This window comes from Anabrus simplex, chromosome 10 (genome assembly GCF_040414725.1).
Source record: "Anabrus simplex isolate iqAnaSimp1 chromosome 10, ASM4041472v1, whole genome shotgun sequence".
NCBI lineage: Eukaryota > Metazoa > Arthropoda > Insecta > Orthoptera > Tettigoniidae > Anabrus > Anabrus simplex.
The window spans coordinates 18604523-18748701 of record NC_090274.1 but is presented as its reverse complement, the minus strand read 5'-3'; the positions used below and the strand labels follow the sequence as shown (position 1 = coordinate 18748701).

Below are 144179 nucleotides of genomic sequence, written 5' to 3'. Positions count from 1 at the left end.
TTTTTTTTTTTTTTTTTTTTTTGCTAGTTGCTTTACGTCGCACCGACACAGATAGGTCTTATAGCGACTATGGGACAGGAAAGGGCTAGGAGTGGGAAGGAAGCGGCCGTGGCGTAAATTAAGGTACAGCCTGGTGTGAAAATGGGAAACCACGGAAAACCATTTTCAGGGCTGCCGACAGTGGGGTTCGAACCTACTATCTCCCGAATACTGGATACTGACCGCACTTAAGCGACTGCAGCTATCGAGCTCGGTGGTGTCAGTTTTTAATGCAAGCCTCAGTCCTCTGTAAGTTGTAGTATGAAGGCATCTGAATTATTGTGAATTTGTATATGACGGTGTAGTAGTAATGTTAAGCTAGTAGAAAGCTCAACCTTTAGTACTGTAAGACGTAGTGTTAAGCCCTGAAAATACTTAAGTTGTGTGTATATTTGTATAAGATGATGCTGGATTTAGAATGTTAAACCAGTAATATTTTCTTTCCATGGAATTCGTTGTTGTTGGGTGATTATCTTTTAACTTTACTTTATTATCACACTACTGTAAGTGACCGTTGCCACCGGGATACTTCCCAATTTTCCTCTGATTATTATTCATTGGGAATGGTTGTACTTCTTATTAAAACAATAATCACCACCACCATTAGTGTTAATAAATACATACATACATGCATACATGCATACATACATACATATCTTTATTACCCATCCTAGTATACACCATCGGCTTACAGGTAATAAAGACAGAGCGAAAAAAAATAGTCACTACATCTCTCCTAAAACTACTTAGCTAAATTATTTACCTCTACATCTACTCAGTGTCCTCCCGTACGTACGCGCATAGTCAGCCTACGTGCAGGAAGCACCGCAGTACAAACTACCCTATTCCCCTACTCCTACGTACCACCTAAAAAAAATTAGTAGACTGGTCGCTGCGTCAGCCCTGGTATGGAATACATGCCCACCAACCAGCCTCGCCACGTGATCTCATATCTCACCTACTGTTGCAGACACTGTATTCCTACCCTACCATTTGTGACAAGCCAGCTTGGCGGAAACCAGACCCAACACATGGCCTGCCACACACTTCCGCTATGTACGTTACACCTTCTCTATTCATTGTCAGCTCACTACCTTCCCTCTTCTTCTTCTTTCCGTGCAGACATTCTCAAGCCTAACTTCTTTGGGGTGGGTCAAGTCCCAACCGCTCCCACTTCCCTTGATACGTCACCTTCTCCTCTCCCGCACTATTCCCGCCCACTACATCTCACCTTCTTAAACTTAAGACTTAAACATCAACTAACAACCATTTAACATCCCTCATCAACGCACCTAAAACAATTTAACTTTTTTTTCACTCCTCACTTACACACAAACAAACAGTTTCCATTCCAGATCCATTAGTTCACTCAGTCTTCTCAATCTACAGCACCACACTTACATCGAACTGTCAGACTTATCCCAGTTCTTCCATCCTATTACACATAGTACATAAACATCAAGAATCCATCATTTCACAACCCTCATCAAGGCATCTACAACCATTTAACTTTTTTTATGTGACCTACTTTCATAATTTTCATACTTACAACATTTTCTCCTTAACCACAGTCCCACTTAATCTATCTAAATTACTATTACACACACCTTCTTTATCCTCCCTCCAATACTTCCCAATTGCATTGTATTTGTTCATAATAATAATAATAAGAAGAAGAAGAAGAAGAAGAAGACATTATTTGAAAGTTGCATCCGATAGGGACATTTTAAGCCTAAGGACATTCCAAGCGGTTGACACAATTTTACATTGTTTTTGACGTGCCCTAAAAAAATTATCAAAATATCTTAGATATCCTGAACTTTTTTTTGCTAGGGGCTTTACGTCACGCCGACACAGATGGGTCTTATGGCGACGATGGGATAGGAAAGGCCTAGGAGTTGGAAGGAAGCGGCCGTGGCCGTAGTTAAGGTACAGCCCCAGCATTTGTCTGGTGTGAAAATGGGAAACCACGGAAAACCATTTTCAGGGCTGCCGATAGTGGAATTCGAACCTACTATCTCCCGGATGCAAGCTCTACGCGCACGGCCAACTCGCCCGGTAGATATCCTGAACTACTACAGTACATGTGGATACTGGTAGAAAGTTGTAGGAGGTAAAGTCCTTACGGTTTAATAAACATAACGAATTTTCTAACCCAAGAAGTTACTCTGCTAAGATTTGTCCTTATTTTAATGTAAAATAGGGTGTGAAACCGTGAAAAATATTAAATACGGCTTCAATGTATTTTTAGAAGACACCCCAGCAAAATGGATTTAGAAGTATCTTGTATAACTCATCATCACCATCACCACTACCCTACATACGCATAGTCCAAGTGAGGATCTCGCCTCTAACGGGTTAGGGACCACCGGTGGATTGTATAGTCCTAAGCACAAGGAAGGAGGGGATAACTCAGAATATGTCCCAGATGTCCACTCTTATTCCATAGCAACCGGGATCCCGACTCTCAGAACCACTTACCAGGCCACTCAGCCATAGCGTATAGTTCGCGAAACAGGACGTAACCTCAGTAAAGCACACCGCGTACCACTTAATATAGCTCACCTTCCGTGCATATAAAATGTTAACTGTTTTTTTATGCGTTACAAATTTAATTACGTGCTATTCGCTGTGATTATAACTCATTCAACCGAATTAAAACTCACATTTACATTCCATTACATGGAACCACGCACGTAACAGTCTCGTTGCCAGAGTTTACTCTGCAAGAGCGATGTGTGTGCCTTCCCCTGCAATCCTTCTCGCAGATGTTATAGAAACAAGAAATGCTCTGGTATTCAAGTCGGGATGTGGGGAGGGTGATTTGTATGCACACCTCAACTTTATGTGTTTCCGATATTATGAGGACAACTGAACATATGTAAGACACCGCTAAGCCAGCACACAAAGCTGATTTACGTTAACGTGAGGTGTATAAAGCACAATTCATTAAACTTTGATACATGCATTACATTTTCCTCTACTGTATATTTATTTAACTAATACTACACTAAATATCATTTATTTTGTCCTGAACGTTAACAATGCTATATTGTCTAGGACAACATGTATCTTATCTTTCCTTAGCTTATTTAATGCTTACACAAGTTTTTGGTGTATCCCACCGTTAACAACATGCCTTACTTAACGGGATAATTATGAATAGAAGACCATGACACGACAATACAACAATTTCTATATTGCTACATTTCATGGCTCCATGGCTAAATGGTTAGCGTGCTGGCCTTTGGTCGTAAGGTGCCCGGGTTCGACTCCCCGCAGGGTCGGGAATTTTAAACATCATTGGTTAATTTCTCTGGCACGGGGGTTGTGTCGTCTTCATCGTCATTTCATCCTCATCATGACGGGCGTCAAATAAAAAGACCTGCACCTGGCGAACCAAACATGTCCTCGGACACTCCCGGCATCAAAATCCATACGCCATTTCCAATTTACCAACTAGAGGAAATCGACATAGTAGGTCTGATGATTGGAGCTAGGGGAACAATTCCCGTTTTTTACCGCCAATTTTTGGAAGCAGATGTTTCTGCCAGTTACAACGTTAGTGGAGATTGCCTTTATAGCCTTAAGGGGTTCATTGATAATTCTAAGAAAATATTGTTACCATTAAGTTACCATCAAAATTTTTCAATAATACTTATTTAGCTTCAAAAAATGATTATAAAAGTATAATTTGTCGCAGCCTCTGCACGAGAGGAAGTATTTCATTAAATAAAAAATAAAAATTCATTATTCTACTGTAGGACCTGCAGGCATCTTATCCTTATCCTTCATCATTCTAGTCGGTAAATGTTTTGATTTTTTTAATTTCCTTTCTCCACGTACGTTTTAAAATATTATGTTCTTCCCAGTTATCAATTCTATAGAATTCTCTCTCTCTGTTTCTATTTTTAATTTATATTCACTTCCCATATATTTTACTGTCATTGCTTCGATTGCCTTACAGAACTCTTAATAGGTGCGCTTCTTCGATTTCTTCTCCACAGAGTAGACACTGATATTTGTTATTTCTCTCTCTCTCTCTCTCTCTCTCTCTCTCTCTCTCTCTCTCTCTCTCTCTCTCTCTCTCTCTCTCCCTCCCTCCCTCCCTCCCTCTCCATCTCCCTCTCTCTATCACCCAGTTCTTTCATAAATTCTCATTAACCACCACACCTTTCCTTACACTTCTCTGTTAGGAAGCCTTTGTCTCCTTATTGTCATATTGTGCATAATTTTGAAAAATTCCAGCAGTGTCCTTTTAGTTCCACATTCTGCTGTCTGCTTCTCAATATCCTTCACTCTGACCATTACTTTCTTACTGAATTCCTTATCTTTATACTCAATGTCTTTGCCCCAGTAACCTACCATTCCTATTCTTTCGAGCATCCTTTTCACTTTATTTAGCCAGTAAAATCCTTTAAGTGTTCCATCTGTTGTTTGTATGCTAAATTCAGTATTTTCCTTCCTTCTCCCCCTTCTTAATCTTAACCAATATTTTATTACTTTCTTGGCAATATGTGCTTGAATGATAAAACACAATTCCCTAGTAATTGTGCATTCATGTTCATAAAAAACAGAACACCTTGAAAGACTACAGATATTAAGTTCATATTCACAGGACATGTTCATTAGTATGTTCATTAGTATTCCAGTCAGCTAGGTTCAGCATGTTTCCTGTTGCCTAGTAGGCACTGGGTCCTCCATGGGCATTGATAACTTGTTCCATGTACCATGGCATGACGCATATAAGGCGCGAATGGTGTCCTGGGATATAGCCATCTATGCTGCATTCACCTGGTTCCACAGTTCATCTTAGGTGGTTGGCATTAGGTCACAGCGCCGCACCCGTCGTTTCACCATATCCCACATATTTTCGATTGGCGACAAGTCCGGTGATCGGGTGGGCCAAGGCAACAGTCTGACATCCTGTGACAACACAAAAGCACGTGTTCGTGCAGCAATATGTGGTCGCGCATTGTCCTGCTGAAATATGGCGTCGGGGGTGTCGTTCAGAAGGAGTATGGCTACGAGTCGCAGGGTGTCATTCACGGAGGTCGAACTGGCCACAGTGCCCTGGACATGCACTAACTGTGATTTGTGATTGTACCCAATAGCACCCCACACCAAAAGGCCTTGAGTTGGCGGTGTATGTTTTGTGCGAATGCAGTTATTGTGAAACATCTCCCCCTCTCTGCGGTGAACCAAAATGCGGTCGGCATTTTCAAACAAACAGAACCTGGATTCGTCCGAAAACACTATCTGCTGCCATTCCTGTCCCCACTGACGTCGTTCCATATACCATTGCAGTCTAGCATGTTTATGCACATTAGTCGAAGGTAGGCGGAGAATTGGACGACGCGCCGGTGACCCACACCGTAATAAACGGCGACAGACTGTCACTCCTGATAGTGTACGATGTGTTACACTCTTCCACTGTTGCGCCAGAGCCGAGGAGGATGCAGATCTGTCCTGCAATGCCATTCGAATGAGGTGTCGATCTTCTCGCGAGGGGTGGTCTGGGTGGTGTGACCAGACCCACCTCGTCGTGCTCTACGGCTTTCTGTGAACCATTCTGTACACACCCGTTGCACTGCCGATAAACTTCGCCCCACACACGGACAGCAATTTCCCGAATGGATGCAGCACGTTCTCTTCAAGCCAATAATGCACTCTCTTTCAAACTCACTCATATGACGGCACGGTTCTCGCATGCATCTGCGAGGCATCCTGCACGTCTGCTCAAGTCACACTGATCCATTACCTTCGGTTTGTAGCGACAACGACAGCCGCAGGCACATTTTATCAGTCGGTGGTGGTGCGTCGAGATATTGATGTGTACCTTGAACTTGAGGGCCAACATGGTTCAGATGGTAATCATTTCTTCAGAACATACTAATGCACATGTCCTACGGATATGAACATCCTATCTCTAGCATTTCGAGGTGTTCTGTTTTTTTGGAACATGAGTGTAGTATCGTTAAAACATCAGAAGATCAAGGGTAGTCTCGTTGAAAAGATGACACAATAAAGTGATAGCTGAAAATTGCTCCCAGTCTGATTACCAGTCACCCCACTGAGAGCAGTTGCTCAGCTCGTCCAGTCGTACCAAGTAGGTCCCCCATTGAACCAAGGAGTCGGCAGCTTTCTATAGTTCGCTTGTTGAGATGTCCTCCAACTATCTTTCTAGGATCACGTTTCAGATTATCATCACTTTGCTATCATCAATCATTCACTACTGACCTGCATTTAGGGCAGTCGCCCAGGTGGCAGTTTCCCTATCTGTTGTTTTCGTAGCCTTTCCTTAAATGATTCCAAAGAAATTGGAAATTTATTGAACATCTCCCTTGGTAAGTTATTTCAATTCCTAACTCCCCTTGCCCCAACTTGTCCTCTTGAATTCGAACTTTGTCTTCATATTGTGATCTTTCCTACTTGTAAAGACACCGCTCAAACTTATTTGTCTACTGATGTCATTAGACGCCATCTCTCCACTGACAGTTTGGAACATACCACTTAGTTGAGCAGCTCGTCTCCTTTCTCCCAAGTCTTCCCAGCCCAAACTTTGCAACATTTTCGTAACGCTACTCTTTGGTCGGAAATCACCCAGAACAAATCGAGCTGCTTTTCTTTGGATTTTTTGTTCAGTTCTCGAATCAGGTAATCCTTTTGAGGGTCCCATACACTGGAACCATATACTCTATTTGGGGTCTTACCAGAGACTTACACGTCCTCTCCTTTAGATCCTTACTCCAACTCCTAAATACCCTCATAACCATGTGCAGAGATCTGTACCCTTTATTTACAATCCCATTTATGTGATTACCCCAATGATCTTTCCCACCTTGGCACTTACAATGATCCCTGAAAGGAACATTCACCCCATCAACGCAGTAATTAAAACTCGGAGGACTTTTCCTATTTGTGAAACTCACAATCTGACTTTAGGCCGTTTATCATCATACCATTGCCTGCTGTCCATCTTACAATATTATCGAGGTCACGTTGCAGTTGCTCATAATCTTGTAACTTACTTATTACTCTGTACAGAATAACATCATCCGCCAAAAGCCTTACCTCTGATTCCAGTTCCTTACTCGTATGTAAACATAAGAAAGTCTGCCTCGTGTCACTTGACCATAGAATGGTGAATATAGCTTGTGGCTTTTAGTCTAAACTTGTTTATTGTAGACCAGTTAAAACGCGACAGGACATGACGGTCCATGTGGTTAATATTTATTGAAGGATTTCCTTATATACGATATTCTTTGTACTTTCTTTTAAGTTTTATTTATGTCGCATCGACACAGGTAGGTCTTACGGCGACAATGGGATAGGAAAGGGCTAAAAGTGGGAAGGAAGCGAACGTGACCTTAATTAATGTACAGCCCCAGCATTTGCCTGGTGCGTAAATGGGAAACCACAGAAAACCATCTTCAGGGCTGCCGACAGTGAGGTTCGAACCCAGTATCTCTGTAATGCAAGCTGATAGCTACGTGAGCCATTTACTCGGGGGATACAACTGGGGAAAATGACCAGTACCTCGCCCAGGTGGCCTCACCTGCTATGCTGAACAGGGACCTCGTGGAAGGATGGGAATATTGGAAGGAATAGACAATGCAAGGTTATAAATTTAATTATTGGTTCTGTATTGAATTAAGATACACTTATGGATTTGCCGAAATCTTAAGACAAAATGACATTGTGGAAATTAGGCTGATGATGACCCGCATAGGGTCGAAACTAGTCCCTTGATAACATACTGTAATGTATTTATAGACATTGCAATTATTGTACAGTATTGAGTATGTGGAATAAACTTTGTAAATTATAAGGAATAGACAAGGAAGAGGGAAAGAAGCGGCCGTGGCCTTAAGTTACGTACCATCCCGGCATTTTCCTGGCGGAGAAGTGGGAAACCACGGAAAACCACTTCCAGGATGGCTGAGGTGGGAATCTAACCCACCTCTACTCAGTTGACCTCCCGAGGCTGAGCGGACCCCGTTCCAGCCCTCGTACCACTTTTCAAATTTCGTGACGGAGCCGGAATTGAACCCGAGCCTCCGGGGGTGGCAGCTAATCACGTAAACCACTACACCACAGAGGCGAACGTTTAGTATTAATGCAAGATTAAAATATAGCTCTCTTGACATTGCGACATTCAACTGCCCATGGCGGATAACTGAGTGAGGCTAATAGAGACCTTCACGTCCCTTGAGGTTTATTGATCATGGTACTAAACGCCAAGCGAATTGGAAATCGATGCTTCTTGAAAGAAAATGGAAGTGTTTTATCGGATATTGTAAACTCAATTGGAGGGATTAGAGCTCTCTGTCCAGCTTTATCTCCACTTAGTAATTCCAAATCGCCCGGCTCCATGGCTAAATGGTTAGCGTGCTGGCGTTTGGTCACAGGGGTCTCAGGTTGATTCCTGGCAGGATCGAGAATTTTAACCATCATTGGTTAATTTCTCTGGCACGGAGGCTGGGTGTATGTATTGAATTCTTCATCATTTCTTCCTATTCACGACGCGCAGGTCGCTAATGGGCGTTAAATCAAAAGACCTGCACCTGGCGAGCCGAACTTATCCTTGAACACTCCCAGCACTAAAAGCCGTACGCCATTTCATTTTTTATTTCCAAATCTAAATAATTTTCGTACCTACTTCTTACAATTAGGCCCTAATCTGGTTTCGTTTAGGAGCCATTGGGAAACGTGCAGATTTCTAAGGATATTGCAGGCAAACCGTTCATTCCAAGAAATTAAAGAATTATGTAGGAAATTATAGTACGGTAGATAGCTGTCAGTTTTAGTATAAGCGTATGGTTTTGAACTACTGGCTATAAGCACAATTACTTTCAAATTAATTAAGAGTAATAACTTTCGAGAAAATGATGACATATTTCGTAGAAGTGAATTAACGTTTAGCTGTACATTTCAATCACTGTGTCATCATGTGCTAAAATAGTGGCTGGTAGTTCAATAACATTTGATCCGTCACCAACTGCAGTAACCCTCCGATTTCTTGCAAAAAATCAGTGAATTCCTTTTTTTTCTTTTTTGTCCGCATATTTTTATGTAAGCGACGTATTTTGAAGAAGGGTCAAAGAGGAGAATATTTAATATAATTATAAATAAATAAATGATTGCTTGCCGATAAGCATGTGGCAAAACCTTTACGAAATCTCCCCCAAGAACAATAATTTTCCCACCAGAAGGAATAGGATGTCGTTACCTATGCTATATCTCAATATAAGATTAATCCCTGTTAATCAAATATCGCCAGCTACTCTGGAATTGAATTTTAATCCAAACACCGAACTCTCATTTAAATTGAGAGGAATTTTGAACGCAATGTGCACCATTCAACCGCTGGGCAGCAAAAGAGTGGCTATTCCTGTCCACGAAGTACAGATGACCCGAAAGACGTCTGACTGCGCATGCGTGCCTGTCCCCTTCTCCCTCTTTGTGCCTCCTGCTCAGCGCTCTTACGGTTCAGGTGGCACTGAAGTGCTAGCAATCGGTTTGGGTAGTCAGAAAGTTACATTTTTCTGTAATAATTTAAAAATACACGGCAAGAAATTTTTGTCAGAATACTTTACGATGTCAGTCGGTTCAGCCATTCTGTCAAACTCGCGGTTCCAAAAATCAGCCTCGGTTTTTTAAATATATAGAAGACAGATGATGTCTTTGGCCTGTGAATTGTAGAGAAGAATGTTAGGTTCTATTTACTCGCCTACGTATTTCAGCTTCTGTGCCTCCTTTATTCTCCCGTGTTCTCTGGGGGCCAGCTTCCATTCTCTCTAAGGAGGTGTGGAGACCAGCCTTCGTCGCACCTGTGGCAGTAGAATAGAAATAAACTGCAAGATCATGTGCAAATGCTAGACAGCAGATTGTCACACTGTCACTCGCCCAGACCAACCACGTTTTCAACAGCTTCATTTACTCAGTTCTTTACGCCACTCGTGGGTAAGTTCATGAAGCACACAGTTGAAGAGATTATTACTCTTTCTTTCTTTCTTTCCTTCTTTCTTTCTTAATCCATTTACACTCCAGGGTAGGTTTTTCCCTCGGACTCAGCGAGGGATGCCACCTCTACCGCCTCAAGGGCAGTGGCCTGGAGCGTGAGACTTTGGGTCGTGGGGGATACAACTTGGAGGAAGACCACTACCTCGCCCAGGTTTTGCTGAACAGGCGAGAGATGGGAAGACTGGAAGGGGTAGACAAGGAAGAGGGAACGAAGCGGCCGTGGCCTTAAGTTAGATACCATCCCGGCATGTGACTGGAAGAGAAGTGGGGAAACCATGGAAAACCACTTCTAGGAATCTACTCAGTTGACCTCCCGAGGCTGAATGTACCCCGTTCCAGCCCTCGTACCACTTTTCGAATTTCGTTGCAGAGCCGGGAATGGAACCCTGTCCTCCGGAGGTGACAGCTAATCCCACTAACCACTACACCACAGAAGCGGACTATGATTATTATTAAATATTCTTGTTTATCATTCCAGGATTAAAATATCAAGCTCCTTCAACATTTACGCCTTCAGTTCGGAGGGTTGCGGATTCTGTTCTCGGCCGGATCAGGTATTTTACCCGGGACTGTCTCCTAGCAAGCGACCGCTGCTCAGCACCAAGACCTGCAGATTACGAGGTGTCGTATGTTCAGAACGACGGATCCTCTCCTCTATACTTAGATTTCTAGACCGGGGCTGCTATTTCACCGTCAGAGAGCTCCTTAATAAATGAAATTATGTACGCTGAGTGGACATCGCACCAGCCCACAGATTTGGTTACAAGAAATCTCTGACCTGGACGGCAATGGAAGCCGTGGCCTCCGCTTAAGAAGCAGGCACGCTACCCAATCCACTTGACAACAGTTGTATAGCTCGTAACGTTGGCCCCACTGACTGGTGGTTAAGAAGGAAGGGGGATATTATCTGAGCACTCTGGTGACGCCAGCAGGAAATGAGCTCCCAGGTAATTTCCGCCGGGACTGTCAAATGACCAAGGAGAGGCTTCTTCTGCGTGTTATCGCGCACTTTTCTATTTCCATGGCACGGGTCTGTGCTGGGGTTTTTAACTCCCGGCCACCTTGACTTCGAGATCTTTGACTCAACTCCCTCTTATCACGTAAAGTGCACGTTTCATCATTATGGAGTCATTTAATGTCAATCAAATTTCACTCTAGTTAATGATGATGATGATGATGTTTAAAGGAGCCTAACATCTAGGTCATCCGTCCCTAATTGTATGAGGTGCAACGAAATGATACGATAATTAAAACTTCAAAACGAATCCACTCACAAAAACATAAAACGAATGATAGTGAAAAATGACCATGAACCCAAAACAATCAGTGGATCCAATTCACAATGCCTTCATTTCTGAGATGATGCTTGTTATACAAAGAAGTCCAAAATCCTGGTCACCGGCCCCTTATAGACTAGTAAAGCAGAACAATGGTGTTCTTTATATAGTAGTACTAACCATAGGCAACGCAAACCCATGGTGTTCTTCATATAGTGGTACTACCCACAGGCAACGCAAACCCATGGTGTTCTTCATATAGTGGTACTACCCATAGGCAACGCAAACCCATGGTGTTCTTCATATAATGGTACTACCCATAGGCAACGCAAACCCATGGTGTTCTTCATATAGTGGTACTACCCATAGGCAACGCAAACCCATGGTGTTCTTCATATAATGGTACTACCCATAGGCAACTCAAACCCGTGGTGTTCTTCATATAGTGGCACTACCCATAGGCAACTCAAACCCGTGGTGTTCTTCATATAGTGGCACTACCCATAGGCAACTCAAACCCGTGGTGTTCTTCATATAGTGGCACTACCCATAGGCAACTCAAACCCGTGGTGTTCTTCATATAGTGGCACTACCCATAGGCAACTCAAACCCGTGGTGTTCTTCATATAGTGGCACTACCCATAGGCAACTCAAACCCGTGGTGTTCTTCATATAGTGGCACTACCCATAGGCAACTCAAACCCATGGTGTTCTTCATAGAGTGGTACTACCCATAGGCAACTCAAACCCATGGTGTTCTTCATAGAGTGGTACTACCCATAGGCAACTCAAACCCATGGTGTTCTTCATAGAGTGGTACTAATCACAATCAGAGGCAACGCAGACCCGTGGTGTTCCTCACATAGTGGGACTAATCACAATCAGAGGCAACACACACCCGTGGTGTTCCTCACATAGTGGGACTAATCACAATCAGAGGCAACACACACCCGTGGTGTTCCTCACATAGTGGGACTAATCACAATCAGAGGCAACGTAGACCCCTGGTGAACTTCATATAGTGGTACTACTCATAGGCAACACAGACCCATTCTGAACCCAGGAGAACCGACACATTCCAACGCAGTAACGGCACGTTTTCTCTCGCATGGAAATTAGTCCGCGCAGGCGAGTGCCCCCTCCCCACGCCCCGCGTCGGAGGGATACACACCATTTCACTAACCACAGGCAACACCCAGATCCGTGGTGTTCCTCATGTAATGGTACTAATCACAAGTAGTCTCATGGTTCTAATTTCGTCATCACTTGGTCGCCCCTTTTATTCCCCTGTTACGACAAGCAGGGGATACTTTTGTGTGTTCTTCGTCTGCACCCTCCACCCTCAGGGGTTACATTAGTTACTTGGCGACGCTAACGTCATATCAACTCTTGTCCTTCACAATGAGATATCTCCACATGCGTTGTTAGTACAGACGTAGTAACAGCTCCACTGTCATCATTTCTCGTGTATTTTCCAACACTGCGTTAAACTTAAATAGCGCACAGAACAGCTCAACATTGCGTCGTTAATCGACAGAAAGTTCCAAACTTCTAATGAAAGTTGGATGTGTTTGAGAGTGGATGTGCCTGATCAGCGTGACCAAGGCCACTATCTCACAGTCCTCAAATGCAGGTCAAAATCATTAATACAGCCGGGATTCGAAACCGGGGCCAATAGGTAAGAGGGAAAGTGATATCGAGCAGAATTTTCAACAGAAGAGAAATAAGGCCTATGTTTATCTCTCAAAATGAATTACAAATTAAATTAAAATATTAGGTCTTACACGTGGGAAGATGCATGAAATAAGAATTCTATTGAATTTCATAAGATCAGCGTTAAAAGTTGTAAATTCAGTTATTCTTGTAATGAAAATCCACAGCCTGTTTCCAGTCATTCGACCGTGTCAGGAATGGAATTAATGAAGCCCCATCCAGCGGCGATGATAGGAATTGTGCCGGCTGCCGAAGCCTGTCGCACTCCTCTGAGGTAATGATTAATGACTGACAGATGAAATGAAATGATAGTGGAGAGTGTTGCTGGAATGAAAAATGACAGAGAAAACCGGAGTACCCGGAGAAAAACCTGTCCCGCCTCCGCTTTGTCCAGCACAAATCTCACATGGAGTGACCGGGATTTGAACCACGGAACCCAGCGGTGTGAGGCAGGCGCGCTGCCGCCTGAGCCACGGAGGCTCACGACAATTTCGAAAATACAACATAGATTTTGTTATTCCAGCCAATTTTGTTATGTACCTCTCTAGCTGGAGTGTGTATCTAGATCCTTCATATGTCCCTTATTTTCAGGTTTAAAACCTAGCAGCCCTCCCCAACAATACAATCTTTACAGTAGAGTCGTTACAACAACAACGTAACAAAGTTTTACAGTCAGTACGGCTGGAGCATTTCACGAAAGTTCTGGCAGCAACATTTTACAGGAGTATCGTCAACAACACAACCTCATTATTACGGTCTGTTGCGTTGTCATAGCTGCGTATTAATAATAATAATAATAATAATAATAATAATAATAATAATAATAATAATAATAATAATAATAATAATAATAATAATAATAAATACGAAGTGTTTATTGCTTTATAGGGTTTTCGTACCAGCAAGAGCCACGAGGTACACTAGCCAACAGCAACTTGAGGACATATTTTCTGAAAATCTAATTTGTCTCACTCCTATTTCTGATAAACCGCGTCTCCTGTGAAGCAGCTAAGTTCTGGAAGGCTCACGAGCTACTTATACACAGACACGGAAGTAACGTTAGGGTCTACAGGATCTGCACTGCAGATGGGCGCAAAGTGTCCTCGCCTTGACACAGATAGGTCTTATGGCGACGATGGGACAGGAAAGGCCTAGGAGTGTGAAGGAAACAATAGTGGCCTTAATTAAGTACAGCCTCGTGTTAAAATGGGAAACCACGGAATGTCTTGAACTGTGACACCCTTTCCGTCCAGCGCTGGAGATTTTTTGCTCGGTGATTACCATGAATTTCCTTTTCTGGAAAGACCAGAATCGTTGCTTACTTAGTTGATGCCCCTCAGCAGAAACTGCATATCTTGTGGATATCACCTTCCCATTGATCTCGCTTGCTTTATCAGCTTGTCTCACACCTTTGTGTGTTGTGGTCTCTTCAGAAGAAATAGAACTTGCTTCTTGCTTAGATCATCTGGGCAGAGGTAATTCCTGTCACTCAGGAAGGGTCTCCACCCGTAAAACAGATCCTTGTTCACCACAGTTTGTACCACTGAGAAGTAGCGGAACAAGAAGCTCCCGAACATTAGACTGGAGGGTCCATTTCCACCACTTGGACAGTTAATAACGAAGAGAATATTGGCTTCGTCAAGGGGGACATTTGTCAGCGAGTGCTCCTGGGAGAACGAAACGGGAGAACCACTCATTTGGTCGACAGAACCAGATTAAGTCCCGGAGGGCCCCCTTTTCAAACCCAAGTGAACTTCTGACTTAGTTTTATGCTTATGGTGTCGAACAACTTCTTTCAATTAGCATCGTATTTGAATACAGTCTCCATATCACTTGTCGCATTGACGAAGTGAGGGAATTTCTTTTGGATAACCTGAAATGAACATCACCTTTCGTAAAATAATAATAAGAAAAAGAATGAAATACAAGTTGGAGAGCTGGAGATCCTGGAAAGAAGAATTCTACGGAAAATCTTGGTCCCAATCCAGACTGAAACCGCCTGGAAACTTGGGAACAACAATGAAGTCTACAAAAATGTGGAGAAAATTTCAGAGACCATGAAAAAGAGGAGGTTATCAATTCTCATTCCTTTACGGCCTTTTTCTCATTTTTATAATATCGCCAGTTAACACTGTTAAAGAGTATTTCCATGTTGGCAATGCTCGGCGTTGTTATGGACTAAACAACAATTCCATTATCATAGTCCGTACGGTAAAACTGTATTATAAGTCCGGATTATTAGGTACTCATAGGTTAGAATGCAAACTTACTTCAGCCAGTAACAAGTATACCCTACACTGTACAGCGGGTATGCTATGAGATTTGCATAGATATTAGGGGTACAGCCTATAGAACTCCTTTAATTTATGCTACTCCTCCTACATTATGGTACAACGGGTTGCATGACACTTCCTACAAACCAAAATACTTTGCATTCTAACCTATTACCACCTACAAATCCGAGGTATAATTATAAGATATAAATGATCGGGAATTCTATTCTCTATGTAGTACTTTTTGATACGACCAATTAAATAGGTATTTAAAAATTAAATTTTAGACGCCATCCCCTAAATTCTGGTTTCGAGAGCTAAGATTAACGACCGAGAGGATTCATCGTGCTGACCACACGTCACTTCGTAATCTGCAGGCCTTCGGGCTGTACAGCGGTCGCTTGGTAGGCCAAGGCCCTTCAAGGGCTGCTGCGCGATGGGGTTTGGTTCAGTTTGGATTCCCCCAAAGTACCATTTTATCCAATGTGAACAAAGTCATTTATAGCCTAGACTGTAATACTTTATTCCCCGACTCTATATACCGATTTTCATTAAATTCTGTTCACCCATTTTCTCGTGGCTCGGCGCTGATATGGACTTAGCAACAAAAGTCGAAATTCATGAATATCTCTGTTATCATAGCCGGTACGGACAAATGAATAAGACATAAATGATCGGAATTCTAATTCTATACCACTTTAGTTACGTAGCATTTATCGATGGGACGACTAAAAGCGTAGAATGTTGAAAATTGAATTTTAGGCCTTCCCCTAAACTACTATGTCATTCTGTGCGAATGGAATTATTTATAGCCTAGATTTTAGTGCCTTATTCCCCGACTTTACGTACCGATTTTCATTAAATTTCCTTCAGCCATGTTGTCGTGATGCCTGTACATACATGCATCTTCTTGTTAGTGTGGACACGACTGAATCAATCAATCAATATTGATCTGCATTTAGGGCAGTGGCCCAGGAGGCAGATTCCCTATCTGTTGCTTTCCTAGCCTTTTCCTAAATGATTTCAAAGAAATTGGAAATTTATTGAACGTCTCCTTTGGTAAGTTATTCCAATCCCTAACTCCCCTTCCTATAAATGAATATTTGCCCCAGTTTGTCCTCTTGAATTCCAGCTTGTGATCTTTCCTACTTTTATAAACGCCACTCAAACTTATTCGTCTACTAATGTCATTCCACGCCATCTCTCCGCTGACAGCTCGGAACATACCACTTAGTGGAGCAATTCTTCCCAACCCAAACTTTGCAACATTTTTGTAACACTACTCTTTTCTCGGAAATCACCCAAAACAAATCGAGCTGCTTTTCTTTGGACTTTTTTCCAGTTCTTGAATCAGGTAATCCTGGTGAGGGTCCCATACACTGGAACCATACTGTAGTTTATGCTCTCTCCTTTACATCCATACCATTCTTTTTTTTAATTTTGAGCAATGTACAGACACAACTCTTATTTTATATATAGAGAGAGATTGTCACTTGACCTCCAATGTTATCGACTTGTTCTCTCTTGTCTGTTAACATTTAATTGACCTTAGTACCTTTTAATGAAGTATAACGGCCTGCTTCTGTACTTATGCCCTTCAGCAGACTCATATAAGTCTGCTAAAGATGGTGGAAAGGAGAGAACAGATGCAGTGATCTGGAATCGAAGCCGGGCTGTTTGATATGAAAGGTTTGTAAGTTCTTGAGACAGCAGGTGGGGTCGGGAGAAAAGGGGGGCTTTTACACGGCTCACTGGAGCGCTCAGTGGTCTGCGGGACTGCGGCGAGGAACGGGGCTAGAGCGCACTCAACTATATCAATAGACGAAACACTTCAGACAGTAAAATTTAAAAATATGATTCTAAATATGGAGAATCGGAACTATTTCAATCGTTACGTCTATTTAAATGGAAATGGAATTCCTTAGCAGATAAAATTAAGCAATTTCCTCTATTGTGCCGAAAGTTGAAGGGCTAGAATTTTGAAAATCACTTCCGGCCTAAATGCAGTTCCCGAAAAACTGTCTAAAATCGCTTGTTTCTTTACTCTTTTGTTTTATATTCAAATCCTAGCCAAATTAACTTATTTACATAATTCTTTGTGTAATGTGTTCGCTGGTTCAATACGCTCAGGCGGTTTTTTTATTTTTTTAATATGTCCACTCCGAATGTAGTTATATGGGCTTAATATTGAAAGCCTCACATTAGCGCTCGTAGTGGAAGAAAAAGTCAAACTCCTAATCTAATCGACCGGATAACAATGATTAAGAAAAGGATTGTAATTTTTAAGAATAAATAAATAATATGTATTTATTTACCTTAAATTCGTAGCTCATATCCCTATGATGTTTTCAATAATGAGTTGCTTGCCTGAAGGACCAGAACTTGGGATTTTCTCGAAATTTTTATTTTTTATCTCACACATTACAGTAGGTTTTTTAAATCTCGGATAAGTAGGTTCACTAACTGTCCGTCCGTCTGTACGTTTGTTTGTTTGTTTGTAACAATATCCCGGAAAATCTGCTCGACTGAATTTCTGGTTAAGTTCTCATTTCCCCGTGAGGAAGACGAAAAATTTAAGAAACGAGATTACCACTTGCGGATATACACATAACCCGGAGGTTCAATCAGTCTATAGTAAGGCTATACACCAGGGGTTTCCAAAAAGGTGGCCATATTTTGCCCGCGAGGGCTTTTAAAGAAAATATTTTAAGAAATGTGAAAGAAAATTTCCAAAAGAATATCTCATAGCTCGTTCAAAATTGTATTAAAATTTTCGTACCCTTTATAGGCTCAAGTCAGAACTAATTCATTCTTTAATATTATTTCCTCTTTTTAAGCATTCGCTTGGGCTGAATAGATCACATTTTATTAAAAAATTTAAATCTAAACTTCGGTGAAAAATGAGCCCTCACAAATGCCAGGATCCATAGCAACCTCACTGTGAACATTTTATGCGACGTAACATGCAGTGAATACCAAGAAATACTTTAATTGCCATTGGTGTAAGAAGCGGTTTCTATTCTTCATTTAAATGCGGCCAGTATCCAGTATTCGGGAGATAGTAGGTTCGAACCCCACTGTCGGCAGCCCTGAAGATGGTTTTCCGTGGTTTCCCATTTTCACACCAGGCAAATGCTGGGGCTGTACCTTAAGTAAGGCCACGGCCGCTTCCTTCCCACTCCTAGCCCTTCCCTGTCCCATCGTCGCCATAAGACCTATCCGTGTCGGTGCGACGTAAAGCAACTAGCAGAGAGAATCTATTCTTCATTCTTCTCTCATTGGTACAGTGTTACACATTCGAAGAAATATTCAGAGACGTACTCCTGGAAGTACATTGCTGAGACTTTAGGTTCTTACAACAGTATATCATTGCTTCCTTCCCACTACTCCCACTAAATTGTCCTTCTTTAAGTTTTTTACTACATTATTAATTTCAGTTTGTCTTCGGTATTCTCCTTTTTGTCATTTGTCAAATATTAATTCAAACGAACTGCCTTTGTTGGGTCCTCTTCTTCCAAATTCAATTTTTGTGGATATAATAGTATTTAATTTTAATTTTACTCTTTTATGCAATTTTAAAATAGTGTTTTAAGCAATTAAAATTGTTAAACTTTCAATTCATTTGAACTATTCTTATTATTTCACACTGGTACCGCTGTCGTATTAGCGGAACTTTACGAAAATTGGCCTATTATTAACGTTTGTCCCGCGATAATACCTGGTTTCCAATGTGGCCCTCAAGACCTTTTAAATTGTAAATCCCTGATATGCACTAAAAAGCAAATATCGCCGCCCTGTTCTCTTTTTTTCAATGGATCATCACTGCAGCCAACTTCACTAATTTGCATATTTAAATCACGAGATATAACCAACAAAAACTAACCTCAGTGTAAGTATCAATAATGGAGGTTCCGTTGCCCAAGTAAATAATAAAGTACGATATCCATAATTAAGTCGGTTTTCAAGCCCGATGAGGAATTAAGGAAATAAACACTCTTTCTCAGCCTCACTCTACTTATTGTTATATACTTTTGCTTTTATTTTGATATACGCGTTACTATAACCATATTCTTCCCCTGTTTCTTACATGTACGTATGCCGTAAGTCAATAAGAATATATAAAGGCTAAGTCTGCAACCCGTACTAAATTCGTGACAAGACAAGGTTAGGTTAGGTTAGGTTAGGTTAGGTTAGGTTAGGTTAGGTTAGGTTAGGTTAGGTTAGGTTGGTAACGAAATTTCCTTCCATTTCAACTGAATTGATCTTTATAGAGTAGGTAACGTTTCTTTCCTTTTCGGAGGTATTCTTGCAGACTTTTCCTCCTTCTTATACACCCTAGTTGAATTCTATACTTACGAAATGGACAAAATAAGACCGTGTTAATAAAATGCTCCGTACATCATTTCCCATCACCTACGTTGTTAAGTGCATTATTCAAATTTGCCACACAGATTTATAATCCTACAGAAAAAGAAAATATGCTTTAATCATACCCGCAAATGAAACACTAGTGATTTTCACAATAAGGCAGTGGCGTATTTTTCTGTTGAACATTTTTGAGGTCCTTTCGAAGTTCGTTAAGTTCTTAAGTGAGGTTACATAATCCATTATCCTTTTTCTCAATCGATTTTCTGGCAATCTAGTCAGGTGGCCGAAGAATTTCATTCATATTTTCCTAATGTCAGAACTTTTCTGTTGTTTTGTTTCATTGTAACCTGTAACCGTCTTGGGTGCATCTTGCTACTAGGATTTTCCTAATGACCTTCCTCTCTTCCTTTTGATTTCTTGTTCTTGTTTTCTGTTGAGTGCCAGCGTCTCACTTTCGTAAAGGGCTTTTCCTTTTATGACTGTGTTGTAATGAAGAATTTGTGTATGTCTTGACATGGATTTTTTGTTGTAGATGTTTTCGACCATTCCAAATGCTGTTTTTAATTTTTTGGAGACGAGTTTGTTGTGAGATCTTTACAAGGCCTGCCGTTTCAATAAATTCTCCGAGGTATTTAACGTAAGAGACCCTGTCAATTGTACCATATTTTGTCCTCAGGCTCTTGATGTCTGTCTTTGAACATCAGGATTTAGTTTTTTAGAACGATATCTTTAGTCCCACCTTTTCTGCACTTTCTTTACCTCGAGCTGTGTAACGGCAGCCTCCTCATCCTCTGTTAGTATCGCCAGATCATCTGCAAAAGCCAGGTACAGTACGGAATGTAGAGGTTATCTTTGGGAAATTCCAGTCGGATAGGTTTCCAAAACTCACATTTCTTGAGTTCTTCCTATTATTATTATTATTATTATTATTATTATTATTATTATTATTATTATTATTATTATTATTATTATTATTATTATTGCTAATTGCTTTACGTCGCACCGACACAGATAGGTCTTATGGCGACAACGGGATAGTAAAGGCCGAGGATATGGAAGAAAGCGGCCGTGGCCTTAATTAAGGTACAGCCCCAGCATTTGCCTGGTGTGAAAATGGAAAACCACGGAAAACCCTCTTCAGGGCTGCCGACAGTGGGATTCGAACCCACTATCTCCGGGATTCAAGCTCACAGCCGCGTATCCCTGACCGCACAGCCAACTCGCCCCGTATATTATTAACAATAATAATTGTTCCGGGGTAATCTGTGGAACGCAGAGGTGAAAGAAGGTGCCGGAGTGAATGGGTCTAACTACCAAATCAAAGTTAATATAAAACGTTAACAAGGTTATATTTTTTTGAATTTTAACCAGCAAGAATAACAAAACTTTAACAACATATCACTAGGTATGGGAATTTAGAACCAATACTTATAAGGATCCAATATTAACAACCTTTAAACACTCTTGGGGCTGCGAGCCCTAATTTTACAATTCAGAGCTCTTAGTTCGATTTTAACCAAGCAACAATTTGCTCAAAAGGTCAGAAAACCCCTAATACATGGAGCACTTGCTCCCGATTACCATATCAGGCCACCCAGAGGCACTTTTACCACACAAGAAAAGAGCTGACACGCTCTCAGTTTTCAAGCCTCTTCAAAGCAATAGCAGACTTTACAATTGCATGCCATCAATGCACAACTTACAAAAATGAAACGGGGGTACCTCGTACCCAACCTACTGGGCCTTAGTAGAAAAGGAACAGGTTAAGTAAATGGCCCGAAAAACCAAAAGGAATGGAAACGAGTACTTGCACTTCTAGATATGCATTCTTAAAACCTAAAAGGCACTAGGCCGATAACACAGGGGCTATTCCCAACCTATGGAGGTGACCCGTATAAGAAGGAAATTTAAACATTACGGAAGAGAAAAATTCAGTTACCGAAACGTAGTCACCTCAAACCACAACGAAGGGGAGCTCGAGAGGGTAAATCACTCGTTATCCCCGAATTACAGTTATAGATTTATAAGGTTTTTACATAAGCCGGCAGAACTTACATTTTAGAGAAGTTGGTTACATATTAAAGTTTCGGACCTTTCCCGCGGGTTAAACTGCTGAGCTAGCAAGAAATAAAGATGTTAACAGGCCATTACCTTACAGAAGAACTGCTGCCTGATGAAAGAGGCGCTTCCTGCCTCCTGCTTTACGTCCACACACTTAGTTATATGTTAATCGAGTGGCCAAGAGATGTGAAAATCAGCAGTTTATTAACCCTCGGGGAATGTTCGAGACGTTTCATGAATAATTAAGCCACACCCTCTCAATTTTATTGGATATCTTACAGTTACACACTAAATCGAAGAAGAAGCCGGTGATTGGCTGAAAATTAATTACAGAAATTCTGGGTTCGCTAAATTCGAAACTGGCGGAAAGAAAGATAAATATTGCCAACCCACAAATGAATGAACGAAATTTAGTAAAGAACAAACTTATGAATACAAAATGTCTTCAAATAAGGTTCCTTCACTTCGCACCAGGGTGCCTGATCATAGTTTTCCGGCAATGACATCTATGAGAGAATGTCCAAACTTCTTGATAAATAGTAAACAAAACAAGTCGAAATTCACACAGTGACATATTCAGAGGAAGGGTTTAAGTAGGTCCAGTTTAAGTTCAGTGTTTCTCCAGCAGAGGAGTTCCAATTGGCGCAAGATTTAAACGTGCGGCGTAGAGGTGTACCTCCTGGTACAATAATAATCGTATGGCCTCAGCTACCGTGTGCAGACATTTCAATTTGACGCCATCTGGCTGTCTGGTCGTCAATTTCGCCGTTCTGTTTTAATTCTAGGCCCACTAGATGGCAGACCGAGTAAACCGAAACTCTCTTGGGCGTCTATGGCGGAGATTTAATGAATTTTGTCGGGTAAACACCAAATGTGTCACCAGAGATCTTTTACATGCCAACATCGTAAGACATGGAGTGTCGAATGGACTTTTTCTGCCCTTCAAAAATCCGACTACCTCTGCCGGGTTTGAACCCGCTATCTTGGGATCCGGAGGCCAACACTCTACCGCTGATCCACAGAGGTAGCTATTATTATTATTATTATTATTATTATTATTATTATTATTATTATTATTATTATTATTATTATTATTATTATTATTATTATTATTATTATTATATTGCACAGCGTGTACTGCCTGCAATTTCGTTTCACTGGCCGGATATGGCACACAATGGGACAGCTCAGAGCAGAGTAATGCGAGCGAAAAATTGTTTGTGAATCCAATTTACTGGTTCGTCCTCGCCGCTAACACAATAGATGCTTATCGCCCGTGATCATTTCCTTTCCAGCTCCATGATATACTATTATCGGAAAACCATTGTTCTTTTAGCTTATTTCCGTCCCGTCTCAGTTTCACTCAGTCGCCAGGCCCGGCAGTTATCTATCCCGGCCCCAAAAACATTCATTTGCACCCTTTTAAATACAGCATGCGTTGGGGTACGTACATGTTACCTCGCTCTTCTGTACTTACGAAATGGGTCCTCTCTTCTCATGCTCTAACGACTGAGCTGTCCGAGCTGTGGTTGTAACAGATCCTGAAGGGTGTTAGTTCGAACGCAACTCGAGTTCTATGGCCCACATTTTTTACTGTTCGGATACAAAAATTTCATTTTGCTACGTGACTGTTCAAAGAATCACTTAAAGAATTACTCGCACAGGATAAACTATTCACAGCTTCATCACACTTACTCACTTGCTTTGTTATTCACTGCCTGACAGAAATAAGTTAAGCACGCACAAGGAGTGGTTGAAAGTGAATGAAATTACAAACGCTGAAAGACCATGTGCCTTTATATAACTGATTAAAATATGGGATCAAAGAGACAAGGCCGTTGGCAGTTACAGGTGGAATGTTGGCGCCAGGTCAGTAGGGTGTCGCAAACCACCACCTCCTCTCCTAGCGGCAATTCATGCCCTTATGCGGTTCGGAATGGTGTTAAACAGCATTTGGATCCTCTCCTAAGGCAAGTGCGTCCACAGTTATAACAACTGTCCCTCCAGATCCCGCAGGTTGGTAGTGGGACGGAGCCCCATCCAATGCCATACCACATGTGTTCAATGATGGAGAGGTCCGGGTATCTTACTGGCCACGGGAGGACCTCAACATTCTCTGGGCAGTCCATAGACACACGTGCTGTGTGCGTGTGGACGTGCATTATCTTGTTGGAACACTTTCCCAGGGTGCTGTGCCATGGAGACGCAGAATGTCTTGCCGTATCGCTGTGCCGTCAAAGTTTTCCGAAACACTATTAAAGGAGACCTGAACGCATATCCTATAGCTCCCCACACCATGATGCCAGGGATTACGCCTGTGTGTCTTTCCACAATATGGGCAGGATCTGCCCTCTGCCCTCGACGCCACCAAACCCGCACACAATGGTCATCGGAGGTTTTGGAGAAGTGGAATTAATCACTGAACATGATGCAAGCGCTGGTGTTTTCTGGTGTCAATGGCAACCGGCGCATGGGGCATCAGGGCCCCATTCCGGCGGATGCAAGTGTCGAGACACTGTGCCGGAGCTCACAGGAAGTTGTACAGTCTCCAGTACATGCTCGCGGATGGTGGGTGTTAAAGTTACGGCATCCCGCAATGCTTGGAGCACTATACGACAGTCCTCATTCGGAGTGATGTTTCTTAGTCGACCCGAAACGGTACGACGTGACTGGATGATCTCATGTACGCATTGAGTCCAACATCGGTCCACAGTGACATCTAAATGGCCCACACGCCTGGCAATTGCACGATATGACCAACCAGCCTCATGCGGCCTCTGTCAAATGCTGTCAATTGGTGGATAGGCTGTCTAACGCGTCTGCGAGTCATCACGGGTGCTTCGAACTGTACGTAGTCCTCTCTGCACGTCTCGCTTAACTGTGTGATTCACAGCAATTGACAGGCAACAACTTTTCGACAGAATGGTGCCATCAGGAATGCACTCTGGTGGGCGTTCTACACATTACAGATCCTTGTAAATCTAATAATTTACTTCCACATCAATGGTGTGCATGTATACTGAAATGGGATAATATTGGACCACCCCTTCTGGGCTTAATGTTTTTGTTAGCCAGTGTATGAAGCCCGACGCGAATCGACTGGTAGAAACGGCATGGACACACCGTTAACGAATCAAAAACAATGGGACGCGTACCGTCCACCGATCAGCTGAAGAACAAGACGCTGTGTTTTGGGGTGGGTGGTCTTATTTTTCGTTTCTTCCAGTTCGCTGTCCTGCGGCACACAGCTATGGGATTCACACATGGCATATTGTGTTCTTGCGCGGCTGTTTGCTACTTAACCCGGCTTCTTAACTCCATCGTTCCAAACGAATTTATTTATTTATTTATTTATTTATTTATTTATTTATTTATTTATTTATTTATTTATTTATTTATTTATTTATTTATTTATTTATTTATTTATTTATTTATTTATTTATTTATTTATTTATTTATTTATTTATTTATTTATTTATTTATTTATTTATTTATTTATTTATTTATTTATTTATTTATTTATTTATTTATTTATTTATTTATTTATTTATTTATTTATTTATTTATTTATTTATTTATTTATTTATTTATTTATTTATTTATTTATTTATTTATTTATTTATTTATTTATTTATTTATTTATTTATTTATTTATTTATTTATTTATTTATTTATTTATTTATTTATTTATTTATTTATTTATTTATTTATTTATTTATTTATTTATTTATTTATTTATTTATTTATTTATTTATTTATTTATTTATTTATTTATTTATTTATTTATTTATTTATTTATTTATTTATTTATTTATTTATTTATTTATTTATTTATTTATTTATTTATTTATTTATTTATTTATTTATTTATTTATTTATTTATTTATTTATACAGAGTTCTTCTCCAACTTTGACCCTGTGTTGTTAGTAGTGAACAATTCAAATCTAATATACAGTTTTAAGTGATAAACAAATTCCAATAGATATAGTAGGCCTTCCACGCAGTGATCACTGCCCGGTGGAGCCTGGTGTTTACCAAGTATTCAGCGATTGTCAGGGAATCGCGAGGGCACTCACGATACTAAAAGGGTTTTGGAATAATAGGGATAATAGCTCCCACCAGTACTGATAACTGTTGTTCTGAACTAATTCAGTTCTCAAATAATAGATAAGAGTTCCAAAGTGCACCTTAAGATTCAATAGTGGCTTATACGCAGTTCAAAAGAATTAGGGGAACATGTTTTGTAACATCTGGTATGTGAACATTAATTTGGTATATGGGGTCCCAATGGCCGTACAGCATACCTTGAGACCTTAGCTACTCAGGGTATGTCAAATTGAAAGTTATACTTCATCTGTAGGTGTAGCCATGCATTAAACTGTCTGGCGACCCCTCGAAACAAAGTGAATATCGGTGGGTCCATGTGTCGTTGTGAGGTATACAGACTACTGTGGTCATTTGAGCACGTTGTACGTCAACCAGCACATCTCATGAGACATCTTAACGAGGTGCAAGTCGCAAGGGTCGTCACTTTGATCCAGGAAGGATAGATTTTTCGTCGTGTTGTGGTGGATCTCAATGTCTCTCGGCCAATTATTCACCACTTGTGGAATCGCTACAGTGAGAGAGGCCAGTTCACAACGAGGGTTGGACAAGGTCGTGGACGCATGACAATCCCACAGGATGACAGATATCTGACCATCTGTGCGTTGCAGCGACGTTCAGCAACTGCCAGAGAACTGCAACAAGACCTCAGAAGGGTCACTGGAGTCATGGTGTCTGACCGGACAGTAGGTAACAGGTTAAGAGAAGTGTCCTTACGATCCAGACGTCCTGTTCGAGTGCCCCGTTTAACGCAGCAACATCGCGCAGCACGCCTTCTGTTTGCCCGTACTCACGTCAACTGGCAATTTCACCAATGGAGACCTGTCTTGTTCACAGACGAGTCCAGATTTCCCCTGAAACAGCGTGATGGACGTCTACGGGTATGGATACCCCGGGGTGAGCAGTACATGCCAAATGTTGTCCAGGAAGGCGACCGGTTAGGACAAGGTTCTATGATGGTGTCAGGTGGCATCAGTATTGACGGCCATACGGATCTTGTCGTCGTCCGTGGTAATCTTACCGCTGCGGGGTACATCGATCAGATACTGCTACAGCATGTGTCGGTTGCTCCATACGGTGTTGGACCTGAATTCGTACTCATGCACGACAATGCCAGGGCTCATGTAGCGCGCATCACCAGAGCTGTCTTGCGAGAAATGGACATTCAAGAGATGGAATGGCCATCAGTGAGTCCGGACCTTAATCCCGTCGAGCATGTGTGGGATAGGCTTGACAGAAGTGTTCGTGTGGGTCCTCTTCCACCACAGACACTCCAAGACCTCGAACAGGCTCTCATTGAAGAATGGGACCTGATACCGAAATAAGACTTCCGTCGACTTATACGGAGCAAGCCACGGAGGTGCCAAGCTGTGATAAATGCTCGTGGCGGACATTCACCATACTGAAGCTCTCCAACTGCGATTTAAAAACCCCTGGAGGACTGTTATCACTTTGTTTTCGCCCCTATTTGGACATTTCCGTTTGTGTTCTGAAAATGAACGCGAATCCATCGATGTTCTTTTGTATACTTCAACGGTAAAAATAAAGGTTTAGTTGGTAATATACCTGGGTGTGAGCATGGCATACGTTCAAAAACATGTTCCCCTATTTTTATTTTTTTTTGAATTGTGTATTAATTTCCAACTTGGTGCAGGTAGGTTTTGACTTCCAGCGGTGGTATGTCCGGCAAGTAGTTCGATTTACGTCCCAGGCGAACTGCTAGTTGTGGCGTAGTAACGGCCCTTCGTCCTGCGTACTAATTTATTCAACTCAATCATCATCTTAGCGTTTGTGCCACAATGGAGCAAGGTCCGCAAGCCAATCTCCACTTGGTTCTTGGAACAAGGTACACATAGCGCATGTCTTCTTGAAGGTGATCAAGCCAGCGTTTCTTGGGCCGACCACGTGGTCTATTCCAGATGGTGTGATGCGAAGTGCCGTCTAACCTTCTCTACGCATATCACCGAAGTCGGGCCTCACGCATCTTGTGTACGATCGGGGCAACTACCATTCTTTTTATGATTTCTGGTTTGATTACATGATCTAGACTGCCCAAGTGACCAGCGAAGCATGAGCATCTCCATGCCATGAAATGCTTGGTCGTGCTTGACTGTTGCTGGTCACAATTCAGAGCCATACAGAGCGACTGGGCGAACAACAGTCCTGTAAACCTTGGACTTCATGTGGATTGGTATCCGACTATCACAAAATGGCCAACAGATCGCGCTGGACAGCAACACGTCAGGTACAAACGGCCACACATGCTTGACATGTCATGGGGTTTTAATGACACCATCAACAAGTGCATAAACAGGCCAACAGATGGCGCTGGACAGCAACACGCCAGTGTTGCCGCATGAGACCCGTGTACGGTACAAAACGAGCTTTCGTGAGAGAGGGCGTCAGATGGGCCTGCAATCGCGGCATGTTGACGTTACCAGAAAATACACTGTTAATATAGCTGTATTTACTTTAAATTGGTGTCAATTAACCCCCACGTCATGCCAATCATGTGTGTCAATTACTACCACTCTACCTCCGATATTCCGTGAAGTATTGCCTTGTTAAATGTTAATGAACTTCTGGGTCACCCTGTAGCGTCATCTGTACGTTGCTATAACAACGCAAGCCTCGTGAGACAGAGTACTTGAACATCGTGATTTGAACCACGCGTGAACCACTTAACAACCCAACAGTACTTTAACTATCACCGTCCGTTTCTGAGTATAACTAATGTACCCAAACCTGTGTCTACAGGGTGTCCCAAAAAAAACACCAACAACGCTTAGTATGTTGTGCGGGAAGGCAAACTGATCCGTTTTCAAGAAAGAACCCATATCCAGAAACGCACGGCTTGGACGCTGCAGCCCATCGAAGTGTGAGGTGGGTGTGCGTTCCGCATGTCGTCAATAAACCTAACATGAGTAGAACATCGGGCTCATTACGAACTGGGTTCGTACAGTGTACCATCTACGACATTGCAGAGCCTACATCGGTACTGCTGAGCCTCACGCACATGACCCAGTACGTGCGGTTGTCTTTGAAGAATTTCTATCGCTCCGTGGACTCGAGCAATAAGGTCCTCCGATGACGTTTCAGGAGTGTCATACACCATAATTCTCGTACTACCTGCGTGGAACTGTCGGGCTTCTCTTAGTCGTCTCTCGATGGCCGCGAACGTGGAATGGTGTGGGGTACGTCTGTTTGGAAAACGTTCCGAATACAATCTTGCAGCAGCTCTACCATTGCAATCCGCTTTGCCGAATACAAGCACCATGTCAGCCATTTCCGCAGCTGTGTACCGGTACATGTCGCACTGCTGCACTGGCAGACTACAGTACACAAGTAACGCAGTACGATGCGCACCAAAGACTGTGTGGAGGATGAAGCGCATGCGCAGGAATGTTATTAGGCTGAAGTCGTCCATCCGCAGAACACAGGTGGCTAAAGGGTTGCATACCTTCGTTATTAAGACACCAAATCGGAACAAATTGTCACAAGTGTTCTCAGACTTCCGCGTTCACCAGCGCCCAAACCGTGCATTTCCGGACAGGGGCTCCTCCTTGAAAACCGATCAGTCCGCCATCCCGGACAACGTACTAAGCGTTGTCGGTGTTTCTTGGGGACACCTATATACATTAATTTGTAAATACATATCCGCTTTGTTTTATTCGATTAATATTGAGTTTTTCGAGAACTCTACACTCCTCTCCTCTGTTACAGAAACTCGTACTTTTCCGGTACAGGTAAAAACATAGAATATTGGATATGTACTCGCTCTTTCGTCTAAGTCCAAAAACATATCTGTGTTTTTAGGAATAACTCTCAGCGAATGTCGCCTATAATATACGTCTACTAATCGTTGGCTTTCTTTTAAAACCTCGTATGTCCCAATGCTCTCCCTACCTATTATAATCCTTAATACTGGTCACGCCTTCCAGCAGCATATTTATATGCAGTCCATCAGAACAATTTTCGTTCAGTTCATTTTCCTATGCAAGTGTGAAAGGGAAATGAACCTTAAATACACTATACTGTAGGAGTGGGTAAATTCGCCATGCAAACAACATCTCTAAAATACGGTATGGTAAGGTCCATTTTTCTTTGCACACCCGCATAGGAAAATGGACACAACGGAAATGATTCTGATGGACTGCATATAAATATGTGGCTGAGAGGCGTAACCAGTCTTAAGGAATATAATAGGTAGGAATAGCATTGAGACATACGAGGTTTTAAAAGAAAGCTATCGTAATATGACTTTAGGATTACTCCATGCATGACTCGTATTAGGACTAACTCGCGGAACAGATATCACAGCCTCCAAACGAGTTGTTTAGGAACATATCAATCAATCAATCAATCAATCAATCAATCAATACTGGTCTGCATTTAGGCCAGTCGCCCAGGTGGCAGATTCCCTATCTGTTGTTTTCCTAGCCTTTTCTTAAACGATTTCAATGAGATTGGAAATTTATTGAACATCTCCCTTGGTAAGTTATTCCAGTCCCTAACTCCCCTTCTTATAAATGAATGTTTACCCCAATTTGTCCTCTTGAATTCTAATTTTACCTTCATATTGTCATCTTTCCTACTTTTAAGGACGCCACTCAAACGTATTCGTCTACTAATGTCGTTCCACGCCATCTCGCCGCTGACAGCTCGGAACATACCACTTAGTCGAGCAGCTCGTCTTCGTTCTTTCTCCCAAACATTGCAACATTTTTGTAACGCTACTCTTCTGTCGAAAATCACCCAGAACAAATCGAGCTGCTTTTCTTCGGATTTTTTTCCAGTTGTTGAATCAAGTAATCCTGGTGAGACTTACATGCGCTCTCCTTTACATCCTTACTACAACCCCTAAATACCCTCATAACCACTGCAGAGATCTGTATCCTTTATTTACAATCCCATTTATGTGATTACCCCAATGAAGATCTTTCCTTTTATTAACACCAAGGTGCTTAAAATGATCCCCAAAAGGAACTTTCACCCCAGCAACGCAGTAATTAAAACTGAGAGGACTTTTCCTGTTTGTGAAACTCACAACCTGACTTTTAACCCCGTTTATCATCATACCATTGCCTACTGTCCATCTCACAACATTATCGAGGTCATTTTGCAGTTGCTCACAATCTTAAAACTTATTTATTTCTCTGTAGAGAATAGCATCTTCTACAAAAAGCCTTACCTCTGATTCCACTCCTTTACTCATATCATTTATATATATACGAATATATTAGAAAACATAAAGGTCCAGTAATACTGCCTTGAGGAATTCCCCTCTTAATTATTACAGGGTCAGACAAAGCTTCACCTACTCTAATTCTCTGAGTTCTATTTTCTAGAAAGAGACCCACCCATTCAGTCAGGGGTCCCTCGCCCCGCGGGGTCTGAAGGGTCCTTATCGCCGCCACTGCCACAGCGTCTTTATTCTGCAATAGTGGGCAGGAAATCCCACTTTGCAGGTCGTCCAGCCGCGTGAAACACACACCTGGAAATTACGCAAGTGTAGCTCTAACCTTAATCTGTTTACCCTCCAGAGTTTTTTTTTTTTTTTTTTTTTTCCTCGGACTCAGCGAGGGATCCCGTCTCTACCGCCTCAAGGGCGGTGTCCTGGAGCGTGAGACTCTGGGTCGTGGGGGATGCAACTGGGAACGACGACTAGTACTTCGGCCAGGCGACATCACCTGCTATCTTGAACAGGAGCCTTGTGGGGGGATGGGAAGATTGAAAGGGATAGACTAGGAACCACAGGGCTAACAATGGAATGGACAGAACTTGTAACCTATAATGAGGTAAATTGACTTGGTGAACTGGCCTCGTATGTTACTAGTAACTCTCGCGGGAGAAACTCCAGCCAGTGTCAACTGTAGTATACATCCGGCAAAGGAACTCAATTACAACGCAGTTCACACAGGAATTCTCACAAATTGTACAAAATATTCTATTAGAAATAACATAATATAATGACTGCAACACGGTCACACATGATTTACAGAATGTGTTATTATGTGTTATTATGTGGTTAGTGTGATTAGCTGCCACCCTCGGACACCTGGGTTCAATTCCCGGCACTTCCACGAAATTTGAAAAGTGGTACGAGACTGGAACGGGATCTACTCATTCTCGCGAGGTCAACTGAGTAGAGGGGTTTCGAGTCACTCCTCAGCCGTCCTCGAAGTGGCTTTCCGTGGTTTCCCACTTCCCCTTCAGGCAAATGACGGGATGGTACCTAACTTAAGGCCACGGCCGCTTCCTTCCCCTTTCCTTGTCTGTCCCTTCCAACCTTCCCATCCCCCGACAAGGCCCCTGTACAGCATAGCAGGTGAGACCACCTGGGCTAGGTACTGGTCCTCCTTCCCAGTTGTATCCCCGACCCAAATCTCACGCTCCAGGACATTGCCCTTGAGTCGGTAGAGGTGGGAGCCCTCGCTGAGTCCGATGGAAAAACCAACCCTGGAGGGTAAACAGATTAATAATAATAATAATAATAATAATAATAATAATAATAATAATAATAATAATAATAATAATGTGCGGCTCTTTGGCTAAATGGTTAGCGTGCTGGCCTTTAGTCACAGGGGCCCCCGGGTTCGATTCCCGGCAGGGCCGGAAATTTTAACCATAATTGATTTAATTCCGCTGGCTCGGGGCTGGATGTCTGTGCGGTCTTCATCATCATTTCATCCTCATCACGACGTGCAGGTCACCTATGGGCGTCCAATCGAGAAACCTGCATCTGGCGAGCCGGACACCCCCACCACTAAAAGTCATGCGCCATTTCATTCCAATAATAATAAATAGTCGTTGTTGTTCCCCTCTGTGGTGTAGTGTTCGGTGTTATTAGCTGCGGCCCCCGGAGGCCCGAATTCGATTCCCGGCTCTGTCACGAACTGTGAAAGGTAGTACGAGGGCTGGAACGGGGTCCACTTAGTCATGGGAGGTCAACTGAGTAGAGCGGGGTTCGACTCACTCCTCAGCCATCCTCGAAGCGGTTTACCGTGGCTTCCCACTTCTTCCCCTAGGAAATGCCGGGATGGTAGCAAGCTTACCGGGCGAGTTGATCGTGTGGTTAGGGGCGTGTAGCTGTGAGCTTGCACCCGGAAGATAGCGGGTTCGAACCACACTGTCGGCAGATGTTTTTCCGTGGTTTCCCGTTTTCACGCCCGGCAAATGCTGGAGATGTACCTTCCTTCGCAATCCCAGCCCTTTTCCATCTAAGCGCCGCTGAAAACCCTCGGCGTGAAACTAGTAGTAAAAAAATCCCTGCAGTGTGATATTTCTTTAATTATTATCTGTGAATGAAGAACTTCTCTATCGATTGTAAGCCGTAAGCCGTAAAGCCTGCGGAGCACTAAGCTGATCACGGTCTGTCTATGTTTGTATCATATTATCTGAAACGAAGGCCAGACATTAATGGAAAAGTTTCATTTTCCTGCCACTCTAGACAGTAGAATTGCACGGGCCACTGCTCCTAAGTCTAATGTCGATATTTCACGAGTACAGTCGCGGCCAAAATGAACTAGACTTGTACAGTGCCCCAGAGACCCACTGCCCATCCTCTCCCACTCGTAATAGACGACTAAAAGTGGATGCACGGGATTTCAGCTTGAGAGCATGTTTTGGTAACCACGGGCCCTCTAGCTGAGTATGGCCTTACTTGCGCCGAGCTCCTCAATTTCATCTTCCCATCCGACCTCCCTAGGTCAACTCGTATTCTCTTCCGAACCCGACGTTAAGTTTGGAAGGCCTAGGGTATCTTTCATTTTCACGTTTTTCGTGATATTTGCTTGTCTCTTGCCGATATCTTCAGTTTCAAAGCGTCTGACCTCTTCGATTTACACTTCTGATTTGTGTTATCACTCACTTATTCATTTCTTCTGTATGAGCACACCCAGTACCGTTCAGAAAATGGAACTGAAAGCAATAACCTACCAATTAGTTGGGGAGTGCCTCAAGGATCAATTATAGGACCTATTCTCTTTTAATATAAATATATATATATATGTGTGTGTGTGTGTGTGTGTGTGTGTGTGTGTGTGTGTGTGTGTGTGTGTGTGTGTGTGTGTGTGTGTGTGTGTGTGTGTGTGTGTGTGTGTGTGTGTGTGTGTGTGTGTGTGTGTGTGTGTGTGTGTGTGTGTGTGTGTGTGTTTTTCTCAGGTGACTCAAAGGAGTCCTATTCTTTCATACATTCTCACATAAATAATACGATTATCATTTGGGGTCACAGGTGTAAAGCAGATTTGAAACCACTTGAAGTTCTACAGATAAGGGCCATTGTAGGTCCATATTCAACATCAACTAAAGATCTTTATGATCAGACTAAAATACTACCTTCGGAATTAGAGATTAAGTTCAGTGCCGCTATAATTTTTTTCAAAAATGTTAACAATAAAATTCATAACAATCTTATCATACAATATAACAAGAGATATACATCAACATGATACAGGAAAAATCGGAATATTTATACCCCTCAGTTAGGTACAGTAACTTATGGAACAAAGGTCTAAAGATCTATTTGTTTAAAATATGCAACGAACTACCTCATGAAATAAAATATATTTCAACAATTAATAAATTAATAAACTTATGGAATAAAAGGCTGAAGATTTACTTGTTTAAAATATACAATCAACTACCTCATGAAATAGAATATACATCACAAATTAATCAATTTAACCTTTAATTTAAGGAAATTATTTTTTCAGCCCTACCTGATTTAAAAAATTTACATCTGTAAATTACTAAGTTAAATCATGTCATCATATTTTTGTTATTAGTCAGGCTATAATTTAGTGTCTTTCAATTTTAGATTTTGTTTGTATTATTTTTTGAATTATTGTAGTAGTTTCAATTTTAAATTCCATTGAACTAATAGATAGCGCACATCTTGAATATGTTCATTTTTACATTTTTAATATAATGCATGTGAGGACAATATACAGTCCCTTTGAGTTTTGTTCGTTGGGGACTTTCGTAAATAAATTAATTTATTAAATGAAATAAATAAATACTTATAAATAGCCACCAATATCGGTTTTAGTTCAATCAATCACTACTGATCTGCATTTAGGGAAGTCGTTCAGGGCGCAGATTCTCTATCTGTTGTTTTCGTAGCATTTTCTTAAAAAATTGCAATGAAATTGGAAATTTATTGAACATCTCCCTTGGTAAGTTATTCCAATCCCTAACTCCCCTTCCTATAAATGAATATTTGCCCCAATTTGTCCTCTTGAATTCCAACTTTATCATCATGTTGTGATCTTTCCTACTTTTAAACACACCACTCAAACGTATTCGTCTACTAATATCATTCCACGCCATCTCTCCTCTGACAGCTCGGAACATACCACTTAGTCGAGCAGCTCGTCTCCTTTCTCCCAACTCTTCCCAGCCCAAACTTTGCAACATTTTTATAACACTACTCTTTTATCAGAAATCACCCAGAACTAATCGAGTTGCTTTTCTTTTGATTTTTTCCAGTTCTTGAATCAAGTAATCCTGGTGAGGGTCCCATACACTGGAACCATACTCTAGTTGGGGTCTTACCAGAGACGAATTAGCCCTCTCCTTTTCGTCCTTACCACAACCCCCAAAATACTCTCATAACCCTGTGCAGAGGTCTGTACACTTTATTTATAACCCCATTTAAATGTGATTAACCCAATGAAGATCTTCCGTTATGTTAACACCTAGGTACTGACAATGATCCCCAAAAGAGACTTTGACCCCATCTCACCTCTAGCGCATCAAAGGCAGTGTCCTGGAGACCGAGACTTTGGGTTTGGGGATACAACTGGGGAGGATAACCAGTACCTCGTCCAGGCGGATTCACCTGTTATGCTGAACAGGGGCCTTGTGCGGGGATGGGAAGATCGAAAGGGATCAACGAGGAAGAGGGAACGAAGCGGCCGTGGCCTTAAGTTGGGTACTATCCCGGCATTTTCCCGGAGGAGAAGTGGGAAACCACGGAAAACTACTTTTAGGATGGCTGAGGAAGGAATCGAACCTCCCTTTACTCAGTTGACCTCCCGAGGCTGTCCCGCTCCATGGCTAAATGGTTAGCGTGCTGCCCTTTGGTCCCAGGAGTCCGGTGTTCGATTCCCGGCAGGGTCGAGAATTTCTTTCTCATCACATCGCGCAGGTCGACTACGGGAGTCAAATCAGAAGACCTGCACCAGGACTCTCCAAGGCCATACGCCATTATTATTACTATTATTATTATTATTGTTATTATTATTATTATTACTATTATTATTACTATTATTATTATTATTGTTACCGAGTTTTGGTGGTAGGTAGAGGTGTAAGAAGGTGCGGGCGTGAATGGGTCTCAAACTACGGAATCAAAGTTAATGTAAAAGTTAACAAGGTTATATTTCCTTTTCAATATTAAGTAATAACAAAGAACAGGTACTTAGTAGCCGAAACACAATTTGAAATGTACAATTACAGGGATTACAGAGTTTGGGGTTCGAGCCCTGAGTTCACAATTTTTGAGCAACTAGCCCAACTTTCCGATATACAAATTTTAACAAAGGGGCAGAAGACCCCAATCAAACCCTGGAGCACTTGCTCCAAATTACACAGTAAAGCCTCCTCGAGGCATACAACACTCCGTTTCCAAAAGAGCCACACACTCTTTAATTTAAGCCTCTCCTAGGCCACACCAAACTCCACCTTCAAGTTGTCCTCAACGGACATAAACACAGGGGTAAAATACCCAATCTACTGAGGTCTATTAAATGAAAAGCAGGTTAATTGAATGACCTCTAAAACAATTTGAGAGGAGGCGAACTTGCACTCCTAATACACTTTGATTTTAAAACCTACTTTGGCACTAGGCCGTTATTACAAGGGCTAATCCCATACTACAGAGGTGACTTAATAGCAATTTACATTACATTACGGAAGAATTGGTTGAGAGAATAAGTTCACCTCAAGACGATGTGAGTGGGAGCTCGAGAGGGTTAAGCACTCTCTATCCCGATATGTCGTTTTAAAATAGAATAGATACCAGTTGTTTTTACATTTTAGGAAAAGGTTACATGGTTGAACGCTTAGAACCCGCCCCGAAAGTTAAACTACTGAGCAAGAAAAGAAAAAATTTATTAATCGGCCATTACCTTATTGTTGACCGCCGCCGAGGAAAGAGGCGCTTCCCGCCTCCTGCTATGTACTTAATACACTGAAAGATGGAACAGAAGTGGCCCGGAGACCCTAAAATCAGCAGTTTATATACTCTCGCGGAAGTTTCTAGGCGTTAGGGGAATGAAAACACCCGCCCACAATGTTTTTATTGGATAGGACCCCGCAACAGATACAAGTTGGGGGAAGATACACCAGATTGGTCAGAAATTACTAAAAGAAATTCGGGATTGGATAAATCTAAAACAAGGGGGAAAAGAGGGGTATACAGCCAACTTAAACAATAACAGAAAGAAATTTAACAAGAAACAAACTTTTGAAATAAAATTTTCTCCAACAAAATAGTTCTTTGACTCCGCACTAGGGTGCGCTATTGTTGATCTTCAGTAGTGTCCTCTAGAAGAGAAAGTTCACACTTCTTACTTCAAGCGAAACAAAAACACATCAAAAGTGACACAGTTCAAAAACTCAAAATTTTCCACGTGGTGACATCTTCTGAGAAAGTAGAGAATTAATAGAGTAGATAAAGTTCAACCTTCCTCCAGAAGAGGAGTTTCAACTGGCGCAACTTTTAAATAAACGGTGTAGAGGTGTACCGCCCGGTACAATTATTATTATTATTATTATTATTATTATTATTATTATTATTATTATTATTATTATTATTATTATTATTATTATTATTATTATTATTATTATTATTATTATTATTATTATTATTATTATTATTATTATTACCTCCCGAGAATAAGTGGACCTCGTCCCAGCCCTCGTACCACTTTTCAACTTTTGTGGCAGAGCCGGGAATGGAACCCGGGCCTCCAGGGGTGACAGCTAATCACACTAACTACTGCACCACAGAGGCGGACATGTAAACATCATACGCCAAATAAGTAATACACCGAGCTCGATAGCTGCAGTCGCTTAAGTACGGCCAGTATCCAGTATTCGGTCGATAGTGGGTTCGAACCCCACTGTCGGCAGCTCTGAAGATGGTTTTCCGTGGTTTCCCATTTTCACGCCAGGCAAATTGGGGCTGTACCTTAATTAAGGCCACGGACGCTTCCTTCCCACTCCTAGCCCTTTCCTATCCTATAGTCGCCATAAGACCTATCTGTGTCGGTGCGATGTAAAGCAACTTGTAAACATATATATAATTACTATTAATTATCATCATCATCATCATCATCATCATCATCATCATCATCATGTGCACAGACAAAAGGTGCGCTTTATTTAAACAAGTAATTTTAAATATTGATAAAGGGGAGCACTCCTCTAGTCTAATTAGAACAGTATTATTTCAGTAAAGTCCTCACCTCGAAGTCAATAAGTTAGTTGCGGCTCCTACATTACTCTAGCACGTCCTGGATGTCGCCCATTGTTATTAGGGCATCTTCGAGATGCTGTGCACGTCGTACCGAGAGAGAGGGCTCCCTAATGAATTCACGACGCCAGCTCTTGCTCTGGGACTGCTAATTAATTTGTTTAGTTTCTCTTCTTTTTTTTTAATCAGCACTGGATTTGAAGATATTAGGAGGCACCTCTTCATTGCGTCGTCGAGTTCTTTATAAAATCATGGTGTTATCAGCGACCTAACACCTTGCGTCTCTCCGACTTAATCCAGAGAAACTTTATGGCTTTAATTAAGTGAGAAACAGTTTCCGCTATGATCTGGCTGCAGCGTACAGTATGGGCTTCTTTTTTCCTCAACACATGGGAAGTGAGTCATACTTTGCCAAGGGTAATGGAGAAGTTTGTGAACAGTATTAAATAATTAGAATTAGGGCTGTTCTTATCCGGCAAATCTCTCTGTGGGTGGCGGCGGCGGTAGAATATATCCATTCGTAAGAGGCGTCACGAATTCGTCACCTGCACGTCCTTTGTGACGCTTCCCTTCCTTCGGCAGTACGCTCATTTTTCTAAGCAGCAGAAGTCCTCCATTGTTTCGCCTGATTAAGATAAAATGGGATGATCGCCCAGTTGTACTTCCCCTTAAAATAATAATCGCCAACACTCACGTACCTCTTCACATTTCTTGTAAAAATAGCAGTATATAATAATAATAATAATAATAATAATAATAATAATAATAATAATAATAATAATAATAATAATAATAATAATAATAATAATAATACAAGTGAGCAACATAAAGCGGAACCAGTAGCACAGCCTGCACACGGGAGGTGCGTGCGTGACAGGAAGTCCGCAGTAAATATATTGTCGCGTAAGCTGTTTCTAACAAAAAAACAAACAAACAAGCAACACATTAGATTACGGTCAATTTCTCCGTCATGTATCGCATTCAAAACCAATTCACAAAATCGCATTCGTAATGCAGGGTCACCCGGTTTAAGTTCTTGCACTACAGTAATTTTATACGGCTTTAACTTTAGTAGCTTGAACAGAACCATTGGAAATTTCCATTCCGTAAGCAAGTCGTCGAAGTGATTTTGTAGGAGACCTTTCCAGAGCGTTACCTACAGTTCCTTCTGGGAGTACTGCACGCGGTTTATTACGTTATTTTTAATCATGAATACTTCCCATCTTATGTAATTTATTTACTAATCTATGAATCGAAGTCCGACCTGGAACTTGAACATCAGGAAATTTATCTTGAAAAAATCTCCTTGCGGCCCTCGCACTTTCCGAACGGGCGTATGAATCATAAATTTAGGGAACAGAATACCGATACCCGACTTGAGCCAGCTGAGCACACTGTACTAATGTCACCAACGAAACACGTTCAACAAAGAGTGAACCCTGGCGCGGTAGCGCGGCCTTAAGTACATCCGGCACTGCATTTCGTCACCAGCCGACTCACTCACTCAGGAATTCCCGCGCACAGGATGGAGCGGTTCCGCTTTATTTTGCTCACCCGGTAATGCTGTAATAATACAGTAGAACTCGGTTATTACGACATCCAAGTGTCCTGAAAAGGTATGTCATTTTAAAGGAGTGTTGTAGTAGCCGAGATTCGTATTATCAGTCCACTGAGGTGGAAAATGAAAAATAAAGTAACAAAATTAGGCATCATCCACATCGCTCCGTTCAGGTTTTTGTAGGCGCTTAATTTTAGAACCATTCTGTTCAAATGCAGCAACAATTTTATCCTTGCTCTTCCAAATCGTTTGGACTGTGGAATTAACAATGCAATCTCACGAACACGTCAGCTTTCTTTATTCCATTCGCAATTTGGTGAATCACTTTAACTTTTCCTTCTACCGTCATACTGCGATACAATGCGTGCACTTAAGAGAAAACTTCCAACCGAAACTGACCGCACGCATGTACCGTTAATACCGCAAGAATTCGAGCGGGTTACAATGCGCTGGAGTATGAACGCTGAACACTAGAGATCGAATCTCAATTTTTGCTGAATATATCTTTCAGTAATAGAGTACCAAGTGAAAGGTGCAGCGTAGCCAATAGGAACAGCTGAGTAGAAGGTGTCATAGCGGAGACATGGATGGCTTCAGAAACTTAGAAGCAAATTTCTGAAATATGGCGGTTGAGAAAATATGAGCTAAAGAATTCTGAAAAACGACAAGGTCCAGGAAATGGTTCAGAAGAAATACTATATGAGTAAGGGAAGTTGTAAGAAATAAATTGACAAGAGGGTCCACCTTTTCAATACAATACATCAAGTAAATGATACTACATCAGTCTTGGGACTAGTTTCAGCCACTTAGTAGCCATCTTCAGCCAAATAAAAATTAAGCAGATTATGTGATAACTAAGACATACGTATACCAGACAAAGACATTGTTGCAGGAATAATTATAACATTAAAATGCATATCATAACAATAACATTACTCCGATTAGTGCAGCCGTACGCTGAGCATACGGCTGGATGGTATTCTTGAAGGCGAGAATCTTCTTAAAACTCAGAATTTTCAATCGCCACGCACAATCTCCATGTCATCTAATCGTATGTTCTCGCGTCAACCCACTTTGTTTTGACAACTCGAAATATGACTGCCCTTTCTGAGCTTGCCTCCGCAAGAAGCGCTGATGTCAGGCACACAGCCCCTCTATATTATTCTAGCTCGTTGTTTAGAGCACGGCCGACTTGATGCGTTGCACTAGCTATTTTCTTACCGGCCTTGACAATCTGGTCCATGTACTGTAATCGGATTAGTTTCGTAGCTCGACACGTGGCGCTGGCGGCCTAAGTTTTTGCGGTAGAAATGCACACTCTTCTAAGGAAAATATATTGACTTCGATTGCCGATTTATCGTAATTTAGAGATATATACAATGTCACATAGATTGATACTATTAAAATTATTAATCCTAAAGGTTACTTTCGTTGATATTTGCCAAAATATGTGGTGAAATGAAACTTTTCTGCCAAAGTAATGTCATGAAATTTAACCGCGGAGAGATGAAGTAGTCCAACTAACGCCCCTTAACTGTGAAGAATAATAGTAATTACTTTTATTACCCATAGAATTTAGACACATAGCAGAACTTACCACAATACTTTTGGTTTCTGATGTTAATCTTGAGATTAAGAGCCTTTGTTCAATTCTTCAAGTGCTTCTGTCAAGAAGGGGCGTGGTCAAAACATAAAAGTCTTATTTTTTCTACTTAAATATCCGGTGTATGGATAACATAAATATTTTTACTGAAACATGTTTAAATTTTAATCTCAATTTAGTTTCAGATTGCACTTATTCATACCAAGTTCTATACTTTTAAATAAACATTCAGTGAGAGAAAAGTACTTTGAGTAAATTCTTGGTAAGCTGTTCATTGCACAGGTAACACTTAGCTTCATACGTTGCCGTTACTGTTATCACAGTAATGATTCCTACTTGTTAGTGTTTAAATGTTAAAATTCAGATTATCTTGGATAAATATGTGTTGTGTTGGTGTCATGTGGCAAGTATGACTCCGCCTAAAGGATTATTCAATGAAAGAAAATTTAGGGGTAATAAATACCAGAAAATAGAAACGGAAAACTAAGGTGAAAGACGCAGCAGGTCGTTATGCTACTTAGGTTCCAGAATGGGTAAAGAAAAGAAAAAGTAAATAAATGCAATGTCAATTTTAATCTTATACCAGTTGTACAGTATCATTTGAAGTAATTTCACATACTGTACATCAGATGACTATATTTGTAAGTAGTACAGGAGATATTATAAGTAGAATTTTGTAAACAATGTAAATTTATTAAGGATGAGCTGTGTGTTTAATAGAAAAAAAATTGTTAGCGTAAATTATACACTGACTGACAGAGCATATGCAGCACCAAGAAGGAGTGGTCAGAACTTTATGCCAATTGCAGGGTAGACTGACGTCACTGAGGTATGCTCATGATGTGAAATGCGCCGCTGTGCTGCGCACGTAGCGAACGATAAATGGGACACGGCGTTGGCGAATGGCCCACTTCGTACCGTGATTTCTCAGCCGACAGTCATTGTAGAACGTGTTGTCGTGTGCCACAGGACACGTGTATAGCTAAGAATGCCAGGCCGCCGTCAACGGAGGCATTTCCAGCAGACAGACCACTTTACGAGGGGTATGGTGATCGGGCTGAGAAGGGCAGGTTGGTCGCTTCGTCAAATCGCAGCCGATACCCATAGGGATGTGTCCACGGTGCAGCGCCTGTGGCGAAGATGGTTGGCGCAGGGACATGTGGCACGTGCGAGGGGTCCAGGCGCAGCCCGAGTGACGTCAGCACGCGAGGATCGGCGCATCCGCCGCCAAGCGGTGGCAGCCCCGCACGCCACGTCAACCGCCATTCTTCAACATGTGCAAGACACCCTGGCTGTTCCAATATCGACCAGAACAATTTCCCGTCGATTGGTTGAAGGAGGCCTGCACTCCCGGCGTCCGCTCAGAAGACTACCATTGACTCCACAGCATAGACGTGCACGCATGGCATGGTGTCGGGCTAGAGCGACTTGGATGAGGGAATGGCGGAACGTCGTGTTCTCCGATGAGTCACGCTTCTGTTCTGTCAGTGAAAGTCACCGAAGACGAGTGTGGCGTTGGCGTGGAAAAAGGTCAAATCTGGCAGTAACTGTGGAGCGCCCTACCGCTAGACAACGCGGCATCATGGTTTGGGGCGCTATTGCGTATGATTCCACGTCACCTCTAGTGCGTATTCAAGACACGTTAAATGCCCACCGCTACGTGCAGCATGTGCTGCGGCTGGTGGCACTCCCGTACCTTCAGGAGCTGCCCAATGCTCTGTTTCAGCAGGATAATGCCCGCCCACACACTGCTCGCATCTCCCAACAGGCTCTACGAGGTGTACAGATGCTTCCGTGGCCAGCGTACTCTCCGGATCTCTCACCAATCGAACACGTGTGGGATCTCATTGGACGCCGTTTGCAAACTCTGCCCCAGCCTCGTACGGACGACCAACTGTGGCAAATGGTTGACAGAGAATGGAGAACCATCCCTCAGGACACCATCCGCACTCTTATTGACTCTGTACCTCGACGTGTTTCTGCGTGCATCGCCGCTCGCGGTGGTCCTACATCCTACTGAGTCGATGCCGTGCGCATTGTGTAACCTGCATATCGGTTTGAAATAAACATCAATTATTCGTCCGTGCCGTCTCTGTTTTTTCCCCAACTTTCATCCCTTTCGAACCACTCCTTCTTGGTGTTGCATTTGCTCTGTCAGTCAGTTTATAATATTGTATTATAGGAAAATTTTATTCTCTTGTTAATTTAATATTTAGTGCTTGACAATAATGTTTTTTAGTGTACCATTTGCCACCGAGGTAAACACCTCATTTGCAAATAAAGAGATTTTGATTTTTTGATTTTTTGAAGTGCTCATTGCTTTGAGCCACTCCTTAGTTGTTGTCCTTTTTCTACAGGGAATTCGTGAAATGATAGTGTCCCTTTGCTGTTTTTCCTGTTCGAAATACAAAAAGGCACACAGCAATACATGTTCGGATATTTTCAAACACAGTTAAAGAAAAACAAATCACTACACTACACAATTAAAAATAGAAATAACACATAAATTAGAATACTTGTTTAGGACGAAGTTACGACAGAAACCACTTTGAACCGCTCATTACATTTGTTCTTGTTTGCAGAACATTTCTTTTCGAAGTGCAAAAAGGCGCACAACAATATCACAAGTTCTAATATTTGTAAACACAATAATTGTGTTATATTAAATTATTTAAAAAATCAAATCACCACACTACACAATAAAAAAATAAACTAATTAGCGCATAACTATCACCTCTTAAGTAACAAGCCAACAAACACTTCATACGAACACATCATGAACACTTACGACAGCAAAATAATATAAATGAAACTAGTAATTTGCGGTATACAGCTTCCTGTTAGTGATTTATGTGGCCAGCGCTCCAGCGGCGTTATGGTGAAACTTCACAAGCGATTGTCAAGGGCGGTATACGGAGCGCAGCGAGGGACCCATCGACCGTGTTTACAGCATCGCCTACGGTTTACACAGTAGCGTCTACATGTCTAACTCACGGCTGGCTGGATCCCAATTCCTCTCGGTTCCCATTTTCGCCGTTAGGACAGCGTTAAAATGATTCTCCTTGGATTTGTTCACAGCGTCCTATGCTGTCTGCAGTAAACTTTGGTTTGCAATCACCTGTAATGTAAAATAAAACGTCAATGATGGCGAATAGAATATTGTAAGGGAACTTTTTGTTGATATGCATGAGGGAGGCGGAGGGAGCAGCTTCATGAAACAGTCTTGTTCCCTCGTAGTTAGAGCCTTTGATACTATTTGCTTGAGGTTATGTCTGCTTCTTTTTCTGCTATTTTTGTGCTGTTTCCATCGCGTTTGTTAAATGCTCAATGCTACTTTATCCTGAAAGTTGTATGATTTGATTTATACTAAACAAACACTTACAACGTGCAACTTTATGTGAAAATTGAGATGATTGGAAAAACTGGGTGAGCCCTGTGAATTGATACTGGATTATAATGCTTGTGAAAAGTACTATTTGTAGGGAAGAAAAACAAAATGAGTTTAGGAATGAATGTACATCTTTAGGTCCCACCTAAAACACAGAAAAAGCAGTAAAAGAGTACTTTTATATTCGTACGTACGAAAATGAACCAGGAAAATGCAAAATAACACTAGCGAAATTTGTGAAAGATGTTGCTAGAAATAAAAACTATGGACAGAAAAATTTACTCTCCCTCTAAAAATACCATAAGCGTACATAGTGATATATGATTAGGATACTTCTGTACATTGCGAAAGTGGGCTAGTAATATCAGTCCATACAAAGAAACAAGTTCTTCACATAAACTTTTCCTCAGACAGATTATACAAAATGTACCATACGGTACCTTATAAGTCTTATGTTATCCAGTCCAACTGGAGAAATAAAGAGACTAAGAAGGAGGTGCAGATTGGAAAGAAATAGAGTTAGAAATGGCTGCGGAAGTAAGGAGAAATTGAAGGAACTTACTAGGAAATTGAATCTAGCAAAGAAGGCAGCTAAGGATACATGATGGCAAGCATAATTGGCAGTCATACAAATTTTAGTGAAAAATGGAAGGGTATGTATAGGTACCTACTTTAAAACAAAAACAGGTTCCAAGAAGGACATTCCAGGAATAATTCATGAACAAGAGGAGTATGTATGTAATGATCTTCAAAAGGCAGAAGTATTCAGTCAGCAGGATAAAGTCCAGATAGAAGAGGAGACTAATGCTAAAGAAGTATTACAACTTACATATGACAATAATGACATTTACAATAAGATACAAAAGTTGAAAACTAGAAAAGCGGCTGGAATTGATAAGATTTCTGGGGATATACTAAAGACAATGGGTTGGCATATAGTACCATACCTGAAGTACATATTTGATTATTGTTTGGTTGAAGGAGCTATACCAAATGAATGGGGAGTTGCAATAGTAGCCCCTGTGTTTAAAGAAAAGGGTGATAGACATAAAGCTGAAAATTACATGCCAGTCAGTTTGACATGCGTTGCATGTAAGCTTTGGGAAGGCATTCTTTCTGATTATATTAGACATGTTTGCGAAATTAATAACTGGTTCCATAGAAGGCAGTTCGATTTTAGGAAAGGTTACTCCACTAAAGCTCAACTTGTAGGATTCCAGCAAGATATAGCAGATATCTTGGATTCAGGAGGTCAAATGGACTGTATCGCGATTGACCCGTCTAAAGCATTTGATAGGGTGGATCATGGGAGACTACTGGCAAAACTGAATGCAATTGGACTAGACAAAGGAGTGACTGAATGGGTTGCTATATTTCTAGAAAATAGATCTCAGGGAATTAGAGTAGGGGAAGCTTCATCTGACCATGTAATAATTAAGAGGGGAATTCCTCAAGGCAGTATTATTGGACCTTTATGTTCTTATATTCAGCAGGACATATCAGACCAATTGGATTCAGGAGGCCAGTTGGATTGCATAGCCATAGATCTTTCCAAAGCCTTTGATAGAGTGGAACATGGAATACTATTAAAGAAATTGGAGGGAATAGGATTGGACGTAAGAGTTACACGTTGGGTGAAAACATTTCTAAATTCAAGGGTTCAGAAAGTCAAAGTAGGAATTAACGTATCGCAGGAAGAGAAAGTTTGGAAGGGAATTGCACAGGGTAGTATAATCGGTCCGTTACTTTTCTTAATATACGTAAATGATTTAGGGAACAATATAACATCAAAAATAAGATTGTATGCAGATGACATAATTGTGTACAGGGATATAAATACCATTGAGGATTGTTCAGAATTACAATGGGACCTTGAGAGTATCCAACAATGGGTTGAAGAGAATAACATGAAAGTTAATGGAGGCAAATCAACTGTTACAACATTTACAAACAAGAGTTTTAAAACTGAATTTGAATATACTTTGGATGGGGTAGTTATCCCAAAAGATGGCAAGTGCAAATACTTAGGTGTAAGATTTGAAAGTAATTTGCATTGGAAGGGTCATGTGGATGACATTGTTGGGAAAGCATACAGATCATTACATGTCATAATGAGGCTACTTAAAGGATGCAACAAAGAATTAAAAGAGAAAAGTTACTTAAGTATGGTTCGTCCATTATTGGAATATGCAAACAGTGTTTGGGATCCTCACCAAGAATACCTAATAAAAGAAATAGATAGTGTGCAGAGGAAAGCAGCAAGGTTTGTAACAGGGGATTTCAGGAGAAAGAGTAGTGTATCAGAAATGTTAAAGAAACTAAGGTGGGAAACTTTAAGTAAGAGAAGGGAGAAAAATAGACTTATAGGTTTATATAGAGCCTATACAGGAGAAGCAGCATGGGGAGATATCCGTAAGAGGCTTCAGTTGGAAAATAATTATGTCGGCAGGACTGACCACAAGTATAAAATTAGAAGGAATTTTAGCAGAAGCGATTGGGGTAAATTTTCATTCATTGGGAAGGGTGTGAAGGAGTGGAACAGTTTACCAGGGGTAGTATTTGATTCTTTTCCAAAATCTGTACAGATATTCAAAAAGAGAATAAACAGCAACAGAGAAAATAAATTAAATGTTAGAGGGCATTCGACAGTGCAGGTTAATGTAAATAAAAAATGTGTGTGAATAAATTAATTCCATCCCCTGGTCTAAGGAGTTTGGACAGCCAAAGTAGGGGACTGCCTGTAGGGGTGAAGTACAGTGGGGACTTCGAGGGCCCTGGGACTGCTACGGTAGCTGTGAAGGCCCTTCAGCAACTCTGAAAAGTGGTGGTAAAAGGGGCTCTGGTTAAGACGCAGCAGGTCGTTATGCTACTTAGGTTCCAGAATGGGTAAAGAAAAGAAAAAGTAAATAAATGCAATGTCAATTTTAATCTTATACCAGTTGTACAGTATCATTTGAAGTAATTCCACATACTGTATATCAGATGACTATATTTGTAAGTAGTACAGGAGATATTATAAGTAGAATTTTGTAAACAATGTAAATTTATTAAGGATGAGCTGTGTGTTTAATAGAAAAAATTGTTAGCATAAATTATATAATATTGTATTATAGGAAAATTTTATTCTCTTCTTAATTTAATATTTAGTGCTTGACAATAATGTATTTTAGTGTACCATTTGCCACCGAGGTAAACACCTCATTTGCAAATAAAGAGATTTTGATTTGATTTTTGATTTGATTTGATATATAAAAATGATATGAGTAAAGAAGTGGAATCAGTGGTAAGGCTTTTTGCGGATGATGTTATTCTGTATAGAGTAATAAATAAGTTACAAGATTCTGAGCAACTGCAACTTGACTTCGAAAATGTTGTGAGATGGACAGCAGGCAATGGTATGTTGATAAACGGGGTTAAAAGTCAGGTTGTGAGATTCACAAATAGAAAAGTCCTCTCAGTTTTAATTACTGCGTTGATGGGGTGAAAGTTCATTTTGGGGATCATTGTAAGTATCTAGGTGTTAATATAAGGAAAGATCTTCATTTGGTTAATCACATAAATATGATTGTAAATAAAGGGTACAGGTCTCTGCACATGGTTATGAGGGTGTTTAGGGGTTGTAGAAAGGATGTAAAGGAGAGGGCATATAAGTCCCTGGTAAGACCCCAACTAGAGTATGGTTCCAGTGTATGGGACCCTCACCAGTATTACTTGATTCGAGAACTCGAAAATATCCAAAGAAAATCAGCTCGATTAGTTCTGGGTGATTTCCAATAAAAGAGTAGTGTTATAAAAGTGTTGCAAAGTTTGGGCTGGGAATAACTGGGAGAAAGAAGACGAGCTGCTCGACTAAGTGGTATGTTCCGAGCTGTCAGTGGAGAGATGGCGTGGAATGACATTAGCAGACGAACAAGTTTGAGTGGCGTCTTTAAAAGTAGGAAAGATTACAATATGAAGATAAATTTGGAATTCAATAGGACAAATATTCATTTATAGTAAGGGGGATTATGGTTTGGAATAACTTACCAAGGGAGATGTTCAATAAATTTCCAGTTTCTTTGAAACCATTTAAGAAAAGGCTAGGAAAATAACATATAGGGAATCTGCCACCTGGGCGAATGTCCTAAATGCAGATCAGGATTGATTGATTGATTGATTGATTGATTGATTGATTGATTGATTGATTGATTGATTGATTGATTGATTGATTGATTGATTGATTGATTGATTGATTGATTGATTGATTGATTGATTGATTGATTGATTGATTGATTGATTGATTGATTGATTGATTGATTGATTGATTGATTGATTGATTGATTGATTGATTGATTGATTGATTGATTGATTGATTGATTGATTGATTGATTGATTGATTGATTGATTGATTGATTGATTGATTGATTGATTGATTGATTGATTGATTGATTGATTGATTGATTGATTGATTGATTGATTGATTGATTGATTGATTGATTGATTGATTGATTGATTGATTGATTGATTGATTGATTGATTGATTGATTGATTGATTGATTGATTGATTGATTGATTGATTGATTGATTGATTGATTGATTGATTGATTGATTGATTGATTGATTGATTGATTGATTGATTGATTGATTGATTGATTGATTGATTGATTGATTGATTGATTGATTGATTGATTGATTGATTGATTGATTGATTGATTGATTGATTGATTGATTGATTGATTGATTGATTGATTGATTGATTGATTGATTGATTGATTGATTGATTGATTGATTGATTGATTGATTGATTGATTGATTGATTGATTGATTGATTGATTGATTGATTGATTGATTGATTGATTGATTGATTGATTGATTGATTGATTGATTGATTGATTGATTGATTGATTGATTGATTGATTGATTGATTGATTGATTGATTGATTGATTGATTGATTGATTGATTGATTGATTGATTGATTGATTGATTGATTGATTGATTGATTGATTGATTGATTGATTGATTGATTGATTGATTGATTGATTGATTGATTGATTGATTGATTGATTGATTGATTGTTAATGCGACCCCTTCAATGAGTAACGGTTACATTGAAGACTGATTAAGCTTTTCATGTAAGTTATTTTCTCCTCTGCCTTATTTTATTCCACTCGTACACTCTTGTTATTCGATAGTACAGTAGTGATAATACAGGCACTTGCATAATTATTACGAAAAGTGTTATCAATAACAATTGAGGTTAGGTATATACACTTTAATGATGTTGACAGGGAGAAAATATATCTGTAAGATCTACGGCCATTTCTGAAATCGAGAGGAGTCGGACCATGGCCGACTTGATGCGTCGTTCTAGCTATTTATAGCTCCTTGCAAGTTGTGCAACGAGGGATACAGTCGGCCGTGAGTTGGACCCGTAGACGCCACTCAAAAACTAAATCAAATCAAATCAAGATCAAATCAAAATCTCTTTATTTGCAAATGAGGTGTCTACCTCGGTGGCAAATGGTACACTAAAATACATTATTGTCAAGCACTAAATTTTAAATTAACAAGAGACGAAGAAAATTTTCCTAGAATACAATATTATACAATTTACGCTAATAATGTGTTCTATTAAACACACACATCATCCTTAATAAATAATAATAATATACAACTGGTATAAGATTAAAATTAACATTGAATTTATTTACATATTTATATTTTACCCATTTTGGAACCTAAGTAGCATAATGACCTGCTGCGTCTTAACCAGAGCCCCTTTTGCCACCACTTTTCAGAGTTCCTGAAGGGCCTTCACAGCTACACAAGAAGTGGAAAGCTTATTAGTAGTCTAACGTGACTTAAGCAGGTTTTTCCAACCAGTGTTTCGTGTTTGCTATGTAATTCTTCTGCTGATATAATTAAAGTCCTAAATACGTTTTTGGATGAAGCAAATATTGTGTTATAAAATTCTATGTGGTGTCTGTTGGATCGTATTCAAATACTTCTGATTTCATTGGGGTGGTTCATCATATTTTTGGAGTATTCAGTGATAGTGACATAGTGGAATATGGTGGTGTGAGTCCGTTCAAAATGACGACTTTTCATGGTTTGAAGTGTTCAATTATATATATCTTTATTGCAACCAATGGTCATATAAAAGAATAGAATACATAGCACTATTCACTACAGAGACTTTTCAGAGAGTAGGCTCTCTTTGGGCACTCCAAAGCGTGGTAACGGCCACAAAGTCTATTGCACCATCGACATACACAGTCACTATTCGGATCGTGAAAGCGGAGAGTAGCACAAGCCTTGTGGTGAAATCCGTGGACCGCTGCACGGGTCACCGCGTGTCTCAGTTCAAAACAACTTTGTTGCCAGTCAGTTGTAGTCATTGCATCGGTTGTGTAGAAGTCACTCCATATTTCGGTCTTTTTAAATTTCAAATTACGCAGGAAGTCTTGGTATTCTGTCGTCGATTGCAGGGTCATAGAAAACCGTAGGTCTTCGATGAAAAACAGTTCTCTTGTCAGTTCGTAAACAAGTCTCGAAGGCGTATATTTGGACACACAAAGGATTCGTTTAAGGAAGGTAGCTTTAACCCTTTCTAATTCCTTTAGGTCTTTCTTTTTCAAGAAGGTCCATATTAGTTCTAAACCGTAAGTTGCAATTGGAGTAATCTTTAGATGAAACAGTTTCATTGCTGTCTCAATTGATAATTGATCGATGTGCTCTATATCATTTATTGCTATTATTGCTGCAAGAGATCTTTCTTTCACGTGAGCTGAGAATGTTTTGCCGTTCATTTGGAGAGTTATTCCAAGGTATTTGAAAGAGTTCACAGAATTTAGAAGAGAATCTTCAAAATAGAAAGTATCTGCAGCCGCTCGTTTTCCTCCTCTTCTAAAAACCATCACTACTGTTTTCTCTTTGTTAACTTCCAAACCGGCCTCTTCACACCATTTTGACAGTCTATCAAGTGCTGTTTGTAGTTCTTCTCTACAAGACGCGACAATAACCATGTCGTCTGCGTATAGATAGATACTTGTCTGCTCTGTAACGATGGCTTTCGTTATGTCATATGTTGCGACATTAAAGAGTAGTGGACTCAAAGGATCTCCTTGAAGAAGTCCTATAGTCTGTAGGATTGGCTTAGACTTTGTTAAGTCATCATCAATTCTTACATAATTTTCCGATAATATATTTTTATCAGTTTTATGTAGCAGTTTTCATCGCAAATCTCTCTTAATTTCTGGAGGATCAATTTCCTACTTGTAGAATCGAATGCTTTGCGAAATTCAACAAACACTGCATACAATTTTCCTTTCTGTACTTTAAGTGCCTCTTGAATGTCTTCCATCAAACAATGTACTGCCTGCAACGTTGAACGACCTCTTCTGAACCCGAATTGTTCTTCCGGTAATTTGTCATCTAGTAGATCATTCAGACGGTTTGCTAGAGCCTTCGTTAATATCTTCAAAAGTGTACACTCTAAAGCAATTCCTCGGTATGCATCTGGGTTGTTCACATCTCCTTTGCCTTTATACATCACCTTTATAGTTGATTCTCTCCACTTATCTGGAATCTTCCCTTGTCTGAGACATTGATTCAAGAGTTCTGTAATTGAGTCCTTTAGTATAGCCCAGCTGTCTTTAATATGTTCGTAAAATATATTATCAGGTCCCCCTGCTTTACCGTTTTTACTGTTCCGGACGATGTCTTCTAATTCATCTGTCGTAAAAAGTTTGATTGGAGCTCTGTCATTGCCGTCTTCGTCGATCAAGTCTCGCGTCTCTTTTGCTTGGAGTAGTGAGGTGAAGTGATCTTCCCAGACTTCCAATGGGATCTGTCTTGTGAATTTCGGCTGCCTCTGCTTCAGAATTGAAAAAGGCTCTTCTTCGGCTTTCTTTAGTAGATTTTCCTCAGATATTTTCTGGAACTGTTTCTTTGCTTCTTTAACTACCCTTTTGTATTCTTTTCTTCTTACTGCATATTCTGTGAGACTTTCCTGAGTTTGGCTTTCCATTACTTGATGAAGGGCCCGTAACGTTTCTTTCCTTTTAATGTAGCAAGTTCGGTTAAACCAGGGCTTAGCTTTCCTTTCCTGCAAACTTCTTGGTATAACAGAATCCTTGATGATATCTTCTATAGCTCGAAGGGATCCATTCAGGTCACCGAGATGTATTATTTCCATAATCGCTTTCACCGAATCAGAGTAAGCCTCCAGTTTGAACAAATCCAGTTTCCGCACCGGTGGTTTCAGGGGGGCGATGATGATAGGTGGGTCGATGAAGCCTGAGAGAGTAATTTCTACAGGCAAGTGTTTCCTAATTGCCACATCTCTTAATACTGAGGGTCTTATTGTTCTTGGTCCAATCCTGTTACTGAAAATCAGGTCGATCGTGCTACTTCCACTGGGGCAAAAGTATGTTTTCTCGGTCCGTTCATTGAGTAGTGAGAATCCTTCAGATTCCAAATAGGATATTACAGCGTCTGCTTTTTTATTTGAGATATCAATCCGACAGTTAAGATCACCAGCAAGAATAAGATGATCTGTTTTCCTTATTTTGGATAGCCCTGACATCAGCTCACTAATAATGCCATAGTCTTTCCACTCAGGTTGAAAATACACACACATAACTGCGAGAAGCACTGTTTGGATGATTAACACATTGTCCGACTTATATAATAGCTTAAAAGGAGACATTCTCGTTGACAATAGGCAAGAAAGACCACCCTTTGGCCTCCCCAAATCACCCTTTGTAGCTAGCACATGAACTGCGTATCTCATATTAATACATGGATCCTTGATTGCAAGAGTCTCTGAAAGCAACACTATATCATACACAGAAAAAATGTCGAATGGCAGTGCTCCAAGTACACTTTCCAGTCCTTCTACGTTCCATACTAAGCATTTTATGTCAGATCCTGCATCATTTGTCTTGCTTGTTGTCATGTCTTTTATTATTGTTCCATGTCTTCTATCTTTAGTAGAATCTATAGGGACGAAAAGTCACTCCTTCTGGCCAAAAATCTTCATTATCGAGCTTATCCTTGTCGGAAAACGGAATTCCAATTCGGAAAGCTTTCGTTGTTGTAGACCTGGAGTTCAGGAGTGTGCATTCCCTGATGTCTGCAATTCCGTTTTCTTCTAGGTAGGATATTAAGTCTTCTCTTGTTGCAGCCGTGTTCACTTTTCCGACATAGAACCATGCCAGACGTTCTGCTGCACATAATTTTCCAACATTCTTTTTGGTACCTATACCATGTCTCTTATCCCTCAGTTGTTGCTGTTCCCCGCCTTGATCATACCTTTTCTCGGACGATGTATGTTCGTATCCTCTATTTTGAAAACTACCTTCTGAATGTTGTATTCGCTCCTTATTTTTTATTATTACTGTTTCGGTATCTACCGATCTATCTGTTCTTGACGAAAGCTGCCTGCGACTTTTCATCTCAGGTTGGATTTGGGCTGTCTGGGTAGAGGTAAGATTTGCGTAAGTTATTTCTTTCCTGTGAGTTGATAGACATTCGGTTTGTTGGAGTTGTGCCTCGAGGATAAGGGACATTTTTGACATAAGGACTTCACTCAGTTCTTCCAACTTCCCTTTCAAGGATTCACAAGACAATTTGTTCTCTGTTACGATTTGTATTATTTCACGATCTTCTGGCGGGGACGTATTCACTCCGTAGGACTCTAGTTGGGTTCTACAGATATTACACATCCATAACAGATTGCCTTTCTTCACTTTCAACGCATTATATTCCGTAGAAGTCAATTGTGTACATTCTTTGTGAAACCATAGTTTACAGTTCCCCTCACAGCAAACAGCGCTACCTATGTTGTCAAAATCTCCGCTACATTTCCCACAGCGCTGGAGGCTATTGTTACTGCTTGTATCTTTAAGTGAATCAGGCATGATATCTTTCAGCTTACCCTCTTTGCGTCCAAGATGTCTCCTCTCAAATCTTAAAGACGTGCGGATTAACTCCCCGAAAACTTAAAGGAATAGCTTAAGCACCTACGAGATATCACCTTAACACAATCACTATAACACAATGTTAAAATATATACAACTGAAAATGTATATTTAGCGATATTTCTCTAGTATCATTCACTAACTTACAACATACGCTACATTCGACTATCCAACCGTTGGCAACCAGTGTTCAATTGTACCAGTGTTATTCAGCAAGTAAGGGATTGTAGACTGGGTAAAATTACCGCGATAAAAGCCCAAAAATCATCACCAACAAGAAGTGGTAGAAGAAGAAGAAGAAATCATGTTTACATGCATTCCAGTGATACTGTGTATTTACACACGTGTGTTATAGACGTTATAGTAAATTATATAGTGTTATATCGCTGGTATGATTATTAAGTAATGAATATGTGTGTGTGTGTAAATTGTTAACCTAAAAGACTTCCGTTTGAGTGATGAGATATGGCTTTGCGCATTCAAGAAATATCTAGCATCAACTGGGGATTTGCACTCAATAATGATTGCTGTAAGTACTATATTAGAGTGTATTTTAATAATTAATAATCATGCATTAGCGTTAAGTCTGCGTCTTTAACGATTTTTATTTTTCATTATAAAAAGTAAGAAATCACGGGGTTTTTTAATTTTTATTTTAACAATTTGCTTTACGTCGCACCGACACAGATAAGTCTTAATGGTGACGATGGTACAGGAAAGGTCTGGGAGTGGGAAGAAATCGGCCGTGGACTTGATTAAGGTACAGCCCCAGCATTTGCCTGGTGTGAAAATGGGAAACCACGGAAAAACATCTTCAGGGCTACCAGCAGTTGGGTTCGAACCCACTATCTCCCGGATGAAATCACTGTTAAGCTTAATGGTGAAGGAAAGGGGCCTTAGATATAAAGGTACCTATTGAAGATCGCATATCATTTATTTTACTACTGCCTCTCAATTGAGGTAGCCTCGCTCTATGGATTCGGCATACACCACCATAATATTGCTGTAATTATGGTAGAGGTTAAGGAATTACATTTCATTCAGGTTTTTATATAGGTCTACATTTAAATTTCACCATTGGTCGAGATGGGTAGTTTCCAGTGAATGAGAATGATAGTGGCACCCACTGTTCAAGAGTTTTACCATAGTATCTAAAAACAGTATGTGAGAAAATAAGAGTGTGTAGGTCAGTGACTTGTTGCTTAAAAGTGAGCTTCAGGTCCTTGTCATCGTTCTTAATCATTTCAGTTTCTGTTCTTACTTCCCAAGAGCCTTTGTAGGTTAAGTGAGTGAAAAAGCATATAAAAATGACGTAAAACGATACCTGAAGTAGCGTAGAAGAGAGATCCTTCCTTTTTGCTTGCTAAGGCCACAACCTGCCCCTAGAAGTATTATTACTTACATGGGAGAATTAAAACGGGGGCACTGTAAATCTTAGATTTGCGACCATTTTCTGTGTTGTTGTTGGCCAGCTTGGGTTTTCTATTGCTTCCAATAGAGCTCGCATCATGTGTGCCCACAAGGCTGCCTGCATCTTCGTTCAAAATAAGAAAACCATTCAGTTTCAACGGCAAAACTATAGTAAAGGGGCCCCAAAGTGGCCACTGTTCTCATGACAGAGATTGGCTTGGATGTGCAAAGATAAGTTAGAACTACTAAACTACCTTTTTTTTCTTGTCGGGCGGACAATATGCGCTGCGGCCTTTTAAACTTCCCTGGCCGCTTCATATTTTTTCTTCTTCTGGATTGTAGGTAAGTCCACCTTTCAATGCTTGATAAACTAATACTCACAATTCAAGAGATAAATTTAGTCTTATCTCCTTTGGTACATGTTTTCACCTTTTGTGGTCATCAAATGCAATTAACAGAAACAATGGAATAACATTTTAAAATCTATGAATGGATATAAATAAAATGACGGGTATCATGAGTGGGTGAAAACATTATTTAAAAAACTCAAATAATAGTCTATCATAAAATCTTCTTGCTTTTGTCCTTATTAAGATTCACAGTAGGCCTATAACTGTTTAAACTCCTCTTGTTGATTTTAAAAGATTCACATGTTGTCTTTTGGAAAGCTTTATTCCTTTAAGTGGACCTTGAAATTGTTTAGACAGCTTCTGATCAATGAACGGCAATGCAGCGGCATTGGTGTCATGAAGTTTATTGTTTGCAACATTACTTTTTGCCACTTTGTCACTTTTTTATCACATTTAGCAAGACTCCAGGGGATGCTAAAGACCTTTTAGCCTGTTTGCAGCCCTAACGTGGGGGCTTATGCTCCCAAATCCTCCATACTTGTCCCCATTCTAATGGTCTTGTCACCTGCTGGACCTAAGCTGGCAGCCTTGTGTAGTGTTGTGACATCGTCCAAGCAGCACCATGTTGGATGTGTAACTTGCCTTTCACGAAGGCTCAACGGAAGCTTTACCCAGTTTTTTGCAACTTATTTTAGGTACATGAATTTGTTGTTATTCACTGCCTTAGTAGTGCTAATGGATCATTACATTTTGGTGGGGTTGGTGTTTTTGGTACTGTAGTTATAGCATGACATTAACATCCAGATAGGTCCAGAGTGTCGGTCGATTGTGGGTCCATTGCAAGAACAAACAGAAGTGTCCTGGACTGGACAAAATCCACAATTAAATGTTGAAGCATTTGAGTGACAGATGTCTCAAGGTTATCCTCACCCTATTCAACAGAATATGGAGTGAGGGTGTGTTTCAATCTGAATGGCGTGAGGGAGGGAATTGTGATACAAATTCTCAAACCAGGAAAAGATCCAAAAATTCTGGATAGTATAGGCCAATATGCCTTACAAATGGCCTTTTAAACTACCTATTTGAAAGGATGGACCGGCATTTTGTGTGGGCCATGGAAAATGAAGGTCTCTTGTCTAACTACCAGTGTGGGTTTCGTTCTCATCGGTCTGCCACTGATCATCTGGTCAGACTGGAGAGCGCCATTCAGGAGGCTTTTCTCCGGAAGGAACACCTAGTCGCCGTGTTTTTTGACCTGGAGAAAGCTTAAGATACTACCTGGCGATATGGGATTCTCATCACACTACACCAGTGAGGATTTGGGGGATATTTGCCAACGTTTATTGAGAAATTCATGTCACTCCGACTCTTTTGAGTCCGAGTAGGGAATGCATTTTCTCAGTATTATGTTCAGGAAAATGAAGTCTCGTTGTTCGCAGTCGCCATCAACGGCATAGTTGCCGCTGCTGGGCCCGCAGTCATTCCATCGCTGTATGTAGACGATTTAGCTCTAAATTACAGCTCCTGAAGGGTGGCGTTTGCTGAGAGACAGCTACAGCAAGCTATTAACTGAGTCGACAGATGGGCCCTGCAACATGGTTTTCGATTTTCGGTGGCGAAAACCTCAGTTGTACACTTCTGTCAGCTTCGGCTTGTGCATCATGAACCAGAGCTCCGCTTGTGAATCAGTGTGTCACCAGTGGTAGACACCTGCAGATTCCTGGGACTCCATTTTGATAAGAGATTAACGTGGCTGCCCCACATCCGTCATTTGAAGGTTGCCTGCATAAAAAGACTTGACATGCTTAAGTTTCTCAGCGGCACTTCGTGGGTGGCTGACCATGCGGTGTTGCTACGTTTTTACACGGCAGCGGTCCTATCTCCCGAATTGACTATGGAAGTGCGGCTTATGGCTCAGCATCATAATCTACGCTGAGCCTTTTAGACAGTATTCACCATAGTGGAGTAAGGCTGGCAACAGAAGCTTTCCTTACTAGCCCCATTCCCAGCCTACTTGCTGAAGCGGGAGTTCCATCTTTATGAATAAGGAGGCAGCAGTTACTGCTCACGTACGCTGCCAGAATTCATGAAATGCCGCTACATCCAAGCTATCAATGCATCTTTAGTACCCAGTACCACCAGAGGTACCCAGACCGGCCGAAAGCCACATGGCCAGTTGGGTTTCGAATTGACAGCTTGTATCGTGATTTAAGTATAGATATCGGTGGTTGCCTTGAACAAACTTTTAGCGAGGTACCTCTGTGGTTAGTTCCGCGTCTGGATCTGCTCCGTGGACCCAAGGTGAACATGGATTCCTCCGTTTATCGGAGGTATTTCCGGGACTTAGTTCACCATTATCCGGCCGCGAGACATATCTTCACAGATGGTTCTAAAATTGGAGGAAATGTTGGTTGCTCTTTCGTCACCGATGATATGAACATGAAGATGTCGTTTCCTAGTGTGTGTAGCGTGTATACTGCGGAGCTTTACGCTATCTTAGAAGCTCTGCAGTTTGCATTGGGTGAGGGGAGAAACCACTTTCTTATGTGTACCGACTCGTTAAGTTCTCTGCAGTCTATTGAAACCTGTTTCTCACAACACCCACTGGTACAGCAGATACATGACCTTCTACCCAGGTTAAGTGATGCTGGCACCAGAATTACTTTTGCGTGGCTTCCAAGCCACGTTGGGATTGCTGGAAGTGAACTTGCAGGTGAAGCTGCAAAGGAAGCTGTATTTTTACCTCCAAGACCTATCAATGTACCTGCCAAAGGAATTTGTTCTCAGCTTTGTTGAACCATCTTGACGTCCTGGAAATCGGAGTGGCTAGCTATCCGAACTCCCAACAAGCTGAGATCAATTGAGAAGACAACTGCCATGCGGCGGTCCTCCTTCTGGCCTTCACGGAGAGAGTTCATAGTATTGTGTAGGCTGAGGATAGGTCATTTACGATCTACGCACTCTTATCGCCTAAAGAGGGAAGACCTCCCCCAGTTTGTTCTTGTGGTGCCGAATTCACCATGGCCCACATCCTCACAGCGCACGCCAATCTCTCTGGCCTAAGACGGAGCCTCGGCTGCAGGAAACACTCGAATGCGTACTAGCCGATGATGCGACTACTGCTGATCTCATCATCCGCTTTATATGCAACAGTGGATTAATGAAGGGTGTGTAAATTACAAGTGTACTGTTACTCAGGCAACGCGCGTTCCCTTTTGATTCATTAGTAATTTTTCGGCCTAATTCAATTTTTGTTTGTTGTTGTTGTTTTTTTTATACTTCGTTTCCAAATTCCTTTGTTGAATAAATAATTTTGTTTTATTTTAAATTTCTTTTCCAATAATTTGTTCAGAGAGGATGATTACCTAGTTGTACTTCCTCTTAAAAGAAAAATCACCACCGCTGGTGATAAGGCTGAGGACTGTGAAACATACCAGATGTCCCTGCAGAAGCTTGGATGTAGTTTCATGGCTCTGTATATACACGGAGTATATTTTAAGACTTCATAGTGGAAAAAAAATGAAATGGTGTATGGCTTTTAGTGCTGGGAGTGTCTGAAGACATGTTCGGCTCGCCAGGTGCAGGTCTTTTGATTTGACTCCCGTAGGCGACCTGCGCGTCGTGATGAGGATGAAATGATGATGAGGACAACTGAGGCATAGGAGTGCAGGGAAGCAGGGACAGTGAGCGCAGTCCCACAATGGTGAGCGGTCATATTCGTCTCAAATAAGCAGCATAATTACGCCTATTAAAACCAAACAAAGCTGAACTTGCCAGCTATACACATGAGTAGGACAAATAAATAAACTAGTAAATGAAACTGAACTCACCAGTATTTACAGATGATGTTGAAAGTTATCTTGTTAAGCTGCGATGCAAGCTTCACATCTTACAAGATTTAGAAACACACTTTGCAGTTCCAGAATTATTCCTAAGAGTTCCCCATAGATAAAATTCACATGTGCTTAAATCAGGTGAACGAGGGGCCCATAGGCCTTTACTGATGATCTCATCTTCATCGAACATTTCCTGCAACAGCCGTATATGCCGTTGCACCATCCTGCTGGAAATAGCCATACCTTTTTTTTCTCTTCTTCAGTCAGTTCAGCAAATAATTGTTCGAGAATGCTGTGAATATAACAGTCGGAAGAAATGTTGTTGTGGAAAAATACTGGCTGATAATTCGTCGGGCACTAATAGCGCACCATATACCCACCTTCAGATCGTGCAGAGGTCTTGGCTGTAAAATGTATGGGTTCTCTGTATCCCAGATCCTATTGTTCTGTGAACTGACATATCTACTCAAATGAAATCATGCTTCGTCACTCATAAAAACAAAGTTCGGATCCACGATACCATTGTGGACATTGTTCATTAAACAAAAACCCCATGGCACTACAGCCTTGGCGGGCCTTGGCCTACAAAGGGACCGCTGCTCAGCCTGGAGGCCTGCAGATTACGAGGCGACGTATTGTCAACACGACGAATCCTCTCGGCCGTTATTCTTGGCTTTCTAGACCGGGGTCACCATAGCTTGATCCTGTGCTGAACTACTAGTCATGATTTCTCTCTCTTAACCTGTGTGTCAGTAAATGTAAAATTCTTTTATACTTGAAAAATGATGCGATGTTTCAAATGTATTTAATGTCACCACTTTGTTGTCAAATGGCACACTAAGATCATGTAAATTTGAATTGCTTTCGACATGTATATAACACCTTTTTTTGTTATGGTAATTTTACTATTTAACTTTCGTTCATGATTTGGTTGAAGATGTCCCCAAGAGGGATGAAACATATAGCTTTAACTTTGCTTTAAGAAGAAAAAAAACTTTTGTAAGGATTGTAAAGGTGGAACTTTCAATGTTAATGTCTTTAAACTGTTCAAAGTTGACAATACAGGCTAAACATGCCATATATTACTTGTAATTTAATTAGTGTTCTGTGAAAAATAAAGTTATTATTCTAAATGTGTCAACTTTTCGTGTGCCACCCTGTAGTCTATCTGCTGTGTGGCTGATTTGCTCATCTAACAACAGCTCTCCAGTTCTCATGGCAGTGGGCCTTCTATTTTAATTGCCCAACATTGTGAACTCCCACTTCTTGCTTCTGTTAGTCAATGAAAGTGTGCCATGGCCTTCCTTTTCTTTTTTTTCTTTTTTTTTTCTTCTTCTTTGTTTCTGTTATGTTTTGTGGTAAATCTGTGTGTCGCAGCGTGTGCCCAATCCGAGCGAGTCGTCTTTCACAAAATTGTCCAAACAGTACACTTTATTCACCAACTCGATCGAGTACCTCAGTCTGTCTAAGGAAACTTGAGCAGATGTCTCCAACACGAAATTTCAAATGCGTGAATACGACTAGTCAAGCTGGTATTCAGCATCCACGTTTCTCCACAGTATAACGCCACTGACCAAACAAATATCTTAAGAAATCGGTTTCTGAGCTCTAGGCTCAAGGCTGCTCTCACCGTTCCAAGCCCTACCTTGACATCTTGGTGACAGTAGCCATCCTCAGATATTATTCTCCCCAAGTATTTAAAGGAATTTACCTGTTTGAGAATTTATCGTATCAGAAGCACTAATATATACACATACATACAAACTGTACAACCAAAAGACAAATATGGAACAATCATAACATAAAAGAAAAAAAAGAAGTCCCAGCATGATATATTTGGACTCTGTAGGTGACTTCCTATCAAACACGGTGCTTGGAAAGATAGATGTTGCGTTAACAGAAGAACTAACTTACGTGGGGTTGCTGACTAATAGTTAGCCACTTTCAGGGACTCAGTAGTTGCTTGCATGAGGTCTTCCGTAGTACAGGAAGTTGGACACAGTTTGCATCGGAGAAGATGAGGCGTTGTCTGTAAAGAATCGCAATCATATAACAGAGAGTCTACGTGAAAACTCCACTTCAACAGATTAGATTTGTATCATGTAACACCTGTTCGAGTGCCACACCATGAATGGAAATGTTAACATCGTTTCATTGATTTACTTGAATTCAATTAATTAATTAATTAATCGACAACCAGTTGAAATCTCTGGCCATGAATTGAATCCATAGCCCTCTGAATTGAACAACAGTATGCTGACCATTCAGTCAGGGAGATGGCGGACAATGCTACCGGCATTGAATTAATTATTTAAAGAAATTGTTTCTCTCGTGATAGGTGCAGGAACCTCCATGGCTCAGATGGCAGCACGCCAGCCTCTCAGCGCTTGGTTCCGTGGTTCATATCCCAGTCACTCCATGCGAGATTTGTGCTGGACAGAGTGGAGGTGGGACATGTTTTTCTCCGGGTACTCTGATTTTCCTTGTAATATTTTATTACAGCAACACTTTCCAGTATCATTTCATTTCATCTGTCAGTCATTAAGCAGTGCCCCAAAGGAATGCGACAGGCTTCGGCAGCTGGCACAGTTCTTATCCTAGACTAGTTGATGTACCCGTGCTTTGCTACGGGATTCTCAGAAAGACTGACTTTGTGGTTTTCCTAACCTGAAATCAACATAGGTCATTACAAAAACGTAAGTATGAATGTAGCGATTAAAAGCAATGCTGTCATATAAAATACTCGATCAAATGGAAAGCCGCGCGTTTTATCACTTTTAACGAACAGTGCTGTGGTTAGATTGCGGTGCCAATCTAATAGTCCAAAGTTCCAGAGCTGGGATGACCAGGCCGCAGATTGCCATGAACACTCATCTGCCATTATTCCGCTAAATATGCACACTGTTCATTCCAATCAGTGCCTCAGAGTAGGGATTGAATAGCCCGAATGCTATGATGATCCAGTGTGTTACGTACCAGTAGTATCAGAAAATTTATAAACCAGGGGAATGGCATGCTAAAGAAGAAAGTTATCTAACTCCCCAGCTACTTCCCATCAATATTCAGACAGGCTGTTACACACTGTACGACTGGGCGAGTTGACCATGTGGTTAGCGGTGCGCAGCTGTGAGCTTGCATCCAAGAGATAATGGATTCGAACCCCATTGTTGGCAGCGCTAAAGATGGTATTCCGTGGTTTCCCACTTTCACACCAGTCAAATGCTGGGCCTGTACCTTAATTAAGGCCTAAGGCACTCCTAGCCCTTTCCTATCCCATCGTCACCATAAAACCTATCTATGTCGGTGCAACGTAAATCAAATAAAAAATACTCTGTACGCAGCAGTAATCCTATCTATCGGAGATGAAGGGCAACAGAAGACACAAAGCACATCACGACAAACAATGGTCAATGTAATGTTATTGTTGATCAATGTTATGACCTTTCTATATTGTAGGCCTTCACATTTAGCTTTCTTTCGACTCTGTGATTTGTAAAATATTTTATACCATAAACTGTAGTTTCTTATTCACCGACTTTACATACCGATTTTCATTAAATACTGTTTACCCATTTTCTCGTTACTCGGCGCTGATATGTACTTAGTAACAAAAATCCAAATTCATTAATATCTTTGTGATCATAGCCAGTATGGTAACAATGTATAAGACATGAATAATAGGAAATTTAATACTATATAACCTTAGTTATGTAGCATTCATCGATTACACCTCTAATGAGAAATATTTGAGAATTACATTTTAGGCCTTCCCCTAAACTACCATTTCACTCAGCGTGAATAAAATAATTTACAGCCTAGACTATAGTGACTTATTTCCAGACTTTGCATACCGATTTTCATCAAGATAGGACTACTAATAACAACAATATTTGAGAATTGAATTTTACGCCTTCCCCTAAACTACCATTTTTCTCAGCGTGAATACAATTATTGATAGCCTAGATTGTAGCAACTTATTCCCCAACTTTGCATACCCATTTTCTTTAAAATACGACCACTAATAACATAAATAGTTGAGAATTCAATTTTAGGCCTTCCCCTAAACTACCATTTCACTCAGCGTGAGTAAAATGATTTATAGCCTAGATTGTAGAGGCTCATCCATGGACTTCACATACCGATTTTCATTAGACCACTTAACATAAATAGTTGAGAATTCAATTTTAGCCTAGATTGTAGCAACTTATTCCCCAACTTTGCATACCCATTTTCTTTAAAATACGACCACTAATAACATAAATAGTTGAGAATTCAATTTTAGGCCTTCCCCTAACTACCATTTCACTCAGCGTGAGCGAAATGATTTATAGCCTAGATTGTAGAGGCTCATCCCCCGACTTCACATACCGATTTTCATTAAATTCTCTTCAACCGTTTTCTTGTGATGCGTGTACATACATACAGACAGACAGAAATTACGGAAAAGTAAAAAGTGCATTTTCATGGACATGGCCGATACAGAAATACCATTCTTTTCAAATTCTGAGCAATGTACAGACAAAACTCTTATTTTATATATATAGATGGGAGTTTCATTCATGCCATTCCGGACCTGGTATAATGACTGGAAACAGGCTGTGAATATTTTCGTGATAGCTGCGAGGGAAGTGCTATGCGAAATATCGTGTCTAGTACATATATGCATGTAAATGTAGAAAGTGCTGCAGGTATGCTACTGACAACACTAAGATATTCAAACAAAAAAATGTATTATAATTTTCTATTTCCCCAAACCCAGATATGAAAAGAAAGTTTTTTTAAAAAGGCGACACTGCCCTTCGGGTCTACGAACCGACCGCTGCTCAGCCTGAAGGCCTGCAGATTACAAGGTGTCTTGTGGTCAGCACGACAAATTCTTTCGGTCATTATTTTTGGCTTTCTTGACTGGGTCACCATCAGACAACTCCTCAATAGTAATCACGCAGGCTGAATGGACCTCGAACCAACCCTCAGATCCAGGTAAAAATCACTGACCTGGACGGGAATCAAACCCAGAGCCTTCGGGTAAAAGGCAGGCGAGCTACCCCTACACCGCCGGTTGGCTGAAGTTAAAAACTAATCTATGTAAAATACAATACATAACAATTGAATGTAAAATTTACATAAATTTCCCTAATATTAATTACTACAAACACAAGTGGTTTGTTTTCTACAAGTGTTCCTTTAAAACAGTGCTTTGTTGAATTGTTCTTCTCAACAATCGGTGAAATAAAATTAAGGTTCCCAACTGAGTTTTGATTGAGAATCTAGTTGTACTGTTGTTCCATTTTGCATACTATACCTTTTACATCATATTTCTTTATCAATCTATTGTTGCCTTAGTTACATTATTCTAAGAATGGCAAATAGGCTGGGCTTTAAGAAGGAAGGGAAAATATTAAGAATTTTCAGAGTGGGCCATACTTAAGACATTCCTAGAAATATAAAAACAAATGTCTGATAATAGAGCAAAACTCTTGTAGTGGTTTATGTATCATATCACCAGGCTGAGTCGCTAGATGATTGAGGCTCTGGCCTTCTGTCCCCAACTTGGCAGGTTCGATCGTGGCTCAGTCCGGTGGTATTTGAAGATGCTCAGATACGTCAGCTTGTGCCGGTAGATTTACTGGGACACAATTGCGGCACCTAGACGTCTCCGAAAACTGTAAAAGTAGTTAGCGGGATGTAAAAAGTAACATTATTATTTAGCATATCGACAGCGTAGTTCTAATACCACGTATCTCCCCATCAGTTCTTTTCCTTAAGACTGGTCGTGCCTTCCAGCCACATATGGATATGCAGTCCATCAGAACAATTTTCTTTGTGTTCATTTTCCTATGCCTATGTGTAAAGGAAAATGAACCTCACCACGTACCGTACTGTCTATATGAACTATTTACGAATGTGTACAGTATAATGTATTTTATCTAATAAGAAATATTTTTTTGGATTATTGCAGGTCAGCCAGTCTTCTCTCAGTTGCCAGCAGATTGGACTCAGAACATCCAGATTGGTGTGAAGTTTTAAAGCTATGGTGAGTACTTGCAAAATTATAAGTCATTTTATAAAACATTACGAACCTTCAGTAGTGGGCACTTCTTAAGACATTCTTAGGATTTAAGAAGATGGATGTGATATGTGGTATAAAACTCCCTTACAAGGACTTTTACATCATAACTGATATTTTTTGGTCTATTGTAGGTCAGCCAGTCTTGTGTCTGTTGCCAGCAGATTGGACTAGTAACCTCCAGATTGATGAAGTTTTAATACTTAGGTGAGTACTTGTAAATTGTATCTTAATGTACATTAACCCGTAAAGGGTCGCATCCGGTCGTTTCAAGCATTTCTGTTTATTTTGATAAATCCTTCTGTTTATTATACTTCCTACCCCTCTGTACCTTTCAGTCGAATCGTCCACACTTCTGTCACACCACTGTTATCCCTCTCCACTCCTTCAGTGAGTGACAAGCTGGCTATCCAGTTGTTTCATTCGCACGCGTCTCCGTTCTATTCAACCATACGCGACTCAAGGCGTAGACTTATTTATAATGTGGAAAATGCACTGGTATCATTCATTAATGAGTAGAGGGAGAAGGAGCATTGTCTAGATGTTTGTTAAATGAAATTAAACATCATTTTAAAAGTATTTTCCATAAACAGAACTTGAATTTTTATTTTCAATTTCATCGGCAAAAGGCAATTTCAGTATTATAATTATGTTAAAAAGTGTTTGTGTTTAAATAGTATTATCTTATATTATTGTTACAAGTAATAAACTTCATTCCAGTTCTGTACTGACTTCGAATATCTAAGACAAAATTCTAAAAGAATTCAATTATATTGACTCCATCTATTACTACTATGTAACTTTCAAATAGACCATTTAATAAATGGCAGAAATGTATTGAATAGGTGGACCCAATATAATTGAATTCTTTTAGAATTTCATCTTAGATGTTATATTACTGTAACAATAAATAGTGTATTAAGTAAGTGTTTGGTGTTCTATTGATTTCCGGTCGAAACGACCGTACATGATTCTTGATGTTACACTTGGCACCCGACCCCTCGCTGGTTAAGAAAGTAGAGGACTGTACTTTAGAGATTCCTACAAATAGCAGTACAGGTGAGACCAGTTATAAGGACTGCGAAGGGATCGTTAATTAATGGTCATTATAAGCAATAGTTGCATGAACTTCTTTTTTTTTGCTATAAATGTCATATCTGTAGATTTTAGGGTGCACACTTAACATGGTTAATATACAGAATAAAATTAAATCTTCAGAAAACATAAGTGAAATAAGTACTGTATTTGCAATACAGTGCACTATTTGAGGAGTGGGACTGAGGAGAATTTTTCTTCTAATGTTTTGACAGTACGTACGGCAACAATATGTCAGCAAAATATTTTTTTAAATGAGGAAGGAATTAGCAACAATGTAAATTGATCAGTACTGTCGCACACAGTCTTGGTTAATACACGAGATGTTCTGTCCGTCCTTCCAGATTGTAGAAGTCTTTGAGTGTGATACACACAATTCCTTCACTATACTGACGTTTGTTTCCCCATTTTGTAATCACCATATTATTTGTGACTTTTCCTCATTGAACTTTCGCTTTCTTTTGCGACATTTTCAATGTGATCCTTGCCTTGATTGTTTAACAGACAGGCTTATTTGTTATCTAAAGTCTGCTGAAAACAAGAGTTTGAAAATAAGCTTTGCATTGTTGTCAGCAATCCCCGAATGCATAACAAAGAAAATTAAACATTGGACATTGCAGTCAATACATTTCTCTGAAAATGTGATAAAAATACGCTGTTTGATAAGATATGTCATGGTAGGCTGTTTTTTAAACTACAGTGCTTACATAGGATTTAGACAGGACTGTTAGATTCCGCCATTATATCCTATACGTCCTTAAAAGCGATGTTGCAGTAAACGGTTTCGACTGTACTTAAATCTGCAGTACAGAGTGAAAAACCCTTACATAGGTTTTTTTTTTTTTACTATTACAAAGTTTTACTATGATCCACCTATTCAATATATTATAATGTTTTCGCATTTAAAATATCTTCATTAGTTAAAAAGTTATATGTGGGACATGTTTCGCTCCCTTACAGAGCATCATCAGCCAAATCTGAATCTCGAAGAATGATTGTGTTCATAAATAATGACTTAAGAACTATTAGACCATTTTTCACAAACTTAAAACATGCTCTAATAGAATATCATAAAACACAGAATCTTTAGAGACATGCCTTAATATGCTTAATGTGCTTAATAGGAAAGATACATTAAAATTGTGGAAGAATGAGTTGTTCTAAAATATTTAAAACAAGTAGCATGTCTAAAATCTTAGAAAGATGTGAAAATCAATCTCAAGAGCTAAATTTGAAGATTTTCTTGGCAATGAGATCTGGTAAAAAAAAGTTGGGTTTTTTTTCCCCCTTGAGGATAAGAGTCTAGAAAGATTCAAAGATCTTGTCAATTTGGTAACTGAACTTGTGACAGGATGAATGTTGATCTTCAAGAAATTTAAATGCTTGTTGTCATTTGACCTCGGCGAATGCTGTTGAATAAATACGCTCTTGTTGACGTCAGTGACCGTACGTTGAAATAATGGATTTAACCTCTTAACTGGGGAATAGTTTTATAGCGTCAACCAGCCAGTGGGTAATTATTCAGCGCAACGGGCACTTTTGGAATGGGTACAGTAGCGTGCAGCAGATGTAAATACTCAACAGAAAATATATTTTACTTCATTTATTTAAATTAATAGAGATATAGTAGAAATTCAATAGCATAAATTATTACCATTTTTATTGTAAACCCATAAATATATACATATATTCACAGTGCCTTCGTACAAAAATGAATATAAAACGGCTTCCTTTCATTATTATGATGAAATTTTTCAAGTTTTCACTTTTCCCACCTATTGTCAGGACTTCTATTCTTCATTTTCCCAGCTCAAGTTTTTTCAATTGATTGAGTGGCATATAAATTTGTTTGATCAGCAATTAGAGTACATATTTTGTCAGTAAAAAAGAATTCAAAAATGTTCAGCAGATCACATTCCAGTTCCATGTGTATACCTGCATCTCCAATGAAAGGAAATCTAGACCTAGGCTTACTTGGAATGTCAGTCCATACAGTGTCACTTTCTTCTTCTTCTTCTTCTTCTTCTTCTTCTTCTTCAGGATCGTCGTTTTCTGTCACTTTGCCCATCAGTGGATGCATCACTGTCATTGTCAATATCTTGTAACCAGCTGATCTACCCGTGCTTCGCTACGGAATTCTAAATATTATACAGAATTATAGGTTAGGTAGTGTAAACGTTGTGAGCAAGATTGTATTAAGTTGCATAGCTCTTAAAGTTGCCCTAGAAGCACGTCGGGCAAGTCCCCAACGTCTTTTCTCATATGAATACTGGGTTAGGGAATTTTCATTGTAATGGTTGGCCAGCTTGCCTACCGTCAGTCACAATCAGGTTGGGGAGTTTTCATTGTAATGGCAGACACTCACTCTCCGCCTGCCTTTATAGATTCTCAGAAAGACTCTGTTAGTGGTTTTCCCAACTGAAATGAACATGGGTCATTACAATGACGTCAGTAGGAATGGCGCGATTAAAAGCAATACCTTCATATAAAATACTCGATCAAATGAAAAACCACACATTTTCTCACTTTTAACAAACAGTACTATGCTGCCGAACTAACAGTCCAACGCTACAGAGCTGGAATGACCAAGACGCAGACATCCGTGATCCGTGAACAATCTTCGTCCTTTTTTCGGCGGGGCTGGGGAGGAAGGGGGCTTCAAATAGTGTATAGTCCCAGGGCAAAAACGATGCCCTTTTACTTATCTGTTTCCTGGGAGTACCCGATGAGTCGGAAAATCTCAATTTACTACACTGGCGGGGGAAAGAACTATCTGACGTGGAGGCAATTTTTCCTCCAAGCCAGAGAAGAAACCACATCTTTGCTGCTAATTTGGAATAAAATTAATGGAGATTTAATGAAAGTGAAGAGGAAGAAGCTTTTCCTAAGAAACGGCTCTTTTCAGGCTTGAATTTTGAGTTATTTAGTGAATTGTGGAACTATAATTTGGAATAGGGCTAAATTGTAATTCCAGACCAGTTCATACTACTACTACTACTAATAACTTAGCCTCTGACAAGTGCGCACACTGCTCATTCAAAACAGCGCGTCAGAGTAGGTATCGAATAGCTGGCATACTATGATGAACCAGTGTGTTACGTACCAGCAGTATCAGAAAATGTATGAACCAGAGGATTGGCATGCTAAAGAAGAAAGTTATCTAACTCTTCAGCTATTTCCCACCAATATTCAGTTAGGCTGTTATACTCAGTAGGCAGCAGTAATCCCATCTATCGGAGTTGAATGTCAGCATAAGAGACAAAGAACATTACAACAAACAATGGTCAGTGTAATGTTACTGTTGATCTATGTTACGCGCTTTCGATATTGTAGGCCTTCACATTATTAATTGTTTTCCGGTTCTGAAATACCACTCTTATCATAGTTGGTACGGTAAAACTGAATAAAACATAAATGATCGGAAATTATATTCTCTATAACTTTTGTTATGTAGTACTTTTCCCTAGGACTAAGAACATAGGTATTTAAAAATTAAATTTTAGGTGCCTTCCCCTAAACTACCACTTCACCCAGGGTGAATAACATTGTTTATAGCTTAAACTGTAGTTTCTTATTCCCCGACTCTATATACCGATTTTCATTAAATTCTATTGACCCATTTTGTCGGAGTTCGGCGTTGATTTGGACTTAGCAACAAAAATCCAAATTCATGAATATCTGTTATCATAGCCAGTACCGGTACGGTAAAAATGCGTAAGATGTAAATGTTCAGAAATTTAATTCTATATAACTTTAGTTATGTAGTATTTATCGATATGACCACTAATAATATAAATCTTTGAGAATTGAATTTTAGACCTTCCCCTAAACTACCATTTCACTCAGCGCGAATAAAATAATTTATAGCCTAGATTGTAGCGGCTCATCCTCCGACTCTACATACCGATTTTTATTAAATTCTCTTCAGCCGTTTTCTCGTGATGCGTGTACATACATACAGACAGACAGAAATTACGGAAAAGTAAAAACTGCATTTTCTTGTTACTGTGGACATGATCGATACAGAAATATCATTCTTTTCAAATTCTGAGCAATGTACAGACAAAACTCTTATTTTATATATATAGATAAATGTTCCACTATTTCATCGTCACCGATATAATTCAACATCTTTCCTAACCAAGCCATGTTCACGTCACACGGAACAGTTTACCACCATACACAGACCAATTTACGAAAAGTTATCAGAACATGGACAATGGAGTTTGCAGAACAACTGTACCATAACAACAACAACAACGACAACACCTCGCAAATTTAGTAATTTCAATGTACATGTACACAAATAAATTCTTGACGAAGAATTTGGCGCAGGCCGCGTGAGACAACACGAGACAACTGTCGGACTGCTGCCTAGGCGTGAACTACCCGACTATCATCAGACCGGGTAAAAATGAATAGGACAGCAATAATCACATCTAATATGAATGGAATTAGTTTTAAATTACGATAGTAGATGGTAAAAGTGCCTATAGGCAGCTAACCCAACGTAAGAACACATTTAGAATTACAAGAATGCCTAAATGCGTCAAACCCAATACTCGTGCGAAAGCTGTTGATGCCTTTAGGCGTCAAGCCCAGTTAAGGGGTTAATAAGGCATGATTGAAACGGACGTGAATCGACGATCGTATTTAAAAGTTGTTGGGTAGTTTGTCTTGTTGTATGTCTTTAACATGAAAAGGAATCTTGTAAGTAATGGGAAGTTGTGTTGCTAGTTAAGAGTGTGCTTCTAGAAAATTCGCTTACCCCTCCAATTGCTGTTTGTCAGTTTGGTGTTATCCGAGATTGTGTGGTGACTGCCTGTTGTTCCGTGTCTACTTCTTGTGTTGTAAGAGTGAGGTGGTGGGAGTTGAGGGGAGTAGGGATATGAGGAGAAATGTTTGTGGGTGTGGTTTTGGAAGGGGAATGTCTAGTAGGGGCGCGAAACATGTCCCACATATAACTTTTAACTAATGAAGATATTTTAAATGTGACAACATTACAATGTATTGAAGAGGTGTATCAGAATAAAACTTTGTTATTGTAAATCAACAGATTTCAATACGGATTAAAACATGAGATTAGTCACTTACAATAGATTTTTTCGTCATATCTGAGAGGCCTAACCAATATTTCTTGGGTTATAGGTCAGCAAGTCTTCTCTCATTTGCCAACAGAACAGACTTGGAACCTCCAGATTGATGAAGATTTAAAATTATGGTGAGTACTTGTTCATTGTGACTGTTAACGGCCTGTGATTCTTGTAACAGTGCTTGGTTGTTATTGATGTCTGCATCTGGTCAGGAATTACAGAGAGCTATAATGTTGGCTATTTATGTCACAAATATATCTTGAAGACAGGTGACGTGTAAAAACATAAAGTCATCGTCATTAAGCCCTCCAGGCTATTTTGTATCGAAACATTTTCTCCCAGAACTGGATAGTTTATCATAAAGACAAGAGAGATTCAGTAGGAGGGGGAGTATGCATCATGATGGTGAAAGAAGAATTTGTAAGCTTCGAAAAAGTTAAGAATGAGAAACACAAAATTCTACGTGTGAGGCTCATCTCCAAAATTAATAGGCAACTTGATGCTTTTGGGGCATACGGACCTGGGAAGGGTGGTGCTGACAGAGAATTATTTGATAAGATAATCAGTTTTGTGGGGAACGACACAGAAAGGTACTCGATTGTCTCGGATGGTCTCAAATGTTATCTGGGAAAGTAATGCGAAAGACAGAAAGCAGAAATATTTAGTCAGCACTATGTAAAGATAATTGGATGTAAGGATATCCAATATCCAGGTAGAGGAAGTAGATTAAACTATAATAACAATGATATTTACAAAAAGATAAAGTTTAAAACTAGAAAAGCAGCTGGAATTGATAAGATTTCTGAGGATATACTAAAAGCATAGGCTGCCTCATTGGACACAGTGTAATAGCTGCACATTATTATTAACTTTATGGGCCACATTGGACCACTTGAGTCTTCCATGTACACTTTTCTTTTGAAGGTGTACAACCTTCATTCTTCTTTTCTGCCCAGTACTTCTTCATTCGTTCTGATTGCAGTGTTCTTAATTCGTCTGAAATCTCTACAGGCCTTCTGGGCATCATTTCAGTTGAAAATTTGTGATTCTTAAGAAGGGTAGTAATTTTATTCTTGTTCTCTGCATCTGTAATTTCGAGTCCAACTGTTTTGAGATCCTCTTGAATTTCTTTGATCCAGTGCCCTCCTGTCTTCTTTCCCAGATTTCTCATCACTAGTTGTCATAAAATCCTGTTTTCTGGTAATCGTAAGATATGACAGAAATAAAAGATTCTTTTCTTCTTCATTGTGCTGGAAACTGGGTCAGTCTCTTGATACCACGAACCTACTATGCTGGCGTAGCAGGGGGAGAGATGATACTCCCACATGGCGCATCCCAGGTGGCAGATAGGAGGCTCCTAACCGGCTTGCCGGCGGACTTGAGGGAAATAAAATACCTCTCGCGGACCAAACACACAACCCCCTGTGAGTGGGGGACGCAGTCGAAGAATACACCCACGGTATCCCCTACTGTTGGCTATGTGGTCTAGTTGGAATTCCCCAAGCATTGGGTTAGGGGCATCTCCAAGTCATGGTTTTCCTAGGAAGGCGTTTGAAAGCTGTAGATTTGAGGACTAAGTTGTAATTTCTGCACAGGTCAACCAGCCTTTCTCCATTTCTGTTGGACCTCTTGTGGGCTGGGTAATCTCCAACTATGTTCTTGAATTTTCTCTCTTGGTCAATCTGGGTGTTAAAGTCTCCCATTAAAATAGTTACATGGTGCTTTGGGATCCGGTCCATTGTCTCTTCAAGTACCCTCCAAGAGGTTTCCACATTTTCAATATCTTTCCTGTTGGTGTCATTAGTAGGTGCATGGAAGTTAACAACTGTGTATGCTTTGTTGAGAGTTTTAAAAGCTATAGTGGACGTTCTTCCTTTTGGAGATGAAAAGGAGATGATGGAGTTGATCATTTTGTTTCTGACTATGAAGCACATTCTTCATCACTCTTTCACCGGGTTGCCCTTTGTAGATCCGATAACCTTGTGATTCTATCACTTTCTTCATCGAGGAATATAGTCTCTTGTACAGCTGTTACCAGGATGTTGTGTTCATTTAAAACATCTAGTGTATGTGTTAGTTTTCCTGTCTCTAGGAGGGAGTTGATGTTTATGGTCGCCAAGAACTTAAAACGTTTCTTCATCTCACATGAAGATGTAAGCTCCCCAGAATCCAAAGGCTTGCTTGCCCCATCACAACTGGGGATGGATTTTATTCCACCTGGAGTAGTTTTCCCGTTGGTCGTTTTGTCCCTGTTGCAAGAGTTAAGAAAAAGTTTAAGGTAGTTACTCGCAGGTAACAATTTGTTAACTGTCAAGGTTGTAAGCCTTGAAGCCCCCAGCACTGATCTGTTCACCGACCCAACTTCCTATTGGGCTTGGTACCCAACTTTCCACTGGGTTGCTCGGCTTAGCAGGGGCACCTCTTGCAGGTTATGTGCTGGAGTTGGCATGAAAGAGGCTAGTTGGATTCTCTTGCTGAATCCAATATTTTCATGTTGCAGATGATTGCAATAACGCATTTCATTCCCATTTGCCAGTCATAACAATTCCTCCCAGGTTGATTCCCAGGACCCCCATTATTTATTTATTTATTTATTTATTTATTTATTTATTTATTTATTTATTTATTTATTTATTTATTTATTTATTTATTTATTTATTTATTTAGCATATAGAAAGGAAAACATGCTCATGAGATAGAGGTAAAAATTTAACTACTGTATATACATATTTACAAAGAAACTTCACAGTTACAAGCTATTGTGGGTAAGACAAATGCCAATTCGCAGCCCAATATCCGAAGCGTCTCTCCGTGCAAGTGAAGCTGGCAAAACACTGAGGAAGTCTGTCCGGTTCCCACGATAAGCTTGGAAGTTGGATTGTCTGAGCAGGGGCACCACAATCACAGTGGGAGGATGTAATCTCTTCCCACTTGAACAGGGAGTAGGCACAGACTCCATGCCCAGAATGGATCCTATTCAGTGTACTCCACGTTTTTCTTGAAAGTTCAGTCCCCAAGGAACTAAAATTTTTCATGATGCTGAATAGTGGCCAGTGCTGACGGTCAGTTTTTTATTCCAATCTTCCTTCCACTGTGCAGTGGGGCAGAAACTGCTTGCAGATAGCATCTGAGCTCACCAGATTGGGGGAAATCTTGATTTAAGGCGATTAATTTCAATGGCAGGAATGTCATCATGAATAGGCAGCATGGAGTTCCCTAAAATTTTATTATATTCCCTTATAAGTGCTTGTGTCCTGCGAAGGGAAGATAGCACGATATTACTTAGCACAGGAAGCCAGTAGGAAGGTATGGATCTTATTAAACCTGAGATCATTCTCATTCTGTTGTTCAGCTGGATGTCGACAAACTTCACACGACTACTGTTGAGCCATACTGGACAACAATATTCAGCTGCAGAGAAAACTAGGTTGAGTGCAGCACACCTTCCACAAAACCTCTGTAAGATGTTGCAGCTCTTTATTTTCGCTGGAGTGTTTGAAAGGTGCTGCTTAAAGGAGAGTGTCCGGTCAAGCACTACACTCAGATACTTAGCAAACCTGTTATGTCTGAGAACTTTTCCTTCGAAAGGTATTTGGAGAGTACATTGAGCCATTTTGTGATTTAAATGGAAGCAAGACACTTCAATTTTGCTTGCGTTTGGTTGAAGTCTCCACTTCTGAAAGTATTTCCCAGTAGGTCTTTGGTGAGTCCTTTCTCTGTTTCCTTAATGCTGCTATGTCTTATGGCCAACACTATGTCATCGGTGTATCAGAATTTCTTAGATACAGTTTGAGGCAAGTCAGATATGTAGAGGTTAAAGAGGAGGGGAGCCAGTACCGATCCTTAATTTTCTCAACTTTCTCATTTCAGTTCCTAAAACAGCTTGGAAGGGTCTTTTGCTTAGCATGTTTCCAGTGAGGTTTACTGTCATCTTACAGGGTATAACCTGAAGTATTTTATACAGCAGTCCATCTCTCCACACTATCATATGCTGCAGTCAGATCTAAGAAAATGGCAGACGTTTACAGCTGTTCCCAGTGACTCTTCTCAAAGCCCCATGGCAAAGAAACTGGGAAATGGCATCAAAATCTGCCAACTTAACGTTGTTAGTGCAGTTTCATAGGTTGGTTGGCATGTGATTCGAATATGATTGTTGGATTGATATTGAATGGAGATCCATCAATGTTTTTGTATGCAATGATGTCTGTACACTGTGTACCCTTCTTTCATCAGATAGACCATGGAGTTCCTCGTGAACAGTGTACCCAATGTCATTAAGCCCTGTTGCAATCAGTGAGCAGATTAGGTTTCTACTTCATTTACAAAAATAAAATTTTTAATCCCACCTAATCAATGCATTAATTAGCATTAACTCATTCAAAGGTTTTTGGACTAGTTTCAATCATTGTAATGATCATCTTCAGTAATCAAAACAACATTTAAAAAAGTCCTGTGAGGAAGGATACAGTGAGCAAGAGATATATGTTGGCTTAAAATCTTGATGACTAATTGAATTAAAATGACACGAACTTTAACTTAACACATGGGTGACGGGCCCCAAGAAATCTCGTAGTACGCTCGCCAGCGGGAGGTGACGGGCCCCGAGAAATCTCAGTTCTAGGCCGTTGTTGAACTTATAAAAGTATAAAATATGCCAAGTCACGTAAGATTTGTATGTCGGGTTGACACTAGTTGATTGTACAAGGCTTCTGTGTGTAGCTGTAGTCTTCTATTTTAGCCCAAATTAAAACTAAACCGAGGAAAAGTCAAGTCTTAAAGGGATATCCTAGTTGTTAAGTGGAAATATAAGCCGTATCGATCAACCCGCTGAACAATGTGCGTGGTAGGATATCTAAAAAAGAGACAAAATGACCGTGCCTTAGAAAAGCTTGTAGAAAGGAGGATTCAGAAAAAGAAAAAACGACCAATGGTTTCAAGTAACATAAAGTGGTAAGATGTTTTAACTAAAGATATACGTGGCAAATAACTTTCTGTAGGAATATTTTGAAGTGATTGATATAGAGACCAGTTCTGGGAAGCCAAATGATGTTTTTTTCCTCATACAATGATGCAGTATAATTTGATATGGTGAGTCTCTTGTTGAACAATCTTATTATCCACCCCTTGATCACTTAACAAATGATAACTGAAAGCACTGTTTTAGGAAATCACAGGTCTGTCAGATCATAATTTGAAACGAAAGAGGCTATCTCTAGATTATAGACAGGCTAGTTTAATTCCTTGTAGTATAGAAGAACTTATCTAAAAGTAATATTTAAAGCATTGATTTTTTTTTTCATTTCCCTCTCTCTTTTGTTGGTAGCCCTGCAAATACAGTGAAACCTTGTTAGCGCGTTCCTGAATAACACGTTTTCCCGCTTAGCACGTCGTAAATTCGAAGTCCCGATTCTCATCATATTAAATCTATATAAAAATTACTTGCTATTACCGCTTAGTACGATCACATATTTCCTAGTCCTGAAAAATGTATTTGTCATCCCTTGTGAAACACATGTAATTTCCAGCTCAGCTAAGATCCATCGCCACAGTTGCATGATTACGAAAAAGGGCCTTAAATTCCTGAACTTCACAGTGTAAGGTGCACGTTCAGGGAGCAAGCTATTGACTTCAGGAATGTTCCATTTTGCGTGGCAGTTAGCAGCAAGATTGCTGAATAACACAGTGAGTCTATTAATTGTGCTTGTATTTTGCATTCCATTCAGAAATTAGAAATTATTTTGTGTTGAGTGGTACAGTGAAGTGTAGCGAATATTTGTCGTGTGCCTGTAGCCTATATCTGGCTTAGGAACATAACCGTGTGAAATTGACTAGCGTGGTGCACATTTTTCTAGGTATGGATACGGAAGAAGTGAAATTCCTTTCTAATGAAGCCAACATTAATATCTTTCAGAAAATGGACTGGCATCCACATCTTTAAGCACGCAAAGATCGCGAATGTTGAACTTGCACCTTTGAGTTTCGACGCGAAGTTTTTAAAATGGCGGCCAAAGTCATTCTGTTCTATCACAGTCGCACGTGGTCGAATATAACCTCCAATTCATTGTCTATGAGTTTGGCCAGAAAATAATGTTTTATAACCCACTGCTCTGAAATAAAAGGTTCCTCGTAACATTTATTTTAGAAAGAGTGTGATCTGCAGTAATACTTGGATATATTTATTGGCCCCCGTGCATATGTTCTCATATTCTCTCGTGTTTTTCACACCTTTTAATACTTTCCTCTCATCTTGAGATGTGGTAGATATAGTTTTCACTGCACCCACGGATACACAAAGTAAAATGCCTTCATGTCAGAAAAAAAATTGCATCTAGAGCTTTCATATCCCTGTTGGATAGTTTTTATGCGTATATTCATTAGTAAGTTTTCTCGCGTAACACGTTCATTTTTGTTGTCCCCTTCAGAAACGTCTTAACGAGGTTTTACTGTAATAAGAAATAGAGCTTTAAGAACATTTGATTTGGAAACAGAATAATGTGCTTTTATTGATAATTTTGAACTGAGTTTCCTACTTAAAATCTGGTTGGAAGAATAACTTGAGAAACATTTCCTCATGTTCCTACATTGTACAGAAGGTATTCAAGAGTATTTTTTTGTTTTGTAGCAAGTATGGACAACCTTCTTGAAGTATTGTGTGGATGTAGAATTTTAACCGTTTTCTTAAACTGGAGATATAAATATGTCTGTGGACTGCTTTGGTACAAAAATATATATTTATTAGATTAGATCCTCTAAGAAGTATGATGAACGTCTTTGGCTAATTTATTAATTTTCTTTCTCATTTAGCTCTTTGGTTAGAATTTGTATTATGATATTGCCTCAGTCTTATCTCAGGGATTGAGGTTTGTTATATAAAAAAGCCCTGAGCGGAGCTTTTAAAAGAAGGAAAGATCATAATAGGAAGATAAAGTTGGAATTCAAGTGGACAAATTGGGGCAAATATTTATGTATAGGATGGGAGTATTTTATCAAGGAAAATGTTAAATGAAAAGGCTAGGTAAACAAATGATAGGTAATCTGCCACCTGGGTGACAGCCCTAAACGCAGATAATTAATTTATTTTTGGTTTTGAAGTAGTCAGTTTACTTGTAGGTGTAAACTTATCGTGGCCAACAATGTTGCTGGTTTTGATCTTCAGGTGGAACTTATTACTCTGTATTCCACCTTGTGCCCATATACAGTAATATGAGTATCTCAGAAATGTAGATACGTTTTCTAAAAATTACAAAATTATCAAGGCGACTGGATGATGTTGAATCCAATCATAGCAGCCTGCAGAATATGTCAGGTCAGGATGGAAGGAAATGCAGTTTGAGCATCTGTCTTGAAAAGTGTTGCCAACATTCACTGAGGGTTTCAGTAAATGCTTGCAAAAATTAAACAGGAACATTTTGAGATAGAATATCTAAGGTTTGAGAAGATAGCATAAGGAGATATATCTGTTGCTATTTTCTGGATTATTTACAGCGACATTTTACATATTTTAGTTAAATTCAGCTTTATGTTGTTTCCATTGATCTCCAGTGATAGTTGGTCAGTTAGAAAATTGGGTGTTCACAAAAACAGTAATAGTAACATTAAGTAAAAAATGCTTATCACTCGCTTAACTGCGCTGTTGACTTCTAAAGGTATCGCATTTTAAAATTGAATCTATCGAGTTCATGATTGCTTTGACTGATCAAAATAAATAAATCCATATGAAAACTCAATTGACAGACACGATTAGGACCTTTACAATGCTTCTTTTGTAGCTGGTACATACACACACCGGGCGAGTTGGTCGTGCGGTTAGGGCCGCGCAGCTGTGAGCTTGCATCCGGGAGATAGTGGGTTCGAACCCCACTCTCGGCAGCCCTAAAGGTGGTTTTACGTGGTTTCTCATTTTCACACCAGGCAAATGCTGGGGCTGTACCTTAATTAAGGCCACGGTCGCTTCCTTTCCTATCCCATCGTCACCATAAGACCCATCTGTGTCGGTGCAGCATAAACAAAGGTACTTACACAGTGACCAAGCGAGTTGGTTGTCAGGTTATGGATGTGCAGCTGTGAGCTTGCATTCGGGAGATAGTAGGTTCAAACCCCACTGATGGTTTTCCATTTTTATACCAGGCAAATGCTGGGACTGTACCTTAATTAGGGCCCTTTCCTATCTCATCATCATCATAAGACCTATCTGTGTCAACTTGCAAAAAAAAAAAAAAAAAAATGGAATTTGTTGCCAGGATTGTAGTCGTCTGCTATTTGAAAGGGTGTGCAAATCGTAAATATTGTGATTGCATTGAAGTTAGTGGCTGTCATTTTGTTGAGAGGTGCAAAATCATACATTAACTCAGGTTTGTCAATGATATGGTACTGTAAAAACTAGACGTGAATAAAATAACTAATTAATGTCAGTAACAGTAAAATAGTAATAAACATTTTTAAGCTGGTTCCTCAGACACTACATTCCCTATCCCAGAATGTTTAGTAAAACATATATTTCCTGTTTAATTTTTGCATGTTTGTACTGAAAAAAATAGTGTATGTATATTGAGTATGGTAGCAAAGTTTAATCAGCCACGAAGGGCATGAAAATGAATGACTCCCTAGGTCTCGACGCTTAATACCGTCGGGTCAGAAAAGAACAAGAGTTGACCAAGGGAGGTCGGATAGGATGGATAAAATTGAGGAGCCTGGCACAAGTTAGTGGTAGCAATGTCAGGACTCGGCTCAGCGCCCCCATTGTCACCAACCCGTGCTCCCCAGTTGAGAGCCCCGGGGACCCCTTTTAGTCACCTCTTACGACAAGCAGAGGATACCAAGGGTATTATTCTACTGCTCCCCACCCACTGGGAGGTTAGGGTAGAGAGAGAGAGAGGGGCATATGTTTAATAACTTTTCAAATTCTTTGCATATTTTTAAGAAAAGTCCAGGTAAACAACTTGGGTGACAGCCCTAATTGCTGATCAGTGATGATTGATGATGTTAATTTGAATATAATGTAAGGGTGTACCAATTTGTTGTGCAAGTCAGTGATCAGAAAGTTTTCCATACTTGTCAGAAATGGTTTGTGATTTTTTTTATCTAGTAGTATTGCCAACTCTTGGAAGTGCTGAACAGTTATTAAATCTGAATGTAGAGTTAATGAACTTTAACAACTCGCCAGCTTTGGTTCAGTTGTGGAACCCTTGTTCTGTTGCTTTACGGGATCGGGTATGAAGAGTTTTTACGACCGGGTGCTCTTTCTGACGTCAACCTCATCAGATGAAACGAATGAGGTGATAATAGGAAGGGAGAGGGGTGAATCCCATTACTGGCACGGGGCCTGCTCAAGCCTCAACGTTCCCATCCGACGGATGAATCGCCATCAACAATATCATGTGCCTTCACTCCATATGAGCACTGCGAAGAGGTTTGGAATTTAATCCAGGCTTTTGGCACGTAAATATAATCCACTGATTAGAAATTTTATACCACCACCTCTCCTACCCTGCCGGCCAACATTCTGATGGTGATTTTTTTTTTTCGACCAGTGGAACTCGAACTGGCTAACCGCGGTATCAGAGCGCATAGACTTGACGCCTTAATGATCATGGCCACGAGGCGGGCTATGTGCAGAAATTATCACAAAATCTTGACATTTACCAACACAAAATAAATTGTTAGTGTCCTAGGAACTTGACTGAATAGTGCAGTCTACCGGCATTTAAGAGTACAAGAGACCTGCTCTAACCAAGCGAGTTGGCCGTGCGGTTAGGACTGTGCATCTGTGAGCTTGCATTTGGGAGAGGGTGGGTTCAGGGCAGCCCTGGAAATGGTTTTCCGTCATTTCCCATCTTTGCGTCGCTGAAGGCCTACTGTAAGGAGAAATAAGTCTCGTACAACTGATAGTAGTTGAAGGGATGATAAACACGTGCCCTTTTCAATATCTCGTGCCAACAAAACCAAACAATTAACGGTGCCATTTTAGACTACAGTAAAATTGGGGTGGTTGATAAACATTCTGCAAGATTATTTCTTCATTAGTAGGCAGTTGTAAAAACTGCGTGACTCAGGAGGCAGCGCCAGCCTCTCGCCGCTGGGTTCGAATCGTGGTCACTCCATGTGAGATTTATGCTGGACAAAGCAGAGGCAGGAGAGGTTTCTGTCCAGGTAGTCTGGTTTACCTAGTCTCTTTCATTCCAGCAACACTCACCAATATCATTTCATTTGCCAGTCATTGCCCCAGAGGAGTGCGACAGGCTTCGACAGCCAGCACAGTTCCTACCCTCGCCGCTAGATGAGGGCTTCATTCATTGCATTGCTGACTGTCGAATGACTGGAAACAGGCTGTGGATTTTCATAGTAGGCAATTATATTTACATGTACACTTTCCAATTGTTGGCAGTACTGCTCTGTGTGTGTGTGTTTTTTTTATAACATCTTATCGTTGCACCTGTGAAATGTTTCCACTTGAGATAACAAAACCCTAACAGACATCACACGGTTTTTGCAGGTGCTGCAATGATATGTATGGAGTACTGCTATTGCACAAGTGGGAGAGTAAAAGTGCTCTCTTCTTGTGCAATAGCAGTACTGTATTCGATGTACTTAGTATTATTAATTATTCCATTTTTTTTTTCTTGAACAGGAAAGTCCGTGATTCATAAAAGTTTCGACGCTGAACCTGGACACTTGAAATGAGGTGTTGGACTTAGGGTATATTTTTAAGCTGTTTTTCTGCTCAAAATGCAATTTTTTTAGTAAAATTTCTTTATTTTTCATGATTTTTTCATAAATTTTGTAAAATATTTGAAGTTTGTTATAATTAATATTTTTATTTTTGATGTAATTATGAAAAATAAAAATGAAGAAAAAAAACTAAGTCCAAATTTCCATAATTTTTATTTATGCAGAATGGAAAACCTGAAATTTTAAAATCCTTTTCCTATTCATTTTAATATAGACATCTGAGGCAAAGCTGTTCTTGGTGCAATACAGGTCACTTCCAACTTGCTTTATTACATGAAAAGGAGAATAGGAGTATATATATACATAAATAAACAAGTCCTTTGTTCTTTCCATCTTTTATTACATAATTCTCATTGTTACAATACGTAATACAATTAACGATAAAGGCTGAGGAAAGATACAGACACTGTTGGTGTTATCATATGTTAAGTTTCCTGAACATTCAGTTTACTATTTGTAAAAATTTCCAGACAAAAATTGTACTTTAAATTAGGAAAACTGACAATTACAGTAGCAAAGATAAGACAAACAGTTGCCAGCTTTCTATTACAAACCACTCATAACAACTGAACACAATAGCAAAACCATAAGCAAATGCCATACTTGCAGAGACTCTTGCAAACAGTATAATGTACTGGAATGCTAAAGAATGTATTATTCAGCTAAGTTATCCACTTCAAATAACTCAAACCATTCAAGATAACATCCTCTTTCCACTTTCAGTAATGGCACTCAGTTTTCTTAAATGGAATTACACATAGCCTTAAACCTACAAATATTACATATTCAGTACCATGATTATTTTGAAAACCAGACAGGTATTTCACAAAAATACAATGGCAAATTAAGCCTGTTTAAATAATTTTCTCAACATACTTGTCTGGTTTTCAAAATAACCAGTGCTGAATTTATAATTGTTGTAGGTTTAAGGTTGCATACAAAACATTCCAAGTCTGATGAGCCCCTTGGAAGTTATATCAAACAATTTGCTGCACCCTTGTCTAGAACTGAAAGTGTTCAGCCATTTGCAAAATGTTTGGAGAGATATCCTTATCAATTCAAAGTACCATATACAAACAATCCAGCAATAAATAAAAACATCCCAGTTACTCCTATTTTTGCATTTAATTGTCAAAATTGAAAACTATAAAATTTACTGCAAGTAATTAACAATAATCAAAGTCATCACAATGCTAGGGCTGTACCTTAAGGTCACAGCCACTTCCTTCCCAGTCCTAGCCCTTTCCTATCCCATCATCACCATAAGACTTATCTGTGTCAGTACAACATGAAGCAATAGCAAAGTCATCAAAAAGTCTACTTTGGGTCAAAAAAGACCACTATTTTTCCCATGTTAACAGTTAAAATGCATTGTTATATCACATGGTAATAAGAACACACTGTCCATAAACTTTCTTGCAACAGTACTTATTTTTATGCCTGCAAAATTAAGCTGCTATTTTCTTGACTTTGTTGCTGAACAATTTTCTAACTGCCATAGCAAATCTCCATCTCTTCATCCATGCAGTAGAGGAAAATACAGCTCTCAGCAACTGCAAAGGAAATATAGTGGATAAATTAATCACTTAAACTGGAACATTCCTTTGTATATATAATAATTCAGTATACATCCAAACAATTACACCAATGAGAAACAAGTCTGCCAAAGTTCATTTATAGTTTGGCCCATGAGAGTTGGAGTCTGACATTTGAGCAGTGAAAGCAGTAACTAAGTACTGTATGCTGCATTGTCATAGTTACCACCATCTGCAGCATGTCACCCTTTTGTACAGGATGAAAGGGCAATCAAATATTTCAGCATAATGCAATTCAATAAACTTTGACCTGTTCCTAAGCTTATGCTAAATTCCAACATTTAAGACTGAACAAATCATTGCCAATAAATTATATTTCTTAATCACTAAACTGACAATCTCAACAAGCAAACATGTTAAATAGAGAATTGAACTGTACAACCAGCCACTGATTAACTTAATAATATTCAAGAAACAAATAATTACATAAACCAGCAACAACTAACAGTACCACTCCAAATAATATCTCCAAGCAACAGAAAGCCAATCCACATGGCAATAGATCCTTAAATGTAGCATCACTGTTATTGCCATAGCAAGAGACCATTTGAGCAGTGTTAACTTGTTCTCACCAGTGGCAATAAAGGTCAGACCAACTCTCATGGGCCCAACTATAGTCAAATTGTACATGTCATGGGATCTAACTACAAAATTTTCATTCATAAATGTTTGCTGCAGAGGGATGTGCCACATGCATTACCCAGTGAAGAACCTCTGCAATCAACTACACTAAGTCCCCAGCATGAGGCATGGAAGACCTATTGGAGTAAATTAGTCCAATCCCCTAATTCCTGAAACTGGGGAATCATTAAGCCTAAGAAATGTTTGCACCTATTCTCCAAATTGTCAGTTTATTTTTCCCAAAACTGTTAACTGTATTATATAATTTGAGAAAACCTGTATCCTGTCCATTATGTGAATGGGGAACATGCAAGTGCTAACACTAAAGGTGGCAAAGCAGTATAGTAGTGTGCACATAACAGTATGTTGATTGACAGATTTGCCTGTATAACAGTACCAGGTGTCCACAATTTAATCAGCATAACCCAGCACAGGCTGTAATGATCATAGGAATTAAATTTCATAGATATCCTAAATAAGCAATGTGCTCACAAATTATGCCACAAAAATAATTAGTTCCCAGACCTGCACCAGGCAAAAATATGGCACTGTAAGCAGTCAGAACACGCAATTTTTCATAACTCAAAGTTAGAATTTTCTTCCAGTGGAATTCCATTGCTAGTTCCTTGGTTGTTGTGGGAACAACCAGTGCATTCAGCTTACATGACTGGTATACTTTTTACAAGGGCATTCATTCTTGGTTCATTTTTCTTTGAAAAGATTACTCCTCATGGGCCTGTTAGGTGCACTGTTGTGTGTCCTACACCACCTGCAAGCTCCACAGCCCGCCCAGCATCGACGCTTCGAGAGACCACGAGGTGAACTGCAGAGCACCGACGTAATCGTCTATGACGTCAGCCAGCGCTATATGTTGAGCGACGATTTCTCCTCGAGGCACTCCCACAGTGTCCAGCGATCAGACTACACCGTATGGCAGACACGGAGGTACCCTCTTAAATAAGAGTTTTGAACAGGTGGACTAACTCTGATCGGGAAGTATCACCTCAGGACATCGCCTCAAGTATCCTGCCTCCCGTATTACAGACATGCATCCCGTCCTAGCATTCTGTTACTCGTGAACTTTAAAACAAGTTCCCTGCAAGTTCTACCTAGCATTCTGCTACTACAGACTTTACTACAAGTTCCACTTGTAATTCTACGTACTACAGATAGTCAGCTATCACAGACAATCATTCATTCGAGCAGCCTATCATATCAAGATAGAACTCAACATGCATACAAATATTAGTGTATATAATTGTAAATAATTCCTAGACCATCAGTCTGCTAATTTATGTTATTAATTAATGTGTGCAACACTACAAACATCAAGACAAATTTCATTTCTTTTATGTACATACTGTATGAACATTTCTAAATGATTAACTTTTACGTTGTGCCTTGTATATCAAGTTCCTTGTATACAACATGCACCTTATAGGAACCTCTTTGAGCAACATGTGATTCCAGCTTTGCAACACAACTGTGACCACACCACTATTTTCAAGCAAGATGGGGGCAACACCACATGTCTCACTAGGTAAAGATTTGCTGCAACAGACCTTCAGTGAAGAGCACGTCTCTGGGCATTTTCCCAATGCACGATCAATTTCCCCCGACCTAAATCCATGAGACTTCTGGCTGTGGCGATATCGGGGACATTCTGTCTGTCTGATCTAAAGGCTAGCACATGGCAACATGTTGCTCTGATTTCACCAGATAAGCTGCAGGCAACTATTGACCATGACATTACAGATGCAAGATGTTGCTGAGTTGGGTGGCCATATCTAACAGTGTAACCATAAATCCTAACAAATGTGCCAGAATCACCATTTTCATTTGACTTTTCCTACCTATTTCTTCAACCCTACACTCATTACAGCACCATATTTTGCACCTGGTGGCAAGACTTAGAACTAGTAATTTTTGTGGCATAATTCTTGAGCACATTGCTTAATATACCTACAAAATTTCAGACTCCAATCATTACAGCTCATGCTGTGCCACACTGAACAGTCAGTTTAATATTTGCTTTACATCCAATTAACTACTGAGAGTTTTCAGAGATGCTGAGGTGCTGGAATTTAGTCCCACAGCAGTTCTTTTACATGCCAGTAAAAATATAGACAGAAGGCTGACATATTTGAGCCCCTTCAAATACAGCCAGAATGAGCCAGGATCAAACCTGTCAAGTTGGGGTCAGAAGGCCAGCACATCAACCATCTGAGCCACTCAGCCCAGCTACAGTCCATTTAATTGTGGACATCCAGGACACAGAATGTCTCAAACCTTTTGGGAGAAATTGAAATAGGTGATAGTGCATCCACAAATGATACTGAGTAAGGAACCAATGATCAGAAATTCATATTTATTGTGTTATGGACATTCACCACATTATGTAACTCGTAGTAATTGTTCAAAGTGACAACCAACTTCAATGCATGCATGACAATGGCACATGAACTTCTGCCATACTCTCTCAAAGATCCCTGGTGTCTGTTGTACCAGGAGACAAGCAGCTTGGACCCATTTCTACAGGGGTTTCATACACCAACAACTTGACATAACCCCAGAGGATGAAGTCCAGAGGTGTAAGATCCAGCAATTGCACTGGCCATGGGCCATTACCTCCCCTTCTAATCCAACAGTAAGGGTATGTGTTGTTCAGGTGCTCGCAGACATTAACAATGAAATGGGCTGACTCACTGTCGTGTTGAAACCACATCCTCACGTGGATAACAAGGGGTACGTAGTCTCCAAGAACTGTGGCAGCACATTTCGCAGGAACAGCAGGTAACCTTGACCAGTCAAACAGGGAGGGAGCAAATAAGGTCCTATTAGGTGAACTTGGACAATGCCTACCCATACGTTGACAGAATCGTTGCTGGTGGCCACCGATGTGGGTGGCGTGAGGATTGTCCTCACTCCAGACATGGCTGTCGTAGCTGCTGAAAACACCATAAGTGAACAAAGAGTCATCCATGAACAATACAAATTGTACAAAGTTCAGCACTACAGCACTGTGGTGGATAATCCACTGACAAGTGAATGCAGGGCTCAAAATCCTGGCCATTTGTCCCAGTGCTTGCACATGTTTTTTATGATAGAGGTGCAATGCCTGTTCCAGAGTACTTTTCACACAGTATCGTTCAGAGTGTGCTTTTCACAGGCAATTTGACAGGTGCTTATTGCTGCATGGTTGGCCAACAATCCAACACCATCTTCTCAAAGTCTTGTGTTCAGACATGTCTTTGGCCAGCTCTGCAACCCTATTTCTCATAAGTTGGTATCTACAGAGATAAACTTCCAATGAAGATGATGCCTGTTGAGAAAGCATTTTCTGTACATTCATGCTGCTTTACAGACACTGCATCCCTCCCACAGCAAACATTCTACATTCCATTTTTGACTACAAGTCATGCACTGGACACAGTAACATACCTCACCACAGACATCACAAGCTGTCTGATGCAATGGACAAACATCAGGGCTAGTGGTGTGCTTGCAGCACAGGTTAATGCACCAGTACAATGCATGCAGTCATCACATGGCACAAGCTAAGAGCTAAGCTGTGTAAAGTATGTCTAACAAATATGCATTTCCGATCATGGTTCCCTATCTCAATATAATCAGTTGTCGACACACTATCACCCCATTTCAATTTGACCCAAGAGGTTTGAGACAACTGTATTGTAACAATTTACATAGAGGCAATGTGGAACATTGCCATCACACTATACAATACGTTTATGTCGTGACAGCCATTAATTCAGAATATTAAAATGATCTTTGCATTACTTTTTTGCCTTCCCTTGCAAGGAGTACAAAAAAAATACAAAAATGGATATTGGCAGTGAACCAAGTGAAATAATATCAGAAACATTGAATTCATATATAACTGATCCATTAAGAATAATGGTAGTGTAGTCATTCTTAGAGCAGACAACATCTCAAGTTCCTTGGCCCAGTTTATTACAACACTAAATTCATATAATCCAATCATTTATTTTTTACAGATTCCATATTTCATCCTTTCTTAAATAAATCTGAATTAATTCCTGCAAAAATACTAAGGGTAGTTATGAATTTTAAAACTATCAGTTTTGATTCTATTTTTACTAAGTTCAGGTAAAAATACACACATTAGGAATGAAAAATTAAGAGAAAATAAAGTCTCACAAATAACACATGGGAGAGAAGCAAAGGTGTTGAAATTATTGCCTGATAAATGCAACAACACAAATCAATCTCTTAGAAGAAATAACCAACCAAACAGGTTTGAGAATCTCTGTAGGAAAAACAAAATTTATTACTAACATAAACACTCCAAAATTTTTGAAGACATATTGGTCAGATAGAGAAAGTAAAGAAATTCAAATACCTGGGGGGAATAATTCAAGAAAATGCTTTAGAAAAAGCAGTTGAAGAAAGGTTAGACAAGATGGGAAGAGCATATGGCATCAGTAAGAAATGTTTACCTATAGATCTTACAATTCAGTGATCTCTATGCAAGTGAATGCCTAGTTTTGAACTGTAGTTTAAATAAACTTGAAGTACTAAAAAGAAGAAACTAGAAAAATCTTAGGCCCAATGAAAACAGAACAGTGGAAATTAGAAAGTAATATACCAGAACATAGAAAATATTATAGAAACAATAAGGTAAAGATTCCTTTTACAAGTATATGAAAAATTAGCCTTTCCAAGATTAAAGTCATGTTAGTAAATAAGAAACCTAAGAATGTGAGGTTGGTGATACTAAGATGGAATAGGTAGATGATCGTTGTTTAAAAGAGCCTAACAGCTAGGTCATCATCCCTAATGGTACAAGGTGAACAAATTGAAAATTAAAACTTCAAAATATATCCACTGACTAGTCTATAACAAATTAAAAAATGATCATAAAACAAAAACCATCAGTGGATCCTATTCACAATGCTTTAAGTACTGGAATGATACTAATCTAAAAATGGTTCCAAAATCCAGGTCACCCCCCATAACAGTACTAATCACTGGTAAAGCAGAACCATAGTATTCCTCCTGTAGTGGTACTAATCACAGGTAATGTAGACCCATGGTACATCACACAATGGCACCATTCACAGGTAACAAACCTATGGTGTTTCGCACAGAAGGGTGTAACTCACAAGCAACCCAGACCCAAGGTTTTCCTCACATCGTGAGACTAATCACAGGCCACGTACTCAATGGTGTTGCCTATATAGTCTTAGTAATCACAGGCAATGTAGACCCATGGTGTATCACACATTATGGTAACTCCCACAGGCAACACAAACCTATGCTTTTTCTCACAAAGGTGTGCCAACCACAGGCAACAGATCCATGGTGTTCCTTATAATGTGGTACTACTCATACGTAACAGACCCATTCTGAACAGTGGAACCGACTGGTGGAATGCACACAATGACACTTATCACAAACACCCAGACCAGTGTTTCTATCAGAATGGTACTGCTTCTATGCAACATAGACCCATTGTTTTCCTCACAAGGCAGTATTAATCTCAAGTAACGTAGACCCAGTGTTCCACACGTAATGGTACTAATCACAAGCAATCACTTGGTTCTAGTATCACTTGGTCACCCCTTTTAGTTGTCTCTTAAGACAGGAGGGGATAAAATGGGTGTATTCTTTGTCTGCATCCCCCACTCACAGGGGGTGGAACAAGTAGATCATTTCAAGTATTTAGGACATGTGTTCTCCAAGGATGGTAATACAGTAAGTGAAATTGAATCAAGATGCAGTAAAGCTAATGCAGTGAGCTCACAGTTCCAATCCACAGTATTCTGTAAGAAGGAAGTCTGCTCCCGTACAAAAATATCTTTACATTGGTCCATTTTCAAACCAGCTTCGCTTTTGGGAGCGAAAGCTGGGTGGACTCTGAATATCCTAAGTTAGAAGTAACAGGCCTGAAAGTAGCAAGAATCATTGCTGGTACAAACAGGTGTGAACAATGGCTGGGAGGGTGCTTGAAATGAAGAGATGACAAGTTAGGAGTGAACTCTTGATGAAGGTGTTCACATAAACTGGCTTTAGTAGTGGGGTCATGTGAGATGGTGGATAGGTTACCCAAGAGAATAATGGACTCTTACAGAGGGTAAGAGAAGTAGAGGGAGACCAAGACTACAATGGTTAGACTCAGTTTCTAACACTTTAAAGATAAGAGGTATAGAACTAGTTACAAAGAGAGGATTGTGGTGGTGTTTAGTAAATTCACAGAGGCTTGCAGACTGAATGCTGAAAGACATGAGTCTATATAATGAATATGTATGTGTAGAATGGTATAGAAATAGTGACAATAGAGATATTCAAGTACTTTTGGAAGAAAAAGTCAACAAGGTGGTTTCAAGAACAATTTAGTGAAAATTTAAATAGAAAGTTATGGAAGGAGATATTTAAAAAATAGATTAAGAATGGAACGATTCCAAGAAAGAATGAAAAGGAAAAAAACCCATGGCACTACAGCCCTTGAAGGGTCTTTGCCTACCAAGCAACTGCTGCTCAGCCCGAAGGCTTGCAGACCGCAGGGTGTCATGTGGTGAGCACAACGAATCCTCTCGGCCATTATTCTTGGCTTTCTAGACCGGGGCCACTATCTCACCATCATAGCTCCTCACTTCTAATCACGTAGGCTGAGTGGACCTCAAACCAGCCCTCATGTCCAAGTAAAAATCTCTGGCCTGGCCAGGAATCAAACCTGGGGCCTCCAGGTAAGAGACAAAGAATGCCACCCCTACACCACAGGGCCAGCAATGAAACGGAAACCCAGTCCAAAATGGTCTGAGGAGAGAAGAATAAAGCACAGTGAAATGATGAAGGAATACTGGAAAGAACTGAAGAAACAAGGAAGGATGAATTGAAATCAACAAGTGGTTCCTAGATATGGAGTTGTATTGGTTCAAACTTGAAATTTTGAACATAAAGGGTCTCTCAAACTCAGACCGAGCACACTGTGTTTGTACTCTGCACTACGGCAGCTGCCTCAGCCCAACTTACGTCTCGTGCATCCACCCTGTTTTAAACATGTATACAATCGTACATGAAATCTTACCTTATAAAAATGCTGGAAGTGTCATCCTTCATAATGAGGGACTTCATAAACACCATTAAGATTTTCTGCACACCAATAGCGAGAGTTATGACTGCTCACACGGCCAGGCCCCATCCGAAAAGAACACAAGCTGCAGATCAAATAAATGATCATTCAGTGATGCAAGATACCACTCACTTTTGAGGCTACATCAGCAGGTTTTAAACAATGGGCCCATGTAAACCTGTACAGTTTGATGTGTAACAGCTTTGTAACTCAGTATGCAGAAGAAACCAAAACAACCTACATGCACTAATTTTGTCAGGGATTTATTCAGTGACTGCTCAAGATTTGCACCAATGTCATCTAGCTTTTCCTCTGTTAAAACAGTGTGTACATGCATGTTTTTTATTGAGCACTGAGCCAGTAGTTTCAATTTTATTTAGAATTACATGAATTTGTGCTCATGAAGGTGGCACTTCACCAGGGAATTGCTGAACAAATTCATCGCATACCCGTCAAGCCGACTCTTGCTTAAAATAACTTTTACGTATGAAAATACGGGGTTTCAATGATAACCCTCACCAGGTTAACAGCTGGAATTCAGACTGGCTATTGATGCTCCTTACAAGGTCAAGAACTACGCACGCACCTCCCATACTGCAACTGCCCTTCGCAGAGTACAAACACTGCATTCAGTCTGGGTTTATATGAGACACCCTGTATTAGGTCGTACACAGTACATGCAGTATACTCCTGGCCATGTAAGTGCATACACTAAACATACAACGTTCTGTTAGTACTGAAGATACTGTGTTAGTTATTTCGTAACTGTTGGGTTTGATTCAGCGTGGTTAACCATACAGTTTAGGAACCCGACTTCTTGATATGCCGTCTTACAGTTAATGCTGCATGTTGGCACTATGTAGGCATGATTTTTTTTGTTACTTGCAAGATTATGCATACTGCAACTGCTGTATTGTGAAAATCACTAGCGTTACATTTGCAGGTATAGTGTAACTTAATAGCTTTTCAGTATGTTGAACACCAAAGTTAAATTGTATTTTTATTCCTTGTTCAATAGGTTCTTTACAGATAAGTTATAGTGTAATCAATATTTACACTGAACTTGTGTGTTCAGACTGGAAAGCTTTTAAGATACACTTAACCGAGTCAACACTCAAGTATGGCTTTAACAAATTAGTGGGTATAAGTAAAGCATTTTCTTTTTCTGCAGGATTATAAATCTATTTGGGAAATACCAGGTAGTAGAATTGTGGCATATTTGAATAACATATTTAATAATGTAGTTGGTGTTAAGCGACGAACAGAGCATTTTATTAATACGGTCTTATTTCATCCATTTCGTATCTATAGAATATAACTACGATGTATAAGCAAGAAAATTCTGCAAGAACTCCAAAAGGGAAAGCAACATTACCTCCACCATAAATATCAATTCAGTTGAAAATTTGTCTTGTCACGATTTTGATACAGTTTCCAGACATGTAGCCTTTGTGAATTCCTATTGACAGCATAAGTCAATGTAATATATTTGCTTGTGTATATTATTACAGCGTGATTTCAAGAAGGGAGCGAAATTATTTACACCAGGCAAACCCCGAAGAATACGGTTATAGTAATGAGTTATATCACAACGACAGCAGAAATATATAACTATTTTAGTAAAGATGAGAAAGAATGTTTATTTTCATAATTTCTAAATGAACTTTAAAGCAAGACAATTATGAACATTTTGATTTATCATTTATTGGGTAAAGGAACCTCCATTATTGATACTTTTGATTGTTATGTCTCTTAATTTCAATATGTAACTAATCAAGTTGACAGCAGTGATATTTGCTTTTCATTGCACAGTATGTACAGAACACATTGAAGAGATATTCAATACCTTACAGAACAAGTAGAGTATGGTTCCAGTGTATGGGGCCCTCACCAGGATTACTTGATTCAAGGACTGGAAAAAATCCAAAGAAAAGTAGCTCAATTTGTTCTGGGCAATTTCTGACAAAAGAGTTACAAAAATATTGCAAAGTTTGGGTTGGGAAGATTTAGAAAAAGGAAACAAGCTGCTCGACTAAGTGGTATGTTCCAACCTGTCAGTGGAGATAGGCGTGGAATGACATTAGTAGACGAACAAGTGAGTGGTGTCTAAAGGTAGGAAAGATCACAATATGAAGATCAAGTTTGAATTCAAGATGACAAATTGGGGCAAATATTCATTTATAGGAAGGAGAGTTAGGGATTGGAATAGCTTACCAAGGGAGATGTTCAATAAATTTCCAATTTCTTTGCAATCATTTAAGAAAAGGATTGGAAAACAGATAGGGAATCTGCCACTGGACGACTGTCCTAAATTCAGATCAGTAGTGATTGATAAGTGGCAAACCAGACACCAGTAGGATCTGAACCCATAACCTCCTGATTTCACGTCAGTTGCTCTATCAACCTCTTCTATATGTACTGTACTTTGAAAGTTTATTTGATGTATTACAGCCCTGATGGCTCTCCATGGCAACATTGTGGACTATATTGGAGGCAAATCCAGTACCATTCAAACTCCCTCCTAACAACCCTATGATTTTCCCATGTTGATTGTTGTTTAAAGGGGCGTGACAGGTCATCCCCTAATGGTTATCAGGTGCAACGAAATGAAACTATAATTGAAACTTCAAACTGACTATAATCTTAAATCAATGATTAAAAACTGGCCACTGAATACAAAACAATCAGCAGATCCAATTCACAATTTCTTATTTTCTGACATGAAGCTTGTCCAAAGGGGTCCAAAATCCAGGTCACCAGCCCCTCATAGTGGTACTAATCACAGGTAACACAGACGAATTGTGTTTTGCACACTAGGACTATTCACAAGCAACGTAGACCCATGGTGTTCCTCAGATAGTGGGGCTAATCACAGGCAATGTAGACTCATTCTGAACACAGGGGAACTGACCGATAGAACATACAATGACCATTATCACAAGGAAAGCCCAGACCAGTAGTGTTCCACACATCACAGTACTGCTCCTATGTAACAGACCCACGGTTTTCCTCACAAGGGGGTCCTAGTCGCAAATAACATCGACCCATGGTGTTCCTCACGTGATGGTACTAATCACAAGTAGTCTCATGGTTCTAATGTCATGCGTTCGATGCCGCTTACGACAGGCAGGGGATACTGTGGGTGAATTATTATTCTGCTTGTTCCCCCCCACCAAAGGGGTAGCAGCTCGGTGCAACATTGAACAAAGTGGCATTATAAGTGTTCCAGAAAATAGAAATTGTGAACTGAAAAGTCCTCTTTGTGCAAAGATTTCCATAGGCATGAAGATATTAAAAAGGGAAGCACATTTAACAAGCACTTCCTTCCAATCATTTGAAACATTGCTGTCATTTTCTACTCTCAGGCCAATAAAAATTACCTTTGTATTTATTTCATAAAGATGAAGTCAGAGCACTGGGGTTTCTGTTCAGTGTTCACAGAACAACAAGCAGACTTTTTTAAACTCTTGATGTACTGTGTCAAGCTACTCAAAAATATTTTTTTGGCTGAGTTATCAGTTTCTACTCTGCCATCACATGCTGTGGTCTGCCTGCCACAAAACTGACCTGTTGCAGAGCTTTCCACTGTTTCTTCTTGCTGCTTGCTGGACCAAGATCTACCACCATTAGTCTGTTTCCAAGGATAGATTCAATAATGTTATTGGCTTTATGTCCCACTAACTAATTTTACAGTTTCCAAAGAACCCGAGATGCCGGAATTTAGTCCTGCAGGAGTTTTTACGTGCTAGTAAATCTACTGACATGAGGCTGGCTTATTTGAGCATGTTCAAATTCCAGACTGAGCCAGGATTGAACCTGCCAAGTTGGGGTCAAAAAGCCAGCGCCTCAACCTTTTGAGCCACTCAGCACAGCACTGATATATTCTTTAAAACTACAGTTATGAGATTTACCGTAGTGAAAAGGTATTCCAGTTACTTCCTGCTCCATATTTTAGTCCCTTTCAAGTTCTTAGCATTTTCCAAAACTACGTGCCTTCAGAGTCTACACCATACAAGGGTAAGTCTATAGATATCTGCAATTTTGCTGTAATTATCTTCAGGTTGGCTCTATGACGTGTGCTCGCCAGCCGCATGGTACCGTTTTCTACGACTGTGGTAGGTTTCAGTGTTACCAGATCATTACAGCTTGCGCTGTTGAGACGTAAAAATAGCCGTGCAACACTGTTTGCACAAAGGAAGAACAGAATCCCGTAATCTTTTTTTGTGGTCTGAGGGTGTACCAGGAGCAGACATGCACAGAAAACTTTCAACACAATATGGCAACAATGTTTTGCCGCAGCAAAGTGTTTACTAGTTGAATGAACAGTTCAAAAGGCGTTGCTTGAGCGTGAAGCATGAGGAAAGATCCACACGTGCATCTGCAGCCGTAACTGATGCCAATATTGAACAAGGGCGCGATATGATCCTGAATAGCAGATGATTGACTGTTGACGTGGCAAACCATATGTACATTAGCCATGGTTCTGCATATGAAATCATGCATAACAGGCTTAACTTTCACAAAGTCTGTTCAAGGTAGGTTCCAAAACAATCGTGTGAAAATCTGTCAGCACCTACTGGACCGTCATGCTAACAAAGGCAAAACGGATCATCACTGGAGATGAAACCTGGGTTCACCACTTCGAACCAGAGAGCAAACCTCAGAGCATGAATGGAAGCATCCTGGATCCCCAGTCAAAAAGAAATACAAGAGTAAACCTTCTATAGGAAAAGTGATGCTCAGTGTTTTGGGATTCTCAAGGTCCAATCCTGGAACATTACCAGGAAAAGGGAGAAACAGTAAACTGAGAACGTTGCAGTGATATGCTGGTAAACAAGCTGAACCCTACAGTTTGCAAGAAATGCAGAGGTCGATTGTTGGAAGGAGTTCTTTTGTTGCATGACAATGCACATCCACATATTGCTGCCCACACCGCTCAAACTCTTCAGATGCTGCATTTTGAGGTGTTGGAGCATGCTGCATATAGTGTGTGTTAAGACAGGAGGCGGGGTGCCTCATTCTTCGGCAGGCAGAACATCAGCCCAGGTAATGGCCACCAGTTTTACATCTCTGTAGCTATCTCCGCAAACTTACCCAGGGGAAGGTTCTAATTTCTAACTATGAAACCACCCATCCAGGGGAAGGTTCGAATTTCTAACTATGAAACCATCCATTTCCTAAAAATGTAAATTACTTGCTAATGTAAAATTTCATAAAGACGAACTGAAAATCGGGATAGAGAGTGCATTACCCTCTCGAGTTCCCCTTCAATTTATCTTGAGGCGACTACGATTTTGTAACTTTTTCTCTTCCTGTAAAGCATTAATTAACCTTTCTTTCTAGTCACTTCAGTAGTGTGGGATTAGCCTCTGCACCAGACCACAAGCCCAAGTAGGGTTTTAAAACTTGGTTTTTCAGGAGCACAAGTGTATGCCTCCATACAATTGAATTTAGACCAGTAATTTAACCTGTTTTTTTTCACAAAGGCCCAGTAGTATGGGTACTAGATATCCTTGTGTAGAGGTATTTTAAATTGTAGGTTGTGTCTAGAGAGGCCAGAAATTGTAATGTTTGGTGTAAAGTTCCCTTGAGTAGCCTGTAAGAAATTGGAGCCAGCTTCCTTGGTAAAATTTGGAGAGCATGTACGCTCTTTTCTGAGATTTGTGTAATAATGAATGGTGCCTTTGGAAGGCCGTAAATCGTAATGGTTGGAACAAAGTGCTCTGGAAAATTATTTATTAGGAGATATCTCTCCTTACATAACTAAACGCTACATTAGCGACTTATAAAATTGTAAATTTGGAGCTTGAAGAACTTTTTAAGTATCTATTCTCAGATTTTTTTATTCGGGTGCCAAAATTTGTCATTGTACCTGATTCCATGTTCTTTCACAAAGTGAAGAATTTTGTTAACAAGTTGATTTTCTGAAAAGAAATATAACCTTTATTTCAAAGTTTTCAAAGAATCTTTGACTTTCGTAGATAGACCCATTCAGCCCGCACCTTCCTTCACCTTTCTGCATTCCACAGATAACCCCGGAACAAATACGAATAACAATGGCTGAAATCACCAGACTAGTGGAAGCGAAGTGGGAAACGTTGAGGTAGCTGTGCTAGAAAATATGTACTGTAACAGTTTTTCAAAGAGGTGTCTTCTATTAACATGTAGACATATCAGCATTGGATCATGTAACAATGACATGCTTATTTACTGAATCTCTGCAGTTATGGTCGAATGGGGTGAAATTTGATAACGTTTTACTGTTAATCACAAATGCTGCTCTGTATGTGAAGGCCCCTCTGAGGTTCAACTTGTACAGTGCAGGTTTTACAAAGTCTGTAAGCAGATACATATATTGAAATAAATGTCAACTTCAGGATACAGTTTTTTTTTTTCTGAAAGCACCAATAAGAATTGATTTGTTCAGAGCAAAGATCCAGATCTTGCACTTCCACCTAGACCCATTGTTACTTGTTGGGGGACAAGGTTAGAAGCAGTATTCAAACAATTTTGAAACTTTTAAATCAGTGATACATGAACTAAAATACTAACAATGACGCTTCAGCAATCAAAAATCCCCTGTGGGTGCAGGACGCATACTACGAATACACCCACGATATCCTGTACCTGTCTTTAAGAGGCGACCAAGGGAGGATGGAATTAGAACCACGAAACTACTTGAGACTAGTACCATTACATGAACACAATCTTCCTTGTGATTAGTACCACTGTGTGCATTCCACTGAGGCGTGGAAGCATGTGCTCTGCTGCAGAGACTTTAGTCTAGCGGGAATAGGTGCCGAGCGCTCCACTTTAATGGATTGGTTCCATGTGCTCAAAATGTGCCTGTGTTACGTATGATTAGTATGAGAGGCCGATGACCTGGATTTTTTACCCCTTTGGATAACGAGCATCATCTCAAAATAAGGCACTGTGAATCCAATCAACTGTTTTGGATTCATGGTCATTTTTGATCATTCGTTTAAGATTCTAGTCAGTGAATACATTCTGAAGTTTTAATTATGCTTTCATTTCATTACACCTCAAAATTAGAGGCCAATGACCTAGCTGTTAGGCACCTTTAAACAATCACCACCTGAAATTCTATTGGACTTAAGACAGTACATTAAAAGATTAATTATGTATCTGCAAATATGAGTCCTTTTTGTCTTTTTGAATTACAAACATTAACCAACTTGTTAACGAACACAGTGAGATGCATGACAATGAGGAAGAAAATTCACTTAAGAGGTCCTAAAGTGGAAGCTATTAAACAGAAACTTAGAGCGTGAAAATTATGGATTCCACTATGTGTACGATTGCCAAAGTTTTTGAAGGGCAAAAAAACATTGACGAAATTGAAATACCGAGTGCCAGTGACAATCCTTTAATGAAATATGCAAGACTTGTCTTCTTGTGATGTTGAAAGGTCCTTTTCCCAGTATCGTGCATTGTTCCTAAACAACTAACATCGGTTTGTGATGCAAATCTTGGAAAAAGTTTTCATACTCTATTGCAATAGAGAGCTCTTTTAATCTGCCGCTGCCTCAACTTGATTTGATGAGTGGTGCTTTTAACTTAAGTGTTTACAAATTTGCAATATTGACACAAAATGAGGGGTGACTGCTAAAAACTATCATAGTCCAGTGTTGGTCAAAAATGAGTAGTGCCATCTTGTAGCTTAATTTAGACAATACATACAATATGATTCTATGATACAGTTTGCCCCAGTTTGTCCTCTTGAATTCCAAATTTATCTTCATATTGTGATCTTTCCTACTTTTATAAACGCCACTCAAACTTATTCGTCTACTAATGTCATTCCAAGCCATCTCTCCGCTGACAGCTCGGAACATACCACTTAGTCCAGCAGCTCTTCTTTCTCTCAATTCTTCCCAACCAAAACTTTGCAACATTTTTTAACGCCACTCTTGTCGGAAATCGCCCAGAACAAATCGAGCTGCTTTTCTTTGGATTTTTTCCAATTCTTGAATCAAGTAATCCTGGTGAGGGTTCCATACACTGGAACCATACTCTAGTTGGGGTCTTACCAGAGACATATACCCTCTCCTTTACATCCTTCCTGCAACCCCTAAACACCCTCATAACCATGTGCAGAGATCTGTACCCTTTACAATCCCATTTATGTAATTACCCCAATGAAGGTCTTTCCTTATATTAACACCTAGATACTTACAATGATCCCAACAGGAACTTTCACCCCATCAACGCAGTAATTAAAACTGAGGACTTTTTCTATTTGTGAAACTCATAACCTGACTTAACCCCGTTTATCAACATACCATTGCCTGCTGTCCATCTCACAACATTATCGAGGTCACGTTGCAGTTGCTCAGAATCTTTTAAATTATTTATTACTCTATACAGAATAACATCATCCGCAAAAAGCCTTACCTCCGATTCCACTCCTTTACTCATATCATTTATATATATAAGAAAACAAAGGTCCGATAATACTGCCTTGAGGAATTCCCCTCTTAATTATTACAGGGTCAGATAAAGCTTCACCTACTCATTCTCAGATCTATTTTCTAGAAATATAGCAACCCATTCAGTCACTTGTCTAGTCCAATTGTACTCATTTTTGCCAGTAGTCTCCCATGATCCACCCTATCAAATGCTTTAGACAGGTCAATCGCGATACAGTCCATTTGACCCCCAGAATCCATGATATCTGCTGTATCTTGCTGGAATCCTACAAGTTGAGCTTCAGTGGAATAACCTTTCCTAAAACCAAACTGCCTTCTATCGAACCAGTTATTAATTTCACAAACATGTCTAATATAATCAGAAAGAATGCCTTCCCAAATCTTACATGCAACGCATGTCAAACTTACTGACCTGTAATTTTCAGCTTTATGTCTATCACCCTTTCCTTTATACACAGGGGCTACAATAGCAACTCTCCATTCATCTGGTATAGCTCCTCCGACCAAACAATCAAATAAGTACCTCAGATATGGTACTATATGCCAACCCATTGTCTTTAGTATATCTCCAGAAATCTGATCAATTCCAGCCGATTTTCTAGTTTTCAACTTTTGTATCTTATTGTAAATTTCATTGTTATCATATGTAAATTTTAATACTTCATTGGCCTTAGTCTCCTCCTCTACCTTGACATCTTCCTTGTAACCAACAATCTTTACATACTGCTGACTGAATACTTCTGTAGCAATTGAGGCTTTCACGGCCGGCGTTACAATTCATGTCAGCGCTTTCCGGGCTTGTAGGCCGTGGTCCAGGAGCGAGTGAATGTCCCGACGTTTCACCAAAGACTGCGTTCGGCATTGTCAAGGGTTCCGACTGACTTCGATAGCAGCGAAGCTCTCAGTGGAATGAAGTGCTGTTGTAATTCCACCTACTTATATAGTGCAGGATACGGTACGCTGCTCGCCTATTGGCCGCTATGGTGAGGGGCGGTCGCTGATTGGCTGTTCTTCGGCCAATGGTTGAAGCGGTAGGGAGCCCGATGTACACTGACCTGCCTTGGCGGAGACAGGCAGGCGATCACCCGTTGCTTTCTTCCGGTCTGCCGCGGCTATCGTGTCCTTCAGGGTTGGAGCTTTCAAGACAGGAAACCAGGCTTTGTTTACCCGTTCAGATTCCTCCTTACGGTTGAAGCTGTTGGTATGCTTTAGGATTTCAATGGCTTCCCTCTGTAGCCGGGCGTGATAAGACACAGTAGTTGACAGTACTTCGGTGTTGTTGTACTGTATGTCATGGCCTGCTAGCAGCGAGTGTTCAGCGAATGATGATCTATCTGTCTGTCCCAGCCGGCTATGTCTGTTATGCTCCTTCAGTCGTGTGGCGATGCTGCGTTTGGTAGTCCCTATGTATACCTGGCCGCAGCTGCACGGGATCTTGTAGACACCTGGTGTGGAGAGAGGATGGCGCTTGTCTTTGGCAGACCTAAGCAGGTCCTGGATTTTCTTCGTCGGCCTGTATATGGTTTTAACCCCATGGGACTCCAGTAGCCTCCCTATTCTGTCAGTTACTTTCTCGATATACGGCAGAAAGGCTCTAGCTGCCGTCCACTCCTCTTCTTTTTTCTTGGTTGTTGGACGTCTGGGATGGAGTGCTCGCTGAATATCTTTAGGGCTGTACCCGTTAGTGAGTAGGGCCCTGTTGAGGTGGCTGATTTCTTCGTTTAAGTGCTGAGGTTGACAAATTCTCGTAGCACGGTCGGCTAGCGTCTTAATCACTCCGTATTTTTGTCGTGGGTGGTGGTTGGACGTCTTCTGAAGATAGCGGTCTGTGTGGGTCGGCTTGCGGTATACTGTGTGTCCCAAGTTTAAATCGGAAGTCTTCATTACCAGAACATCGAGGAAAGGGAGCTTTCCCTCGTTTTCTGTCTCCATCGAGGAAAGGGAGCTTTCCTCGATGTTCTGGTAATGAAGACTTCCGATTTAAACTTGGGACACACAGTATACCGCAAGCCGACCCACACAGACCGCTATCTTCAGAAGACGTCCAACCACCACCCACGACAAAAATACGGAGTGATTAAGACGCTAGCCGACCGTGCTAAGAGAATTTGTCAACCTCAGCACTTAAACGAAGAAATCAGCCACCTCAACAGGGCCCTACTCACTAACGGGTACAGCCCTAAAGATATTCAGCGAGCACTCCATCCCAGACGTCCAACAACCAAGAAAAAAGAAGAGGAGCGGACGGCAGCTAGAGCCTTTCTGCCGTATATCGAGAAAGTAACTGACAGAATAGGGAGGCTACTGGAGTCCCATGGGGTTAAAACCATATACAGGCCGACGAAGAAAATCCAGGACCTGCTTAGGTCTGCCAAAGACAAGCGCCATCCTCTCTCCACACCAGGTGTCTACAAGATCCCGTGCAGCTGCGGCCAGGTATACATAGGGACTACCAAACGCAGCATCGCCACACGACTGAAGGAGCATAACAGACATAGCCGGCTGGGACAGACAGATAGATCATCATTCGCTGAACACTCGCTGCTAGCAGGCCATGACATACAACAACACCGAAGTACTGTCAACTACTGTGTCTTATCACGCCCGGCTACAGAGGGAAGCCATTGAAATCCTAAAGCATACCAACAGCTTCAACCGTAAGGAGGAATCTGAACGGGTAAACAAAGCCTGGTTTCCTGTCTTGAAAGCTCCAACCCTGAAGGACACGATAGCCGCGGCAGACCGGAAGAAAGCAACGGGTGATCGCCTGCCTGTCTCCGCCAAGGCAGGTCAGTGTACATCGGGCTCCCTACCGCTTCAACCATTGGCCGAAGAACAGCCAATCAGCGACCGCCCCTCACCATAGCGGCCAATAGGCGAGCAGCGTACCGTATCCTGCACTATATAAGTAGGTGGAATTACAACAGCACTTCATTCCACTGAGAGCTTCGCTGCTATCGAAGTCAGTCGGAACCCTTGACAATGCCGAACGCAGTCTTCGGTGAAACGTCGGGACATTCACTCGCTCCTGGACCACGGCCTACAAGCCCGGAAAGCGCTGACATGAATTGAATACTTCTGCCTTCTGAAGATCCTCACATACACACTCCCCTTGTTCATTAATGGTTCCTGGAATGTCCTGTGCTTCTCCACACCACTATTACAGCTGTTCAGTTCACACAGAACTGAACCTACGTACATAGTTCACGAGAACAGTCTCGATAGTGTAAAAGTTGTGTTCCCAATACGCAGACATTCGTATATGGAGGATGATCAAGATCTGAAGACAGTCCTACATTTGTGATCAATATTTCAAATAAATAAGTGTTTGTTCCATAAGGACTGTATGCATTTTTCTGGTGTACTCTGGTTTCATGCATAACTAGCATGGGTTGATGAAAACATTGAATGAGTAAAAACCTAGGGATACCTTGAATGTCTTCTAAATTCTCAATGGGAGTTCTCACAAGAAGTCTGTGGTAGAATCAAACAAGCTCAGAACACTTTCAACGGATTGAAGAAGTTATTGGCCAATAAACACCTCAGCAATAGGCTCAGGCTTCACATGTGATATGTTTTCAACACTTTTCTATGATATGGATAGACAGACACTCACTCCAAACTTGTGCAAATGCTTCGTATCTCATGGATGGAAAAGGTTACAAATGCTTTCATTTTGAAGAATATGGGACCACAGACAAGTTCTGCTGACAATTAAGAAGTGGAAGTTGGACACATCATGCATGGCAAGAATTATTAACTTTTGCAACCTGTTCTGCAAGAGAAAGTAAGGGGTTATTCTAAATGATTGTCGGGGTTTCGTGATTTTTTTTTCGAAAACGTGGAAAACGTACCATTTTTATTGTTGCATTAATGGTCAGACAAACTCAAAGTTTTGCTTTGCATCAACTGTAGTACATAAGTTACCACAAGATGTCAGTAATAGCAGTGTTTAACAAAATGGTGGTTAGTGATAAGGAGAAAGCTTTTTGTACTCTTGAATTTCATCAACACCGATCCATTACCAGAGTCCAGCGCCATTTTCGGACAAAATACGGGAAGGAGCCTCTTTCCAACAACTCTATTCGGAGATGGTATGCACAATTTGTGGATACAGGTTGTTTGTGCAAAGGGAAAAACAGTGGGCGTCCCGCTGTGTCAGAAGTGGATGTGAATCGAATTAGGGGCGTTTATCTCCGTAGTCCTAAGAAATCAACAAGGAGATGTAGCAGGGAACTGCAAGTTCCTCAAACCACAGTATGGCGTGTGTTACGAATGCGCCTAAAGGTAAAAACCATATCGCCTACAATTGCGTCAAGAACTCCCACAAAGATGGATGGGACGGAAAGTGATCTGAAGCTCTCACCCTTTCCACCACGTTCACCAGATCTTGCACCATGAGATTTCTTCCTGTGGGGATATGTTAAAGATCATGTTTTGTTCCTCCTCTACCGGTGGATATTCAGGAAGTGAAGCAGTGCATCCAAGCCGCCTTCGAAAGCATCACCGCTGCTATGTTGACTCGTGTGTGGGAAGAGATGGACTATCAAGTAGATGTGTGTAGAGTGACAAGGTGCACATATCGAGCATTTGTATTGTATGTCAAAATAACTTTACGAGTTACAGTACACAATAAAACAAGATTCATATTCCTGCGTCAATTGCACTGTGAGTTATGAGTTTTTGTAACCCCGACAATCATTTTGAATAACCCTGTAGATTGCACATACAATCATGGCAGTTTGGTTGCATAACACGCGAGACTGGTACGAACAAGATACACACTATTTCATGTGGCAAACAAAGAATCTGTAATCTCTAGGATGACCGCCAACCTTTGCTGAATGAAGAAGGCAACAAAAGATACAGTGTACATCATTTGACATACTGTATATGTACATTATTGTAACCTTACACCGAGAAACCAGATGACTGGAGAGATTTGCTTAGAAGCAGCAGAACAAAACCTTCGGCTTTCAAAGTAGTAAACTGTGGTAATGGACTCCACTTTCATAGCTGGACAGAGTTTTTGTCACAGTTGTACAAACCAAAATGTGCTATGCAAACAAGAGCAGTCAGAATAGTGAAAATAGACTAACATCAGGCAATTTTTATTTTACATGAATGGACTTATTTTGGAAGTTTCAATTAAGTTTGTGGTTCCAAAGAAGAAAAACAGAACAAAAACCGCAGGTCCTACATAACTAAAAAGGTTGTACAATGGACCATTGCTTAAAAAAAAAAAAAAAAAATCAGCAAAGTTAGAGGACTTGTTACACCTAAAACATTTTGGTTAACCCCAATGTGGAGGCGTTCTACCAAGCATTAATTCTAGACTATATTCTGAGTGAAGATGAAAGTGACAGTTTGCAGAAGATGCCTGACTGGCAAGAAAGATCAATGTCCTGTATTTTCCCTAATAATTATAGTATTTTTCATTTCACTGTACCTCATGTGTAATTAAAAAATTTAGCCCACCTGGTGGCCGTGATCATTAGAGTCTAAACGGTCTGACACCATGGCGAGCCAGTTTGAGTCCTCTTCATAGAAAAAAATGTTCACCGTCAGAATGTTGCCCGGCAGGGTAGGAGGGGTTATAAGCTATAAATTTCATTTTTGTTCTGTATTGAAGTGCAATTATAAGTAAACTGACCTTAATACAATATATGAAGTAAATGATATTACATTCTTGGGACTAGTTCCAGCCACTTGGTGGTCATCTTCAGCCAAATATAATTAAACAGATTATGTGATAACTAAAACATACGTATACCAGACAAAGAATGTTGCATGAATAATTATAATATTAAAAAACATAATAAAAATTATGGTTATGTCATAATATGATGTCTTTAAGCTGACTTAGGACCTCAGGCATAAAAATAAATGTGGAAATGATAGCCAGAATTAGGAATGAATAAACATACAAAAAATAAATTAAAAAGGAGAAAAATTATTTATGAAACTCTCCTTTAATGTCTGATGTAGAACAAGCAATGACTTGCTGGAGGAAGTAGGCAAGCCATGCAAACAAAAAAAGTGGATAGGAAGACTAGCAGAGGAGGTGAAGAAGGGAGGGGGGAGGTAAGAGGAGGTAAAGAAGGGAGGGAAGAGGAGGTAAAGAAGGGAGGGGGGAGGGAAGAGGAGGTAAAGAAGGGAGGGGTGGGGAAGGGATGAGGAGGTGAGGGTTGGGAGGGGAGAAGGAGAGAAGGGGTTTCTAAGGTGGGGCTGAAGGATGCAGAAAGAAAGACCTACTTTCAGGGGGATTTAAAGAGATTATAAATTAAGAATTCTTTTTATCCGAGACATGATTGCTAAAGATAGGAATAAAAAGGTCAAATTGTTTTATTTCTCTGAAATTTTTAATTATAAATGGAACAATATTTATAAAATTTGAATATTTGAAGGGTGGTGGCTAAAATTGACCAGTCACATTTTTCTAATTTTCTAGAATTAGAATTTTAAGGATCTAGATCTCCTGATTTTAATCCCTGTATGGAATGCTGAAAGGAAAGTATGTGGAAACCCCTCGCACAAGAGAACATCACAAGTGCTGAGATTCGCCAAGTGTCTGCAGCAAACCTGTTTATGAGGAGTCTGGCATGTTCAACAGGTAAGGGGCAACATTTTGAACATGAACTGTAATGCCAGGTAGATTTTAGAATAATAGTTTCACTAGAAATAACTTTATAAATGTGAATTGTCGCAATGTAGTGGGCAGTAAAGCCGCTCGTACCGGCTAGTGACCGAGTGTCATTGCACCAGCCGTGCTCTGCTCCAAGTGGTGCTGTAACCAAAGCTTAAAAAAGACCCAGTAGTTTAATACAGAGAATATATGGCCATGAGTAAATTTAATGTGCAGGTAACAGATGCTTACACTCCTAACCCCCATTCTGTCATTAAAACAAGAACAAACTAGTTTATGTATGATATATTAAAAACAAACTGGAAGAAACTATCCGAGGCCTTAAAAGTAAAGAGCTACTTCTAAAAATCAAAATGGAGTAACAGACCTGTTTCTGTACAGAGGAATGATTTCCCATCGTAACTTGTTGCAAGTAACATGTGAACAGCACAGAAAACTTGAAGCTACGGTGATCGAGCTTGTGGAGTACGGGTGGAAAGTGCTGACGCCACTGCCTCTTCCAGTCTTCTCCGACCTGCTTGTTCTACCAGAAATGGACAGAGCTGAACATTCCAACTTCAATGTCCAGCTTACCTAGAAAATACAAGAAACAACCAATCAGTCATACCTACAAAGCTGACTCAAGAATACATGACATGCAATAATAAGAAACTCTTCTCCCATAAGAAAATTATCTAACTTCTAACAAAGTATGAGAAAAATTGTTCCAAAGAAAGGCTATTAAACTATAATCCTCAGGCCAGTATACTATCTAAAGAGTAGAGTCTGCATTTCATTCCACAAAATTAGGAAAAAACCCATAAAACAAGATCAGCAAATTCTTGATCTCCACTAAGTCCCAACTAGAAATTCTCCAGAACTGCATTTTCTGTTTAATGTATCTACTAACTGAGCTACATTCTGTTCAGTACCAGACAAACTTATCTCTAACAAGGGAAGGACTCGAACCAGGAAATTGCGGATCTTGCATAAATTTTGCACATATGTTAAATGAGCCAAGATCTACACAATAGCCAAAACATGTTTAGGAAATTAATTAATGCAAACTACAGAAAACAGTTTGCATGTATGAATTGGCACACTTCGCTACGCAGGACTGCAGTGCATGCTGGGTTCACTCACCGAGGGACCGCGCCACTGATCCCTTCTATTCCATAAGTAACTGCGTAGCAAGTCATGAAAATGATTTAACGGCATTAAGAGAAATAATGTAATTCCTGCATTGATCCTGAGTCAATAAAGGCAATAGAATATCATTGTTATAGTGAAACAAAGGATAATCAGTATAACAAAGGATGATACACATGGAATCAGATTACTCCTTATAGGTTTTTGCAACAATGATACTCGTTGCAAACATGTTGAAAGCACACAGCAGTTCACCAACCTCCCCAACGAAGCAAGGAAAAGGGCTTAATATCACATATTCCATTTTTTTTTTCTTCCAACGCAAGAATAACTTCGACCGAGCTCGATAGCTGCAGTCGCTTAAGTGCGGCCAGTATCCAGGAATCGGGAGATAGTGGGTTCGAGCCCCACTGTCGGCAGCCCTGAAGATGGTTTTCTGTGGTTTCCCATTTTCACACCAGGCAAATGCTGGGGCTGTACCTTAAGGCCATGGCCGCTTCCTTCCAATTCCTAGGCCTTCCCTACCCCATCGTCGCCATAAGACATATGTGTCGGTGCGACGTAAAGCAAATAGGAAAAAAAAAAAAAGAATAACTTTGTCTATGTTGATTTCCATTATATACAAACAACCACAGGTCCCAACAACGACTATAAGCATATGTCAGGGTGGCCTCAAATCAGCTGTTGGACAGCGAGAATTGTGGGTAGGGTATAGAGTAGCGGTCTGTCTAGCCGAGCACGCTGATTCAAACATACAAACTTATCTACATTTCACTATTTTGCGATTAGAAACAGTACTGAGGAAGTGCAAGAATGGTAAAGCAGCTTTTTTGGATGATATGCATTGAACAAATTAAGAACATTAGTCCTGTAACAATTACATGGCTAACCGAGTTAATGAACAATTGTGTTCAGTCCTGTAAACTCCCAAAAATATGGGGGAAAGCTAGAGTCGTTGCTGGTCGTAAACCAGACAAAGATCGGGACGATCCTTTATCGATCTATATCCTTGTTATGGTATGTCTAAGGTGCTAGAAAGACACTTCACCAACTAACGGGAGTACTAGAGCCACTCCTTATATCTCAGCAAGCTGGAGTTAGGACGGGGAAAAGCTACACATCACAAGTCCCGAAACTGACAACATTTAAGACTGTTTCGAGAGAAAATAAAACACAGTGGTGATATTCATCAACTTGTTGGCAGCTTACGATACAGTCAACCACAGACTTCTCCTGCAGAAACTGTATAATATCACCAAAGATTATCAACTCACTTGCATGGTATGAGGCCTCCTTCAAAATAGATTTGTGTTGAATTTCAGAGGGGAAAGAAGTAGGTGGAGATCCCCGAAGCATGACTTACCGTGAGGAAGTGTCCTTGCACCATCCCTATTTAATGTTTACACGAATGACCAGCCTCTACCAGAAGGAATGGAAAGTTTCATATACGACCATGCTACTATTGCACAAGCTAGTTGTAGAGCGTTGAGCAAAAGCTGTCTGATGCTCTGGAAGAACGTTCTACCTGCTAAAGGGAGAATCAATTGAAACCAAATCCTAGCAAGACTAGTATGCACCTTTCATCTTAAGAACAGAAGCTTCTAGACACTCCATATCTCCTGGGAAGGAGTCTATCTTGACCAACGTGCAACACCAAAGTACTTGGGAGCGAGTTCAGATCGTGCTCTCATCTTTAAGAAGCACTGCTTCAATATCAAGCAGAAAGTGTCAGCTCGGAACAATGTGGTGCAGAAACTGATAAGTACCACATGGGGTGCATATCCAAGCACCCTGAGGACATCTTCACTAGTGCTGTTATTTTGCTGCCAAAAATACATGCCCGGTGTGGTATAGATTATGTCATACCAAACAGGTGGTTGCTCTTTAACGAGATTTGTCGAATCATCACTGGTTGCCTGCGCAAAAACTGTATTGCCTTGCTGGGGTTGCACTTTCTGACATCCGTCGGGAGATAGCAGCAAAGAATGATAAAAAAATTTGACACATCTGAATCTCACCCTCTGATCACCAGCCAGCTTGTCCATGACTGACTCCAAGGAAAAATTTTCGGGTTTGAGTTACATGCCATCATACCAATTTAGAATGTTAAACTAGTAGTATTTCCTGTAATATATTCTTTCCATGGAATTGCTCATTGTACTTGTTGGGTAATTATGTTTAACTTTACTTTATTATCACACTACCGTACTGTAAGTGATCATTGCCACGGGGATATTTCCCAATTGCGATGTATTTGTTAATAATGGTAATGATAATACGACTGGTGGACATTGGTATCAATCTTCAAGATATTTTTCATCACAGGCTCAGTTTGAAAATGTTATAATCTTTCAGACGTTTTGTATATTTGAATGTTTTTAACTGTTCCAATTTTGACTACATAATGGCTAAGGACAACCCATGTATAATTGAAACTAATTCCATTAATTAATGTCTTGATGAGAATAACAGATTTTTTTCAAATATAGTTATATTTCTCATTGAATAAATGGACCCATTTCACCTAATTTCATGTATAACAAATGTCAGTATGAATTATATAGTTTGTATCATAACACACTGCATTACTTTTAGTGCAATCTCACTATCCTAACATCCCAGAAGAACACTTCCTAACTACCCGACATTCATTTCACTTAGGTTTTTTATGTACTGACACCAATTTAGTCTTTGAAAGGCTAATTTTCATATTACTCATTACAAAAAGTTTTTAATTATATTCTTCCATGTATGAAGAAGTGATTCTTCAACAGACGATGCCACAGTATATTTACATGTAACAACCTTATGAAGGGTGGAGTAGATATCAGAGTTAAAAAGGCAATCACTCTGTTTCAAGAGTCAACAACCATTTGTCACCAACAGTTCTACTCCCTTCTAAATATTGGCAGTATAAACAGTTGCGTGATTCTCCCATGTAAAGTCAACAAGACGAACCAGTAACGGTTTCTGAAGACTTTCTGCAGAATTATGCAGAGACTACAATGGAGTATCACTTGCATGCATTCCCCAGGGCATCAAAATTAGTCTCCAGGAGTTTCTAGAATCAGTAATGAACCAAGATCTGCAATATCAGGGAATGTGCTTACTGTGGAAGAGAAAAAAAGAATGAAGACCAGAACAATGTATGAACACTTCAAATTAAGTTTGCAGAGAACAGAGTTGCCTCCTGTCTGGGCTGTGCACATGCAAACCCCGAAGTAGAGCACTAAAATCAGTTCCGAGTTATTTTTGTGTGTTAACCCTCGAGTGCCTATACATGCCATTTGGCACTGTTGGGCAATGCTTCATTATTTTTCCTAAACTCCTATGAGAAACTAAATGATTAATGTGGTGGTTACAACTCTTGTTAGATTCCCACCTAAGTGTTTCCCTGCCAATACCATAGAAACTTGATTTGAGACAATGAACTGAACACTATTTTTCTTTGCCTCAATGACTCCTGGACTGACAAGTATGGTGTTCTAAGCATTTCTTCATTTGTACATATTAGAATATGTTGGTATCTCCTAGTGTCAGCCTGCAATACACTTTACCCTTATTTGTACACGACTTGAAAAATGTCGTATGTCGTTTGGGACTGCTAGGAGTTTCATACCAATGAGCCACTGTTATTTTCTGTGTAATTGCCTGTTCATGATTTTCATTTCCCCTTGTCCAGCTCCTGCTAGCTCAGGGTATTGATGGCACTTCACCCTTGCGTCTCTTTCCACCACTCCTCTTCAGTAATTTTATTCCAGTCCAGTCTTATACTGTTCTTGACACAGTCCATCCATCATGCTCTGGGCCTCCCTCTTCCCCTCTATCTTAGCCTCCAACACTTTGTATCCTTCCCTACTCCATCCTCATAACATGTCCAAACCATCTCAATTTATTCTTCTCCATCCTTTCTCTGCTTTTCTACCTCTCTTTTCTGACCTTAACTCTTACTCTGCCTCTCCCTGTCTTCCCTACCATACTCCTCAGGAACTTCATCTCACTGGCCTGAATTTTACTCCCATCTCTTGCTGTCAAAGTCCAAGTCTTTGATGCATACATTAATATAGGGGTATAGTACATCTTGTATAATATCGCTTTACATCTCATAGGAACTTCAGTTCCACACCAGGTTCCTTACATTCTGGTAGAACATATTTCCTGCTTGTACCCTTCTGCTGATCTCCTTATCCAACCTTGCATTATTTCACTTGCCAAATATTTCAAGTATTCAACAACCTCAAGATGTTATCCCCTGATACTAACAATTCCTTTTCTTTCTCCTCTTATCACCATTGTTTTGTTCTCCCCACTGATATTCATACCATATTTCTCAATCTTTTCATTTAAAGCCTCTAGATGAATTTGGACTTCTATATTGTTGACTCCCCAGATCACTATGTCATCTGCAAACAATATTTTCATATGATCCCCATATCTTGCCTTTGTTTCCTTTAGAATTTCATCCATAACCATTATAAACATAAGTGGAGACAATACACTTCCCTGTCTTAGTCCAGTTTGGTTTCTAAACCAATCTGTTCTTCCCACTGGAGTCTGGACACAACTAAAACAATTCTTACACATTGCTTTCACCAATTCCCTTGATTGCCTTCCACATCCTTTTCTTTCCAGGTTTTCCCACATTTTTTCTCTATAAACAATATTGTATGCCCATTATCTGACAGAAATATCAATTTTATTCTATACAGCATTCCTAATTGTCTTCAAACTGTAGAACATTATTCTTACTAATATCCAACAATATGTACACAATAAAATAACTTATGGTCTGTTATATTTCCCCTCATGTTTTCGGAGTGCTCTTACTCTACAAATAGCTATTCATCTGCTTGGAGATGATCTAGATAACTTGTCTGGGGAGCAATTACGGGCACAAGCTGAAGTTGTGTTGTCTGGAGGTCAGCGACAGGGCAGAGATGAAGCTGAGGGTGCCATGGTTGAAGAGAGTGAGTACCTAAGCAAAGTCTTGAAAAGTAGGGTAACTCAACCGATCATTCATCTGCATTTAGGTCTGTCTACCAGTTGGCAGATTACCTATCAATTGTTTACTGAGTATTATCTGAAAATGATTTCAAAGAACTCTAATCTATTGAACAGATGGAAATGTGCACACGAAGAATGTAGCTCCCAGACATGCCCCAAGTGTTTGAAGTGTCAAGTAGGACTGTGTGCAATGTTCTGGCAAGTTTCATGTTCGCAAGCAGTAATGCTTGCTCCCTAATTGTGGACACTTCAGATTTTGTCTCCATTCCTTGTAACATATTAGTATAATACCAATATAAATGGTCCTTACTGGACATAAATTTCCAGCTAACTCATTCTTGGTTGCCAGCATTTCGCCCCAGTGTGCTAAGTTGGGCTCATCAGTTTATAAATAGCACACCCAAGACGCATGGCTAGTGCATACTGTGATGAGTCCAACTTAGCACACTGGGGCAAAACACTGGCAACCAGGAATGAGTTAGCTGGAAAATTTATAATGTCCAGTAACACACCATTTATATTGGTATTATAAATTTACTCATTCGGGACAAATATTTCAGGTTCCCTATGGGAATCAACATCTATATCACATTAGTATGTTAGAATAGAATTGGTAAGTTTCTGGATAAGATTGAGTATGTGTGAGTGTGTTTTGAAAAACAATCGGTCTGTAGTAAATTTCGATTTACTATAATAATAATAATAATAATAATAATAACAATAATAACAATAATAACAATAACCTTTAACTAAAGACATTGAGAAACAAGAAAGGAAAATTTTACAAAAAATGTTTGGCCCAGTTTGTATAGATGGAATATGGAGAAAAAAATCCCAGGAGATATGTCATTCTGAAAAAAATTTCTCACTTTTCGGAAAAGATGATTGAAATGTTATGGACACATTATCAGAATTAACACTAACAGGCTAACTAAAAGAATTTTCAACCTGGCCCTTTTGTGTAAAACCAAGAACAGCTCGCTTCGTGAAAATGAAACAGATCTCCAGGAAATCAACATCTCAGAAGACATTGTACAGGACAGATGTAAATTCAGAACCAAAATCGACAATCACCACTTTGAAGACAAACCCAACACCAGAGCTACTATAACTTGGACAGAAGAACAAAGGAAGAAACTCAGCAAGAGAATGAAGAGATTTTGGGAGGAAAAGAAGGCCAATACATCAGCTAAGCAGGTTCAACTGTGCTCCTGAGTAGGGCATAACGATGTAAATAATAATAATAATAATAATAATAATAATAATAATAATAATAATAATTACCTGGAACAGATAAAAAATGTATCAAAAAAGGCAAAATTATGGCATAACATAGTAATTAAAACATCACTTCATGCATCTGAAACTAGTGTAAGTTTTGATAGATCTGGAATAAAGATGATTGGAAAAACAAATCCTCAGAAAAATCTTAGAACCGAAATGCAAAAATGGAATTTTGATAAAATCATATTAAATCTATGAAGTTACCGGTACAGAAAAAAAAGTTACAATCAGGACACAGCGATTACAATTTTGTGGTCACTAATATAGAATGGATAATAACAGGCTCACAAAGAAAATTTTAAATGAAAAATTACAATAAATGGCTAAAAGAAATCAGTGAAAACCTAAATGAAATTGGCATTAATGAAGAAATCATTGAAGATAGAATGAAATTGAGAACCTTAATTCACAAAAAGAAATTTTCTGTAAAGCCCATGCGACTAAATACAGGATGGACTGAAGGTTAAATGGAACACAGCAAGAGGATAAACAGATATTGGGAAGAGAAGAAAAAAAAGTGCTAATAAGTTCAAATGCACACCTTAGTTGTATGTAACAAATCAATAATAATAATAATAATAATAATAATAATAATAATAATAATAATAATAATAATAATAATAATAATAATAATATCCTTTCCACTTATAAATATAACACACTGAGTAAATGGCAGCCAAGTTCTTCCAATACTGCAACAGCTAAGTAAGCATTGCATCTATTGACTACAGGAGTGCCTAACGGTGCTATATGGCACCTGCCTGTTTCTCATAAACAGGGGGCCTGAGGAATGCAAAATCAAAAACTCACACTTAAGAGCAATTGTTAGGGACAAACACAAAAAAGGATTTTGCAGAAGAAAAAAAATTGAGACTCAAGGGTTAATATAAAAAATTACATGGGCAAATAGTGACGCTGTAATAAGTAAAGGCATTTCATAATTTGGTTTAGTAAATTTCAGTTTTATGTAGCATTATTTTTCAGTGCTGTACCATACTTCATTGTTTATTTCCATTTCAATTTAAGAAATTCTTGAATTGATGTAATAACTTACTGTAAATTTAGTTTATATATTGAGTATTCAAAATTGATGTGTGATTTTAATTATACATTTATTGTGTGTTGTATGTTCCAGTGGTAAAAAATATAAATTCAAAAAGTATTAAAAGAAGCCCAAAATGCAAAACAAAATATAAAAGCAACAAATCAATATTAAATACTATGTATTTTATAGTGACAATTGTCCCGTATTTTGAACCTGGAAAAAAAAAAATACGCCGTGTTTCCAGCTCTGATAAGTACCATGAGCTTTCTTTCAGAGATGATAGATTCCTTCACTCCTTGGTTTCTTTATCTGGTGTGAGTTCATAGATTTTAAAAATTGCTTTTTTATTTATTTTTTGCAATCCTCAGATCGTCCATCCTGGCAAAAATAACTCGTAATAGCGGACAGCTATCTAAGGTAGTACGAGTCCATCGCATGTTGGTATAAAATTGTCGGCTGTGAGAAATATGTTCTGTTGACTTGATTACATTTGAGCTGTTCATTTCTGTACATTTTTCTTCAGTGCCATGCAGAGACTTATGAAATTCCTAAGAATGACAAAAAACTTAACAGCTCTTCAGAGAAATGAAAATGTACTGAAACGAACTTATCGTCAATATCCCACTCCAGTCAAAATCAAAGAAAAAGGCAAGACATAAATAAATAAATAAATAAATAAATAAATAAATAAATATGAAGCAAGCACGAAATTCAAGACAAGATTTTAAAAACTCATCACAATCACGTGTCCTGTGCAAGCTCTCAGATTTCCTCCAATTGAACTGCTATGAATAATTAAGTAACCTAAGTTTTTTCCTATTTGTTTTAAGGCGCACCAACATAGGCAAGTCTATTACGGTGACAATGGGATAGAAAAGGGCTAGGATTGGAATCGACCATGGCCTTAAGGCAGGATTCCAGCATTTGCCTGGTGTAAAATGGGAAATGACAGAAAACCATCTTTAGGGATGCTGACAGGAGCTGAAACCCATTGTCTCCAAATACGAGCTCATAGCTACATGATCCAAACTGCGCAGCCAGCTAGCTCGGTACTGTAAGTTTCAGTCTGTGTATAAATGTTAAGGCATGCTTTAATAAACTGCACTATGACGTCAACATTATAAGCATATCCTTTTGAAACGAAGTTTATAACTTGTAGAATATGAGCCCGTTAATTTCCTCGATCGTACATCAGTCCCATATTTTGATTTCAGGTATCTGACAACCCTGCATTGATCAGAAAACTTTTCACCATCAGAACATTGGCCGGCAGGTTAGGAGAGGCGGTGGTATACAATTTATCACTAGATTGCGTGCCAAAAGCCTGGATACCATTCCAAACCTCTCCGCAGTGTTCTTCTTATGGAGTGAGGGCATATGACTTGATAGCAATTCGTCCATCAGATGGAGACAGTAAGCCTTGAGGAGACACCTTGGTGCTATTCGACTGGAGTATGCAATGTACGGTACCGGGTTTCACCCGCTCCCTTCCTATTATAATGGCCTCCGAAAAGGTCTGGTGCAGGTCTTTCAAGTTGACACCATATAGACCTGCGTGTCTATGAGGATGGGGCCCTCCCTATGATGAATAATGCTGAATAATGGGAATTAACCAATTAAGATGGTAATCCCCGACCCAGCCAGCAATCGAACGTGGGACCCCCTGGACCAAGGGCCTGGACGCTAACCTCTTAGCCATTTACCTAGACACTATCATACCGTACATCACATCAATTTCATCTCCAACTCCTCGGATAAACCTGGCATTCTGTTCGTAAAAAAAACTTGCCTCGAAGATTCCTCTCGCTTCGTACAGACCACTTCTACTTGTGACGTATCGTGTCACAATTTTCACAAGGAAACGTAGGATTCCTTTAATGGAGTTTGTATATATAACGAACTACCTGAACAACTCTAATTTTCTTTACCCGCGACCTGTAAATATATTATCTAGTTCACACTTTCACAGCTAAGGGAATTTGAACATAGTACCGAGTACCAGTATGCAAACATTCGGAATGCGAGTAATACTTTGAGACAGTGGGCTTTTCTTAGCAATAGCCTCCAGTTTTTGTGTGTTCGCAGATAGATTATTTAGAATATATGCATTAATCCTGGAACCGTTCACCTATGTTTCAGGCAGTAGTGGCGATTGGGAATTATAAGTGGGGGGCAGAAAAATGTATAGCCTAGACAACAAAGAGTCCCCGAGTACAAGGGATATTGGGGAGGGGAGGGTATACATCAAATTTGAAAGAAATTGCTATGAAATGGTTTCCTTATGCTCTCAGTGAATTTGAATAGAGGGTTGACAGCCAGGTGCAGGCTCTTTTATTTGACGCCCTGCGCGTCGCGATGAGGATGAAATGAAGAGGACACACCCAGCGCCTGTGCCAGCGGAATTAACCAATGATGATTATAATTCCTGACCCTGCCGGGAATAGAACCCGGGACCCCTGTGACCAAACGCCAGCATGCTAACCATTTAGCCATGGAGCCAGACAGTGCAGTAATAATAGTGTTCACCTATCCAACCCTTGTCCTGTTTCTCTACGGCATCAGGTATGAGGTTAGATGAATCTGTCATGGCCATCTTTTATGACCCGATGCCCTTCCTGGCGTCAACCTCAGAGGAGTTAATGAGATGAAATGAATGACGTGATATACGATAGTAGGAAGGGAGGGCCTACCCCTGTCGAATAGCACCAAGGGGTCTGCTCAAGGCTTAATTTCTCCTCCGACGGACGAATCACTAACAGCTTCATATGCGCTCGCGGAGAGGTTTTGGAATTCAATCCAGGCTTTTGACACAATCTAGCGATCAGAAATTGTATACCACCACCTCCTCTACCCTGCCGGCCAACATTCTGATAGTGAAAATTTTTCCACCAACGAGACTCGAACCGGCTAACCTCGGTGTCAGAACGTTGAGACTTAAAAGCCACCAGGCGGGCTTAGTGCGGTAATAGTAACATACAATAAAACTTTCACTAAAGGAGCAATAATTTCTCATGTAATTACAATTAAATAGAAGTACAGCGTGATTATGCTGTTAAAATGTCATTTAGTATGTGACTGCACAGTAACAAAGTAACAGACACATTGAGTGAGACTGCCAGATTGCGGGCGGGAAGTGGCAAAAATACTGTATAACCTGATACCCTTCGTTGCAGAGCATGCTACACATTGCTCCGCGAGTCTCCACTATTAATACTTGCTGTGACGCTGCTAGCCGCGACGAACGGCATTTCGTGCATATTTCCGCGAAGTATTTTTCTTAATAATTAAAGAAATGAAAGGAAATAATCAGCTGAAAAGACAGCAGGGTTTGTTAACAATTGCTTTTTTTAAATAATTCCCAGTTTCATGCGGTTAAAATAATACAATTGTGTATTTTTCTCTTCAAAGTGAGGGGAGGGCAATCCTCCCCCTTCGCCCCGTACTCACTACTGCTTTCAGGGAGTACAGACTTAGGCTACGATTTATTTTAAAAGGTCATGAATTCGGTGAAATTGATTGTCAATGCGTGAACATTAGCAAATTAGAACAGCTTTGCATTCACTGATAATGAAATAAAAAATAAAAAGGCCATATTAAAAATCTACCTTTTTATACTACGAGAAGGTTTACTTTGCACAACTCCAGCAATGTCTTTTTGCGTGTGAATATATTGCGTTCATTTCAAATAATTGGTTTTAGACTCTTGACAGTCTATATAATATATTCCAGACCTCAGCCTGACTGGGTATCGCAAATACTTTTTTTTTTAGTTCAACAGAAAGGTGGATTCCTCTGTGTGTTGATGGGATTTCCAGTCCTCGTTATACCAAGGACGTTGCCTACGTGATCGGTAATAAGCATGGCAGCCCACACAGCGCGAAATACGTTCTAGTTCCCACTCGCCGCTAGACTTCGGGTTAATCCTCCACTTTTTAACACTGACGTATATGGAAATAGTGAAGCAAAACGTTGAGTTAGAGAGTTTTTAGGTCAGGTAGACCTTAAACATATTTATATAAGGTGTGTATTTCTGTATTCAGCTTGTACGGAGTATATAATTCCCATTTTTGGTGCGTACTTATAAATATACGAGGTTCTGTATTTACCGCCGAGAGTATTGTAAACGTCCGACTCCTTGAGGCCTTCGGTTCAGAGGGTCCCGGGTTCGATTCCCAGGCACGTCGGGGAGTTTAATCGCGCATTTCATATTTAATTCTTCTGCCTCGGGGACTGGGTGTTTGTGTTTGTCCCAACACTTTCCTCTTCATATTCATACAACATACTATACTACCAACCACCACAGAAAACACGTACCGTAATAGTGATTACATCCCTCCATATAAGCTTGGCGAGAAGGGCATCCGGCTGTAAAACAGGGCAGATCCACATGTGCGACAGTTCGTACCCGCGACCCCACAACTGTAGGGAAAAAACGGTAGGAAAAGAATATTGTAAACATTCTATTCGCAGGATGTTTAACGTGCTAAACAATTGTTTATTCCTGTATACCATTCTGCAAAAATAACTTCACAAAGGTAGCGGAATTTCTGCTTATCTCGTAGGCAGCGCCCAGGATCTCTAATTCTTCTGACAACGTGAAAAGTTAGTCTGAAGCACGAACGGAAAACATTCCAGTGGCACATTCTAATATAAGCATCTGACACATTGTTCCATTTACAAATCTTTAACGCAATGAGAGAAAACATCGCTCGTATTTCTGAGTAAGGCATCGGAGAAAGATATCGCAGCCCAGGCTCTCCGTCCCTCTCCCCTTGCCTCACCTCGCACGGCTTGCAGCTGAACGCCGGATAGGAACGGGGACCGGGGGGGAATAGGTATGCTAGGCCAAATACTTTAATATGACTTAAGTATTTGGCTAGGCTTCGGTCTGTCAGATGCCGACAGCGGAACTTTCTACCACGCACCTCTACGCGGATGACAGGTCAGCCAAAATCAAACCGCTCAAACTATTCAATCAAGATATAGCATGGCACGACAAGGTCAAATATCTAGGAGTAGTCCTAGATAGGAAACTAACCATGCTACATCACATTAAAGACATCCAGCGGAAAACACACGCACGACTGACACAGCTCTAACCTGTACTGAATAAAAGATCCTAATTAACAAGAGAGTAGCAATTAACATGTGCAAGGCCTTAATTAGGCCAATAACGTGCGCAGCACCTGCCTGGGGCCATACTGCTATGACGAACCTGGATAAGCTGGAATTAATACAAAATAAATGCATCCGAACAGCGGCCAGACTCCCGTTTGACACACCAATACGCCATCTACGCGAAATTGCGAAAGTCAGTTCGATAAGGCAACACATACGAAAACAAACACTCCGAATGTACACGAAATCATGGGGCAATAACATCAACCCACTAGTCAGTGGAATTGGGCGCTACGACGTCGATCTATACACCAAATACCCCACACCGAAACATTCTGTTCAGCCACAGGGTTAGGAGGCCGGAGGTCCGAAAGCCCCCCACCCCCACCCCCACCTACGCTGACACCAATTTACTACACTTACTACTACTTAATATTACGCACGCACACCACACTGCAAACACCTGGATACATGTACATGTCCACGTCTTTATCCTACATTATGTTATAGATCTAGCCACCACAGGGAACCAAGCGAGGGAGGATTGAGAGAAGAAACACAATGACAAAGACAACACAGCCATAGTAAGAGACGACCCGATTCACCCCCGCCTCCCACCAGTGACAAGGGAGTGGACAGAAAACCCACCCCTGCAGCTATTGTTTAAATGTTTACTTGTTTTACAGGGCATGAGAGCGGAAGAGCGACCCGCACTCTACTGGGAAACGTATAAATGTAAATGGTGTATGTACATAGTTACAGATTGCAGAGAAGTGTGTACCACAAACACCGCAAAGAAGGGACGTCATCAGGCGAAAAAGAAGCCCCTTACCCTAAGCAAGGCTTGGCTCTACTCCCCTTCTCCTTAAAGGAGACTTGGCACTAGGGACCGCTGGCTGCTGGACCAAGGGACTAACCTGTGGCCCAAAGCCCAGATGCTAGCGGATCCGAGCCGCACCAGGCAGTGACAAGGACTGATTCCCATAATAACTGACAAAGGCAAGGAAAATGGTTATGACTGCACGACACATGCTCATAACTAACAACCTCTGGACTTTTCCAGCCTACATCCTTGCATGTGCCATCAAAAGATACCAGGTTTTACATGTAGGCGGCCTCACCTATGCTGAACAGGAGCCTTGTTGGAGGATGGGAATATTGGAAGGGATCGACAAGGAAGAGGGGAGGCGGCCGTGGCCTTAAGTTACCTACTATCCCGGCATTTGCCTGAAGAAGTGGGAAACCACGGAAACCCCCTTCGAGGATGGCTGAGGTGGGAATCTAACCCACCTCTACTCTGTTGACCTCCAGAGACTGAGGGGACCCCGTTCCAGCCCTCGTACCAATTTCGTGGCAGAGCCGGGAATCGAACCCGGGTCTCCGGGGGTGGCAGCTAATCACACTAACCACTACACCACAGAGGCGGACTAATTGCCAATCAATGAATAAATTGATGGTTTCATAACGTAATGCTTATGCACGTAAAATCGGTATAAACTGTATACCTCAACATTAGAGTAACTTGGGGTAGACCCTGTCCAGGCCGTCCACTGTGCTATTCATGAAAAACAAAAAGGAGCCTATTAAGGATATTTTACCTTCATATGTCGATGTCGTTTTAGGTGGAGGTGTCTACCCCTCATTTGGAATGGTGTCATTCGACGAAGGACGAACATTATGAATTTAAGTGTCTTATCGTCGATGTATCTTTACTATAGTTTTTTTTAAAAATATTTTATCACATCGTGTGCATTTTACTCGTTTGTCTGAAAACTCTTCAAAGTAGTTACAAGTCCATGACCTTTTTCTACCGATCATTGTCTGCTCTGTCTGAAGTAATAAGTTCGTCTATTATAATGATGTATGAATAGTTATTGAGAAAATAACTCGTAGCATACGAAAAACATGTTAACTATCGGTACTTGAAAGTAATGATTAACAAAGCCTGCAAAAGACGACAAAGGTAAACAGAAACGCATTTCTGAAGAGCGGACAAAATGTAAAATTCAAAGTTAAATGTTAACGAAATAAATAGCTTACCATAAAATTGCTTTTACCAATCTGTTGTTCGTACTACTGTACCAGAAAAAACTATTAAACAATAATGCTCTTTCCGTTCACAGAAAACGTGTTCGCCACTCCACACATAAATAGGCCTACACTGAGTGTACCTAGTAATCTAATACGACGACTGGTCCGTCCGCGCTCCGCATAGTCTGTGTGTGGGGTCGCCTAAGAGTTCGAACAGGTTCGATACCGTATCGAACATACGTAGCGTATCGGGCCCGCTCGAGCCTGCTCGAACTTGCGTATCATTCGCCCATCACTAGATAACAGAGTGCTGACATTCACTCCCTTTTGCTCCTACATCCTTGTAGAAAGACTGCAGGCCTACTGTTACAGGAATAATACGGTTTTCTTTTTATAGGTAGATCTGCTAAAATGAAATGCAATCCTTCAGATTTAGTGTTCTCTTTGGTTGACTGGAATCGAACCTGTGATCATGGGTCGGAAACCACCACTGATCTCCAGATTAGAAAGCTAATAAACCAGTGAACGATGGGTACCACTGCTGGCAATGCAGTAAAATTCACAATTTTTATTTATTAATAATAGTGCATGGCATCTGTATAGGCTTGGCGGTGACCTAATGAGGATAAAATGAATGGCGAAGACGTGATAAACACCCAGTTCCCAAGCCAGAGGAATTAAAGAGTACGAGGGGGTTGATTCTGAGAATTGAACCGGGCCCCATCAGACCAAAGGCAAGCTGGACTTTAATTTGCTAAACCTTAGGCTACTATCTCCACTGATCGGGTGTTGATTGACAGTAACAGAGGCCAGGGCAGTAGCTTGTGAATCAGCACTGGCAATACAGCAGGCTACTCTGTTGGCTATTGGCTGCAGCTCAGAACGCTTAGGGCTTGACATTCACCAAACCGACTATCGAAAAGGGGTAACCTAAGTCTAGTGGTACCGGGCGAGCTGGCTGTGCGGTTAGGGGCGCGCAGCTGTGACCTTGCATCCGGGAGGTAGTGGGTTCGAACTCCACTGTCGGCAGCCCTGAAAATGGTTTTCCGTGGTTTCCCATTTTATCAGGCAAATGCCCACTCGCCATAAGACCTGTCTGTGTCGGTGCGACGTAAAGCAAATTGAAGTCTAGTGGTAGCTTACGACTTCATCCCAACATACGCCAATGATATTCCATCGTATCTTCAACGTATTTCTATCGTCGTCTAGCGCATCGACGAAATAAAGGATATCGGACGAAATCTGGTCACACTTTTCAAGGGAATCGATTTCAAGCACTCTTTAACACCAAGTACAAAGGTAAATATTAAGCCCGTACGAAAAACCAAATTAAAGAAATGAAGTTTCATTAACCTAGACCGCGAAACTGCATGCCCCACATAAGTGTTCCGATACCGGTATACTATCAGTCGTCACTCGTTAAAATTAGTGCACGAGCTAATTACAAGAGCAAGTCAGGAGTTGTGTTTATTAAGATGTCAATCTGTAATCCTGAAGAGGAAAGTGTACCGGTACGTAAGCCGTAAAAGTTTTCACGCACATTATGAAACGGTCTAATAGCTACAAATAGTAGGCCTATTTTGTTCAGGGATCTAACCGTATACCGTACTTCCCATTTCCGTTTAATAAGTAAAATGGGGCCAAATTGTGCTAGATACAAAAACGGTACCTTAAAAAATATTTTTGGGGCCGTTATATGACTTCACAACATTTTTAGCGACCATTCGCGAGTGATCTTTAAATACTTTTTAATGTCTTACATTACGACGCTGTTGGAGCAGAGAATCAACATTTACAAAGAAATTTACGAGAACGGAAAGTAGGCCTAACTGAAGTACGATATTTAAACAAGTAACGTAGCCCTTCGCAATTTTTCCATAAGGGAACGTGTGATTCATTTTAATAAAGTTTGAAGGGGGTAGGTGTAAAGCGAATATACGGTAATTAACCGAACAGGGAATGAAAATACGCGTAGTACTTTTCCACTCCAGATGTAATTTCTCTAAATATAACATTACCTACTTCACAACTACGGGAATATATCCGTAAGTTCCAATTGGTACCAATTTGACAGATACCTAGGCCTATACCAGCGATAAGTTTATAGGCGACTTGTAATTACCGGTAAGCAATATTTTAGCTCAACTGCAAATGTACGATTACCATGAAGCGAACTAATACTATTATCTGAAGACTTAAAATATTGTTCATCTGAGCACTTGTATAGCCTTACCTGTTATCTTGTCATGAATACGCTCAGTACAGACTTCTCCCACGATCCGAGTTAGACTGCGAAGCTGCAAACCAAGGACTGGGACGTCACAGCTCGTTGTATTCGGTTTTACAGCCCTATTCAAACAAAAGCGCATCGGAGCGTGCTCAAAACTGCATGGTTCTGCCACTGCCTATTTGATTCGCACTGATAGTGATCATGTGATGTTGGTTGGCTCCCACGGCCGATTTGAACTCTTACGCTCCAACATAAATTGTATTTAGAAAAATAGCACAAAATATGCATGAAATTCACTCCGAAAAAACTTGGACAGAGAGACTAGTCTTTTGCTACAAAACATCGCATGATATCCATCACACTCTTTGAGGTATAGTTTGCATTGACACTTTGGAAATGGCTCGTGAAAATCGTTTCTCGTATACAAATTTTGTGGTGCAAACCGTGGACAGAAAATCGTGTAACTGTATGCCTCAGCTCGTAGTTGGCGTTAGTCCATTTTGTCCATATCATGGCATCTGTGCAGTAAAAATCTGACCATATTAGGGATTTATTTTGTTTAAGGTCGCACAAGAGGTTCTCATACTCCTTGGTAAATGACAGTTCCAGCTGATGGCGTAGTTCCTCTCAAGGATTCCTCTATGTAAAAACTTTCAGTCGGTAGATGCAGACGGGGTCTCGACCCTCAAGTGGCCACGGCTGGTCCGTGGTCCAACAGCTCTGCACTCTGGCCGGCCAACCGAGCAGAGGAGGGGTGGCCACAGCTCTATTGTGGTTCTACGCTTCTGCATTCGGGAGACGGGACAGGGCCGGACCTCATGGCTGGCCCCAACCGTCGGCTATCCTGAGAATGGTTTTCCACTCACCTGCACTAAGGCGAATGCCGGGAGTTCCTAGTATAGGCCACGGTCGCGAACCCCCTTACCTTCTCCGTAACAAATCTCCCGCCTGAGAGACGGCGTTACCGTCTAAGAGGCCCGCTTCCCCCTTCAGGGGAGGAATGAAGACTGCTTAGTAGTAGTAGTAGTAATAATAGCAGTAAAAACTTTCTCTCGTTAGCTCGTAGGTTAAACAAGACGGTGTATATTTCGAGACGCATAGCACTTTCTTCAGATATGTACCGGTACCTAGTTTTCACTCTTTCAATGTCTTTCAAATTGTTTTTTGTGAGGTGTTCCATATTATATATTTTAATCCATATGTTAGCACTGGGGTTATTTTGGCTCTGAAGATCTGCATGGCTGATTTGAGAGATATTCTGTTTATGTATTGAATGCCATGTATTGCTCTGATAGCTTTTATAATCCTGTCTTTTATAATATGGAGGGTGAAAACGTTCCCATGTGTTTGGACGATCATTCCTAGATATTTAAAGTTATTCACTTTCGTGATCGGTATTTCATTTAGATATATAATGTCTTCAGAGGCCCACCTCCCACCTTTCCTAAATTTATAGTACAGGAAGTAAAGAATACAGTACTCTCTGTGGGCTGTGACTATCGCTTGAAGCCAACGGCCACGCCGACGTCCCCACCCCACCCTCGTAGAGAAAAACACGACAGTTCTTACGTTGTGGATCTGTATACAAATTAAGACATTTCCTCGGGAATAGAGAAACTTCGAAACACATTGTTTTCAAAATAACACGGCCATTAACTGTAACAAAATTCACTGGCCAACAGACCTATGGTATTAATGATTTATGACTATGCTCTACAGAAGCGTTTCTCACGACTCGCAGCCTTAAATCCACTCTCTCGCTACTTGACTATCGGTACTATAAATTGAGTACCGGTATCTTGAAAATAGGAGATGTAAATCTTCACCAGATATCGGTAGAGACAAGGAGTAGGGTGTCTGAATGCTTGAATGCAGCGATCTGAATGCTTGAGGGGAATGTGGAATAAATCACCAAACTGGGCATAGCAACATTGTTTACTACATATTTTAGAGTGGTGATGTTGGTGATTATAGTTTTAATAGGAAGTACAGTCATCAAGTAAACCATCCTATATTAACACTAGTTAGAGGGGAAAAAATGGAAGGGGTCCAACACTTCGAAAAATAAAGGTATTTGCCAAAGAAAGACAAAGGCCACAAAGAGCGTGAAAACGAGACTTCCTAGACCTCCACACGTAACATCGTAGGGGTCGGGGAAAAAAAAAAAAAAAGTTGACCTAAGGAGGTTGGACATGATAGTTGAAAATGAGAAGCCTGACAAAAGTGTAGGCAATGCAGGACTTAGTTAAAGGCTCCGTAGTCGCCAATCCACACTCGCAAGTAAGAGCCTGTTGGGCCCCTTTTAGTCGCCTTTTACGACAGGCTGGGGAAACTGTGGATTTTTTCTAACACCACCACCACCCACTTCGGGAAACATAGGCCTATTTCGGATGTGGTAAGTCTAACCTAAAAATTCTTACGAAATGTGGACGGTGCTTCTGGGATTCCGAAATACTAGCACAATATAATTGGAGGTAATATAACATACTGTACTACATATTATATGCCATACTTAGAATCTTAGCTGTGAAATGTTATTCCAGAAATATTTTTGGTTTTCCGATTCGTGCAACCGTACGCATAACACGCCATTATAATAACTAGGCCTACAACACCAACTTAGCCTAACTCTTTTACGTTTTACCGAGCTCGATAGCTGCAGTCGCTTAAGTGCGGCCAGTATCCAGTATTCGGGAGATACCGTAGTGGGTTTGAACCCCGCTGTCGGCAGCCCTGAAGATGGCTTTTCGTGGTTTCCCCATTTTCACACCAGGCGAATGCTGGGGCTATACCTTAATTAAGGTCACGGACATTTCCTTTCCACTCCTATCCCTTTCCTGTCCCATCGTCGCCATAAAACCTATCTGTGTCGGTGCGACGTAAAGCAACTTGTAAAAAAGAAAACAAAAAAGATCGTTTATGTTTTAGTGTGTCATACTGAGTTTTACATCTGAAAATTTCCGCAATTACAAATTGCGTTCAATGTATTCACTTCTATGACCCGTGATAGGTTCGATTGTCAAAAAACAACATGCGTGCTCGCCCCCTATGCAGATCACTGTCATTGGGCTTCACTCTCAGAACTCCAAGGCAACTCCCTGTATCTTATTCTTTACTCCTTGGGCTGGTTGGCTCCCGCGGCCGATTTGAACTCTTCTGCTCCGTCACCTACATTAATTTAGTAAACGCCAGAACACAACATTTTCTGGTGCTGCTAATGCTTCTTGGAAATAAAAGATATGCTAGCTGAGAGAAAGATTGCTTTCACTATATACAAAACTCCTGCACACGTCTCAACCGTATCGAATACAGTAATTTTTTAAAAATTACAGACAATATTCCTCCCAGAGGGTATTAATCAATTCTACAAGTAAGACTATTCACACACGACTGTTCGTAATGTCAAGGACACAATTCAACAATTATGCACCAGCCTAAACTTGGATTTATGACACCGCTTTATGCGACAAAAAAAAAATACTATCATTTTTCAAATGTTACAGCATTTTAATCACAACACTCAACTTACCTAAATTATTCTCAATCTCTAGCTGTTATTTATAACTATTGAACATTGTTTTCGTATCAAGTTCAGATACAGAATTCTTGGGATTATTGTAGCCAAAGAAGGTTACAATCTTTATCACGACTGTTACTAGCTCAAGACTTGCAAAGTCATGGTCTTCATTTAAAAAAATTTCTTTTAGTTTTCATTTACATTCTTTTAAATTTATTTCCCATGAGTTCAGACACTATTTATTCTCAATACCTTAGTTTGTAATAGGCACTTTTCTATATTATAATAGTAGCATGTTAACTTAAGATGGTTTTAGAGTGTAACTTATTTTCAGTGTATTCCTTGTATGATTGGTTAATGATTCTGACTTTTGACCTTAAGGTAAACGATGGTATTCGACATTAATATCAGTTATTTTAGTTTATTTTCATATTTCACCACCTCCACTAGGAGTGCTAGGGGTGTTTTACACAACAGTATTTTTTTAGATAATAAGAAATATGTGTACCAATTTTATATGAGGGCTATGTTGGAAGAAACACTTATACATCCGTAATTTCAGTCGTTTTGGGCAATTTCATTTCAATGCCTTGTCATCTCCATGCCGATGGGGGCTGAAGATGGACTTCAGTGACGTCCAGAGTGTCACTATTCTTCTTAGTGACCACGAAAACTATGGATTCGACACTATTTTCGATTATTTTTACATGTCAGCCCCTCCCATAGGGGTGCTAGGGTTACCATACCTCCTCTCAGTATGTCTCCAGGAAGTAAGTCATAAGTGTGCCATGTTTGGTTGAAATCTCTCCCATAGTCCAGAGAAGTATGGATTCAACACTAATATAGGTCGTTTTTAGTTATATTTTGCCCCCTTTTTTAGGGCTTCTAGGGGTGCCTTACCCCCACAGTATTTTTTCCAGATAGTCGGTAATATTTTTACCAAGTTTAGTTGACAAACATGCTGGAACAACATATAAACATCCATAATATATGGTCATTTTTATTTCTTTGTCCCTTCTCTCGCCCCTGCCAATTGGAGCTTAACTTGGACTTACGACATCTGGAGTGTCACTATTCATCTCAGCGAATTCATCTCTGTAATTTTTTCGATAATTCTGCATCAGAAAGAGATCAGATCATGTAGAGCTGTAAAGATTTAGATTATTTTCATATCACCCCCTTCGACCCCCACCCGTAAGTGATAAAAAGTCCGGAGTGACACTATTCATTTCATCGACCCCGAGAACAATGGATTCGATTTAGTCCAATTTTTTTCAGATTCTTCCTGACCTCTCTGAACCACTTCTCACATGTGTTAAGTCTACTATTAGGTATGGTAAAAAATTTCTTAGTCAACTCCTTGTCATCCATTCTAAATAGGTGGCCACAGAACTTGAGTCATCTCTTCTTGATGGATTATCAGTCGTTTGGTTTTTAATATAGTTCCAACAACAACAATTATTATTTTTAAAACAACAAGATAATCAGTCACAGCAGAAAGAGACAGCTCTCTACGGGTGAGGATAGGGAACACATATGCGTAAAGTATTGATAGAGGAGAAGGCAAGAATAAATATAAACAAAATAGAAAATCCTCAAAACAAGGACAAACATTTTACATACAGTTCGGGAGTACCACTGGGATGAGAAATCCAAGAACGTATATTAATACGAAATAAAATACACTTTTAGAAACAAGTAACTCAACAAGACTCTGTGCAATACTTTATTTTCCATTTTAAACCTCAGAAAAATCTAGTGAACAGCTTATCTTAAGTCTACTGACAATGTACCTTTTATGAAAAGAGGACACTGTAATTCAGTTTTCCACTATCATGAATCTTCACTTGTCCTTGCAGTCCTATAATATATTTATAGGCAATTCTAGTAAGTAGTTTCTACAATGAAGTATGGCAGTGAATACGACAACAAGTTTTGAGGGCAACATTAAATACAATATTGTTTTCAATGCACATTCTAAGGGTCATAAAGCAAAGCACCAGGTACGAAAACCTGAGTTTAAGGTTTAAAAAATCTACAAAACACCTCGATTAAACTTTTTTGAAATGTTCAAATTATACATGAGATTGGCTAAAATTTCTTAACCCTCTTACTCTCAAGGTTACCCATGTCTAGTGTTATGATATATCGGCATCTGCTCTACAGTTCCTCATTAAATGGCACAAGCATGTTGAAGTAAGGTAGCCAGATGTCAACCTGGCTCTGCAGTTTCTCATTTGTTCACTGCAAAAATAAAGTTTGCTTATCTTGTTGGAACTGAGACTGAGTCATAATATTGTGATAAAAAATTAATATTAGATTAAAATCTTAGAAGTCCACGACAGTAAGAGAAGCCAAGTTTCAGGTTATTAGAATAGGGAACATAACACCATCTACCCTGCCACTTCATAGAAGCTTTCTTGAACATATTTATAAAATTGAAACTTGGAAGTCAACAGTCCACAAGCAAACTCATATTCATCTACTGTCCAAGTCCAGCTCAGACAAAAATATTCAAAAGTTATGCCACCACTCTTTAATATGTATAAATATCTAATTAAGTACATCAAAAAGTCATCAATACATCATATGAATCCTGTAAAAACTAGGCACAAAGATGTTACTTTAACAGTTTTATTCTACTCTAGCAGGTGTCACATTGAAGGCAGAGCTGGCAACAGTGAAAATGAAAATCCACAGCCTGTTTCGAGTCATTTGACCGAGAAGTAAGTATAAATAACCACCTAATCGATACTTTATTATTGCCTCAGGCATCGATTAGGTTGTTATTTATACTTACTTCTTGATTAAACATCGATACAGTCATGAAATGGACAACTTGTAATAATTCATTTGACCGAGTCAGGAATGGAATGAATGAAGCCCCGTCTGGCGGTGAGGATAGGAATTGTGCCAGCAGCTGAAGCCTGTCGCACTCCTTTGGGGCAATGATTAATGACTGACAGATGAAATGAAATGATATTGGAGAGTGTTGCTGGAATGAAAGATGACAGGGAAAACCGGAGTACCCGAAGAAAAACCTGCCCTGCCTCTGCTTTGTCCAGCTCAAATCTCACATGGAGTGACCGGGATTTGAACCACGGTATCCAGCGGTGAGAGTCTGATGCTCTGCCGCCTGAGCCACAGAGGCTTTGGTAACAGTAAACAATGCAATAATACTTCCCTGTGATCTCCTCAGCCACTGCGTCAATTAGCTGTTGCCAGTGAATGTTGCTTGTACTTCTCGAATGTTTAGAAATTATAGGAAACACCCTTTCCACATTACTTCTAAGGATTTATGTATCTGCAGTTTTTATTTTTTATTTTTACAATTTTGTTTTATGTTGCACCAAAATTGAAAGGTTCTAATGGCAATGGTAGGGTAGGAATGGGAAGGAAGCGGCTACGGCATTAATTAAGGTTCACCCCAGCGTTTGTCTGGTGTGGAAATGGGAAACCATGGAAAACCATCTTCAGGGCTGCCGACAGTGGGGTTCAAACCGACTACCTCCTGAATGCAAGCTCACAGCTGCATACCCTAACCACACAGCCAACTTGCTTGGTCGCAGGTTGGTTTGTATAATACTGTACACGTACAGTAACACATTGGTCATCAGTCACACTTTTAGCTGTCACACTGTTAAAATCAAATCATTCCCTTGCCTCCTTCCCACACCCAGCACAGTCTCGGACTTCAGTCACTGAGTGTGACCGTTCGTAGCATGAGCTCTGATTTTGCATCACGCTGTCATAAAATTATGTTATTTTGCAATGTGCTGACATCAATTTAACTTGAACTGTTAAAATGATTGAGAAACTTATACAAGTAGTGTTGAGATTAACCCAGAAAATGGAAATTATTAAACTTCTAACAAAAGTTGGATGTGCTACAAGTATCATAGCAATCTATCATACTGGGCAAACTAGTGATCTCTGATGTAATGCCAAAAAAACTGTATTTTGAAAACACAAACCACTGATGGTAATGCAAAAGCTCACAAAACAGTGAAAGCAATGAAGTAAAACCAGTTGAACACTGTAATGTACCAGTCATTTGTTCAAGCCTGCAGCCAAGGATTCCCTTATCAGAACCAATAATAAATGTAAAAGCTCAGTGGAGATCCATTTTTCAAAGGGAGCACAACCAGGCTAGATAACTTTCAGTTTCATTACTGTATTAGACAGGCGAAAAATTAGTGGGGATAGTGTGCTTCGTCTCTCACCTCATTCTTGGTCCCGGTCCCTGATGGAAGCAAAGGCTGAGAACAAATCCCAATATGGCTGTGATACATAGTGCTATCCTTCATTGCACAGAAATCCAATTGTATGATTACTGAAATGTGAGCACAACAGTACAGGGTAGCCATTATTTTTCTGCATATAATGAAATTTCCGGACAGGCAGCATCAAAGAAAAAAGGAACTGCATTCCCAGACATAATGAGCCTTCACACATATATATGAACCATCTTTTGCACTGTTATGTATTAGCAATTTCAACACTTGAAATGTTTTTGTTTCGTTAATATCGCTGTCAAAGATAAACAGAAATAGGGATCTTTTATACATCAATATTTCTTCAAATGTAAGATTACAGAAAAGGGAACCATACAATCTTGCATTCATCCTGCTGCATATAATGAAATGCCTAGACATAATACAGGGGAACCATATGAACTTACGATCATCTGCCTAGGCACTTATTGCTACAAGACATGCTCACTGAAGTGGACACATTATCACAGAATATCTAGTGCCAAGCCCAGATTGTGCTATGAGGAAAACTCCTAAAATTCACTTTAATAACTGATCTTTAGCACTGTTCATATCTTCAAAATTAGCTTGCTACAAGACATACTCACTGAAGTAAACACACACACATTATCACAGAATTTCTAGTGCAAAGCCAAGATTGTGCTACAAGGAAAAACACTAAAGTTCACTTCAATCATTGATCTTTAGCACCGTTCATATCTTCAAACTTAGCTCGCTGTGCGTTCAGTTCCTTGAGCAAGGTAGTGACGAGCGGGTGTGAGAATTTCCCTCTCGTAGATTCAAAGAATTCCTCCAGCTCGTGCACTCTTCCCTCTTCTTTCTCGTATTCGAACGCCTGCAAGACCATGTCAAAACGATCCAACTCCTTTACGAACTTAGCTTCTGGAGTTTCCTGCTTTTCATATTCCTGTAAAAAAATATCAGGTGTCAGGATTGTCTGGAGTGAACAGTATCAGCCATGCAAAAAAAATGTACCCAAAACATGCAACCACAACAATTTTGTGTTCATAAACATAGAGAATGTAGTCCACAACAATGAAAATACAATTCTGAGCAAGCCCTTGAGTATTTTAGATATTTTTTATAACTGTTAGGTTCTTCCGTCTGCTGAAACTAATTTTGAATAAATAAATCTATAAAGTACCTGAAATAGAAAACGTGGTAACAGAATTACACCAGAAAAAAAGAATCAACTTGATGAAAATACACTGCTGTTTGGAGAGAGTAAAACACTCAATAGCAATGGTCTGAAACATGCCAAAATCAGAGGACGTATAAGTGATTTAAACTGCAGAGAGATGGTGTGCACGTAGGCCGAGGAGTGCCCTCCGGTGTGTGACTGGCCAGGTCAGCGTTACGCAACGCTCAGTCAGTGTGGAGCCATCATACGAAGTGGAAACGTGTACCCGAGTGTTACTATGCCTCACTGACATCACAGGGTGGAATATCAGCATGTAAGTGTGTTCGACAGGGCACACTGCTTTAACAGTGAGGCATATGTAGAACCAGTGGAGAGAAGAGAGTCGTACACAGCGCACTGGACGACACAATGTAACCACAGCGCAAGATGACCGCCATCTTGTCTGCAATGGACAGAGCAGCTTTGTCCACAGTGTTGGCTCAATGTTGAAGCACTGCAAAGGGTGTGGACATGTCTGCATCGACGGTTCAATGCCATCTTCTAAGGGCTGGACTGATGGCACGCATGCCATTGCAGCAACTGCCGACACCGCAGACTGCAATGGGCACGTGAACACCGACACTGGCGTACTGAGTGGCAAAATGTGGTGTTTTCGGACAAGTCCTGCTTCAACTTGTCCTACAGTGATGGCCGCATGCGCATTAGACGCCACCGTGGTGAATGCAATCGGGCAGACTGTATTGCTGAGCGGCATAGCGGACAACCGCCAGGTGATGGTTTGGGGCACCCTTGCCTATAAACATGCGTCCTACGTCTTGAGGGCAATTTGAACAGCTACCGCTACATCAGGGAGGTTTCACAGCCCGAGGTACTGCTCCTCCTGCAGGTAGTTGCACACGCCATATTCCAGCAGGCCAATGTCCAGCCACATGTGGCAGGAATGTGCAAGCCTTCTTCGAAGAATGACGGGTACCACTGCTTCCCTGGCCTGCCCGTTCGCCTGACATGTCGCCCATCGAACATGTCCGGGATATGGTCAGTCAGCACCTTGTTTGTTCGGTCCTCCTGCAGCCACTGTTGATGATTTGTGGACATTCCTACAAATCACATGGCAGAGTATTTCTCAGCAGCATATTAAAGCTCTCTTTGATTTCATGCCATGACGTCTAGCTGATTTTCATATGAAACATTAATCTACGACTAAAGGGAGCTTCGTAGTGTAGGAAGTCAACAAAAAAAAATGCCATCTGAGCACTTCCTTGGCTTATGCTGCCTAAACCTTAAACTACAAACCAAGTATATGCAAAAGAATTGTTGAGAATGAGACGCGCTATGTAGAAAAGTCCGGGACGGTGCGTACATATCTGTAAAAGGTAGCCCTCGTGAACATTTTAATGTTTTATTTTCTACCAACCTTAAAATTCGAAAACTAACTTACAGATTAATGACATACTCCTTATCAAATTAATTGTTCATTCTCTTCAGTCTTATTATAATAAACATACTCTCTCCAGTACATAATTTGCATGAATGGTTTAGAAGTCATAGTGAAAGAGCAGGAATGGAGGGAACTGACTGAGCTACATACATCAGGAGAAAATAACCAATATTGTCTACAAGGAAATATTTTGAAGCATATCGCCATAAATTCTAAACTCTGATCCAGCATCATTATCAATGAGGCCTCTAGAAGGTTTATGACTAAGAGATATGAGGCGTGTCCAGAAAATAAAAATACAACACATACAGGTCGAACAGTAAAGTTTGTTTTTGTAAGGTGGCTAAACTGGCCTTGATGTTGATCATTTTTTGCTTTCTCCTAGCATTTCTTTTGCAGTACTGTGCTGAGTCTCGTATGAGTAACACATGTTGGCAATGGCTGCGCCAATCCAGAATCTGTGTAATAGACAAGAAAAATGTTCCACCGATCAATACATTTATGTGAATGAATTATTGCACTAGTACCGGTTTCGGCCTATCTTGGCCATCATCAGCTGGCACACAAATTTACAGTCATTAGACAGAATTACAAAGATGTTACGTAAGAGCATCCGGATGTCTAATGAAAAATGGAAGTAAAATATATTGCAGTATGTTGCGTTAAAATATCTCTGATTAAAAGTGGTGATGGTTAGAATAAACTAAAACCTATTGATTGAGCATGGACATGAGTACATAAACACATTAAAATATATATGCCACATCATAAGACACTAAAAAATATAGCACATTAAACACATTAAAACATGGTATATTTTAAAAACGTCTATTAAAATTTGAGTTCATGTTGCGTTGCATTCATTCTTCAATCCTCTTGTAGTTCTTGTGTTAAGTTGTATTAGGTGAATATCGAGAATGTTCTATGGCTGATATACTTTGTATTGGTATGTTATAAGAACTCTTGTCATTAAAATTTGAAAATTGAGTACTGTGCAATTCATCTGTTGATGTAGTCAGGTAAGATTTATATATACAGCAAGATAGGGTTTAATTTTAGAGCAGTTGGTGGTGACACTTCTCTCGTCTATGCACGTTATATGGTTGTTATTGTTGTTGCTGCGGAGGTTGTGTACCGATATGTTTGGAGATTTGTTGTAGAGACGAGAGAAGTGTCACCACCAACTGCTCTAAAATTAAACCCTATCTTGCTGTATATATAAATCTTACCTGACTACATCAACAGATGAATTGCACAGTACTCAATTTTCAAATTTTAATGACAAGAGTTCTTATAACATACCAATACAAAGTATATCAGCCATAGAACATTCTCGATATTCACCTAATACAACTTAACACAAGAACTACAAGAGGATTGAAGAATGAATGCAACGCAACATGAACTCAAATTTTAATAGACGTTTTTAAAATATACCATGTTTTAATGTGTTTAATGTGCTATATTTTTTAGTGTCTTATGATGTGGCATATATATTTTAATGTGTTTATGTACTCATGTCCATGCTCAATCAATAGGTTTTAGTTTATTCTAACCATCACCACTTTTAATCAGAGATATTTTAACGCAACATACTGCAATATATTTTACTTCCATTTTTCATTAGACATCCGGATGCTCTTACGTAACATCTTTGTAATTCTGTCTAATGACTAAATTTGTGTGCTAGCTGATGATGGCCAAGATAGGCCGAAACCGGTACTAGTGCAATAATTCATTCACATAAATGTATTGATCGGTGGAACATTTTTCTTGTCTATTACATTGAATCCAATCAATGCGGAATATGAAACTTATAAATAATAAAATCCAGAATCTGTCGAACATGAGGTGCACGCCATCATGTGGTTTCTCAATGCTAAATGTAAACGCCCAGCAGACATTCACAAACAAACTGGCGGTGTTTATGGGAAGACTATGAAACATGTAATGAAGTGGTGCCATGAATTCTCTGGAGGCGGACAGAGATGTTCCCAATGAACACAGGAGTTATAGGTTGTCTGTCATCTGTATGACCTTCTTCACAGAATTTAGGAACAAATTAATGCAAATCAGCGCATCACAATTAGACTTGCATTTTATCATTCCTGAAGTGTACAGGTCATGTTATTCATCACCAAAATTCTTGGAGGAAATGGCACTTCAGGAAGAATCTTCATTCCAACATACTTAACCCTTTCGCATCCCATTATCACTATAAGACCTGCCTGATAGTGCGACATAGTAGCATGTTATCAGACAATGGAACACAGAAGTGTACCATTCATGAAGCAGCGACTAGAATGTAAGGATACAGAAAACTGCGTGTGTGACAGGTGGTCAAAATGTTAACACATGGATTTTGTACTCGACATCCTTATACATGAATGTCAAAAACATATCAGATGCAAGGCTTTTCAGGCATTTGCTCTATTAACCAGCGTTGTCTTAGGTCTGACACCTACTGCCTGAAAAACGCCTGAAAAGCCTTACATCTGATATGTTTTTGACATTTTTGACATGCTCTATTGGTGAAAAATATCTAATTCCCTCCATGGGAGTTTAGAATTTTCCATCCTTATACATTACACACAGCAGGGAAATGAGTTTCTGGAGTACATTGTGGCAGGGGATAAAAAAATGGGTTTTTCACCACATATATGAATCCAAGCAAGTCAATGCACCTTATGCATTCCCGGAAGACCAAGAAACTGAAAACTTCAATTTCAGCAGTAAAAGATCACGACATCCTGGGACAAACATGGAATTCTTCTGGTTGACTTGCATAACAATCAATGCTGCTGCATACGTTCATATGCTTAAAAGAATTCAGTGTGCCGTTCAAAACAAAAGGAGGGGAACGGTGACTCATGGTGTTCACCTGCAGCACAACAATCCAAGACCACAGACAGCAAGTGCAACCACAACACTTCTATAACAATTCAAACGGAAGCTTCTCGCTCATCCGTCGTACGGCCCAGACCTTGCACCCAATGGTTTTCTTTACTTGTTTCGTTACTTGAAGCAACATGTTAGTGGACCATGATTTGACACTGATAATGAGATAAAAGAAAAATTACACTTGTTTCGTTACTTAAAGCAACATGTTAGTGGACCATGATTTGACACTGATAGTGAGGTAAAAGAAGAATTAGACACATGATTCAAGAGACAGGTGGCAGACTTCCATGACCCTAGGATACAAAAGGTAGTATCCATACTTAATTTGACTGGACAACAGCAGTGAAAAGTGAAATATGTACCAGTAAGTAACTTGTAGTGGATTATGTGAATTCATACTGGTTTGTGTATCTTTACTTTCTGGACACACCTCATAGACAGATAGAGAGATAGATAAGGTTTTTTTCTTTTTTATAGTTTGCTTTGTGTCCCATTGACACAGATAGGTCTTATGGCAACAATAGGGTAGGAAAGGGTTAGGAGTAGGAAGGAAGCAGCTGCGGCCTTAATGAAGGTACAGCCCCAACATCTATCCGGTGTGAAAATGGGAAACACCATAAAATCATCTTCAGGGCTGCCAAGAGTAGGGTTTAAACCCATTATCTCTCAAATACAAGCTCACAGCTGTTGAGGAGAACAACATAAAAATAATGTATGGGAAGCACAGGGAGGAACCTACGAAATATATTTGGAACAATATTGAAAAGAAAGAAAAAAACCCTTGGGAGTTGTGGAGCATCCAGGACGATCAGTTAGGAACCCATTTTTCTTTTATAAAAAAATGCATAGGTCTAGACAACATATTGGTTTAATCTGGTGACAAAAATCATTCCATTTTAGAGAAAGCTATGCTTCCTGGAAGGTGTGTTATGTTGAAATTCATACTAGTGGGAATTATTGGACAAATTTAGCTCTGCGTCTCTCTTTCTTCCGTGCTAACAAAAGATATTATCACACCATCTGCAGCTATGCCATACCAGACTGCATTTCATTCCATTAGTTATCATCACGTCACACTGAAGGATTTACATTTGATCTTGCTAGTGATCACTGTGACGTTTTGCTGCTAATGTTACTCATTAAAGGCTTGCTTTGATCATTTTGTTAATGTCCACGATGTCCATTTTGTGCAGTGAACCACTGCTTTCCTTTTTTCCCTAGTGGGTTTAACACTGCACTAATACATCTAAGGTTCTTGGCGACCTAAGGATGGGACAGGGTTACCATTTGGAAAGTTGTGGGCGTGGCCTTAATTAAGGTACAGTCCCAGCATTTGCTGAGTGTGAAAATGGAAAAACTCAGAAACTATCTTCAGGGCTGGTTACGGTAAGATTCAAACCCACCCTCTCCAGGATGTAAGTTCACAGCTATGAAATCCAAACCATGTAGCCACCTTAAATATTTTCCAGTCATCCTTGTTAGTACATACTCCACTTGCACCTCTCTCAAGTAACGTACCTTGTACAATGCGTATAGCTCATCGCCTGCAGCACCTGCAAGGTCAGCCAAGACTTTCATGGCCTCGTCTTCGCGACGATGTTTCTCTTCTGGATCCACTCCACAGTGGGGAGTGAGGTCACCGACGATACATTCTGCCAGATCGTGAACCAGGGATAGTTTTATACACCTGCAAGGAAAGAAAGAAATCTGATGTTACTATTCTTATGGCTGCCATGCCTAACATTTGTGTCAGTAAACCACTTCGGTATTATGTTTATTATTATTCTTTGCTTTACCCCGCATCGACAACAGATAGGTCTTATGGTAATGATGAGATAGGAAAGTGTTAGGAGTGGGACGGAAGTGGTCGTGGCCTTAATTATGGTACAGTCCCAGCATCTGCCTGGTGTGAAAATAGGAAACCACAGAAAACCATCTTCAGCGCTGCCGACAGTGGGGTTCAAACCCACTATCTCCCGGATGCAAGCTCACAGCTGTGTGCCCCTAACCGCACAGCCAACTCACCTGGTTCAGTATTATGCATGTGACGAGTGATTACCGGTGGCAACAAGAGGACACTGTTACCGTGGCATGAGTAGTACAGTCATGTTTTCGTGAAACACAAGTGAACTGTCTTAGCAGTAGTGTTGCTGTTGTTCATGTATAGTGAATTGCTGTCAGCAGTAACTTGTTTCTTTATGTATCACTCTTGTGTTGGGTAATGGAACTGTAATTCTTTATAAAATGGAAATATTTTCAAAGAAATCATGCAAAGTCATCTATCCGTTCACAGAGTACAGAGATGACATACAATGTTTTAAAGTTTTATAGCCAGGCCGAGTGGTTCAACAAGGTTGAGGCGCTGGCCTTCTGATGCCAACTTGGCAGGTTCGACCCCGGCTCAGTCTGGTTGTATTTGAAGGTGCTCAAATGTGTCAGTCTTGTTTCAGTAGATTTATTGGCACGTAAAAGAACTCCTATGGGACTAAATTCTGGCACCTCAGTATCTCCGAAAACCGTAAAAGTAGTTGGTGGGATGTAAAGTAAATAACATTATTGTTATTATTATTAAAATTTTATAAAGAAGAAAAGTCTCCAAAGTTGTAAAAAGGATTGTTAAGGGTGTAGGCAGAAATGAGATGATGGTGAGTAACACATCGACAATACTCGATCATGTTGGTAAAGGTGCTGTATGCCTCATTTTCTCCTTTTTTGGGAGCATTATAAAGAATGAAAATAAATTCCTACTTGTGCCGTGATACATTAAGTGAAGGATTATGGCAGATGCTGGTATGGAAAACAATGATTAAATTGATGAGGAAACTAACACTGCAAGTCTCCCAGCCAGCGACTTTGATGGCAGCTCCTAATGAGTCAATGGATACGTCAGAAGACGAGTTTAATGTCAGCTGTCTCACTTCAGATGGTGGATATTACAAGTGGGTGTCTGTATGAAACTGTATATTTAAATACATTTGTACATTTGCTAGCCTGCTAACAATCATTGGCAGTGCTTTGACATGAAAAAGCTGCTCCTATGCTACCTACATGTTAACAAGGTTCAGATGATCATTTGCTACCGGTAATGACTAATCAGACAAGTATTACTTTCTCTAAGTCTTCAAAAATCTGTTGATGACCGTCATCCTCAATACCGCTAAGCCATGCAAGTCAATAATGAAATCACAAAAGTGCAAATGTCAATTTGTCTTACCTTTTTATGATTGCTTTCATGTCTTAGCTGCAGATGTTAGACTTCATCAGAGGGTAGAGCTTATATATTACATAGCAGCATTATCTCTGCCCTGTTTCACTTCACGTGACTGCAACTTATTCATAAGAATTGCATTTTCTTTTAATACATCAACTATTATGTCTTGAATATCTGACACTTCTGGTGATGGTATTTACAACACAATTTACACACTTCTTTCATAAATCAGTATTGGACCTTGGTAAATCACAGAAATCACATGCTGGGTCCAGAGCTTGGCTGCTAAGGATGTGCGTGCATGTGTCTAACCTTTGTCCTGTTTCTCAAGTGGTAGAGTATAAAATGAAATGAATCTTCAAAACAAGTTTTTACGACTGGGTGCCCTTCTGATGTCAACCTCATCAGATGACTTAGGGAGATAAAATGAAAGTCATGGTGTATGGTACTAGGAAGGGAGTGGGTGAAATCCAGTGCTGCCACATAGTCTACTCCTGTCAAATAGCACCAAGGGGTCTGCTGAAGGCTTTACATCCTCATCTGATTGACGAATCACCATCAACAACGTCATATCATTGTAGTAATGTAATTACAGCATAAATAAGAAATGGGTTTAGATAACATTGTATAAATTCTGATATTGCTTATTACCGGGCGAGTTGGCCGTGCGTGTAGAGGCGCGCGGCTGTGAGCTTGCATCCGGGAGATAGTAGGTTCGAATTCCACTATTGGCAGCCCTGAAAATGGTTTTCCATGGTTTCCCATTTTCACACCAGGCAAAATGCTGGGGCTGTACCTTAATTAAGGCCATGGCTGCTTCCTTCCAACTCCTAGGCCTTTCCTATCCCATCGTCGCCATAAGACCTATCTGTGTCGCTGCGACGTAAAGTCCCTAGCAAAAAAAAAAAAAAAAAAGAAGATATTGCTTAGTCTACAAAAATTTAAATCAGTGTAGTAATTTTTATGACGGGTATATATTTATTGTTAAAATATATGTAACAAATGTTAATGATGGGTAAAGTGAATATGTATGTTGAAATGAATGAAATATTGTATCACTGCAGTAATGTTTTTACATACTGTACATACACAGGCCTACATACATACATATACTCGCGCAACTTTTAGTGATACTTCTTTGTACGGGGGTGAGGGAGGAGTAAGGAGGGAGCACTCCTGGTTTCAGTAATACTGTCAAATGAATGGAAATGAAATCTGAATTGAATCGATATGAATTTTCTTAACCTTCATTATCTTAATCTAACAACTGTGTCACACACACATGATCTAACATTTCTCGATGCAAATCTTGTTCCTAGCATGAATTCTATAGTTTGGCTTTGCTGTATAAACAACAACAGTACTAGTACGTAAAGTGTACTCCAGATGTCTCACAGCGATGCATAAGCGATTCACAGTTCGTGTTTCAAAGGTTGCCAATTCGAATCTCGAAGATTGCCAAAGTCTACCAATTCAGGACTAGGGAGCCCAGGTATCACTAAAAGTTACACGAGTAATACATCATTATAGCCTTAAATACTGTATACTGTAGATTGTTTAAATGGGCATCACCCGTAAGGAATTGCTTTACGTGGTATTTCCTATTGCTGGCCCCTTGGTGTAGGATAGCGTGCCTGCCTCTTACCTGGAGGCCCCGGGTTTGATTCCCGGCCAGGTCAGGGTGAGATAGCAGCCCCGGTCTCAAAAGCCAAGAGGATTCATCGTGCTGACCACACGACACATCGTAATCTGCAGGTCTTCAGGCTGAGCAGCGGTCGCTTGGTAGGACAAAGCCCTTCAAGGGCTGCAGTGCCATGGGGGGAGGGTTGGTATTTCCTATTAATGGTTATTTTTGTATTTTTTATGTCATATTTTATAATGTAATGGAATGATTAATGAAGGTACTGTAATTAAGTTAATAATAACACAATAATAATATTCCCCCTATCCATATAAACACCATGGAGAGGTTTGAAATTAAATCTAGGCTTTTGGGA

At 40.1% G+C, this 144179-nt stretch overlaps 1 protein-coding gene and 2 long non-coding RNA genes across 3 annotated transcripts in view; 1 reads left to right on the top strand and 2 right to left on the bottom strand.

The window, feature by feature from the left end:
- The first annotated feature begins 55189 nt into the window (after positions 1-55189).
- LOC136882380 (uncharacterized) lies at positions 55190-83427 on the top strand. The gene is made up of 5 exons (XR_010861154.2): positions 55190-55384; positions 66411-66485; positions 66653-66725; positions 72762-72834; positions 83334-83427. It is a non-coding gene; the product is annotated as an uncharacterized lncRNA (long non-coding RNA).
- A 1419-nt stretch (positions 83428-84846) lies between these two features.
- LOC136882233 (uncharacterized) lies at positions 84847-125776 on the bottom strand. Its single transcript, XR_010861121.2, has 3 exons — positions 125704-125776; positions 108228-108433; positions 84847-84987 (listed from the first exon to the last, which is right to left on the bottom strand). It is a non-coding gene; the product is annotated as an uncharacterized lncRNA (long non-coding RNA).
- A 5140-nt stretch (positions 125777-130916) lies between these two features.
- The window catches only part of LOC136882290 (5'-deoxynucleotidase HDDC2), a 20873-nt gene continuing 7610 nt past the window's right edge, over positions 130917-144179 (bottom strand). Inside the window, exons 3-4 of the mRNA XM_067154858.2 lie at positions 140490-140658; positions 130917-134398 (exon numbers count right to left, since the gene is read on the bottom strand). Of these exons, the coding sequence (XP_067010959.2) occupies positions 134165-134398; positions 140490-140658 (403 nt within the window). The 3' untranslated portion in view covers positions 130917-134164. The remainder of the gene's footprint in view (positions 134399-140489; positions 140659-144179) is intronic.